At 44.2% G+C, this 141,361-nt stretch overlaps 5 protein-coding genes, 3 long non-coding RNA genes and 1 pseudogene across 31 annotated transcripts in view; 5 read left to right on the top strand and 4 right to left on the bottom strand.

Annotated features, from left to right (window-relative positions):
• The window catches only part of Atp2b4 (ATPase plasma membrane Ca2+ transporting 4), a 99,233-nt gene extending 97,605 nt beyond the window's left edge, over positions 1-1,628 (top strand). For all 9 annotated transcript variants that reach the window (XM_039090642.2, XM_039090644.2, XM_039090640.2 and 6 more), the window contains one exon: positions 1-1,628. This exon is cut by the window's left edge and continues 2,640 nt beyond it. The gene's annotated coding sequence lies outside the window, so the exon portion shown is untranslated.
• A 10,760-nt stretch (positions 1,629-12,388) lies between these two features.
• On the top strand, positions 12,389-22,945 carry Lax1 (lymphocyte transmembrane adaptor 1). Its single transcript, NM_001017491.1, has 6 exons — positions 12,389-12,639; positions 13,479-13,662; positions 18,056-18,159; positions 18,521-18,625; positions 19,109-19,179; positions 21,443-22,945. The coding sequence occupies exons 2-6, from the start codon at positions 13,577-13,579 to the stop codon at positions 22,295-22,297; spliced, it is 1,221 nt and encodes a 406-aa protein (NP_001017491.1). The 5' UTR covers positions 12,389-12,639; positions 13,479-13,576; the 3' UTR covers positions 22,298-22,945.
• On the bottom strand, positions 17,516-21,444 carry LOC120096250 (uncharacterized). Its single transcript, XR_005492448.2, has 2 exons — positions 18,535-21,444; positions 17,516-18,131 (listed from the first exon to the last, which is right to left on the bottom strand). It is a non-coding gene; the product is annotated as an uncharacterized LOC120096250 (long non-coding RNA).
• Positions 22,946-32,674: 9,729 nt separating the features above from the next.
• On the bottom strand, positions 32,675-41,445 carry LOC108352533 (uncharacterized). Its single transcript, XR_001840819.3, has 3 exons — positions 41,288-41,445; positions 38,543-38,807; positions 32,675-33,864 (listed from the first exon to the last, which is right to left on the bottom strand). It is a non-coding gene; the product is annotated as an uncharacterized LOC108352533 (long non-coding RNA).
• Ndufb10-ps1 (NADH:ubiquinone oxidoreductase subunit B10, pseudogene 1) lies at positions 35,655-36,533 on the bottom strand (annotated as a pseudogene).
• Positions 41,446-43,813: 2,368 nt separating the features above from the next.
• On the top strand, positions 43,814-84,341 carry Zc3h11a (zinc finger CCCH-type containing 11A). 8 transcript variants are annotated; one of them, XM_063272466.1, is made up of 18 exons: positions 43,814-43,953; positions 49,759-49,812; positions 51,059-51,118; positions 59,451-59,648; positions 61,444-61,563; positions 62,503-62,626; positions 63,783-63,986; positions 64,078-64,194; positions 64,405-64,485; positions 65,504-65,614; positions 66,912-66,971; positions 68,652-68,750; positions 76,633-77,136; positions 77,837-77,922; positions 79,023-79,350; positions 80,902-81,068; positions 82,041-82,108; positions 82,431-84,341. In XM_063272466.1, exons 4-18 carry the CDS (start codon positions 59,595-59,597, stop codon positions 82,687-82,689), a joined length of 2,382 nt encoding a protein of 793 aa, XP_063128536.1. In that variant the 5' UTR covers positions 43,814-43,953; positions 49,759-49,812; positions 51,059-51,118; positions 59,451-59,594; the 3' UTR covers positions 82,690-84,341. The 8 variants fall into 8 exon arrangements, with proteins under 8 accessions (XP_063128536.1, XP_038946821.1, XP_063128535.1 ...); XM_063272465.1 differs by having other exon boundaries at positions 43,834-43,972; XM_039090893.2 differs by lacking the exon at positions 49,759-49,812 and having other exon boundaries at positions 43,828-43,953.
• On the top strand, positions 44,245-50,516 carry Zbed6 (zinc finger, BED-type containing 6). Its single transcript, NM_001398831.1, has one exon. The coding sequence runs from the start codon at positions 45,606-45,608 to the stop codon at positions 48,555-48,557; it is 2,952 nt and encodes a 983-aa protein (NP_001385760.1). The 5' UTR covers positions 44,245-45,605; the 3' UTR covers positions 48,558-50,516.
• Positions 84,342-90,676: 6,335 nt separating the features above from the next.
• Positions 90,677-100,464, bottom strand: LOC134481497 (uncharacterized). Its single transcript, XR_010057007.1, has 2 exons — positions 100,324-100,464; positions 90,677-95,699 (listed from the first exon to the last, which is right to left on the bottom strand). It is a non-coding gene; the product is annotated as an uncharacterized LOC134481497 (long non-coding RNA).
• On the top strand, positions 100,395-113,461 carry Snrpe (small nuclear ribonucleoprotein polypeptide E). 9 transcript variants are annotated; one of them, XM_063271937.1, is made up of 6 exons: positions 100,466-100,602; positions 101,034-101,060; positions 101,810-101,872; positions 104,124-104,202; positions 106,597-106,699; positions 112,946-113,461. In XM_063271937.1, the coding sequence occupies exons 1-5, from the start codon at positions 100,549-100,551 to the stop codon at positions 106,650-106,652; spliced, it is 279 nt and encodes a 92-aa protein (XP_063128007.1). In that variant the 5' UTR covers positions 100,466-100,548; the 3' UTR covers positions 106,653-106,699; positions 112,946-113,461. The 9 variants fall into 9 exon arrangements, with proteins under 9 accessions (XP_063128008.1, XP_063128011.1, XP_063128007.1 ...); XM_063271939.1 differs by having other exon boundaries at positions 100,485-100,584; XM_063271938.1 differs by lacking the exon at positions 112,946-113,461 and having other exon boundaries at positions 100,395-100,584; positions 106,597-106,778.
• Positions 113,462-141,361: the final 27,900 nt, after the last annotated feature.

Raw genomic sequence — 141,361 nt, 5'->3', positions numbered from 1 at the left:
TTGAGTGAGTTCAAGTGTTTCTGTGCATATGTTTTTATATGTTCTTGTCTATTCAGTTTCAGTAATCCAGGTGGCAGTGAGTAAATATGATATAAGTTAATGACACTTTCCCCTAAATGGTGCTCCGGATTTGAAAGAGGTCTGATGGGAGGAAGAGAATATATCCTAGAGCCCTCTTTTGATAAACCTGGACAAACGGGTAAAAACCTGCAGGTAGTGAGGGAAACACCCACAAAGAGGCTCCTTAGCTGTCTGTCAGGCCATGGATGGATGCTGCCTTGGAGGAGAGCAGACTTGTTGGTACTCAGGAGCAAGGATCAGTTGGGTTTCTGTTTCTTGAGGAATTAGCAAACAGAGTAGTATCAATGATGGCTGGTCTCTCCTAGTCAGCAAGGGTACTCTGACGTGGGGTCCGCATTTCTTTATGTTTTCCCCTTTCCCCTCCCCCTGGAGAGATGCCACTAGTGAGGTTTTGTGTATGACTCTGAGTTGTAACATCCTGCTGTTTTTGTCTGATACAGCAGGTGGGGGCCAGAGCTCCAAACTGGAAAAGATCAATGTAACAGCAATGGTTACTTCTAGCTCTGTCTGACAGTCTCAGGACTAGGTCCTTCTCAACAGTTCTACGATATCCTCTGTGGCAGTTTTCCCATCCCAAAAGTTGTAGGAGAGACCAGCTAGAAGCCTTCTGGGCACTTGTGGGTTCCCCGGGGTTGGATTTCTTTTTGCCTTCAAGCTTTAGGGGAGAGTTTCAAAGATCAATCCGAGGGGTTACCTCACTGCTGAAAGCCCTAGGGAAGTTGAGTGTGCCAGAATCCTCTCCCAGATCCTCCTCTTTCTCCCCATCCCCCTTGCCTTACAATTGAAGCTACCTGTGGCACCATCCCAATCTGCACATTCAATCACTTTCTGCATCTAGGGTCCACCCCATGGCACTGGTAGGGGTGGGCCCTTGCAATGCCTGCTGTTCTAAAGCCATTCCAGCCTCCTCCTCAGAATAGACCAGATCCTCTCCCTCCCTTCCATTTAGCTGAGAGCCAGAACTTTTGCCTTCCCAGGTCTACAGTTCTGCCTGCTGCCCCCTTTCTTCTTGGTTGGGAGAGGTGATGGGAGGTGAGACCCCTGCAGCTGAATGGGCCTTTGGCCCAGAGTTTCTCCCCATATGTATATATGCCATATGTAAATAAATATGCCACATATGTGCTGACAAATCGCTCTACGCCATCTTTTCTAATGGGCATGCAGATAGGAATTTTGAGTTCTTCTCAGCAACTGGTATAATGAGCACTGGTATTTTTGTACAAAACTAAAAGGAAAAAAAAAAGAAAATTGACTTTCGCGGTCTACATGTCAGACATTACGATATCAAAGCAATGTGTATCCTAGCGTGTGTGGCCGTAGTTTGCAGCTCAGCTGAACAGTGCACCCAATCTGTATTTGCATTTGATATTATTTAAGCTCTATGTATAATGTTTTGCATGTATTTATATGGCTCTTGGGAGGGGGGGGATGCTATAAACCGACAAATCTGTACTACAAATGTGTTCTCCAACTGACACGGGAAGAAAGGGAGTTTTAAAGGGTGTAACTTTTTGGAACCAATAAAGCTTTCTGCTGATGAACAGAAACCAACACCATGCACTGAGAATAAAAACCCTTGCCCACCTGTAAATGCGCCGTCATCTGCCTGTCTCCACCCTGGGGTCACACCGCTGGGGCTCGCTGGGGCTGAAGATGGCCTTACCTTCACCACCAGGTAAGCACAGGGCCCAAGCTTGCCTCTTACCATGACAGGCCTCCTTCAGGGGCTCACAGCTCCTGGGACTAGCCTCATTCCCTTGAAGAGCCAGCTTTCCTGTGCACACCATGGTTAGAGTTGGGTAGCGTTCACAACCCAGGCCCTTCGAACGTTGTCCTGAGTGAGGCCTTGGGGAAGATGAGCAAGAGGTGCCTGGCACAAGTCCTCCTCCTTCTCATCCGTCCCCTCCTCCCCACCCCTCCCCACCCCTCACTTTGCCCCCTCCTCTTCTTAAAATGTCTTTTGACAAAGTTAGTCCCCCTTCTAGAGATGCTTTGCAGGCATTCTCTGTGAGTGTTTTGACTCTAACGGTCCCTTTCATTGCCTTTGGGCATGGCTTGTATTAGACCCCAATTTCTGTTTAAAGAAGATAGCCCATTACCCTCTGGATGGACCTATCTCTCAGGTGACTCCTTCTTGTAGCTCTGACCCCCAGTATAAAATCACCCCCCTCTAGAAAAGGACCCTGTCTTTTACCTGGGTTTCCTTAGGAACAGTATGTTGGCGAAGTGCAGCCAGTGTTCCCTGGTGGTCTCAGGCTACATCTTTTTTTTTAAGTTTTTGGCAGGGTAATTGTGGCATATACCTTTAGTCCCAACACTTGGAAGGCAGAGGCAGGAGGATCTCTGTGAGGTTATGACCAGCCTGCTCTACAGATGGAGTTCCAGGACAGCCAGGGCTACACAGAGAGACCCTGTCTCAAAAAAAAAACAACCAAAAAAGGGTTTTTCTTTTGATTTTTAATTTTTTTTATGTGCACTGGTGTTTTACCTGTATGTATGTCTGTGTGAGGATGTCAGATCCTGGAACTGGAGTGACAGACAGTTGGGAGTCGCCATGGGAGTGCTGAGCATTGAACCCGGGTCCTTCCAAAGAGCAGCCAGAACTCTTAACCGCTGAGCCATCTCTTCAGCCCGTTTTGTTTGTTTTTAATAATTTATCTGTATTTTATACACATTGCTGTTTTGCCTGAATGTATGTCTGGCATGAGGGTGTTAGGTCCCCTGGAATAAAAGTTACAGTTCCAAGCTGCCATATTGTGCTGGGAATTGAACCAGGTTCTCCAAAAGAGCAGCCAGAGCTCTTAACTGCTGAGCTGTCTCTCCAGCCCTTGAGTTTCCGTTTGTTTGTTTGTTTGTTTGTTTGTTTGTTTGTTTGTTTTCATGTGTATGAGTGTTTTGCCTGCATGTATGTCTGTGTACCTCATGCCTGGTACCCAGGGAGTCCAGAAGATGTCTTTTGAGCCCCTGAAACTGGACTTACAGATGGTTTTGAGCCTCTTTATGGGTCCTGGGAGCAGCAGGTGCTCTTAACCACTGAGCCATATCTGCAGCCCTCAGCCTAAGAATTTTTCTCCCGCCTTCTTGCCTGTCCCAGATTGTTCTCCATAGGCATGGGCATATGGAACACTAGTTTCTTTAAAATCTGAATCCTAATGTAGAGCCAGCTAGCAACAAGGCTTTAACTTCTCTAATCAGACTGTTTTCAAGGGCTGAAGAGATGGCTCAGTGGTTAGAGCACTGGCTGCTCTTCCAGAGGTCCTGAGTTCAATTCCCAGCAACCACATGGTGGCTCACAGTCATCTGCAATGAGATCTGATGTCCTCTTCTGGTGTGTCTGAAGATAGCTACAGTGTACTTTCATATAATAAATAAATTAATCTTTATTTTAAAAAGGTTCAAGTAATATCTACCTGAACTAGCATCACTTCCCTGGCCCTAGAAAACATTAGAGACGCCCTGGAAATAAAGAACATGCTGCCAACTCTGAGAGGATGGTGTCACACACACAGCATGCCATCGCAACGTTTACACTACGGAATTATTAACTCCTGTGTTTGGGAAGTCAAATGACACCCCGAAATTAAGTGTCTTTTCATGAATTTTAAGTAAATGCTTAAACTGTCTGCATGACTCAGTGGTTCCCAATGCTGCAGCCCTTTAGTACAGTTCCTCATGTTGTGGTGACCCCCAACCATAAAATTATTTTCATTGCTGGTTCATAACTGTATTCTTACTCCTGTTACGAATCATAATTTAAGTATCCGATATGTCTGACGGTCTTAGGTCACCCCTGTAAAAGGGTCATTCGATCTCTTCAAAGGGGTCCAGACCCACAGGTTGCAACCTGCTGACATTTCTGGCATCACCACGCTCCGAGGGATGGTTCTGCTTTACTCCAGCAGGCCTGGGCTCTGTGTACAAACTCAGGTGTTGTTCAGTTTGCTCCAAGTGCCTCCTGTAGAGAGACTTCTCCTTCCAGCAGGCACTTCATCCAAGCACAGCACAAGCGATCCTTGTCGTAGTTAGGGTTTTACTGCTGGGAAGAGACACCATGACCAAGGTAACTCTTGTAAGGACAACATTTAGTTGGGGCTGGCTTACAGGTTCAGAGGTTCAGTCCATTATCATCAAGATGGGCACATGGCAGCATCCAGGCAGGCATGGCCAGGAGGAGCTGAGGGTTCTAGATCCTTCACCTGAAGGTTGCTAGCAGAATACTGACTTCCAGACTGCTAGGGTGAAGGTCTTAAAGCCCACGCCCACAGTGACACCCCTACTCCAACAAGGCCACACCTCCAAACAGTGCCACTCCCTGAGCCAAGCATTTTCAAACCATGACACTCCTATACCCGGGATTTGTCCCAAATCACAGATGCTCACACTAGGCCTAGTTAAAAGCTTTTGTTTGCGATACCGAATGAATACAAAAGTCAGAAAGTCCCCAAAGATGACTCAGAGCACAGGTGTTAGATAAAAATAGTAGTTCTTCTTTTTTGTTTTGTTTTGTTTCATTTTTGGATTTGTTTCTTTTTTGACCAGTGTGGTGACGCAGGTCTGTAATCCCAGCACTTGGGAGCCTGGGCTAGGAGGATAACAATGTGTTCGAGAACAGCCTGTGCTACAAACTGAGTTCCAGATCCACCTACAGAGTAAGGCCCAGTGTCAAAAGACAGTGGCTTGTTTGTCTTTTAGATTTATTGTATTTCATGTGTCTATTTGCCCGCATGGGTCTGTTGTGCACTGTGTGTGCTCACATAGGTCAGAAGAGGGCGGGTCCCCTAGAACTGGAGTTTTAGGGATGGTTGTGGAACACCACATGGGTGCTGGGAATTGAACTCAGGTCCTCTATAAGAGCAAGAAGAGCTCTTAAGTGCAGAGCCATCTCTCTAGCCCCTTGCGTTTTGGGTTGGGTTGGGTTGGGTTTGCCTCCCCGAGTAGCTGTATCTTTTTAAAATGACTTGGCAACATTCACCCAGGGACTGAAGAGATGACTGGGCAATTCCGAGCATCTGTGGCTCTTCCCCAGGACCCCAGCTCAGGTCCCAGTGCTAACATCGGGCAGCTCGCCACTGCCTGTAACTTCACCTTTCAGAGCATCTGAAATTCTGTGAGGTCTCCACAGGTTCCTTTCACAGCCACGGTACACATATATACAGCAGGCATGCACACATGCACATAAATTAAAATGTACAAAAATTAAAAGAAAAATCACTGAAGGTCTCTGCCAGCCCTACAGATTCTAGTTTAACAACAAAAGAAATTAAACAGGGTGCTTAGGCCGTAGCTTAGTCGGTAAATTGCTTACCATTGCAAGCAAGAAGACCAGAGTTCAGGCCCCAACCATTCGAAAAAGCAAAGCACTGGCTGTGGTGTGTACTTGAAATCCCAGTGCTGAGGTGACAAAGACAGAGCACTAGGACTCCCTGGACGCCAGCCAAGACTCACCGGTAAGCACCAGATAATGAGAGACCCTCTTTCAAAAAGCTAGGCTGGCCAGGCAGTGGTGATGCATGCCTTTAATGCCAGCACTCAGGAGGCAGAAGCAGGCAGATCACTGAGTTTGAGACCAGTCTGGTCTACAGAGTGAGTTCCAGGACAGCCAAGGCTGCACAGAGAGAAGCCCTATCTCAAAGAAAACAACAAAAAACAAAACAAAACAAACAAAACAACCTAGGTGGATGACTGCTGAGAACACCCAAGGATGACCTCTGGCCTCCACATATGTGTGTGTATGCATATGCCCATGTATAGATATATGTATCTCCCATGCTAATTCAGACACCTCAAGAATCTTCCCCCTGCTTTTTCTAAACAAACACATGCAGAAATAAAATGTATAAAACTTAGTGATTGGAGCCCAGCCTGTTGATAGTATTGTCTAGCTGGTTGTAGAGTGGAATGGGAAACTCTTCTGGAATTTGATGTAGAAAGAACCGTCGTTTGGAAAGCCAGAGATGCAATCCAGCTGGAACGGTGTAAATCGGAGAGAAGTGGGTGCCGCTTGAGGCAAGGCGGGAAGAGCCGGGCCTGGGAATGGAAAGGCACGTGTCAGATCCTCACCCTCTGACACTCACTGCAAGACTTCAGGGTCTTTCCAACTCTGACACTCTGTCCATCCTTGCTCCAGTCCTCTAGCGGTTATTAATACCTCTCAGAGCCTGAATGGAAGCTCCCTTCCACTGCTTTATCTCTCTGGAATGCAGCGTAATTGTGTGCTTTGAACACGACCGCATACCAGGACGTGTGCCAGCAGGCTTCCCCCTCCAGCCCAGCCACCTGTGTCTGTAACAAAGGCAAATGCTCCACATTTCTGAAGGGTGAGAATGCATTTGTCAATCAACTGACCAAGCCTGTGCCCAGCAAGACCTGTGGGAGGCCACTGTACTCTTGTCTCTTGTCCTTGGACACTGTCCCCTCAATCAGTAGCAAGAACAGCAATATTGATCACGCCAGGAGCGTGTGCACTGACGTTTAATTATGTGAAGCCTTTACTCCCCACCCCCACCCCCAGCCCCACCGCCTTTCTCAATTCAGTCTCATGGGAAAGAGACAACACAAAGACGTACCTTATCGAGAGGTAATTAGGACCAGGGTAGAGACGAAGGTAAGTGGGGGTGGGGGACAGGAGGACGTCGGAACACAGATGACAAGATGGGAGAACAGAACAGAGTGGTCAGGGAAGGCAGTTGTGACAGATGTTTGTGGACACACAACCCCCTCCGCCCGCCCCCTGCCCAAAATCCAGAGCACGATAAAGTGAGGAGAATGAAAAAAGGCCAGAAAGGGTCAGCCCTGAAGCAAGGGATCTTATTTGTATGGAGGCCTGAAAGGAGGTCACAGGTTGAACTATTTGAGAGACTCAAAGGAAAAGTGAAAATGGAAAAGTCAGAGTCTTTGGTTCACTGCAGGATTTTAGCCGAGGGTGCAATGGCGGCCAACCCCGATATCTGCCGTGCAGATCTTCCGGATCATAATCCGGAAGACAGTAGAAAGCCATACCCGGGTGACCTAAGCTGCTAAGAGTACAGAGAGGTCCAAGCCCCATTGCCATGCCATTGTCCTGTGGCACACAAAAGGAAGTACCAACCCCTTCAAGTGTTTGGGGCATCCTGTCAGCGAGTTGGCACAATGGTTAGTGCTGGGCATCTCTACTCATCTCTAAGAGTCACAAAGAAAACAGCTCTGACCTACACCTTCCGTCTTCCGGTTCCCCTTGTCCTGTTCACCATCTGGACCACAGGAAGGTGTTTGGGCCTCTCCCCTCCCCTGAGACTTGCTACAATCATCTGGTTCCTGCTGTGGTTATCACTGTACCCTGTGCTGGGTGCTACCGTTTCCTGCCAGGGCCCAGGGGTCAACTGTCCTCCCACTTTTCCTCTTAGAAGAGGGACTCTGGCCACTTGCAGCTTTTTTCTTGCAACCAAGAAAAGTTGGGTTGTTATTAGCAGACCTTCCTTTCCCCAGATGCACCTCCTCACCACTATTCTGTGGCTGACAGGCTGGTCGGTCTCCTGGGACACTGTAGGAGGCTGCTAAATAGAGAATCCCAGAAGAACCAAGCAGGCAGAGGCCTGGTCTGCCCTTGAAACTTCCTTATCAGTTAGCAATACCAACCACCTCCCTCTCAGGATCCAAGTCTTAGAGGGTGTGCAGAGATCGCCCCTAGCCTGGCCTCAGTCCTCACTTCTGACTGTTCCTTAGGCTGCTCAAAGGTCCTGGGTGGGGTTGTGGTGGGAGTGGAGAAGGGAGGGAACCATACTGGTTTTCCCACATCCTTAGCTCAAAAAGAAGGTATTTGCTGCCTTTGTTCTGTTTGAGACCTGCCTTGACAGGAAAGGCCTCAGGGACTGAACAATGAAGGGGGAAGGGAGATCTCTTGGGAGCTTTCCCTGTCATCTAAGGTTGTCCCAGCCCCAAAACGTCCAAAAAAGAAAGCCTGGTTTGGATTCGTTTTCATTCTTTCATACAAGGCAATTTAGACATGTTTTTCCCCAGATAAGAGCTCCTGGTTGGGGTTGGGGATTTAGCTCAATGGTAGAGCACTTGCCTAGCAAGCGCAAGGCCCTGGGTTCGGTCCTCAGCTCCAAAAAAAAAAAAAAAAAAAAAAAAAAAAAAAAAAGAGCACCGGTTACCAGTAAGAGCTACTGGTAACTTTGTGGGTCAGAGACCGGCCACAAGTGCTAAGGGTTCCTCCCTGTGAGAGCAGCACTGGCCTCTGTCCCTTGTCTCCTGTCCCCTGTGTTCACACAGGAAGAATGAAAAGCAGCTGAGCGGTCCTCAGTGTCTCACACCATCTTGCTGTGAATCAAAAACTCAGCAAGAAATGCTGAAGAAAACATGGGAGAGGCCCAGTCAACTGTGCCACTCTGGGTTCTTAGACTCAAGGGTTCCACTCTTTTGCCCCAAGGGTCTCAGAGACCACTCAAAGAGATGAGATGCACATCGAAGGCAGAAGTCCCTTGCAATATGCTTAGGACCATTCCATGTCATATACAGAGCCACAGAGACCCAGAAAAAGACCCAGGTCCCTAGAGGGGAAAGCTCGCAGAGGGGACAAAGGGCTGAAGTGTCTATGTAACATATCAAAGCAGACCTCACCTCCCAGTTCTCCCAGCATCCCTCAGTCCCTATCTGTCACACTGTGTGGCTGACATACCCTGCCCTCTACCCCAAAGTCTCCAGCCCAAAGGTAGAGGTGCCCTTTCGTCAGAGGATCCTCTCTATATAATCCAGATATTTTGGTTTTACCCAGCCCTTTGAACCTTTTCCCCTCTTGGCTGCTGCACCTGGTTCCCCTCTCTCCTCCCTTCCTTCCTCTCCCCCATCTCCTCACTTGACTCAGGATCAGACTCACCCTGGACTCTCCCAGACGTCTCTGCCTTTGGCTGTGCTCTCCCTTTTACCTACATTTTTCCTCCACCATTCCCAGAACACTTGTGTCCCTCTGTCCTTTTTTATTATTTTTCTTTCATTCAGTGGTGACATTGTGTGTGTGTGTGTGTGTGTGTGTGTGTGTGTTATTACATTTTTTTCTAAAGATAACATTCTTAACAATCCGAGAGTAACAATGACCCCAAGGCCTACAAGCCAGAAAGGACCAGCATAGGACTTCAGATAGGACTTTACAGGACTTTCACAAAAGAAGAAAAATGCCTATAAAATGAAGAGACTTGGGCACCCGTCATACAAAGTGAGAGTGGAAGGGCTTGTGTGTGGTGCATGCACCCACAGGGGAGCTGCCATCTAGACCAGACACCATGCCAAGGGAGAGCCAAGACTGGCTCCCCCAGTGAGGGATGTCATAGATATGGGAAGGGTGGTGGTGGGGTTGGGGATTTAACTCAGCGGAAGAGCACTTGCCTAGCAAGCGCAAGGCCCTGGGTTTGGTCCCCAGCTCCGAAAAAAAGAAAAAAAAAAGGGTGGTGGTGGTTTTACAGATGTTTTGTTTGGGATAGAGCCAGGCTGGCTCTGTGTTTAAAGAGTAAAGTAACAGTGGGGTGGAGGGCAATGGAGACAGATCTAATTAAATATTAGAGGATGAGATTAATGTCGCTATAACAGCATAGCAGGCCCTGTCTAATGAACTCCTGTACTCGTGTGTGTGTGTGTGTGTGTGTGTGTGTGTGTGTGTGTGTGTTGCAAGTTCAGAACCAGAAATTTTTCATTAAGGGACCAATTAATTTTCACAAGAATATTGTATACAAACTTTTACTGTTGCCAGTTTACATCTAAGGAAATATAACCAAAAAAAGAAAGGAAAGAAAGAGAGAGAGAGAGAGAGAGAGAGAGAGAGAGAGAGAGAGAGAAAGAAAGGCAGGCAGATGAACTGCCAGGATCCTCTGGGTGTTAGAATCATCTGAATCCAGTTATGATACCTTTAACTAGAACTCCTGCCTTCCTGGAGACGTCTGAAAAGAATCTGCATTGCCAGCACTGATGACGTAGCCTGCAGCCCTCCACCTCCAGCAGGAGACTTTGCTCACCGATATACATATGTTGAGTCCGTTTCAAACCAATCCAGACCTAGTACGGCAGCTTATGCCTATAATCCCAGCACTTGGAATTCTAAGGCAGAAGGATGGAGAGTTCAAGGTCAGTGAGACCCTAACTAAGGAAAATAAGCAAAAATAAAACCAGCCCTACTAGTTTACCTCACACGGGGCTCCTAAAATGATTTTGAAAGGTTTCAAGGGACACTAGAAGAATCCGGTTTAAAGCATGCGCCTTGTTTCTCAGAAAGTACTCCCCACCTTCTTATCTTAATCTCTTTGCCAGATTTGACTTGTGGAAGGAAAGTTGAACAGTACAGTAAAGGGGTGTGGAGCCAGCAGCCTGGGGAGAGAATCCCTCTTGAGGTGGTTTTGCTCAAACAAAACATTGGATGGGACCCTAGGAGGGAAGGCTGCTCTGGCTGCAGCTAGCGGGCTGGACAAACAAGGCTGGACAAACAAAGGAGATGATCACACACAGAAAGATTGTTTACCCTCATGCAGGGGTCAGAGATCATCCTCACCTGGCTTCCCTCGAGGTCCCACTCAAGCTCACACGGGCAGCCTGTCCACCAGTCTCTAGTGCGAGGAATCCAGTGAGGAATCCTAGGTTGGTTTGTTGTTATGTTTTCTGAGACAGTTTTTCTCTGTGTAGTCCTGGCTGTCCTGGAACTCACTCTGTAGACCAATCTGGCCTTGAATTCAGAAATCCACTTGCCTCTGCCTCACGAATGCTGCAATTAAAGCCAGCACTACCCAGGTTAGAGGAATCCTAGTTTTCATTCAGACTTGATCCCAAGGAAAAGTAGGCAGAGACCTACCACCAAACCGTGTCTCTAGTTAAGCAAGCTCCCCAGAGGGAAGGTGGTCAGAGACGGCATGGCAGGGTTTCCTGCACAGTACCCTGGGCCCTGAGAGAGGCAGACAGGTAGGGTGTGTCTGGGCTCTGGAAGCCAAGGACTCCAGTGTGTGCCTGAAAGAGGTTCCCTGAGAGGCAGAGTGACAAAGGCACTGAAGCCATCCCTTTCATCTACCTGGAGTTCTACCTGGTGTGGCAAGTGTCGTGGGAGAGGCTTCCGGCATGCTCTACTCACTCTTAGTGGTTCTGTCTGACTCACGGGGGGGGGGGGGGGGTCTCTGGACACGTGTGAAGTGAAAGGGAAGAGGGTTTAGAAACAAACTCAGAACATTCTCCCAAGTTGGGGAGGAACCCACCAGCATCTGAAATGGGAGGCTACCCGGGATTGGGATGGGGCTACAGAAGAGCCAGGCCAGCAACACATAGCCCCTTGCCAGAAGCCCTGAGGAAGAAACAGTGGCCCTGTTAACCCAGACTCCGTTCCATTCCCACCACGACACCGGAACAGAGGTTCTCGGAGTGTGAAACTCAGGTCACCTCTGGCACCATCGCCTGCAGATGAGCTATTTATAAAGCCGATCCTCCCTCTGAACCACAAGCAGGTACCAGAGCTGCATATCTCTAAACAGCCGACTCTCGAGATGTTTAGACCTGCTTAGAGCCAGTCTAAGGCCAGGCGTCGGTGGTATGCTTTTTTTTTAAATCCCAGCACTTAGGAGACAGAGGCTGGAGGATCTCTGTGAGCCCAAGGCCCGCCAGCCTGGTCTATGTATCGACCTACAGAACAACCACGGGTGTGTAGGGAAACCCTGTCTTGGGGTGGGAGCAGGGGTAAGAACCATCTGAACCCCGAGCCTGACTCACACCTGTCAGCACCGCACCAGGGACACTAAGACAGGAGGGTACCATGAGTTCAGACAACTTGGCCTGTGAAGGAAGATATGCCTCAAAAGACAAAAACCAAAACAAAAAAGCCAGAGTCAGCAAGATGGCTCATTGGATGAAAACACTGCCTCGGTCTGACACCTGAGTTTGATTCTTGAGACCAACAGAACGACACTCTCAGCCACCCCCCCCCCAAGTGTTCTCTGACCCCCACTCATGTGCCATGGCAAGTGTGCAGACACATGAAATAGATGTGAAAAGAATTATTAAGTAAAAATAAACCAATGGCAATTGCTCCTCAAACAAATTGCTTTAAACCTTCACATGTTGACCCTGGAAGCTTTTAACACTTAGAAAACCAGGGCAAACAGTCAAGTCTGTGACTTCATAACCACATAGGCCCCAGATGCCAGCATGCCTGTGGGGAACAGGAGGGCTGAAGGTGGGTTTCCTGCCGTCTGTGTAAGCTGAGCATTTCCTGTGCCCTGTGCCTTATTAGCACACCGGTGGAGGGTGCTTCCTGTCAGCCACTCTTTCCATTCTGCACGGTGCTTTGCTGTTTTCACACTGCCCTGGGGGTTGGAGGAAGACGAGTTTCTCACGAATCCTCTGGGCCACTTGGCAGTCTCCCCACCCCCACTGGTCCCTCATGTTTCCATCAACTGGCAGAAAACTAGAGCGTGGCCCCACGACGTCACACTGGGAGCACCAAGAGCTGGATGAGAAAGAGCACTTCTCCTGCAGTGGGCATTGGGGCCACCCCCAGTAAACCAGATCTGATGCTTTTGAATCTTGTACCAACTCAGTCCGGAATCTCAGGTCAAGGTAAGGGAAGGTTGGGTCTTATTGTTGTTGTGTTGTTGTTAGTAGAAGTACAGTCATTTATATTCTCTCTGTGTGTGTGTGTGTGTGTGTGTGTGTGTGTGTGTGTGTGTGTGTGTGTGTCTCAGAAGATAACTTGAGGGAACTAGTTCTCCCCTTCTGCCATGCAGGCGGTAAACCTGGGTCATTAAACTGGCAGTAAGCATCTCTGCCTGCAGAGCCAGCGAACCAACCCAAGGAAGGTAGTTAGCTGGGAAAAAGTTCTAGAACAGAAGATTAGAATCTTCAGAAAGAAATAAAAATTAAAAACTGGTTTTGTGTGAGAGAACTTTGGTGAATATGATCTAGGAAGAATGGCTGGGGAACGTCTGTCTCTGTTGCACCAGGTTCGAAAAGCCCTGGAGTTCCTGCCCCAGGACCACATACATAAGTATGGTTGGGGCGCACACCTGTAAATCCCAGTACTAAAGGAGCAGAGGATCAGAAGTTCAAGGTCACACACACACACACACACACACACACACACACACACACACAAAATTATTATTATTATATGTGTATTATATATGTGTGTGTATATGTATATATATCGGGTACGTAAAGGTTTCAGACTACTCTGAGATACATGAAACTCTAATGAATGGCTATATTGCAAGTCCCAGGTTGTCTGAGATACATTAGACCCTATCTAAATAAATAAGAAATTTCAAGAATACAAAATGATACATTTTGGAAAACATGGGGATTTGGAAATTTTTCTGTCATTCTATTATCTACTTTTTTAAAAAAAGGTGATTATATGCAAAATGCATACCAATTTGCCTTTTTTCCCTACGAATCAGCAACTTAGAAAGAGCTAAGAAAAGTGGAAGTCATACTGGCTAGTCAGTCACAACACTGAGAAGACTTAGAAACTGCAAAGCCCCTCAGAGGTCCAGTGATGTACACCACCCCAGCCCCTCCAGAGATCACAAGAAGGAGCTCAGAGCCAAGCACTCAGCAGGGGACTCTTGGCAGCCTGGAAGGGTGAGTTGCTCTGGGAAAGTGAACTCCAAGGTCCCCTGATCTAGCACAGGAATTGTCTAGCCTGGAAATGATGCCACACTTACATCCCAAGCCTGGGCTCACTAGGACAAGCAAACCAAACCGAGAGCAAACCATGCTGAGGGATGCTGGGAAGTAAGAAAGGAGATACTGGGGCTCAGGGCAGGGGGACTGACTGAAAGATGAATTTCTGATTGGATTTTCTTCCTCTCAGAGGCCCTGACCTCTATGCTTGGGCTTTCTAACCTCTTGTCCTAATCTCCAGCAATAAGTTTTTAGATCCTGAAGCCCTTATCATGAGTGAGAAGTGTAATAACAGATGTCATAAAGTTTTAGGGCCTTATAGAGGTAGTCATGAATGTAAACTCACTCCTGAGGTTTTCACTCTCAAATACACAAAAGTAAAGCGTCCATCAATCGGGTGCCAAGATTTTAGGAATATTAATAGGTGTAAATTCCAGTGCTCCCTTCAAAGTAAAAACGCAACGAAAGTGTATTTTGTTTTTAAATTGCTGTCGTTTTAGGAAATGTCAGTGTTATTACTAGAGTTAATCAGTATCGTGTGCAGGTGAAACACAGGTACAGAGGACTAAGTTCCTATCCATCATTGAAGCTTTAAGCACCATCTTCAATGAGTTCCCTTTTTAGTACATTTTTTTTGTGGGGGGTGGAAGGGTAGAGGTCAGAGAGCAATTTGCAGAAATCAGTTGTCTCTCTTTCACCATGTGGGTCTCAGGGATCAAACTTAAGAGTGTCAGGCTTGGCTGAAGGTGCCTTTACCCACTGAACCCTCTTACTGAACACTAAAAACTATTTTTTAAGCTGATATATGCTTTGTTGTTGCTTTCTGTCTCCTTTGCACTTTATAATCAGTAAATAAAATCTGTACTTATGTATTATGTTTAGCCTATAGTTTTGCAATGCATACGTGTTGTAGATGGCTGAATTCCATATGTATTACTTGACATAACCTTCAAACAACACCTTAAGCAATGTTCAAGAATACATTATTTTCAACATGGCCATGTTGAACTTCCTTCTACCTAACCTTTGACTCTGGAAACCTTCCTTTCCCACCCCTGCTGACCTCTAGTCTACTCTCTTGTTTCTATGAGTTCAATCCTTTTAGAGTCTGCATATAAGTGAGATGAGGCAGGATCTATCTATTCCTGGCTTCTTTCACTTAACACTATGTCCTCCGGGCCCACCCACCTTGTCACAAATGACAAGATCTTCTTCCCTTCTGAAGCTGAATGATATCCTTTGCATATGTATTCTACATTCTCTCTCTCTCCGTTTATCTATTGATAGACACTCGGGTTAATTCTGTATCTTGGCTATTGTGAGTTTTGCTGCAAAAGAATATGACAGTACAAATGTCTCTAATAAACACAGGAATACAGGCACACAGTTTCATTTGCTTTGAATATAGATCTAGTAGTGGGATGAACAGAGCATATGGTGATTCTATTTTTAATTTTTGGGGATAATTGCCATGAGTTATTTCCCACAATGACTGTGTTATTCTCGAAACTATTTCCGTGTTTGTTCATTTATTATTTCATTCACTTATCATTGAACAAATATTCATGACGCTCCTACCATGCTGCTTGAGATGTCCGTGACTCCTTGAGGCTCAGTCAGTGGCAGTGTTTGATGGCAAACATGTATACTATCAATCAGCCGTAAATGCTTTGAAGAAGAAATAGAAGTAAGAAAGCTGTGAATGGCGGGTGCAATCGGGGAGGATCTCTCGAAGGAGGTGAAGACACTTGAGACTTAAATGGAACGAGGGGCTCAGCTATGCAGATCCGAGATAGAACTTTTCTTCGTACGGATTGGGCAGGAACAGCAAGAGGTCCCGGTGGTCAGCATCAGGGGTAAGGGGGTTTGAAATGAGCCCGGATGTTAGTCAGGAGAAGACAGATCACATTATGTCAAAAAAATCCCTGCTGAGTACAGACTGAAGATTCACTGTCAGCATGGTGGGAAGCCATTCTAAGTGGAAGAGGGACCCAGTATGACTTACTCTGTACAGTGATCGTACTAGCTCACGGTGTACATGATATGTTGAAGTCAAGAGTGAAAGCCAGGAGGGCTCCCAGGGAGGGGACCACTGCAAGTCAACTTGGAACTCATCTTGGCTTATCCCAGGGTGGTAGCAGTGGAAGAACATGAGGTGACTGGATTTAAAGTGGATGCCCTTGCCCAGGTCAAAGCCGATTAATTGGAAGTAGGGCATGAAAAAGCAGTCAGTCAGGAGTGATGCCAAGGATTTAGATTGTACCACTAGATGACGGGAAGTCTAGAGGGAAAGCTAGTATATAAAGACTAGGTATAGGAGCCCAGTTTAGGCTTGAGATATCTGTTGGACAACCTAAGAGAAATGGCCAATAGAAGTTGGATCAGTAAGCCCAGAACTCAGAAGGACAAACATCTTTCCAGGTATTGCCCGGTGTAAACATTTGGGGGTTGTTGCTTGTTCCTGCCAGACTTCCATTGCCTACTTCCTGATAGAGTGGGCGTGGCTGCCTGATGTTGCAACCATCTGGTCCCAAGCAGAACCATGTCTGCAGCCTGCCAGAGAATTGCAAGATTGCTCAGAGCTGGTGTTGGTTAAATTTCACCCAACAGTCTAGTGTTGCTTAGAGACCAGCTCCAACATCTTGGGGTTACTCAAGTTCATGGAAGCTGGACTCAGTCACCAGAGCCACTCCCTAATTGTGAGTTGAGCAATCCTCTCCCAGTAAGCCAGAAAACCCAGGAGAATGAAGGGATGCTGGGCTGGGCCACATGTGTTTGGCTTTGGAAGCTTGCTGATAATGTGGAAACAGAAAGTCTTTGGACCTGAACTACCCTAGACTCTTATTCTGTCTCTGCCTCTTCTGACCAACGAGATCTTGGTTATGTTACTTTCCTTTCTGAGTCTCAGGATCCTTCAGTGAAGAGCAGGACAGGAGTTTTGTGACGATTAAATAGTAAATATCGGGTGCAAGCCCCCTAGCACCTGAAAGGTGTCCAAAGGACTGGCTCCCTTTCCCGTGTGCAAAGCTTCTCTCTCCGTAAAGTTGTGCTTCATAGATGACTTCTTTTTCCTTTTATTGTTTTTAGTTATGTAGAGTTGTAGGTGTGAATGTGGGTACACTCCGAGGCCAAAGAAATTTAATCCACTGGAACTAGAATTGCAGAAGGTTGTGGGACACTAGTGGGTGCTGGGAACTGAACTCTGAAACCCTGGCAGAGCGGCAACCACTGAGCCATCTCTTCAACGTTCTGAGATGACTTTCTTGGAAATGATTTTGTCTCCTCCATTGCTCTGAAGAGACACCATGACCATGGCAACTCTTAATAAGGAAAACAGTTAAGTGGGGCTGGCTTACAGTTCAGAGATTTAGTCCATCTTTGTTGTGGTGGAAATATGTCAGCATCCAGGTAGATATGGTGCTGGAGAAGGAGCCCAGAATTCTGCATCAGGACTGGCAAGCAGCGAAAAGAGAGAGTCACACCAGGCCTGGCTTGAGCTTCTGAAAGCTCAAATCCCTGCCCCTATGACACACTTCCTCCAACAAGGCCACACCCCCAATAAAGCTACTCCCAATGAGTCTATGGAAGCCATTTTCTTTTTTTTTTTTTTTCTTTTCATTTTTTCAGAGCCGGGGACCGAACCCAGGGCCTTGCGCTTGCTAGGCAAGCGCTCTACCACTGAGCTAAATCCCCAACCCCTGGAAGCCATTTTCATTCAAGCCACCCTAACATCCTTCATCTGGCTCCCATTCTAAATCTGTGTGTTACAAGAGGAATCTTCTTGAAGGAGAGAATACAGACGAGAGACCTATACAATTTAAACCAAGGTTTATTTAGCAAAGCTAAACAAAGAAAATCACTCCAAAGAAAGATTGGAGTGAGCGCCCCAAGGCCAGGAGCCATTCAGTGAGTGTTGCGTTGTTGATTTAAAGAAAGTTTTTATGAACATGTATGAAGTAGTGGGTCACAGAGTGACGTGACCTCCTTCCCACATCATGGTTTCCCTTTTAGAGTATTTTTTTTTTCCTTGTGATCCCTACAATAGGTGGAGGAGCTCAAAATCATAATGCAGGCGGTATATTAACATTAGTCTCTTGAGTGGGCACGCATAGGAAAATGCCTTGGTTTCTGATATAACAGAAACAACTTAACTTTGGATTCAAGAATGTTTAACCACAAAGGGGCATCTGACCATCAGGAGAGTCAGTTAAGATCCAGGGGTGGTTTCCCTCTCTTTCCTTGCATCTGACTTTTTGCCTCCCTGGTATCATTTGAAAGAAATGTCTTCTCCAACATTCCCAAGCCCAGATCCTGTAGCCACCTGGAGCATGACACCTGGTTTTCCTCCTAGAGAGAAAGGCCACCTCCTCTTCCCTGGTTTTGTGGTGCTCGTGACCATCTTCCTGGTTGTCATAGTTACCTGTATCCTGTGGAGCCGGAAGAAACAGAAGAAGCGTGAGTCTGTGTGTGTCTCCCGTTTAAGCTGCAGTAGTACCAGTCTTCTAGCCCTGCATTCTAACCCTGGGGCAATTCCTAAGGGGAAGCCATGTCCTTGGAGTCCTATTTCCTTTTCCGATGCTCAGGTCCTAAGCTGTAGCCATAGTATAGATCTGAGCATGGTTGAGAAGACATTGCTTTGGTGTCCTCGTGGCCCATCTGTCTCCCTGCCTCTGCCCACTGAATTCCTTGTCCTTTGGCTGAATTGGAAATATATCTTCGGTGACAGCCGGTGAGGGTGGGGACTATTGCTGGGGACTGTTGATCCTGAGAGTCCCCCATGGCCTGTGTTCTGACCTATTCTCCCACTGTGTTTCAGGGCGTGTTCCTTACCTCCAAGTAACTCCGTCACTGGCTCTGCCTCCACCCAGGCAGCGAGCCAAAAATATTTATGACTTCTTGCCCCGGCAGCAGACAGAGCTGGGTAGGTTTCTCCTAATCCATGGGATTCTAACCCTTTAAACTCTAGACTCCCAAGATGCATCATCTCTCGCCATTCAGATGCAACTTTCTCTAAGTGTCCAGGCTGGGGAACGGCACTGGGTGCTCTGAACCTTCAGTGAGGGCTGGAGAGCTCTGAACAGAGAGTCAGGAGCCAGCTAGGTGTGGGGTCTGCTTCTCTTGGCCGTAGGCAGCAGAGGACAGCCAGTTACCTCATAGGTGGGGAAGACATTAATAAGACGATGCTGCCAACCTTGGAAGCCAGGGATGGATTTCTCCACAGGCACACCCTAGAATGTGTTCAGGTCTCAGAGCAGCGTCCGGTAACCCTCTCACCACAGAGGGCCAGACACGGATTCCAGGTTCTCACAGTCTCCATAAAACGCCCATTCGTCCATGCAGAGATAATGGGGGGGGGGGGGCACTCCAAAGCCCACTGTCTTCTGGATTCATTTTGTTGTTGCAGGGAGACATCAGTTGAGTGGTTTTAGTACCGAGAGCCTCCTCTCCAGAGCGTCCGACAGCCCTGAGCCTGAGGTAAGAGCCAAGTGAAAAGGTAGAGATCCAAGAGAATGGCAGGAGAGGGGAGGGGAGTAGGTTTTGATCTGGCTTTACAGCCGATGAGTGGCATTTGGCACACATCATGCAGGACGTCCTGCTTTTGAAGGAAAAGAAATAACACTTTAAGTTATGGCTGGTATTGGGACACCCTGTAACGCAGAGGGCAGGCTGACATTTGACGGCCAGTCTGAAGTACAATGTGAGTTCCAGGCCTATCTAGACGATATAGGGATATCATGCCGAAAGAGAGGGGCTTGGGGAGGAGCCAGCACTCAAGGTTTTAAGAAAAGCACATGCACGCATTCAAGTTATGTTAGAACTGAGAGTGATTGTTTTACTAAAGGCATGGCAATGTGTTTATCCGGATAAATGTTGCTCCATTCAGAGTGGCCACTCCAGGAGGCCATAGCTATACCGACAATGCTGTCAGCATTCAAACCACACTTTAAACCCATCCTGTTTACCCCTTTATTTAGTGTATTGTCTGCGTGTGTGTATGTGTGCCGTGTGTGTGCCTGCTGCCCAGGGAGGTCAGAAGAGATGGTAGAGCCCTTGGAACTGGAGTTACAGATGGCTGTGAACTCCTATGTCGGTGCTGAGAACTGAACCCGGGTTCTCCTTTTGACTGCTGAGTGATCTCTCTATCTCCTAAAACCTGCTTTTGGGGGATTACTGCTAGGGCCTATGCCAAACCATTTCGACGATCCTAACTAGCAGAGATTTCCAGAAACTATTCAACACCGAAGCTGATGTAGAATGTACATGGTAGGTGAGAGTGTGCCGACCACTCTGGGCAGGAGATAATGAGCAAAAGTATTTGGCTCCCCCCATTCTGGAGGCTCGAAAGTCAAGGCAAAGGGATGCATCTGATGAGGCTTTCATGCAGTCATAACCTGGCACAGGGCATCGTGCAATAAGGTTTAAAATCAATTTTATCAGGCATCAACCCCCTTCAACTAGTCCACTTCTGTAATAACAACATTATTTGTCCCTTCTTAAAAGTTATGCAGGATGTAGGCCAAATGACACTCACCTGCTGTAAAACCAGATCCGTGCTGGGCAATGGCGGCCATACCTTTGATCCCAGCAACTGAAAGGCAGAGGCAGGCTGATCTCTGGGTTTGAGGCCAGCCTGGTTTACACAGGGAGTTCCAGGACAGCCAGGGCTACACAGAGAAACCCTCTCAGGGGGTGGGGTGGGGGGACAAATCATGCTATTCCTCACTCGTTTATTTTGTGTGTGCCTGTGTGAGGGTGTGCCCATGTTACCATGTGAATCTGTAGGTCAGAAAACGTCTTGTGGCCGGCATGGAACAAAATGGCTACAGCTATGCTTGAGGTCGGAGGGAGACTTCAACAAAAACAAAATAAAATAAAACTAGAGGAGGTTTATTCCTGCAAAAGCACTCAGAAGGCTAAAGTAGGATTGTCTGTCGCTGTCTAACCTGGGCTATTTAGCAAATTCCAGATGAATATAAGCAACAGGAGACCTTATCTCAAAAAGAAAAAAAAAAAAAGGTGAGGCAATTTTGCATTGAAGGTACACGTTCTTTTCTTGAAATTTCTGGTATCCTAGAAATTAATATCCCTCTTTTTTTTTGGCATTTTCTATATGCTAACACTGTTCTGAATATATCAAGTATAGTAATTCTTTTACCACAAGCAAAAACACTATAACACAGACATGGTGGTGAACCTCGATTCATAGACTGGGAGGTGAAGGCACGAAGGTAAGACTTTCAGATTCATTCATCGAAAAGTGGCAAAGCTGGGATTTGCCCTCCCAGTCTGAATCTAAGTATCGGTCTTTAGCTCATACTGCATTGCCCCTCCAGGGTGCTTTGGCGAAGTGTACTTTCTCCAGGACATTCCATGGTCCTCCCCCACTGAGTCCTCCCTCTCCACCATAGCCAAAATCTGTTGTGATTTAACATCTCATTTCAGCTGTCGTTTTTTGTTTTGTTTAATGTTTTTGCAGTACTAATGGTTGGACCTGGGGCCTTGTATGTGCTACAGGTATTCAACCATTGAGCCTCAGGCCCAGAATTTTCTGAATCTCTGCCCGCTTTATTCATCCCCCGGACACATTTGGCACCCAAACACTTGCAGTGTGATTTGGAGCTAAGCTCTAAGCCTTAGGAACGAATGAAGGGACTGGAGTGCCAGGCATTGGGGAGTGGAAGAGCAGCTGTGGCCCTGTCTCTGCTCTTATCCTGTCACTTTCTCTTCTCCTTCACAGGTCCCCCAAGCCAGTGGTTCCCTTCAGAAGCATAGAGCATCTGTTCATGCCGTGGAGTACACAGTAGGCGTCTATGACAATGGTACAGTGGCCCAGATGTGCGGGCCCTTGGCCTCCTCAGCACATCGCGTATGTGACGGAACTTCCAGAAATAACAGCATTTCTTCCAAGGAGTCAAATGATTATGTCAATATCCCCACAGCGGAGGACACCAGTGAGACTCTGACTTGTACCAAAAGCACTCCTGAAAGTCACCTTGGTCTTCCAAGTGGCCAGCGGCTGGAATTTGCTGAAGGAGGGCATGCAGGCTGTGGGAAGGCCACCGATCGCACCGGCGTGTGGGCTCCAGGACTCCAGGGTAGTAATTCACTCAGCGAAGGAGACGATTCATCTCAGAGTTCAAACGACTATGTCAATATGACAGGGTTGGATCTTGAGGACATCCAAGAGAGTCGACCCAGGGTCGCTTTTCAGTGCTGCAGAGATTATGAAAATGTCCCGCCAGTAGTTGCCAATGGAAGCCAGCTGCAGACTGTGGAAGAAGTGACATCTTCAACCACAGACCGTGGAGAGCCTGCCCAGAGGACGCTACCTTCAGTGTATCACATGGCATTTCGGCCGTCTGCATGGAGTGAGGACGGTGCCATGATACCTGGAGAAGAGGCGTCAAATGGGGACTCTAGTGACTATGAGAATGTGCTGGTCCCCGAGTTAGAAGGCAAGGACTGGAAACAGGGACCCGGTACTTGGCATCCTTCTGATGAAAGAACACCAAGTGACCAAGCTGGAAAGTTTTGTGAGGCAGTCTACCCTGCTGGGTCTTTAGCCACTGAAACATCTGGTGAAGAGGTCTGAATGCCCTAGCATCATGGGACTCACTTGGTTAGGTGAAGGGGGCCGAGAGGAATGGGGCAGTAGCAGACTTCCCAAAAGCAAAAGTTTAGGAAGTCCAGAGAATCCTTCCCGAGCAAGATTGCTGTTAGCTCTCAGGTCAACAGAAGGAAGTGACACTATCCTTCGGGATGTTGGAGGGAAAAGTGTGATGTGGTAGAAAATCATCACCTTTAAAAACTCCAGCTGCCTGCCGAGCCTGTGGCCCAGGCAGGCCAAAAGGAGGAGCGGTCTGGGGTATGCCGGGTGATTTCCACATAAGAGCTGGCCAGAGTGTGGAGTTATAGGGCCCCTGTCACCGCTGGTGGATCGAGCTGTCCATTTCACCCTTAGGGATTAAAACTGTTTTTAATGTATACTGGAGTTGCACAAATAAGATAATCTGTTGTAGATAAGGAGGGGCAGGTTCCCTTTCAACTGTTTTTATTTTATTACCCTGGGCGATATATGGCCATTTTCTTTCTTTCTTTTCTTTAACTTTTGATTCTCTGTGAATTGCACATCATGCACCTCAATCCCACTCATCCTCCCCCCTTTCTATCTGTCCTCCACCCTTGTGACCGCCCCCCAGCAAAAGAAGAGAATAAATAAATAAATAAGTATATAAATAAACCCCGTTGTGGAAGATGTGGTGGGTCCCACAGTAAACCCTTTTGTCCACACATCTTTACTTGCAAATGTTCAGGTCAATGAGTCATTGGTCTGGTTTGAGGTCTCTGGCTTCTGCTACACTATCGAGACTGGTTGCTCACCAGGACAACTTTTGGATATCCTGTTGTCATGGAGATCCTGTGGTTTTGGATCTGCAGGACTGACCCACTTCACATACTCCAGAAGTTCGTAGATGGAGTGGATGTTGGGGTGGAGCGACTGAAAACCAGAGATGTGGGCCTGAGTGGTAGCTGAGTGGGTCAGTCTGCCAGCTCTCCTATCCCACCAGGGACAGCTCAGCTGGCAAGGAGCAGGGCCAGCCCTCCCGCTCTCCCAGGTCACCTGTGCCTAAGGCTGAGGTGCTCTGTTTCTCAGAGTGCGGCAGCCACTGAGGGGTAGAGCCAAATCTGCACAGCCCTTGGACATCAACATGGTCTCAGGCCACAGCCCAGACGAGAGATGTCTATATGGCTTTTGGTGGTAACATGGACGTTGACACAGACATCTACCGTTACATGGCCATGAACCCAGACATGGCCCTCAGCAGCAGCATGGGCCAAGACATCACCATGGCCGACAGGCTACTCACAACATGCTGTTCCTCTCCACCCTTCGTCTCCAGTGCCACCTCTCTTCAGAAGGTTCAAGCTGTTCTGCTTCTTTCTCTCCCCTCTGTCCACCACACACTTGCATATTGTAGTGGCTCCGGCTGAGGGCAGACCATGCTGCTGTAGGAAGGCCTGTGGGAGTCTTCCACCTGCCCACACCACATGGTTGCGGGTGGGCCTCTCGATACGGCCATTTCCACATAAGCATATGACATACTCTGAGATATCCACTCATTCCCCAAGACTTTGCCCGGTCTCGTTTCTTCTTCTCGCGAGACCATTGCCTTCCGTTAGACAGTCTCACTTCTGCTTTCCTGCCATCTGTACGTAAATGGTTTTTTATGTACCTGTATAAAATCTAGGGCCTACTAAGGATCGCAAACATGATATTTGTTTTCTTTCTTTCTTTTTTTTTTTTTTTTGGTTCTTTTTTTTCCGGAGCTGGGGACCGAACCCAGGGCCTTGCGCTTCCTAGGTAAGCGCTCTACCACTGAGCTAAATCCCCAGCCCCGATATTTGTTTTCTTAATCAGTGTAGTATTACTGACCTGTCAGATAAAATCAGTGTGGTTTTACTTTGCATTTCTCTGATGGCTTCTATGGTAAACTCTTCATGTGTTTATAGCTGTCTGTACTTCATCTTTTGAAAAGTATCTATTTCTCTCATTAGTTCTATGAATGAATGAATGAATGAATGAATGAAGTGTGTCCACTAGGATGACCCAGAATTTAGGCAATGTCACTCAAAGAACCCTGAGCACACTGAGCACTCAGATCCTTGTCCCCAAGGACTGCTCTCCAGGAAAAGGAACAAGAACTTGCGGGAGAAGTGGTCATTTCTAATGCTGTTTGTGCATATTGCAAAAGGAGGAAGGGTAGAAAGGGAGTAAGGGAAAGAGAGGCAGGGAGAAAGAGAAAATGTCCAAAGGAGGTAGCTGCAAGTTCCCAGTTCTAAAACCTGGACAATTGTTAGTGCAAATTTAAAAGTGGCAGTTTTTCTCTAACCCAGCTCGCTTTCAAATAATTAATACAGAGACTATTCGATTTTTTTCAACAGGCTTAAGGCACAATAACTGAGCAGATATTTATCTATTTCAATCCTCTAAGCTAATCTGGCTACATCCCAGCCAAAATCCCCAAGATACTTGTATTTTAGTATTGTTCTGCCTCTTTCTACTCCAGGTGTGCTCTCATGGAGACTCCTGGACCCTCCTCCCATAGAGGTTCCTCTCTTCTTCCCTCTCCTCTATAGGCTAGGATTGGAAGTCCAGCCCTGTCCTCTCCTCTGACCAGCCATTGGCTGTTCAGCTTTTTCATTTTCTCATTTCTGAAAGCTTTATTCACTCCCAAAAGGCCAACTGCAATCAAAGGGGGTGAAAGGTCAAGATTTTATTGTCTTCATAACAATATCGGCTTAGAACTGGATCACTTGGCCCTTTCTCTTCTTGTCACCTCCCAGTTCAAAGTGCTTGCATCTCTTAATACCCAGCATCCTCTGAGATTTGCAGTTGGGCTCAACGCACTCCAGTCTTAGCACCATCTTCTTTGTAGTTTTAGCCCTTTTTGCAGAAAACGGGCTTCGTCTGCCCGCCATAGCCACTCTGTTTCCTGTCATAACGCCGCTTTCCCTGGGCACACACAGAGATCAGGCGCGTTCAGGGTGGTATGGCCGTAGACGAGGGCCCTGGGCACACACAGAATCCTTGCCCCTCTTGTACTGTGTCACCTTGTGGGGTTGGCGCTTCCCACACTTTTGCAGAATGTCGGGCGGTCTTAGGAACGTTCGCCATGTTTGCAGGAGCGCTGTCAGCTCAGAAAGAAAGAGGATTGGCTGATCAGCTTGTATTGACCAATCAGAGATAACTGGGGAGCGGTCTTTACACGCCATTGAGACAGGAGATTCTTAGAAGAAGCCTTGCGATGCGTGCTCTGATAGCAACCAGATATGCGGGCATAGATACCATTTGAGTCATACAAGGATAGTCTTTACATGGTGCACAAAAACGTTATGCCAATGGGCAATGAAAACTAGCTATTGATTAGTAGTCGTGGAATAATAACCTGAAAAATAACTTTCCATAAGTCCATACCAAGGGTGAATAAGTAAATCCACCATGAGGAAAGGCTATGTTTGGGCTATAGGTGAATTCCAAATACTATGTGCAGAAAGGAAGGTGCGAATAGACAAATTGCCATTGAGCACACAGAACAATGTTGTCAGTAAACCCACTAACGGGTGCTAAGATTAGTGAGTCGTACCAAGGGACAAGGTCATAGAACCTCAGAGACTCTTCCCTAAATATTTCTTCATTATTGTGGTGTTTTTAACACATGTTCACAAACTTTTCCATAATTCTCCTCAAGTTTAAGCCTTCTCCCCTCAGATACAGGCTGCATCTAATGATACAGGCTGCATTTAATGACTCATTTCTAATGTTTAAATGTGAAAATCAGAAAATACAAAGTTTGTAGTGGAAAAAACTTGACAGATATCACTTCATCACTTCATCAAGTGATTACAGTCAGTCAACCCACCAGCACTAAGTCACAGTGATGTCACCTGCCACCAATAAGACCAAGAACACTATCAAAACTTCCATGACTCCAGCCTTAGCAGACATCCAGACAAAGGCTCACTGGTCAAGAGCACACAGCATCTGTGTCAAGTGTTCACAATTAGCTGTAACTTCAGTGCCAGGGATTGGAAGCCTCTGGCCTCCAAGGACACTTGCTCGATTGGGCACATACCTACACACAGACCCACACACTGACATGTAATTAAAAACAACAAAATAAATCTTTAAAGGAGAAGAAAAAAATCCAGACCAGATGTCTTTGCACAGATGCCTGACCAGAAAAGATAGAGATGCTGTCACAGATTAGAGAAGACTAAGGTTACAGGACCAAATGCAACAGGATGCATCAGGTCGGCTTCTACAAGAGAAAAACAGATGAGATTCCAAACACTCATATTTTAGTTAGAAACAACGTGTTTGTGTTGGTGTCTCCAGTTTTACGGCTATAAAATGGTCATGTAACGTAACAATATTAGAGGAAGAGAGATAAAACACATAGGAGAATGCCATTCTAAAACTATTCTTGCAATTTAGATTTAGGGTGGGTCTTCTTACTTCAAATATCAAGACACGGGAATCTCCAGCAGTTGGATTTTAGTTGATTCTACAAGCAGTAAAGTCGGTAACCAAGGGTAGCCTTCATCACCTGACCTTGTGGTTATTGTCTCCTCATTCGGAATAGCACCTCACATAAAATCAGAGATTTAAGTTCCTCCTGTCCTCTAGAAGATTCCATGCCATGGTGGTGAGCTGAAGACAAGTTTCTCTGAGCCTTCAGCATCCGTCTTCCCGATCCCTTCGTGTCCTGGGACAGAATGCAGGGCCTGCAAGCACTTCCAGAAGCTGGAATAGTCCCGTGGTGGCCTGCTCCCCTCAAGTTACCAGAAAATGGATGTAAAATGGCCTCTCTTTCCTCTTGCCAACCATTCTCCTCAGCACTGCCAACTCCAGACTGGGTAGTAGATATTCATTTCAACACCGAGGGATTGGGATCTGTTCAGAAGAATACAACATGGCAGGACTCTTCCTCCCACCTCAGATACCCTCCAGTGGAAAGAATTTGACACTTTGACAAGAAAGGAATTTCCCATGTAGAGCCAGCTCCTAACCTACAAGCAGTTTAACGATCTGCTGTCACCTCCTTGAAATACATTTCCCCCAAGCGGGAGTCTAATATGCCCAGAGTAGCCTCAAACTCATGGTGTAGCTAAGGGTGACGTTAAATTTTTGCTCCTCCTGCCTCCATCTTGCAGGTGCTTGAGTCGCCACACCTGGCCTGCCATCTTGAAATTCTTGACTTTGAAATCCTTACTTTTTACCTTGTGTTTTGCGACTGCTGTCCATTGGGACTGTGGAGAACTCTGTAAGAAAGAGAAGATACTCAATATGCTTCCCTGTCTCCATTCACAAGTGGCTACTGCTTGCAACAACAAGAAATCAAAAAGATGAACACTTGGCACCCAGCTTACTTTCTCCTCTCTACTCAGTTTGGGACACCAGACACTCTGCCCACATTAGGGGTGTGCTTACTCAACTCAGTCCAATATACAAGCTCCCTTGCAGATATGTCCGGAAATTTGCCTGCTAGTTTATCTTAGACCTTGTCAAGTTGATACAATCAATGATTGTAATCATAAGTCACAACTAATTGGTTGTACCCTGGCAATGCAAGTTCGATGAAGATGAGGGGAGAAAAAAAGTAATTGTTTGCAGATCTAGTTAAGATGAGAAGTCCAGTTATCATTTTGATAGATGTGGGAAAGTTTAACATGTGTTTGAGGTAAAATTCCAGAGGAAACTAGGAGTGTACAGAACAGAACAAACAACACCATCATTAAGACTGCATACAACAAATCCATACCCAACACTTACCAAATGGGGAAAACTGACAACATCTCCTAGAAAATCTAAAGAGAGACAGGGGGTTAACTCTTCCTACTCTATGAGATATTTAGAGTCTTAAAGCAGTAAGACAGGAGAAAGATATGAGTTAAAAAACAGGCTAGAAAGAAGTCAAATCATCCTAATTTTAGACAACATGAAGACTGTACTTCAAAGCCCCTGTGGATTCCACCAGAAAACTTTTAGATAGATCTGATAAACACTCTTGGTAAAGTAAGAGGACACAAAATCAACACAAAAAATGAATAGCTTGCATAGACCAAAAATGAACTTGCTGAGAAAGAAATTAGAAAAATATATTCTGGGCTGGAGAGATGGCTCAGTGGTTAAGAGCACTGACTGCTCTTCCAGAGGTCCTGAGTTCAAATCCCAGCAACCACATGGTGGCTCACAACCATCTGTAATGGGATCTGATGTCCTCTTCTGTGTGTCTGAAGACAGTGACAATGTACTCATATACACTGTATATGAAAAAGAAAGAGGGGTTGGGGGTTTAGCTCAGTGGTAGAGCGCTTGCCTAGCTGGGTTTGGTCCCCAGCTCCGAAAAAAAGAACCAAAAAAAAAAAAAAAAAAGAAAGAAAGAAAGAAAGAGAGAGAGAGAGAGAGAGAAAGAAGTATTCCATTCACAATAGCTTAAAACACAGAAAGAAGGGGCTGGGGATTTAGCTCAGTGGTAGAGCGCTTACCTAGGAAGCGCAAGGCCCTGGGTTCGGTCCCCAGCTCCGAAAAAAAGAACCAAAAAAAAAAAAAAAAAAAAAACACAGAAAGAAACCAATAAGCCTGCTTAGAATATCAGAAACCTCTACATTGAAAACTTCAAGACAATAAAGATAAAGACACAAGACACTGGAAAGACCTTTCATTCTCCTGGATTATCAGACTTAATATTGTAAAAAATGCTTATCACGAAATTAATCCACAGATTCAATACAGCTCCCATCAAAATTCTGATGAAATTCTTCATAGAGCTAGAAACAAGTTCCTAAAATCCATGTTTCCATATAAAACACCACAGACGGTCAAAAAAATCCTAAGCAAAAAGAACACTATTAGAAGCATCAGCAAGCCAGACCTCAAATTACACTACAGTGCCATAGTGACAAACACAGCATGGTCCTGGCTCAAAACAAAGGCCAGCATGTATACTAATATATATATCTTACACATTTTACATAATTATGGATATCTTCATATAAAACATAAAGGTATATAATATACATGGTTATATATTATATGTGTGTTATATTTATATATTAAATATTATATTTTATATGTAATATATTATATATAAATAAAACATAATACAGGACCTAGAAACAAACGCACACAGCTATTGTTCAACTTTTTTAAAACAAAGATCTCAAAAATATATACCAGGGGGAAAAAGAGTTTATTCAACAAACGGTGCGGACACAACTGGATACCATCTTCCAGAAGAATAAATTGGAATGCAAATCTCTCCCCCCTGCACTTCCAATTCAAAACAGATAAAAAAAAAACCTTTAGTTTAATTCTGAAACTTCCAGGAGAAAACACTTCCAGATATTGGTACAGGCAAGAACCTTCTATAGGATTTCAATAGCACAAGAAATAATCCCAGTAATTGGAAGTGCGGTTACATGGGATTTAAAAGCATCTGTACAACCAGGAAAAGTGTCAGCAAAGTGAGCAGACCAGATCTTTGTTGGAGAAAATCTGTGCCAGCTCTTTCAGACAAGAGGTTAATATCTAGAATAACAGGCTGCCAGTGGATAAACAAGCTGATGAACTGAAGAGGCAGTTCACACACACACACCAGCACAAATGGACAATAAACATTTTTAAAAGCATTTAACAGCTTTCCTATTCTGCTCAGCACCGAATATATATTTCCATTATTAGCAGCATCAGCAGGTGCTTGACTGTGCTTGTCTGGGGTCGGGGCCAGAAGCATCCTCTTCAGAGTGAAGCTCAGGGGACTGAAGTAACAAGCAGTAACTGGGGCTAAAATGAGGAGAAGGAGAAGGAAGAGGAGGAGAAGGAGGAGGAAGAGGAAGAAGGGGAGGAGGGGAGGGAGAAGAAGAGGAGGGAAGCAGAAGGAGAAGAGAAGAAAAAGAGGAAAAGGAAGAGGAGGAGGAGGGAAGAAGAGGAAGAGGAAGAGGAAGAAGAAGAGGAAGAGGAAGAAGAAGAGGAGGAGGAGGAAGAAGAAGAGGAGGAGGAGGAAGAAGAGGAGGAAGAAGAAGAAGAGGAGGGAAGAAGAAGAAGAGGAAGAGGAAGAAGAGGAAGAAGATGAAGAAGATGAAGAAGAGGAGGAGGAAGAGGAGGAGGAAGAAGAGGAGGAAGAAGAGGAGGAAGAAGAGGAGGAGGAGGAAGAGGAAGAGGAGGAAGAAAGCAGCTAGGACAAGAGGTGTTATTGAGCTTGCGGGTCTAATGGATTTTGATTAGTAATGCCTGAATCAGGCAATGTTCCATCTTTGAAATAAAAAGACTTTTCAGGGTTGGGGGTTTAGCTCAGTGGTAGAGCGCTTGCCTAGCAAGCGCAAGGCCCTGGGTTCGGTCCCCAGCTCCGAAAAAAAAAAAAGAAAAGAAAAAAAAAAGAAGAAAAAGACTTTTCAGTGAGCCCAGAAGAGGGGGCTTTATAGGCCCAAAAACCTGAAGTTCATATGTGCTGCTGTCCTCTTGTATCTGGAAAACACTGTTTCCTCAGGTCATCCACCACCTTGGGCTTTTACAATTTCTGCCTTCTCTTCCTCATAGATCCCTGAGCCTTGAAGGGTTTGATGAATTCATCCCATTTAGGACTGAGCGCTGCAAAGTGACTCACTCTCTGCTCATAGCCCAGTGTGGGTCTCTGTGTTGATTCCCATCGACTGCAGGAATCCTCTCAAACGAGGGGTGAGCGGGGCACTGTTCTATGGGCATGGCAGTGTGTCATTAGGAGTCATTTTATTGCCGTTTCCTTGGCAGAATAATAGTAATAGGTTTCTCCTGGTAACCGGCCCCCAGACCTCAGCATATGACATGCCATGTAAGAGTTACCAATGCACCATTCTGACCTAAGAACCCAGCATATAAGTGACACTAGCACCTACCTAAACAAGAATAAAGACCTTCTCCTAAGAGACTCTACCAGAGCCTGACAAATACAGAGGCAGACATTCAGAGGCGAATGCTGGCTGCCAAACATTGAACTGAGAATGGGGTTCCCCTTGGAGGAGTTAGAGAAAGGATTGAAGGAGCTGAAGGGGCTTTCAACCCCATAAGAACAACAATACCAACCAACCAAAGCTCCCAGGGACTAAACCACCATCCAAAGAGTACACATGGACAGATCCATGGTTCCAGTTGCATGTGTAGCAGAGGGTGGCCTTGTTGGGCATCAATGGGAAGAGAAGCCCTTGGTCCTGCCAAGGCTGGACCCCTCAGTGTAGGGGAATGTCAGGGTGGGGAGGTGAGCATGTGTGAGTAATAGGGTGAGAGGACACCCTCATAGAAGCAGGGGAGGGGAGGTGGGATGGGGGTTTCTGGACGGAAAACCAGGAAAGGGGATAACATTTGAAATATAAATTTAAAAAATCCAATTAAAATATGTGTTTAGCTTTAAAAAAAATAAAAACTTAATCTATTAGGTATGGATTCCTTCTCATGAAGTGGGCCTCAGATCCTGTCTTGGTTAGGGTTTCAGTGGCTGTGAGGAAACATCATGACCAAAAAACAGGTTGGTGAGACAAGGGTTTGTTTGGCTTACACTTCCACTTTGCTGTTCATCACTGAAGGAAGTCAGGACAAGAATTCAAATAGGTCAGGAACCTGTAGGCTAGAACTGATGCAGAGGCCATGGAGGGGTACTGCTTACTGGCCTGTTCAATGTGACTTGCTCAGCCTGCTTTCTCATAGAACTCAGGCCCACCAGTCCAGGGATGGCACCTCCTACAATGGGCTGAGTTCTCCCCAATCTATCACTAATTAAGAAAATGCCCTACAGCTGGATCTTACGGAAGCGTTTTCTCAATTAAAATGTCTTCCTTTCCGATGATACTTTCTTGCATCAAGTTGACATAAAACTAGCAAGGACAAGTCCAATGAAAAGAAAAATCTGTTGGCTACTCCCGTAACATTGTGCTAGTATTGCCCAAGTATATTTTGCAAGCAGGTCACTGCTGTAGGTTGCAGGGTTTAGAGCTGGGGAATATTGATGATTGCCTCTCTCCTCTATATGCAGAGTGCCTTCCAGCACCATGAATGCTTCTGATTAAGAGTGGAGTCCCAGAGTTGGGGATTTGGCTCAGTGGTAGAGCGCTTGCCTAGCAAGCACAAGGCCCTGGCTTCGGTCCCCAGCTCCGAAAAAAAGAAAAAAAAGAAAAAAAAAAAAAAAGAGTGGAGTCCCTAGCTGGGCACTAGCTTGTCTTTTCCAGGTTCAGTGACAGCAATGTTGTCTTCAGTAATAGGGATAGCTTGCAGCTTATAGAAGGATGCTTTCCCATCATGCACCCCAGTTCCGTTCATCTCCCCATCTCCTTATAACCACCCTTCGCCATCGCAACTCCCTCCCCAATAAAACACACACACACACACACACACACACACACACACACACACAAAACTAACAAAGAATAGAAAACCTCTCATCATAGAAGCGGCAGTATGTCACAGTGTGTCTGACAGTATACACCCCCACCCCTGTGCACACATCTTCACTGGAAAATGTTCATAGCAGTGAGTCATTGGTCTGGTTCAAGGTCTCTGGTTTCTGTGATACCATTAATATTGAATCCTCATCAGGACTCCTCCTGGTTATTCTGTTGTTGGTTGTCATGGAGAACTTGCAGCTTTGGATCAGCAGGACCATCCCTTTCATGCATCCCAACTGTTCACAGATGACATAGATTTTTGGGATGGACCAATTCAGAGCCCTGGATCCGGGCCTGGGTGGTAGCTGAGCCTGTCAGCATGCGGGCTCTCCCTTATCAGACCCTCCAGGGTAAGCTCTCCAGCACTGCCCTGGCTAGACCATCAACAGGAAGTAGGCTCAGCTCTCCCGCGAGATCTCAGGCCCTCAGAGCAGCTCACCCGCACCCATGCCTCCAGAGCCAGCTCCATTGTGCTCCCCAGTTGAGGCGTGGGGCCATAAGTGCTGGGACTGGGATAGCTTGCCTGCTTTCACACCCTTGGGGTCGGCTCACCCATGACTGCACCATCAGAGCCAGATCTACTGTGTTGTCCAGGTGAGACGCAGGGCCCACTCTCCCGAGTGCTATGGCTGGTGAGGGGGCCGGGTCAATTCTGCACATCCCCTGAATATCCAAGTGGTCCCAGGCAGCTAACTTGACTGAGGATGTCCTCCATGTTCTCGGGTGGCAATATGAGCCATGGTTATCGACCCTTCTGCTGCTTAGCCACACACCCAGCCATGGCCCTCAGCGGCAGCTTGGGCTGAAACCTCGCCATGGCCCCAGGTGGCAGGGCTGGTCACTCACAACAGGCTTCTCCTCCGCACTCTCGAGTCTCCAGGTCCACCTCTCTTTCTCTCCTATCTGTTCACCACGTATTCCCAAACTGTGGTGACTCCCGTTGCAGGCTGGCGCTGGCGCCTGGGTGATATCCTCCATCCAGTGGGTGTCTACGGCGCACGGACCACCAAAGGCAGGTCTGTCAGTGGCAGGGCGATCTGCAGATCTCGGTCTTCCTCCTCTCCTGCGCGGTCTGCAGATCTCTGTCTGTCTTCTTCCTCTCCTGCTATGCTGCCTGGATTTGATTTGATTCGATTTCTATGAGCCCTTGGCATAAAACAGCTTTGGCCACCAAGCTTCATCAAGCTAAGATAAAGAAAGAACACCAGCAACACTTATAAGTATCTGCCCATTGTGTGGGTGCACGCGCATGCGTGCAGGGTTGGTAGGTGGCGGTGGTGGCTGTTTCATTTTTCTTAATGATTGAGTAATATTCCATTGTGTAAATGTCCCACACTTTCCTAATCTATTCATCAGTTTATAAATATCTAGGGATGTTTGCAAATTCTATTATGAATAGAGCAGCAAAAGGTTTCATACTTGTTCATCCACGGGCACAGCCGCTCTGTCCTAGGCAATGAGCCACCATACTCAGGACTCAGTCCTTGGACCCTAGAACATAGCTCATGGTGAGTGTCTAGCACGCACAAGGCTCTGGGTTTGATTTTCTAATGGGATTTTACAAGTGCTGAGCACGGGTTCTACGTCTGAGCTGTACCCTAGCTGCCCTGTCTTCCTCCTTTTAAAAAATATCTCAGATGGGGAGGGGAACACACATATAGAAGGAGAGGGGGAGGGGTTAGGGGGATGTTGACCTGGAAACCGGGAAAGGGAATAACAATTGAAATACCCAAATAAGAAATACCCAATTTAATAAAGATGGAGGGAAAAAAATCTCAGGGACGTTATTTCAGCATAAACTAAGAAATATGTACCTGAAGATGTTTTGTAGGTTCCCCAGGATTCTCATGATAAGCATTATTGATAAATACCAAGCCCATCTCCTAATCTGTAGTCCCTCTTACTTGTTTTTCCCTTTTTCTTCCTCCTAGCAAGATGTTCCAGTATGACACTGAATAAAAGGCTGAAGCCAGGCATGGTGGGGCACCCCTTTAATCCCAGCCCTTGAGAGGCAGAGGCAGGCAGATCACTGTGAGTTTGAGGCCAGCCCAGTCTCCAGAGTGAGTTCCAGGACAGCCAGGGCTACACGGAGAAATCTTGACTCAAACGAACAAACAAACAAGGATAAAAATATGATAGTGTAAAACCCCCAAGAGAATTGTTGCTGCTTCAGAATGGCCCTTCTTGCTGGAGGGTTTTTACCGGGTTTTGTATAGACATTCCTTATCCAGTTCAGCAAGTTTCCATCCCAAGGTATTTGGCGCTTTCTTTAGGAGTGCCGAGTTGTCATTTCTGCAGCCTGTTGATAAGATGAATTGCTTTGTCCAAGTTTTAAATCTTGGGCTAGGTTTACAGCCCTACCATAAATTCTAGTGGATCATAAAAGGGTGTGGCGGGGGGCATGGGGGGAAGCGAGCCACAGGTGCTTCCTTGGCCTCCATTTTTTTGCCGTCTTCTTTGACCTTCTGTTCTGCAGTCACGAGGGGTCCAGGTGCAACAGGTCTGACAGAGAAGCATCTCGTGATAAGGGTGGATGGAATCTTCCCCTGAAGCAACAGCTACTGAACTACCTCCTTCTTACAGAGGACAAGGCCCTCCAGACCGAGCAGACCACAGTCTGAACAGACCAATGAGAGAACTCATGGGCTGCCTCCCCCACCCCCATCCCCTCACGACCCAGCCCCCCCCCACCCTCCCCACTCTGTTCCTTCCCTTCCTTACAGTCTGGGCGCTCACATCAGTACATGGAAGATGGAGCTAAGGACTTCCCAATATAGTGATGCTGATTCAAATTCCTGGTTTCCTCCATTACTTTTTTGTGTTTGGCTTTTGGGCAAGTTGCTGGGTCTGATTTATTGGGGTCCTCAAAGTTGGGCTTGTGCACTAGAGCCCCAGGATCACATACCCCAGTGTTTTAGTATGTGGCAACATCAACTTTCTTTCTTTCTTTCTTTCTCTCTCTCTCTCTCTCTCTCTTTCTTTCTTTCTTTCTTTCTTTCTTTCTTTCTTTTTTTATTTTTGATGTCCAAGCCGGTCATTTTATTTCAGCAGTAGAATGAACAAGAGTTCTTGCCTGGCGTCCTAGGCGGCAGCGGTCTCCTTGGCAGCCTTCCTGTCCTCCAGCATCCTCTGCTTCTGCTTCGACAGGCACTTCCTGGCAGAATAGTAGGCTCCCAGGTCCAGGTAGCGGTCCTGGTAGGCTTTAGACACTTTGGCGAATTGCTCCAATTCCTTGGTACAGTTCTGCTGTGAGCTCTCTCCTTCCCTCTACGGACAAGCCTTAAGTCTCTCCTGGATGATGTTGAGGATTTCCTGGTCCACTCTGAAGTCCCTTCTCCATTGCATCTCATCCTCACAGATACACACGACACTATCCCCTTTGCATTCCGTGATGTCTGGCCCTCGACCGTACTGTCGGTGGTAGTAGGAGGTTCTGTTCTTGGCGTGCTGTTGTTCAATAAACTCTCACGAGGGTCATGGGCCGGTCCACGACGAGGTCGTAGACCTTCGTCAAGTAGGTGATGGGGTTGGGGATCAAGGTCTGCAGCAAGGGAGCAGGTGTGCAGCGTTGGGGCTCCAGGTACACATCCTTGTCCCAAGAGTCTGCCATGGCTTAAGCAAACCCCCGCCGACCTTCCACTCGTCCCGTGTCTGGATCCAATCAGCCTGCTAAGGACGTCTCAGCGGTCTTTTCTTTTTATTTATTTCATTTATTTATTTATTTTTGAGACAGCATCTCTCTACATAGCTCTGACTGTCTTGGAACTCACTACATAAATCAGATTAGTCTTGAAGGCACAGGAATCAGTCTATCTCTGTCTCCTGAATGCTGAGACTAAAGATAGGTCCTACCATGCCCACTTTTTTTTTTTTCTTTTTTTTTGGAGCTGGGGACCGATCCCAGGGCCTTGCACTTGCTAGGCAAGCGCTCTACCACTGAGCTAAATCCCCAACCCTCCATGCCCACTTTTTAACATGCATATTTTTAGTTTGGGTTTGGTTTTTGAGACAGGGTTTCTCTCTTATATTTTTGGTTGTGAGCCCAGTCTTTAATGGCTGAGCCACCTCTCAAGCCCCAGGGTTTTTCTCTATTAGGCCCTACCTTGCACTCACAGAGATCCACCTGCCCCTGCCTCCAGGCTCTGGGATTAAAAGTGTGTGCCACCACTGCCAGGTAGTTCAATGTGAATTTTTAACTTGAAGATTTTTTTAACCATGAATGTTCTCAATAACAACACGGATCGCCATTTTATGGTTGTATTCTTTTAATTAAAAATTGTATTTTTTGTATTTATGGTTGTTTTACTTACAAGTATGTCTGTGCAACACATGTATGTCTAGTGCCCTTGGAGTCTAGAAAATGTCACTGGATCCCCTGGAACTGGAATTATAGATGACCCTGAGCCACCCTGAACCTGGATCTTCTAGAAGAGCAGCCAGTGCTCTTAACTGCTGAGCCATCTCTCCATCCTGGCTATAATATTTAATATTTACTCCCGGTGGTATTTACAGGCATTAGGGACACCATGTTCTTATATATTATTTTTGCCCATGTGTGACTACAGCTATAAAAGAAACAACTCGAGTATTCTGCTAGCAGCCTTCAGATGAAGATGTAGAACTCTCAGCTCCTCCTGCACCATGCCTGCCTGGATGCTGCCATGTTCCTGCCTTGATGATAATGGACTGAACCTCTGAACCTGGCCAGAGGACCAGTCTTCTCCAGGGAAGGGGAGACTTAGAGACTCCTTGAAATAAGACATATTTGCTTGTTCTCAAGAGTCAGTCCTTGGGCTGGAGAGATGGCTCAGAGGCTCTTCCAGGGGTCCTGAGTTCAAATCCCAGCAACCACATGGTGGCTCACAACCATCTGTAATGGGATCTAATGTCCTCATCTGGTGTGTCTGAAGACAGCTGCAGTGTACTTATATATAATAAATAAATAAATCTTAAAAAAAAGAAACAGCTCAGTGTAGAATTGCTAAGTCAAAAGAGATTTTTAAAAACCAGTTTTCCCATAATAAAAGTAACCCATGTATAGTAAAATGATCTTAGAACCATAACAACATGATAAACAATAAAATGTAAACATCCTTCTGCCTCAGACATCCACCCCCGTTCTTGCCAGTTAACCCGTATTAGTATACCGTGACTAAGGTAAGGCCATCTTGTCCTGACTCCATTTTGTGTTTGCTTAGACACTTCTCAGTTTTCTACCCCACACCTTTAATGGTCATGTCTGCTGTGGCAATACATGTGGGCTTTCCATGACTACAACCATGCTCTAGATGTAGTAACCAAAAATATTAATGTTTATATAAACAAACTAGCTAAAGAAGGCATCAGTCAAAATTAATTGTCATGCTGTGTCTGAAGTAGCAATGATTTGTCAAAACAAATGTTTGAAGGTTGTTCTGACTTCATTTAACATATAACCACAAAGCCTTTTTTAAGAAGAACTTATTTATTCATTTAATGTATGTGAGTACATTGTCACCGTCCTCAAAGATACCAGAAGAGGACATCGGATCCCATTACAAATGCTTGTGAGCACCACGTGGTTGCTGGGAATTGAACTAAGGTCCTGTGGAAGAGCAGTCAGTGCTCTTAACCACTGAGCCATCTCTCCAGCCCTCAATAGGCCTTTCTTTGGCTACCTTACCTCTAAATAATGACACGAGTCTTATGTTTATTTAAAATAGTTTTAGACCTTTGGTTATTGTAGTTTCCTCTAGCTCTTTCATTATTACAATTTAACACAATTATTAATACAATTAATTAATATAAAGCTAATACAATTATTATAAATTAATACAATATTAACTTATCTACATTATTCTATGTCTGCTTTATGGCTTGTTACCTCTCGGTCTCTAGTGTGGGTCCACTTCTTCATCCGTGTGTCCAGCTGGCAAATGTTCTAGCCCCTGACTTTCCTGGAGTTCAGTCTCTCCCCAGAAGTCTTTCCTAGCCTGTCCTGCTTCGCTCCAGGCCTTCAGATTCTTCTTAAAACCAATCAGAAGGTGCAAGAGGGAGTGTTTACTAAATACAAGGCAAGTGCTGGGCAATTGGAATAACAATGTCGAAGTCCAGTCTGGAATCGGCTCTGGCGGCACAGAAATCAGCATCTGAAGAATACAAAGACAGTCTTTACCCAGTGCACAAAAAGATTATCCCTGCAAATGTCATTGTGATTTTTTTTGTGGGTTTTGCCTTTAAAAATATTGAACCCCTGAGCTTCAGCACTTTGAGGCATGAGCCTACTCCTCGTCACTGGTCAAAATTAAAAGACTCTTATAATTTTTTTTTTTTTGGTTCTTTTTTTCGGAGCTGGGGACCGAACCCAGGGCCTTGCGCTTCCTAGGCAAGCGCTCTACCACTGAGCTAAATCCCCAACTCCAAGACTCTTATAATCTTAACTGGCTTAATTACTGTAGTAGTCTGTTCTTATGTGGATTTATTACAGTAGATCTTTGTTGGCTTTTGAGACAGGGTCTCACTGTCTCCTTGGCTGGCAAGGCTCTCACTGTGTAAACCAGGCTGGCTTCATTTTTTCAGTGATAACTGGCATTAGTTATACTATTATGGTGCATGCCAGTGCATTTAACTTAATATTCTTTTAAAGAAAATTTTCTATGAACGAGTTAGTCTGTATCTATTGAAAACTGTTTATGTTTGCATTTTTGAAAAGAGAAATTCTGACCCATACCTTAAATCACTGACTTGAGAGAGAGAGGCAGAGAGATCAAGGAATTCAAAGTCACTCTTGGCTGCATCATGAGTTCAAAGACAGCCTGGACTCCCTGAGACAAGAGGGAGAAGAAAGAGGGGAGGAGGGTGGGGAAGAGATTTTCTGTGATTGGAAGGCAGTTAAAGGGAGAGCAAGAAGAGGCAGGAAAACTAAGATGGCAGCAGCTTGGGCAGTAAGTAATGGGTGTCAAAGGTTTGCACTCAGCAGCCATAATGGGGGTGTTGACAGAAATGCAGATGAAAGTCAGTCATGGGGGCACACACCTGCAATCCTGGCATCTGAAAGATGGGGGCACACACCTGCAGTCCTAGCACCTGAAAGATGCGGGCACACACCTGCAGTCCTAGCATCTGAAAGATGGGGGCACACACCTGCAGTCCCAGCATCTGAAAGATGGGGGGCACACACCTGCAATCCTAGCACCTGAAAGATGGGGGCACACACCTGCAGTCCTAGCACCTGAAAGATGGGGGCACACACCTGCAGTCCCAGCATCTGAAAGATGGGGGCACACACCTGCAGTCCTAGCACCTGAAAGATGGGGCACACACCTGCAGTCCCAGCACCTGAAAGATGGGGGCACACACCTGCAGTCCCAGCATCTGAAAGATGGGGGCACACACCTGCAGTCCCAGCATCTGAAAGATGGGGGCACACACCTGCAGTCCTAGCACCTGAAAGATGGGGGCACACACCTGCAGTCCCAGCATCTGAAAGATGGGGGCACACACCTGCAGTCCTAGCATGGACCAACTGTGAGCTAGGGATGTAGACTACACACCACAATAGATGCTATGTCGCTCAGTGACAGAGTGCTTGTCTAGAATGTGAGTCCTTCGGTTTGATGATGCACAGAAAAAATAGATATGTAGGAGGGGAAAGTCAGTAAGATGTCCCGTTTGAATAACGCCCTTGATATTGCCTGGTTTTCTAGCTTCAACATCTGGGCAGATGGCGGCTGATGCCACTTACTGAGACCAACACCCCAAAGAAACACTATGTTGTGGTCGCGTTCCATTGCTGGGAGAGACACAATGACCAAGTCAACCCTTAGGAAAGAAAGCATTTATTTGGGGGCTGGCTTACAGTTTCAGAGGTTTAGACCATTCTCCTCAGGGTGGATGGCATGGTAAACACTGGTAGACATGGTGCTGGAGAAGGAGCCGAGAGTTGTATACTCATCCACGAGCAGCGAGAGTGAGGGGGAGACATGCTTGGCCCGGTGTGGACTTTAGAAAGCTCAAAGCTCATCCCTAGTGAGGACTGAGAAGTGACACACTTCTTACAAGGAGGCCATACCGCCTTTGTTGTGTTCTGGTTTGTTTTGTTTCTCTGAGACAGGGTTTCTCTGTGTAGCCTTGGCTGTCCCAGAGCTTGTTCTGTAGAACAGACTGGTCTTGAACTTATTGACATTCACCTGCCTCTGCCCTCCAACCATTCCGGTGCTGGGATCAAAGGGCATGATTTGTTTGTTTTTGTTTTGTTTTGTTTTAAAGAACTCAGTTCCTAATCTGTCTAATACTTTCAAGTAGTGTCACTAACTGATTCAATGACTTTGATTCAATGATATTGATTCAAATGGCTAAACATTCAAATATGTGAGCCTCTGGGGGCCATTCTTATTCAAACCACCACATTCTACACTGTGATCTCCATTGCACACTTCTTTCTCTTGGCTTGGTTTCACACTGGGCCTGCAGCTTTCCTTGATAGGTATCCCATAGCTCTGGCATCTTCATTATCCAGGGGTTTCCAAAACAATCTAGGCCTCCCCTTCACAGCTTCACACAATGACTTCTCTGGACCTCCCCAGAGGGAGATTCCACAACCCCTGACTCTAAAGCCAGACGGACCCACCTGTCAAAAGCTGCCAACTTCTGCTGCTGGAATGGGGCTTCCTTGGTTCAATTATGATCACATCAACTTTCCTTTGTTGACTTCCTTCACTGCTTGGGTTTTCCTTTCATTCTTCCACACAAATTAGAAGGTAGAGATTGAAAATCAGTCAGTAAAGTCAGATTTCGGAAGGAGCTTCCAAATGTAGTTTGGGGTCCAAAAGTTTGAGGATTTTTTTTTTCACACACAAAAAAAAAAATCTGAATTCTGGGCTGAGAAGATAGTGTCCTGAGTAAATGCTGACCCCAGGATCTCAAGGCCCTGAGCTTGATTCTTAAAACCCATGGGAAAACTCAGGCATGCAGTGGGATTACTATCCCAACACTTGTGAGACTGCAGTGGGTGGGGTCCTGGGGCTTGCTGGCCTGCCTGCAGTTCCGGGACTGTGAGAGATGGTGAGAGGACAATGGCATCTAAGGGACGACCCATGAAACAATCCTCTAATTTCCACAGGCCCACACCCATGCGCCCCGCACCTCTGGCAATCTAAATCTCTGGTGAGTGTTCCCACCCCGCTCTGCTCTCTTTCTTTCTCTCCTGCTCTCATTGAAAACCTCAGAAGACATGCCAATACTCGGCCCGCATTCCATCCCTTCTAGGTAAGAAAGGGCTGCAGTGAAGAATTACTAAATGCTTGAGTTATAGTCTACACACACACACACACACACACACACACACACACACACACACACACACACACACCTATCTGGATCGTGTAAGAATTGATCTGTCTAAACCATGGCTTGATGTGTGGCTGTGTGCACTGTCTGGGAAACACTACATCTTCATGAGAACTCCACACTGCCATATGGCCAGGGAGCATACCCTATTTTGGAATTCTCCAATGCCAAACTAGTACAGTTATCTAAATATAGCTGAAGCCGAGCTGCACAGGCCTGTAGGGGCTGCAGCTGGGAATCTACGGCAGAACAATTACTTCACGGCCAGTCTGAGCTACAGAGTGAGACTGTTTCAAAATACAGTAACAAGGTCCCCCCCACCAAAAAGAACCAAACCAGTTAGCAAAATCAATAAACAAAGGTTTTGAGAGCACCCTGGCTGGCCCTGTGTAGGCTTGTCTGTCATTATGACTTAAAGTTACAAGGCCCGATGCCATTTGTTGTGTTGTGTTGTGTTGTGTTGTATTGTGTTGTGTGTAGCCCTGGCTGTCCTGGAACTCTGTAGACTAGGCTGACTTTGCACCCAGAGATCCCCTGCCTCTACCTCCTGAATGTTGGGATTAAAGGCATGCATCACTATACCAGGCCCAGAGGTCATTAAAAATTACCTATGCGTGTCTGTCTGTCTGTGTATATGTACGTCTGTGTGTCTTGTGTCTGTCTGTCTTCATATTAAAAGGAAAAGTACAGGCTGTGAATAATGAGAGGCAATTGCTTGTATTTTTTCCTTCTTGTCTCTCAACCTTAATAAATTCCTCCTTCCCCACTTTATACCTTCCAGACACCCCAACCTGGGGATTGAACTTTGAGCCCTGGCTCCCCTTACGATTTTATTTTCACTGTTTAAATTACTACTGCTGATGGGTGTGCCTGACATGGTATACCTTTAAATGTCAGAGGACAACTTTATGGATTCCAGGGATCTAATTGAGGTGCACACGGGAAGTGCTTTACACATTGTGATATCTTGTAAATTTTTTATTAAGCAAGGATTATTTTTCTAAAACAAACAAAGCAAAACTAGCCAGGCATGATACCAGATGCCCGTGGCCCTAGCACTCAAGAAGCAGAGAAAGAATTGCTACAGATTGGAGGCTAGCCTGGTCTACAGAGCAAGTTCCAGGATAGGGGTTCATAGTGTGTCTCTGTCTCAAAAGATCAAAACAATATTTAATATTTAATCTATGTGATTAAATAAAGGAAAGCACCCAGAGCAGAACTTCTGCTATGGAAATCCTTCAACTTTGCAAGAGAAAAGTAGTTTTTTGTTTGTCTTTTAATGGTAGTTTGTTTTTTTGTTTTTGTTTTTGTTTTTGTTTTTGTTTTTGTTTTTTTGTGATATAGGACTCTCTAAATAGTCCTGGCTATTTGGGAACTCACTATATAGACCTGGCTGTTCTCAAACTCACACTTACTTGCCTCTGCTTCTCAAGTGCTGGGATTAAAGGCGTGCTCCACTGCCATAACCGGCCAGTTCCGCGCTAATTTTTAATTCAATGTATATCAGGTTTGGAAGACTCATTACACAAACCCTGGTTAACATAAATCTAATGTTTGACAGCTGGTAGACAGGTTTCTTGCTTATCGCCCTGATTTTACAGCAAAACAAGACTTTCGTGAACAATAATTTCCTGAGAGGCATCCGGGTTCACAGAAAGAAAGTCTGGTCTCCGCGCCTCCGTGACACGTGACCCTATGACCCAAGAAGCCATCTTAAGGCTCGCCTCATAGAGGAAACTACACCTCCCAGAATGCCTGCGCTTTGCGTCGTGCTGGCACTTTTACTGGCCCAGCCTTAAAGCCGAGCCTGTAGCCGGGCGCCATCTTTGACGCTGGCAGTCTTGGGTTTCTGCTTGTTCGGCTGCTGTGAGGACGGCGGGCGACCGCAGCTAAGAAAAGAGATAGACGTGGCAGCACGCGGGAGTCGGAGACATTGTCATCGGTTCGGTAAAGTTTCTGTTCTCTGGTAACTAGACCCGTTTTTTGATTCCCGGGTGACTTGGGGCCTGGGAGGGAGAAGAGGGCGAGGGGAGTGGCAGCGGCCTCCCCTCGCCCGAGTTTCGGCCTAGCCCGGGAAGTCCGAGCCGGGCCCATCAGCCCGGCAGCTACCGGGACTCCCGCCGGCGGCCCTGGCCTGCTGGGCTCCTAACCAGACTCCAGCTCACTTTCCCACCCTCCCTGCCCCCACCCGCTTCGCCCCACCCCCACGGCGCCTGCTCCCTTACTTACCAACCTCTTCCCCTCCCCCCCACATCCGGTGTTCCCGAACTGGGATCCCCGGGTAGCCCCCTAAAAGCGACTGTTTCGGACCCTCGGAAGGGGAACTGACTAGGTTGCTTTCTTCCCGGAATCAGTTTCTTTAGTTAGCTGACCCTCCCTTCCTAGATCAGAACAAGTGCCTGGACCCGAGTTTACCTACTCTCCTTCTTCTTTAGGGTCCCACTACTTTGGAGATTTTCGCATATTCCACATACATAGTCGAATTCTGGTGTCCTATTCCATACCCCATTCTAGTTACTCTCCCGCCCAAGCCCTCATCATCGAAGTCAAGAGCTACAGGGACTCTTCGTTCTTGTAGGATTGGTGAGACCGTAAGAAGAACACCCCTTAGACGCCCATAATCGGTGCGGATCCCCATGGGGAAGGCTCGTTTTGTTGACATCTACCAGGCTTTGGTTCTGAACCCAGAGAAGGCGGCTGTGGAGCTAGGGAATAGCCATGCTTTTGTAGGGTAAACGTGTTGGTATTGAGGGGAGGGGAGAGGGAATCCACGGAAAAGGAATGGAAGTGGTTTAAAGCTCATTTTAGTTTGGCTACTCATAGAATGTCAGCTTATGAGTTATTTACAGGTTGTAATGTTGCTTCGGGCTAAAAATATGAACTCTTGGTAGAAACCGTAAATGAAGGATATAGCTTATCTTGTTTTGAAATTTTTTTCCAGTTAATTTTTTTTCCAGCCACCTACATCTTTCAAAATATCAGAACAGAAAGGGCATAGCTAGCGTTTACTGCTAATGCCTAGTATGTGGAATCTGATTTAGATTTCCAGAATTGACTTTTTTGGGTTGTATTGGCAAATCGGTCTTAAATGGTGACTGTTGAGTGATGCACTATGTTTAAGTGAGGTTTCCTGAAAATATTCCCAAAATCAAGGGGAAATCAGTGTTGTTGTCATGTGGATTCATTAAAAGTACATATTTTAAGAACTGAAGGCGTTTCGCCAGATGAAGTTCTTGATTCGGCAGCAAGAACATGAACCTGCCATTTGGAAGACTTGACCTTTAGCTGCTCCAGATCCCATGACTGTGGGAAAATGGGCCTCAGTTCTCTTTTCTATAACATAAGGACACTGGACGATTTGAATTTGGAAAGTTAAAAGAACTCCTAAAGCCTTGCAAGACATAGTTTGGGAATGTTCTCCATTGCTGCCATTTTTCCTCCAAAAATAACCTGGCTTGGAAGTCATTGGTTGAAAGGGAACTTGACTCCCCATAGAAACTGGAGGGAAGGTAACACAAGTGGAGAGGGACAGCTGTATTTCTGCCAGAGTAAGAAACCCACCGAAAGGTTCTGGTACGGATTTTGGAGACATAAAGAGAATGAGTGTATGTACTTTGAGTGTACCAGTTTCCTCGATCTCTCCTGGCAGAAGATGCAGTGCTTTTAGTGATGCTGGGGTTCTGGGGTGTGTTTCCATTAATTCAAATACAGATGAAGACGGTGTGCTAGAGGGAAAGATGGTGGCAGAAGGATCGAATAAAGAGACAAAATTGCCTGCTAAAAAGAAAAGAAAGAAGGGTTTGCGAATTAAGGGGAAAAGACGCCGAAAAAAATTGATTCTTGCCAAAAAGTTTAGTAAGGATTTGGGGTCTGGGAGACCTGTTGCAGATGCCCCTGCTTCGTTAGCTTCCAGTGCCGCTGAGCAAGATGAAGAAAGTCTTTTTGATGGCAATATAGAAAAGCAAATCTATCTGCCTAGTACCCGGGCCAAAACCTCCATCGTGTGGCACTTCTTTCATGTTGACCCCCAGTACACCTGGAGAGCTGTTTGTAACCTGTGTGAGAAAAGTGTCAGCAGGGGAAAGCCAGGCAGCCATCTTGGCACATCTACTCTTCAAAGGCATCTTCAGGCAAGGCATTCTCCTCACTGGACTAGGGCCAACAAGTTTGGAGTCACTAATGGGGAGGAGGACTTTTCCTTGGATTTGTCGTTGTCTCCTTCTTCTCCTGGAAGCAATGGAAGCTTTGAGTATATTCCTACTGATTCATTAGATGAAAACAGAATGGGTAAGAAACGTGATAAATCGGCATCTGATGCCCTGAGGGCAAAAAGAGGGCGCTTTCTCATCAAAAGCAACATTGTCAAGCATGCCTTAATTCCCGGAACGAGAGCCAAGACATCTGCAGTTTGGAATTTTTTTTATACTGATCCGCAGCACATCTCAAGAGCTGTGTGTAACATATGTAAAAGAAGTGTGAGCCGTGGTAGGCCAGGTTCTCACTTAGGAACTTCAACACTTCAACGACATCTTCAGGCCACACATCCCATCCACTGGGCTGTTGCCAACAAAGACAGTGGTGCTATTGGGAATGGATTAGACGAGACTGAGACAGAGAGCGGTGATCTCTTGAACGATACTTTGCATGGAGAGAAGTCATCAGGCAGCCAAGATTTAACAGCTGAGGACCTCAGTGACTCTGATGATACAGATGAACCTCCTGTTTTAGAGGTTGAAAATAGATCTGAGAGCCCGATTCCTGTTGCAGAGCAAGATAATCTGGCGCACACACAAGAGAGAGAAACGACGACAGACACACATTGTGAAGATGCAGCCTCAAGTCAAATAAGTCAGGCAGTTATTCAAATGATTGTGGAGGATCTGCATCCTTACAACTATTTCTCTACCCCAGCTTTTCAAAGATTTCTACAGATTGTTGCTCCCGACTATAGATTGCCATCAGAGACTTACTTTTTCACCAAAGCCGTACCTCAGTTATACGATTCTGTTAGAGAAAAAATTTTCTTAACTTTAGAGAATGTTCAAAGCCAAAAGATCCACCTTACTGTTGACATATGGACTCATGACCCTTCCACTGACTATTTCATTGTGACTGTACACTGGGTCTCTTTGGAAACTGCATCTTCTCCCAGTAATGGTGGGACTCCCAATTTTAGAAAGTGGGCAGTACTTTGTGTTACAGGTTTAGCCAAAGACTGTTTGATAACTAACATTTTACAAGAATTAAATGACCAGATTGGTCTGTGGCTTTCTCCTAACTTCCTTATCCCTAGCTTCATTGTTTCTGATAATTCTTCTAATGTGGTACATGCAATCAAAGGTGGTGGCTTTACCCATGTGCCATGCTTCCTGCATTGTCTAAATATAGTGATTCAGGACTTCTTCTGTGAGCACAAAAGCATTGAGAATATGTTAGTGGCTGCTAGGAAAACCTGCCATCATTTTAGCCATTCTGTCAAGGCCCGCCAGATACTACAAGAATTCCAAAATGATCACCAGCTTCCATGGAAGAATCTGAAGCAGGATGAAACTGGCCACTGGATTTCCACCTTTTACATGTTAAAATGGCTCTTAGAGCATTGCTACTCTGTTCACCATAGTCTGGGCAGAGCCAGCGGAGTTGTACTTACCTCCCTTCAGTGGACTCTAATGACATACGTTTGTGATATTCTTAAGCCATTTGAGGAGGCCACCCAGAGAGTGAGTGTGAAGACAACAGGACTGAATCAGGTGCTACCCATAATCCATCATCTCCTCTTTTCCCTGCAGAGACTCAGAGAAGATTTTCAAGTCAGAGGTATTACTCAGGCCCTCAATCTGGTGGACAGTTTATCTTTGAAACTTGAAAGCGATGCCTTACTAAGTGCCATGCTCAAATCCAAGCATTGTATCTTGGCTACTTTGTTAGATCCTTGTTTTAAGAACAGTTTGGAGGACTTTTTTCCTCAAGGTGCTGATTTAGAAACTTACAAACAGATCCTCGCAGAAGAGGTTTGTAATTATATGGAATCTTCGCCTGGGGCCTGCCAGATTGCAAGTTCAGAAGCATCTGGCCCTTTAGTTAGATTAGGGACTGATTCATTTACTTCTATAAAAGAAGGCACCTCCAGTGCAGGTTCTATGGATAGTTCAGCCGCAGACAGTGTTGCTATTGGGAGCAGAAGCTTCTTGTTCCCCTCTGCAGTAGCCGTAGTAGATGAATACTTTAAAGAGAAGTATTCAGAGCTCTCAGGAGGTGATGACCCTTTGGTTTACTGGCAGAGGAAGGTGAGCATATGGCCAGCCTTGACCCAAGTTGCCATTCAGTATCTGAGTTGCCCCATGTGTAGTTGGCAATCTGAATGCATGTTTACCACAAATAGCCACTTTCATCCAAAGCAGATCATGAATATGGACTTTGATAATATAGAGCAGCTCATATTTCTGAAAATGAACTTGGAGAATGTTAACTACGACTATTCTACATTGATTCTGAGCTGGGACCCTGAAAATAAGGCTGTTCAGAACAATGAAAAAGAAATACTACCTTAATTTCTTTTACTATTTCCTACTTAAAATGGGCAGCTTTTGCTATATTATTATCTTATTGCTGTTGTTATCATATGTAGTCATACTATTTATCCTTTAAAAAATAGCTGGGTGTGGTCACAGTGCCAATAGTCCTGGCCATTAGAGACACTGAGGCTGGATTATGACTTTAGCACATGAGTTTGAGACCAGCCCAGGCAACAAAAATGAAAAACCTGGGGAAATCGAAAATTACAGAAAGGCTGAAAACTCCGCAGAGGCAGTGTAACGATGATAAGATGAAGGTTAACTTTGAAGATTTCACAGTTGTAACTCAGCATAACTAACATCTATTAAAGTGTCATTTGTATCACTAGCGAGAGGTCGATGTATTGAGAACATATGGTGCAGCGTTGAAGGACTTAGGTATTTCTGGTTGGTAGATTGAGCTTCCAACATGGAAGATTTGGTTACCCAAGAATTATGATTTGTATAAATACAGTGATTCAGGACTTCTATGAGCACAGACGTGTTTAGAATGTGTTAGTGACTGCATTAACGTATTCTTTCCCTTCCCTGTTTTTAAATTTCTTTAAAACCCCTGACACAGCTTGACATGAAAACCCACAACATTGTTTCCTATTTAGTAATTCATAATTGCCTCACACTGGTCAGTAAATAATGTCAGATTACTGGGTATGATGGAATTGTCTTTTATATTTAAGGTTGAGTCTATATAAAAGGGAACATTACAAAACAATTAGAAAAAAATGACTTTTGGTCTTTGATTTGCTTTTTATAATGTAGTACAAAACAGGGATTATATAGGTGCCTTTAAATAACCTATCAGTAAAAAATATTAGATGTCTGTAAAAATCAAAGAACATGATGGAATTCAGGATTCAAGCCTCATGAACGTGGCAGGCCCCATATGAGTTTCCCAGAGAATATTTCTATAGTTTGTTCATTTTTTTTTAAAGGGTGCTTCTGGTCCGTAGCTCAGTATTCCTCCCTGAAGTCTGGGCCACTGTATTTTTAACTGTGTTAGGCGTCATTGCTGAAATGAGCGAGCCGTCTCAGTGGCCTGTCAGGTGCCTTTCCACTCCAGAGTCTGTTTCTGTGACTGAGTGGGAGGCCAGAAAATGATGACGTTTAGTAAGTCTATTAGCTGTTTCAGACTGAATAACTAATGGGAGATCCCAATTTTTCCTTTCTTTCATTTTAGATTTGGGGATATTCCCTGCCCAAAAAATTCCTGGAAAATTGACTAGTATTAAGTGTGAGTAAAAGGTGTCCACTTTTTTTTAAGTCTTGATTTTAGTTTTGTCTTGGATAGTATTTGGCAAGATTTAGCCTAGAAAGTATGTAGTGTTTATTACATAAGAAGCAAGTGGCTTTGTTACTGGGCTGGTTTTGAAACTCATTTCTGTGTATTAAAATAACTTAAATTTTTTTATTTTAAATTCTTAAATGGTAAATGTGAAGTGAAATTTCATCTCCCCCAAATTTACCCTTTACCAACTGGAGTGAAGTCTTTAGCTCTAATCATCAATTATCAGGAAACCTTTGCAGGGCCAGCATTGAATGCCATACCAGTGATGCTTGTGTTGATATAAAGGAAGAAGAATAGCTTCCTTTAGCATCTCTGTGCTTCGCCCGAGCTGCTTCAGAATGGCTCTAATGCTGCTCTGCCTTCTTCAGCTCGCTGCCCCACTCTGTAGTTCCTCTGTAACTATATGCTTTTACCTTTTTTGGTTAAACACTCCCTGACGATGACTGTTAACAGACCATATACATTGACATATATGTATCTATCAGTACATCCATATATATGGATTTCTCTTCATCTTGATTTTGTGGCTGGGTAAAATTTAATAACATTAACTTCATGGTACTTTGGTATAAGAGTAAGTTCACTATTTTTATATTGAACCCAAATCTAAAGGCTTTTATATTATATTTTAAAAGAATAATTACCCAAATGTTTTATTTCTATACATTTGTGTGTGTATAAGCCTGTTAGTATATATTATATGGATATTATATACATAAAACACTTTATATTTTTACATACAGTATGCTTTTATTATACAGATAATAAAGATGGGGGAAGGTTTCTGTTTTTTTTCTTAATAGGTGAAGAAATCTTGAAGACCAGAAATTGGATCTTATTGAATTTTGGTGGTGTTTTTACCTTTTTTTTTTTTTCTTTTTTCTTTTTTTCGTCTTTTTATTTTTAAATTATAATGCTCAGCTATGGAAGATGGATTTTTTTTTTTAATTCTTTGAATTTTAAGTTCATCTTTAAATGAACTTTTTTTGGCTTTTTTTGAGGAGATAGCTAATGCTAGCTGTCTCCAGTCTGACAGAGGTTATGCAAATGGACTTAATCTTCCAGGAGTTGTTTTAAAAACACATCCTGTGTTTCAATTGTGGCTGAGAGGTTTCCTTGGCAATGTGAGGAAGAAAATTCTTTCTACCTCATTATTATTAATTCATGGATTGAGTGTTGGTTCGACCTACAGGCGTAATAGCTTGGAACTGAGTGAAGACACAGATGTTCCTGTTGAGAGCAACCAGCTAATGTAAGTGGGGATGGGGCTTTGTCATGAAAAGAGTACACTGTAGTTTAAGGCATGCTGGACTAGTAACATTCAAAAGCCATTGTCCACGCTTTAACTCTTGTAATCTTTTTAAATAAGCTTTTAATTATTTTGGATGGAAACTATCCTTTCTTTCTGGAGCTAAGGTGATATTCTATAATCTGTTTCCTTTGAGAAAAACCATCATTAATTCATTACTGAATACCTCCTTGTCCAGCTAAGTGTCTTTATTTTGTCTTTGCAGTGGCTATATAGCATGTATTTCACAGTGTGGATGTGCCATAATGTAATGTATCACTTGTTGTTTGACATTAACAAAAGCCCTGCATCCAGTAAGTTGGATGCATGTATCTGTGTAAACTTAGAACCAGTTCATTCACAGAATAGTTACTTTACTCAGAAGAACTGCTGACAATTTACTGAACAGCTGAGGCCTTCCTTACCTGTGGAAGCTCATGATTGTATCCTTTTTAGTAAAAATAGCAAATCTTTTTGATGGGTCATTGCTATATAAATGTTTTCTCCTTATTTTGTTAATGGGTTTTAACTGTAGTATTATAGAAAAGGTATTTTCACTCAGCATATTAAAAAAGATTTTTATATATTGTGTATTCATATACATATATTTAAGGACTACAGTTGCATGACATGACCACTCTACAAGTAGGGAAGACTTCATCAGATGGGGCTTTTTGCTGACTGCAGTTGTGGGTTCTGAGTGTGCTTTACTCTAAGGATCTGACACTTATGTTACCATGGCAGTTTAAGGAGACTTTTTCTCAATTGACTGACTTTATTGTTAATTTCAAACTTTCTTGCAACCAAATTCATTACCTTTTTGCATTACTGCTTTGTGTAGTTGCTCATAGTCTGTGTTTAACCATTTTATACTTACTGTACAGTCAGGTAGAGCACAACTCTTCCACTCCTTTTTTATTTCTGGGTGCATGTGTGCTATGTATGTGTGTATATACATGTTTGCATGTTTGAGCATGCATGTGGAGGCCCCAAGATTATGTTGATCGCACTGGTCCGGATCTCACTGGTGAGCATGTCTTGAGATAGTCAGTCTGGACAGCTAGTCTGGTGCTCCTTGTAACACTTTGCACTGATAGAGTTGTCAGATGAGGACTACCTTGCCCACATAGTGTTTTATGTGGGTTCTGAGAATCTAAAAACTCTGGCCTTAATGCTTGCACAGTAAGCACTTTAACCTCTGAGCCATCTCCCCAGCCCTTCTTCTGTGCCTTTTTAAATTACCTTCATTTTTCTCAACTATTGATAATGATTTTACAGATTCAAATTGCAGAGAGAAACTTCTTTGGTATTCTGAATTGAATTCAGGGTGTTTATTATTTGGGTGGTGAATTAATTTCCTTAATCCTCTATTGTCCTAGTTATGAATTACCCAGGTCTTCTATTCCTGGTCACTGCTCAGCTTTTGGTTTTGTATTTAATATGACTTTCACATGCTTTCTTCATCTTTTACAGCCTCACTCAGAGTTGTTATCTGAATGGGACAATTGTACAGTTTCATGGTTATCTTTCTTATTTATAGTCTTGCTGTTTCCAATACTTTCTAGTTAGTTGTTAGATTTGCTAGTTTGCAAGCATATAATTCGTAGACACTGGAGTGTTTTTTTAAAGATTTTTTTTTTTTATGTGAGTACACTGTAGCTGTCTTCAGATAACAGAAGAGGGCATCAGATCTCATTACAGATGGTTGTGAGCCACCATGTGGTTGCTGGGAATTGAACTCAGGACCTCTGGAAGAGCAATCAGTGCTCCTAACCACTGAGCCATCTCTCCAGCCCACTGGAGTGTTCTTGATTGGGTCCCCCCCACACTCCTGTGTAGCCTGTGTAGCCCTGGCCATCCTGGAACTCGTTTTATAGACTAGACTGGCTCAACTCACAGATCCACTTTCTCTGTTTCCCGAGTGCTGAGATTAAAGGTGTGCACCCTCATACCATAGATTGGCTTAGAGTTTGTCCTGTCTTGTATTTGTGCTCCTCAAACTCTTCCATGTACTAGAACACTGGAATGGTGCCAAACACTGTGAGGAGTGAGTATTCCTTTGTTTTTAGAAAGTTAGTAGTTTACTGTGGCGTGTGTGTGTGTGTGTGTGTGTGTGTGTGTGTGTGTGTGTGAGTGAGTGATCCTTGATCAACTTAGTACCCTATCTCAAAAACAAAGGGGGGGTGGACATAATTTACTAGTTAGGGGATTGTTTGGTTTGGAGTTTGGTGTGGTTTTGTTTTGTCTTTATTGAGACAGGGAGTCTCTTATAGCCCAACTGAGTTGGCTTCAGTTCAGTATGTAGCTGAGGACGACCTGTCTTCTGCCTCCACCTCCTCCCAGTACTGGGGTCACAGGCATATATTACCACACTTGACTTCTTTGTGTTCTATGTGTGTATGTAGTACATGTGCATCTGTGCATACACCTGACTCTGCAGAGGTCAGGAGAACCTTGGCTTATCACCTTGTTTCAGATAGGGTCTTAATTGAATCTGAGTGCCAGAGGAGATTCCTGGGATTCTCTTGTCCCTACCTCCCACCTTTAATAGGAGTCCTGGAATTAGAGGTTTCTGTGACTGGCTGGCTTTACTGGCTGCTGGGAATCTGAATTTAGGTCTTCAAGCTTATGTTAGTAAGGGCTTTATCCACTGAGCTGTCTTCTAGCTTCCCCCAGCCCCAATGAGAAATGAGTGTCACACTTTGATTGGTTTATTTAACCATACTTTTCTTTTTGATGTCATCATACATGTTTTGTTTTCAAGTCTTACAAAGATGATCAAGGATTATTTGTGTGGTTGGTTTTTGGTTTTTTTTTTTTTTTTTTTTTTTTTTTTTGAGACAGGGCCTTTCAAGGTTTGAATACGCTTGGCCTAGGGAGTGGCACTATTTGGAGGTGTGGCCTTGTTGGAATAGGCGTATCACTGGGCAGGGCTTTGAGGGAGTGGAACTATTAGAAGGTGTGGTCTCGTTGGAGTGGGTGTGTCATTGTGGGTGTGGGAAATAAAAACCTCATCCTAGCTGCCTAGAAGCCAGTCTTCTGCTAGCAGTGTTCAGGTGAGGATATAGCACTCTCAGCCCCTCCTGCACCGTGTCTGCCTGAATGATAACGGACTGAAACACTGAACGTGTAAGCACCCCAATTAAGTTTTGTCTTATAAGAGTTGCCTTGGTCATAGTGTCTGTTCACAGAGTAAAATCCTGAGACACAGTCTTCTGATAAAGATATAGAACTCTCAACTTTTCCTGCACCATGCCTGCCTTGATGATAATGGACTGAAACTCTGAACCTGTTAAGCTATCCCCAATTAAATGTTATCTTTCTAAGATTTGCCTTGGTCATGGTGTCTGTTCACAGCAGTAAAACCCTAAGGCAGAAGTTGGTACCAGGGAGTTAGGTATTGCTGTGATGGGCCTGACTGTGCTTTTGATTGGAAGATTGTGGATTTTGGGACTTTGGATTTAGAAAGCAGTGGAATGTTTTAAGTGGGGTGTAATAGGCTGTCCTAGTAGGAATATGGAAGACTTTGTTGCTGAGAGTAATTTGAACTGTGCAGACCTGGCCTAAGAGGTCTCAGAAGAGAATAATTTCAGTGTATGGCATAGAGACTGCTTTCTGGTTCTTTCGTGAAGAATGTGGCTATTTTTTGTCCCTGTCTGAAGAGTCTGCCTGAGGCTAAGGTGAAGAGATTTATATTGATTGCATTGACAAAGAAGTCTCAGAAGAGCCCAGCAGAGACTCTGTTCTCTCTGTTCTCTCTGGTTAAGTCTCATGGAGAGCATTTTGATCAAGCATAGCAAGCTTAGAAAGGAAAAATATAAAATACATGGTTTGAGTATTAAAGGGGCACCAGCAAGTAAAATGGAGCTGAGTCCTGTATTCTGGGAGATAGCAGATTAAGAGAGTGGGACTTTAGGGCAAGATCCTATCCCGATAAATTTAGATCCAGGCTTGGTGGCACACACCTTTAATCCCAAGAGATTAAATCCCAAGCAGGGCTGAGCTCAAGGCCAGTCTGGGACAGAGCAAGTTGTAGGTGAAGAAAATCCAACCTTGGTGGACCAAACCTTTAATCTCAGTGCTCAGGAGAAATGCCTGCAGATCTCTTGAGTTCAAGGTCAGTCTACAGAGCAAAATGCAGGACAGCCAAGCGTAGGCAGTGAAGGAGTTGGAAAACAGAAAGCTAGTGACAATATAATAGAATAAGGGGGCCATGTTCAGCTCTTGCAAGCAGCAGAACTCAGCAACCATCGGCTCTGGCTTTAGAGTCCAGAATAGAAGGGATTACTGGGCCAATTGATGCTGGTTAGCTGGAGGTAAGAAATTAGTGGTGATTAAGAAGAACATCTCTGAGGTGAAGTCTTCTGGGAAGTGTTTTCTGAGAGCACAAAAAAGCTGTGTTGTACCTCATGCTGCAGCTGTACTTGGTAATGTGTAAAAGTCACCCAGGTGGTACAGGTTTTGAAGGCATGAAGGGGTCGTGGAAAGCAGCTGAGGCTTGGCACTGTGAGAGACCATGGAAGGCCATTGGTGAAGGTGCAGCCTCTGTTGTAGTTAATAGCCCAGGACTGAAGGGACCATGCAAAGGATTTGAGGCTTGGCGCCATAAAGAGAGCCTATGTGAGGCTATTGGTGAAGCCTAGTTACAGCAGAAGACCCCATTGTATTGAAGATGCCAGTACCATGGGATGATCACCAAGAACAGCAGTGGCAGTGGAGTGGATCAACCTGAGCTTAGAGTGCTACAGAGGGCAGAGCTGGAGAAGTGATGCCAGCCCTTAAGAGGAGCCCAGAAGATCCCAGACATTGAAACAAGAAGTTATAATGTTGTTGCCTTGGAGACCCCAATATGTTCGAGATGCCAGAGCTGTGGGTTATCTGCTGAGGAAAGCTGCTAACAGGGAGTAGAACCAGCCATGGAAAAGAAGTTTGTTTCAGTCAATAAAGATGAAAAAGGAATTGGAGATCTGCAAACTCTTTGACATCAGACATGGGGATGCAGGGTTTGGAGTTTGCCCAGCTGGTTTCCTGTCTTGATTCGGGGACTACAGTTAAGTGATTGGATGGATCTCAGAAGAGACTTTGAACTTTGGACTTTTAACATTGTTGAGATTGCTATAGACTATGGGGTCTTTGGAAGTTGGACTAAATGTACTTTTTAAATTATGCTATGGCTAGGTGTGGGCCCCATAGACTCATGTGTTTGAGCAAGCCTAGGAGCCAGGGGGTGGAATGTGATGCTTTGTAAACATGCTCAGCCCAGGGAGTAGTAGTACTAGTAGGACTAGGTGTGGTACTGTGAGTGTGGGCTTAAGGCCCTCCCCCTAGATGCCTGAAAATCAGTCTTCCACAAACAGCCTTCAGATGACTAGAACTCTCAGCTCTGCCTGCACTATGCCTGCCTGGATGCTGCCATGCTCCAGCCTTGATGATAATGGACTGAACCTCTGAGCCTGTAAGCCAGCCCCAATTAAGAGTTGCCTTGGTTATGGTGTCTGTTCCCAGCAGTATAATCCTTAGTAAGACAGGATCTCTCTGTGTCTGTGTAGCCCTGGCTGTCCTGGAACTTACTGAAGACCTAGCTGACCTCAGACTCAGAGATCCACCTGCCTTGCCTCCTGAGTTTCAGGATTGAAATGTGTACCACCTGACTACTTTTGGTTTTTTTTTTTGTTTTTTTGTTTTTTTGTTTTTTTTTTTTTGTTTTGTTTTTCTTTTTTTCTTTTTTTCGGAGCTGGGAACCGAACCCAGGGCCTTGCACTTGCTAAGCAAGCGCTCTACCACTGAGCTAAATCCCCAACCCTTGGTTTTTATTAATGCAATGCATTTCCTAATATTAAGCCACTCTTAGTTCTGAAATGAACCTTTCAGGTCATGCAGTGTACTCTTCTTACTGTATAATAAATCACTTAGCTAATGCTTTACTTAGAATATTTTCATTCTATCATAATTTTTTGTAAATTTTTTTTGAGTTTACTATGCCCTGTGATCCCAGCAATTGGGAGTCAGAGGCAGGAAGATAGCAAGTTTCATCAGCCTTCAAAACTATATTAAGACCTCATCTCAAACAACATAAATGCTTGAAACATCAGTGTTTTGTATGTGAGTTGGTTTTATTCTTTTTCGCTTTTTTTTTTTTTTTTTTTTTTTTGTTCTTTTTTTTTTTTTCGGAGTTGGGGACCGAACCCAGGGCCTTGCGCTTCCTAGGCAAGCGCTCTACCACTGAGCTAAATCCCCAACCCTGGTTTTATTCTTTTTCTACTTCTAATTTTTTATTAGAATATCTGCTTCAATCATGTATTTTTTTTTTTTTTTTTTGGTTCTTTTTTTCGGAGCTGGGGACCGAACCCAGGGCCTTGCGCTTCCTAGGTAAGCGCTCTACCACTGAGCTAAATCCCCAGCCCCCAATCATGTATTTTTTAAGAATGCATTGAGTACATTGATGGCATACCTTTTGAGGTTTTTGGGGGCTTTTTTTGTTTTTTGTTTTTTCCCATATTTTAAAGACTTACATCCTGAGATTTCTGTGGAATGTTTTAAAAGGCTGCATCTCTGGTCTTCATCTCCCTTTAAGATCCATTGCCCGGTAGCTGGACCTGTAGCTGAGAAGTCTGAGCTTGCCTTTGTTTAGAAGTCTGCCACTGGGTCAAGCACTTCCCAGGGTCTCTAAAGGCCGCTCTGTCTGCCCATGCCATTCCTCATACTTACACAGGTTCCACTTCTGGGAGTTGAATTCTCTAAAATTTTTTTCACATAATGCATCCTTTTGTCTCATGTTGATTTATCTTTTAGTTATTTGGTGATGGCTATGAGCTGCTGCAGGGTGCTGGGAATTGAACCCAGATCCTCTGAAAGAACCTTGTTCTGTGTTGAAAGTCCTGGACATGTGCTTTTTTGTTTGTTTGTTTTTGTTTTTTGTTTTTTTCTCTTTAATGTATGAGTGCTCTGCTGCATATACATCTGTAGGCAGGCAAGAAAAGGGCATCAGATCTGCTTACAGATGGTTGTGAGCCACCATGTAGTTGCTGGGATTTGAACTCAGGACCTCTAGAAGAGCAGTCAGTGCTCCTAACCGCTGAGCCACCTCCCCAGCCCTTTGCTTTGATTCTTACACCTTCAGTGTAATTATTTCTAGCAGCAGTTTCATGGTGCTTTTTCCACTGAGCATTTCAAAACTTTTCTATCCCAGAGCTACGTCCACAAATGTAGGTGTCTGTGGGCTTTCAGCGTCTTTCCCCTGTGAGCACTAAAGTATGTTTTATAGCTATGTGTGGACACATTACAGAGTCTCAGGTTTTGAACCTGACAGTTTCTGGGTGTTAATTTCTTGTGAGAATCAAGATGGAGGTTTACTTTGATTTGTGCTGTTACTTGAGTATTTGTTGTCTTTTTAACCTTGAATTGTAGAGTGGAATCATTTGATAATGGGTACACACATTGTAAAGATTTTGTGACATGGTTAGTGGTTAGTTGAAGACTCGTTGTTGCTAACTTTGGATCACTGGCTTGAAGGCCAGCTTTCATCTTGATGAACAATTCTTGGATTAGGAATTATTTTACTAATGGAAGATAAGATTGGCTTTGGACTCTTTGAAGTGGTAAGCCAGGGTTTAGCTGGCATTCTTAGAATTTATAGCGGTCCCCTTCCACATTCTCATGTGCTCTGACAGTATGTTTTGCTTTTGTAGCAGCCTTTTTGCATATTCTGTGTGTGTGCAGCAAATGGTAAGGACGAGGATTAGAATGCCAGTTGAGTTGTCACCGTTCTCTGGGTCTGCCCTGGAAGATTTCTTTGCTCCTTTGCAATCTTAGTAGCTAAACCACCCCGTAGATCTTCTCAAAGATGATGGTTTCAGTAATACTCTGTTTAAGTAGGGTTCTTCTGGTCAGGGATAATTCTATACTTCTAATATAGCATGCTTATGAAGATAATTGAGTTTTTCATTTAGGTGAAAATAACATTGGTGGTAAGTATTTTTTACAAGTAGTCTGTGTTCTGTTGTAAAATGCAGCTCCTGTGTTTAGCAGTATTTACTTAAATTTATACTGAAACAGTGCAACAAGCACCATAGAACATTCAGAAGAACAGGGCATAGCTGCCCTTAGCGGACGTTTTATATCGCATATGGGAGCATACAATACTCATAAGCAGCTTGTTTATAATGAATGCTCTGTGTGGTAAGCGCCTGCTAACACAGTTCACATCTAGTTTAACATAGTGGTGTCATTAAGCATTGGAGGAGGAGTTTGGAAGAATTAATCCAAAGTACTTTAATTCACTGTCTCTCCTTTTCAGGATTTACGTTTTAAAGACGATTTCTGTGGTTGAGTTGTCATTGGAAGAATAAGTCCACTTCAAGAGTACTTGGAGCTGGTCTTCACCTCGAGGAAGCAGTGGCTTATTCCAGGAAGCCACTTTTGGCCTGAGAATTTACCCAGTATGCCTAATCAGGGAGAAGACTGCTATTTTTATTTCTATTCTACATGCACCAAAGTAAGACTGGCATCTCTAAATCCGTGCTTCCTGTGGTTTCTTAAATAAAATTAGCTAAGATTCCCTGCATTCTAAACTGTTTATGTTGTGTCTTGCTCAGCTGTTATATCACCCGCTACCAGTTGTTAGTGAAGAATCGTATGTTAAGAACCCATCACTCAGGGGGCTGGGGATTTAGCTCAGTGGTAGAGCGCTTACCTAGGAAGCGCAAAGCCCTGGGTTCGGTCCCCAGCTCCGAAAAAAAGAACCAAAAAAAAAAAAGAACCCATCACTCGGGGTTGGGGGTTGGTAGAGTGCTTGCCTAGCAAGCGCAAGGCCCTGGTTTGGTCCCCAGCTCCAAAAAAAAAAAAAAAAGAAAAAGAAAAAGAAAAAGAAAAAAAAACCCATCGCTCATTTTTTCATTTATATATAATTACTATCTTCCCGTTTGCCACAAAACCCCAAAGTGCCCATGTTATGTAGTCGTCATTCTGCCATAATTAATCTAGTCCAAGTGCCTTCCAGAGACTTTGGCCTCTGTGGCTCAGCAGCTCTGGGGTTTTTGGGTTTTTTCTCTATCTTGTTTAGATGGTGGGTTGTATAGTGATTTCGGGAGCTGTTATGGGTTAAATTTGACCTCTTCCATGTTTTCTGCTAGTAAGAAGAGAATGCTACTTTTAGAGTTTTGCTTTTTCTGTCAGAATGTCCTGTTTGTCTGCTTGAGTTTTTGGTAGCACTATTTAGGCTGGCATGTCATTGTCTCATATTTCTTTATGGCTAGTCCTGTACATTTGTGTACTATAGTGGCTTGTTCTAAAATCACTGCGATGCTGTGTTTAAGCAGCTAAGTCTAGCTAAGTATGGTAATAGAGATAGGAGGGTTGCAAGGTCCTCCTGTGCCGTGTAGCCAGCCCATCTCACAGAGCTCGGGTAAGGGGCAGGATGTTTTCCTACTGGGTGTGAGCTCAGCTATAGAGCACATGCAAGCCTGAGGGCTGCTGGATTCAGGTCCTGACACTGCAGAAGAAAACCAAGATTTTAAAAAAGGGACTTTAATATCAGCAGTTTGTACAATAGCAGTTTGTTTCAGATAGTAAAAGTAACTATTCGTCATATAGTAATTATGCTTAGATCACTTGCAGCCTTTCCACTTCCCTTCTTATTTTCTATCAAAAGCTAGGGAATATTGACATCAGGACTTGAAGCCATTTTGAAGGCGAATTACATGGTGTTTTAGAGGATATTTTCTTTCCTTAGAGTCCTTGTCTTTTTCAGGTCCTTAGTCAGCTGTGTACTCAGTAGGTTGAGGAGAGCTGGGTGTGATGGCACACTCCTTTTATCCTAGCACTAGGGAGGCAGGGTCTACACAGTGAGCTTTAGGCCTACGGAGACTGCATAGTGAGAACGTGTCTCAAAAACAACAACAAAAAAATGGGTGAAGGCTGGGGAGATAGCTCAGTCAGTGAAGGATTCGCAGGTAAGCATGAGAACCTGAGTTCCATACCCAGAATCCACGTCACAGGCCAGGCTTGATGGCATGCGGTTGTTGTGGGGTTAGAGAGGGAGGTAGGTCCTTAAGCCCCTGTCAGTCAGCGTAATGTGCATGGGGAGTTCCCAGCCCTGGCCGTGAGGGCCGCGTCAGACAAACAACGAAAGGCAGTAGGTCACACACACAGGTCTGTTGCTTTGGGTGGTTGCTGCTATTGCTACATCTTGTTCTCTGCCCTGCAGGTCTTCGCTTACTAGTGTGTCTGTTTAAGTTCCTGGACACTATTGTTATGACACGTGCCATAGTCCTTGCCTGTTTTGTTCACAGGGTGACAGCTGCCCATTCCGTCACTGTGAAGCTGCACTAGGAAATGAAACTGTTTGCACACTATGGCAGGAAGGTCGTTGTTTTCGACAGGTGTGCAGATTTCGCCACATGGAAATTGACGTAAGTTTCCCGTTTCTGTTACCATAGGTATACAGAATCAATAAAAAAAATATGAGGATAGTGGCTAGTGAAGGTGGGGAAACTGAGTAAAAACACTTAATTGCCAAGCCTGGTGGGGGTCCGGGTGCAGGCATGCTGTTGCACACATGTGGAGGTCAGTGAACACCCCAACTGAAGATCAGCTCTAGTTCTACAGTCTATGTAGGGACTTGTGCTAGGATGCTCGGGCTCTGTGGCCAAGATGCTGAGGCATCTTGCTGACCCATGCTTCTAAGTTTTAAAACAGTCGCAGGGGCTAGAGGGGGGCTCAGCATGTTAGAGTACTTGCTTTTCTTACAGAAGACCTGAGTTTGTTTCCTAGCACCCATTTGGTAGCTCACAGCCCTCTAACTCTACTTTTAGGGCTCTGATGCCCTAACAGTAACACAGCTGTGAAAAGTAGAAAGTGAGAACCGGTAACACTTTTGTCCTCATGCAGGTTTGCCGCTGTCTGGCCATACCTTATATCGAAGGAGCAGCTACACTTACAGACTGTGTTTGGTCTGTGCTGCTCTATGAAGGAGCGGCCTGTTCTGGCCTCTGTGTAGTTCACATTTTGTAGCAAAGGAAAATGAGGCTGGCCAGGCATTTGGTTGTGTGTGGACAAGGCCCTTGAGTGACCTAACTGGAAGGAAGGTTATTATACTATCTCTTACTCCATATTCTAAACTGCTATGTTCTCCTGCTTTTCTTCATCAAGTGTGGGCCTTTAGGGCTTTGAGGATGAAGACCTGGAAAGAAGAGCAGCTCCTCCTACGTTTCCTGATGCCTAAGCAGCACATTCAGCCACTAAACATGACTTCCTGTGTCAGTTCAGAACTTTGTGTAGAAAACCAATCACAACATTAATTTAGGACTTACTTCCCCTTTTATTTAAAAACAATGTGTTCTCTTTTACAGAAAAAACGAAGTGAAATTCCTTGTTATTGGGAAAACCAGCCAATGGGATGTCAAAAATTAAATTGCGCTTTCCATCACAACAGAAGTCGTTATGTCGATGGACTGTTCCTACCTCCAAGCAAAAGTGAGATTGGTTTTGATTCTAAAAGAGAGCAGTTGCTATTCAGTGAGCACCTTCTATTCACACTTCTGTTAGTCCCATGGGAGCAGTACTATTCCTAGTGTATAATACAAAACCTTACAGAGGTTAGCTGATAAGTGTGCATAAAGAGGACCAGCTGTTTCTTGTCTGTCATTATATTACTATAGTTAGTTTCATTTTTATTTTCTTACCAAACCTTTAGATGTTTTCAAAAGAAACGTAATTCTCCAGACCAGAGTTGGTAGGTTGGTTCCTCTGCCTGTTGTGTCAATGAAGATTTACTGAATACATACCTTCTGTGGATGGTTTTCTGTTGATACGGCAGAGTGAACTAGTTGAGATGGAAACCATTTGATCCACAAAGCCAAAAGTACTCGCCGGCTCACTCTTGTGGAAACAGGATTATGCTCTGTAGCCTCAACTGACTCAGAACTTGTGATCTTCCTGCTGTAGTCTCCTGAGTGCTGGGATGCTAATAGTCGTTCACCACAGCACCCCATGGACTAACTAGTCCAGCGTTTTATACCTAAAATAAAGGTTGTTAATAGAGGATAGCTAAACCTGTCCCTTTCTCCTGTTGTTCCTGGGTTGAGGGTCAGGCCCAGGATTTCAAGCATGCCCTCCCTCTACCACTCTGTTATAGCCCCATACTTAAACCTCAGCTCCACAGAAATCTTTGGTTTTTTCTCAGAGTTTCTTTTAAAATAATTTTTATTTATAATAGTGGAAGGTGGTTGTGATTTCAGCACTCAGAAGGCTAAGGCAGGAGAAGCATAAGTGTGAGGGCCAGCTTGGGTTACATAGCAAGACTCAAAAAAACCGGGAGGTGGAGGCGGCAGGTGGCCTGTGTATGCATCTTTCTGCTGAGCAGATAAATTGTAGTCACAGTTGTGAAAGGAATGTTTGGTATTTAGAACTAACTCTTGGTGTTACTGCTGTCATTGCCTACCATCTGCTTATCTACAATTAAGGAGTCACTGGTTCAAAAATACTTTTGTCTTCATGGAGACTTTGGGGTGAAACTGAGGAAATTAGGTTTATAAAAACATATATGCCAGTTTATCATAAAGGATAGGTTTTTGTTGACTGGGGATTATAATTCTCTGTTGTACATTTATGTCTGGTTTTGTGTGTTTAGCTGTGTTACCCACTGTGCCTGAGTCACAAGAAGAGGAAGTAAAGACGAGCCAGCTCATGGTTCAACAGAACAAATTGTCTGTTCAGTCCAACCCCTGCCCTCAGCTGCGGAGCGTGATGAAAGTGGAGAGTTCGGAAAACGTTCCCAGCCCCACACACCCGCCTGTCGTGATCAATGCTGCCGATGATGATGAAGATGACGACGGTACGTTTTTGTCTGGGATGAACTAGACAGGAAAAGATTGCAGCTCTACACTTGTTCTTAGTGGAGGCTTGTCTTTCGTGTGCACATACAGATCAGTTTTCTGAGGAGGGTGATGAGAGCAAAACACCTGCCCTGCAGCCAACAACGGACGCCCATAATGGACTACGAGTGGCCTCTACCCGCAAACCTGGAGCCAGCTTAAAGCCAGGTAGGAAGAGGCTGTTGGGTTTCCAACCAACACTGTTGATATTTAGTATCACTGTTGATATTTAGTACACAGCCTCTAAGCTCTCTTTTCCTGGTGATGTGCTTTACTCACAGAATGTGTACTGTCTTGTAATTCATTTACTCAAAGCATACATGAATACAAAGAGAAAGGCTGTTGTTCTCATGTGGTTCCCCCCCTTGGGTTTCTCAGGTGACTCTTTGAATTTTGGAATAAAAACGCTTGAGGAAATTAAATCAAAGAAAATGAAGGAAAAATCCAAGAAGCAAGGTGGTAAGTCATCACAAGCTTTGGCATGAATACTTGAGTGTTACCAGACGAGTAATAAGGATACTTCTGGAACAACAACCAAATTCAGCAAATACAGACTCTTATTTCTGTGGCTTGTTTGAAGTGAAATAAGACTATTGGAGCTGTCCTCGCTGTTAAGAGTTAAGTCTGTATAGTAATTTAAAAACCTGTGTATCTTCAAATTTATGGGTTTTTTTTTTTTTTTTTTTTTTTATTGTTTTGGTTTGGTTTTGTGGATTTTTTTTTTTCCTGGAACTTAACTATGTAGACCAGGCTGGCCTTGCACTCATAGAGATCCACCTGCCTCTGCTTCCTGAGTGCTGGGATTAAAGGCATGTGCTACCATGTTGGGCTATTATCTTAAAATATTTAGCTGTAAAGAACAACAGTTAAGGCCCGGATTGAGGGGCCAGCAGAGTGAAATACTTGCTACACAAACCCTAGAATCTGCACTCTCTCTAATTCACATAAAAAGCCTGATGTGGGGGTGTGTGCTGGTAATCCTGCTTCTGAGGGCAGGAGGATTGCTGGGTTTGCTGGCCAGTCTAGTCTAAGCAGAGACCCTAGGTCCTTGTAAGACACAGTCTCATGAGGAATGAGGAGAGGCAGATTGGCCTCTTGACCTCCACATGCAAACAGAACCTACTAAAAGAACGTGCATATCATTAGGTACAAGAGGGTTCTTAAGATCTACAAAGTTTTTTGTTTGTTTGTTTGTTTGTTTTTTCTGGAGCTTGCTTGTCTCAACCTAGTTAATGTACACTTCCTACTCTCAAAAATTGTAGCTAAGGTAATAAAGAGATAAAAGCTTACTCTGTAGGATTCTTGTTTAGAGTATGGCCACGGCTGACCATGCTTCTGCCTGACCTTTAGAGCAGTGTTAGCCTCGTGGGTGAGCAGAAGGCTGAGTGTCTGCCTGAGCAGCAATCTCATAGAGACAGACTCTTGACTTGGATCAGCCTTACTTTCCGTAGGTTATTTATTTGCCTTTTTCATTCAGAAGGCTCCTCGGGAATGTCCAGTGTTTTACATCAGCCTCAGCCCAATCCAGGCCCTGAGAAGGAGAATGTTCGGACTGTGGTGAGAACCGTAACTCTGTCAAGCAAACAAGGTAAGCTAGAAGCAGGTGTCAGGAGTTGTTGGACTTGGGTGTTTGGCAACACAAAGAAGAGCCTTGGGTGACACATTTGTTCATTTTGGAGATTTAGGAGGACTTGAAACGTTTTGATTAGATATGAGGTTGAAAAATTGGAACATATGACCAATGTTGTTTAAAAAGTCGGAATGTTCAGTCAGGTAGTTCACATTTATGTGCATCTAATTTAACATTTTCTCTTTGCTTCAGTAAGTTTATTGGCTGCTCATTTTGAGTAAAATATGTTCTCGCATCTTTAGAGTGATAGAAAAACGTAGATCTTTTTACTGAATTGTTTAAAATGTGATAAGAAATTGTCTTAGTTTTTGGTTACTATTGCTATGACCAAACACCATGAGCAAAACCACTGTGGTGTGGGAGAGTTTAGTGCTTCCACAGCACTGTTCATCAAAGGAAGTCAGGACAGGACTTCAGCAGGGCAGGAACCTGGAGATGGGCCGGAGCTGATGTAGAGGGCGGGGGGAGGGGGGTGCTGCTTACTGCATTGCTCCTTGTGCCTTGCTCAACCTGCTTTCTTACAGAACTCAGGACCACCAGCCAGGGGATGTTACCATCCATAGTAGGCCAGGCCTTCCCACATCAATCACTAATTAAGGAAAAGCCCTAGAGTAGTGGTTCTCAACTTTCCTAATGCTGAAACCGTTTAATACAGTTCCTCGTGTTGTACTGACCCCCAGCCATACAATTATTTTCATTGCTACTTCATAACTCTAATTTTGCTACTGTTACAAATCATAATATAAGGTCTGATGTGACCCCTGTGAAATGGTCACTAGACCCCACCACTGCCACCAATGGAGGGGTTGCACCCCACAGGTTGAGAACTGTTGCCCTACAGGCTTTTTACCTAGTCTTATGGAGATATTTTGTTAATTGAGGCTCCTACCTCTCCAGTGACTTTAGCTTGTGTCAAATTGACATAAAAATACCTAGCACAATAATAATATAACACAAAAGGCACTTTTGTGTTATATCTAACTATACGTTTAAATGTTCCATTTGAACAGCAGACATTTGGAAGAAGGCTTACCCTCTGGTGATAATGTTAGATAACTTTTCAAGGTACATGAGGATAGATTGGCCACTTTACTTATGTTCTCAATAATGCCATGCTGTTGCATGTTTACTAGACTATTGATTTATTAGACTTGTTAAATAAGACTGATTTTCAGAATAACTCCTTCATGGGCTCATATGAATGTAATATCCTCAATCGGGTAACAGTGGAAACATTTCATTTCTGTCATTTCAGAAGAGCCCTTGGTTAGACTGAGTCTTACTGAGAGACTGGGGAAACGAAAACTTCCAGGAGGTGAGTTATTCCGTCTGCGTTTGTGTATTAACGTGTTACCTTGTTGAAACTCAACCCAAGCACATCAGTATTGACATGCTGATGGGTCCGCCTATATTCCTGACTGACATTTGTAAGATTTCTTATGTGTTTACACCTTTCATTGAAGCTATTGCAGGTTTAAAGTATTATAACTTAATTAGATTATAGCTGACCTTTTCTTTTTCTCATGGCTAAGCCATGTCAGGCCATGGCTAACCTTTTAGAAGGTCCTAGGTTTAATAATTACAGGCTTGGTCCAGGTATGTACTTTTAGTCTCGGCACTCAAACAGTCAGAGGCAAGAGGATCTTTGTGTGTTCAAGGCCATCCTGGAATAACTAGTCCAGGCCAGCCACAACTACATAGAGAGATCCTAGTCTTCCAAACAAAAAAAACAAAAAAACAAAAACAAAAACAAGAAAAACAAAACCAGAGACCGTTTTCTCTTTGTTTTTATGGTTTCCCTAGTGGTTCCCTATCCATTACCCTTTCCCTTTGGCTAGCAGATGCAGAAAGACTGATTGTATTACAGCCAGACAGCAGTCTGCATTAAAATTCACTGATCGCAAAAACAAAAGAATCAGAACCCTAGATATTTTCATTTGGTTAGTGGTGTTCTCCTCTTTCTTCTTCCTTCTGCAGAAACAAAAGAATCAGAACCCTAGATATTTTCATTTGGTTAGTGGTGTTCTCCTCTTTCTTCTTCCTTCTATCTTTCCTCTCCTTCTTCCTTCTCCTTTCTCTTTTTAAGACAAGATTTGACCATCTAACCCCCATTTTTCCCAAAGTTGGATTATAGGCCTGTGCTACTCCACCCAGCGTATGTAGCACTGGGTATTGAGCAGAAGGCCCTGAGAGCCACAGCTCTAGCCAGTCTTCATACCCCAGTGACAACTAACACTAATTCTTCTACTGTCTTCCTAACTGACCGGGGGGGGGGGGGGGGGCAGGAACCTGAGGCAGGAGCTGACACACAGGCCGTGGAGGGCGCTCCTTACTCTCTTGTTCCTTGTGACTTGTTCAGCCTGCTTATAGAAAGAACCCAGGGCCATCAGTGCAGGGGTGGCATTACCCACGGTGGGCTGGGTCCTTCCTTCCTCATCAGTCAGTAATTAAGAAAACTCCCTAAATGACTTATGGAGGCATTTTCTCTATGAGGTTCCTTCTTTCAGGTAACTAGCTCGTGCCAAGGGGACAAACCATCCAGCACAGGCAGCAAAGCTGACATCGCTGTCTCTAAGCTTTAGTTTCAGCCAGAGCTATGGTTCCCTGTGTGATTTTAGTAGTTTTGAAAATTCATTCATGGTTTGTTGGTTTGTTTGTTTTGGTCTACTAGTTGTTTTGTTTTGTTTTTTTCTTTCTGAGACGTTGTGGTTTTAACATTAAATTCTAGGAGGCTGGTGGACAAACACCATTTAAATGCAGAAAACTTTGACTGGTGATTTTTGTTTGTTTTTGTTTCTGGAGACAGGGCTTTTCTCCATAGCCTTGGCTGTCTAGAGACCATATCTTGAGATCCCCTGCCTCTGCCTCTCGAGTGCTGGGATTGAAGGTGTGTGCTACCACCGCCTATCCTAGAATATTTTAAATTGTCTATTTTTGGTTTTGTTTTTTACTTTGTTGACGATTAAGTCTTAAGTGAGTCTCTCCCTATTTGTAGGTGGTGACAATGATCCCCCATTAAAGCGAAGTCTTGCACAGAGACTGGGAAAAAAAGTGGAAGCACCAGAAACTAACATTGATAAAGCACCAAAGAAAGGTAAGTACTTTGATTTTTACAGACATTTCCTGCCTGTTTGTAATCATACAGGTATGGAACCTCATTCTTTGCTCACATTTGAGTGTTTGCCTGATTCTAAATAGTTAACATTTAACAAAACTAACAGTTTTTAACAACCACTGCAGTTCATAGGCTCCTGAAAGATAGGAATATCCAAGATACTGGGATAAGCACTATCATCGTAAGAGAAAATTCGAGAGGTCCTGTGAGAGCACGGGGAGGTGGGTAGCACTCAGCAGAGGTTCAAACTCAAAATCAGGAGCTGGCTAGGTAAAGTTAGAAGACCAGTGTTTGCTGGTTTTCAGTCAACTTGACACAATCTAGAGTTGTTTTGAAAAAGTTCAATTGGGACAAACAATAAGTTGGCCCATAGGCAAGCAAGTGCTCCTCCCCCCCCCCTTTTTTTTAAATCTATTTTTATTTATATGAGTCCACTGTAGCTGTCTTCAGACACAGATCAGAAGAGGGAATCGGATCCCATTACAGATGGTTGTGAGCCACCATGTGGTTGCTGGGATTTGAACTCAGGACCTCTGGAAGAGCAGTCAATGCTCTCAACCACTGAGTCATCTCTCCAGACCTGGTCCTTTTTTATAGTTGCTGATTTAGGAGGGAAGGCCCAGACCATTGTGAGTGGTGCCACCCCAGAGGTGATAGTACCTGATAGTATAAGAGATCATGTCGAGCATGCCATGGGGGTCAACTCAGTAAATAGCCTCATCCATGGCCTCTTTATCATCTCCTGCCTCCAGGCTCCTGCTCCCACTTCCCTCAGCAGTAGAGTGGCCCGAGAGCTGTAAACTGGAATAAACTCTTCCTCCCCAAGTTGTTGATAGTCACGGTGTTTCATCACAGCAGTAGAAACTAACTATAAGAGCCAGGGCTTGTATTAAAGAAGAATCACTCTTGCAGAGTCAAAGAGCCGAGGAAGCACAATCCATCAGGGACTAGCTAATCGGGATAAAGGGTCCAATAACGAGAAGAAAGGAACTTGGTTAAACCGTGTTATAACAGCTTGAGCTTATTCTAGTTCAGTGACAAAGGTTATTTTATGGTTATTGAGCTGGTAAGTTGGCTTAGGTGGTAAAAGCACTTGTCACAGTATGGTGGATGATCCATGTTTAATCCATGCAGCAACAGTAGGACAGAGAACTGACACTGAAGGTATCCTCTGACTCACACAGGCCTTAGTAAGGCACATGTGCCTGTACACTCACTCTCTCTCTCTCTCACACACACACACTAGTAATAGTAACTCAATTATCATGTAGTGCAACATGCCTTTAAATCCTAGCACTCACACAATCACACAGAAGCAGGTGGATTTCTGTGAGTTGGAGGCCAGTGTAGTCTACTTAGTGAGTTCCCGGACTTTTGGGGCTATGTAGAGAGATCCTCTGTCAAGTAAACAAAAAAATAAACAAATCCTAAGGGAAAAAATATTAAAAAGGAATCAGTGTATTTGCATTTTAGACCTGGCTTGTATTACTGAGACAATAGAAGGCTAAATGCTAGTTTGGGTTATGAGACCTTATATTATGATAACCCAGATAGGGCTGCAAAGATCGCTCGGTAGTTATGAGCGCCCACACTAGGTGGTGCATAAACTGCCTGTGACTTTAGCTCTGGTCCTCTTCTGGCCTCTGCAGGCACATGTACATATATGACATAGACATAGAAATAAATAAAAGTAAACCTTGAAAAGATCTAAGGTAGTTCAAGAAAACGAACATAGTGGTATAGATCAGGGTATTTAAGGTATTACAGTGCTGTCTGGGAAGGAGAGAAGTCCTAGGCAGGTTTTCCCCTCCACTTTTATGACGTAGGGTAGGTGAAAGGTTGGGTTACTGCCTGAGGAGTAGATGGAGATTTTTGGTTATGTTTTCTTGTGTGTAGATGTTGGGGTTCAGGGATCGCCACACAAACCATATGCTCACTGATCTCAGTTAAGCAAGAAAAGTTTATTAAATGTATATCTTAATACTGGTGGATCAGGACACAAAAAGGAATTGTGGCACTAATCTGTCCTCAAGGTAAACTTTTTATATAATAAAACTAGGTTCAAAGGTTGAAAGGCAAGCAGTGAAGTAATACAATGTTTTCGGCTCTCTAGACAATGTATTGTCAGCCGACTTGTAAGTTGATTGGGTCTAAGTGAGGTAAGAGGTAGTGAACAGGAGGCTTTAAGAACGTTGAGAAAGTAGAGCATAAGTAATTCAACTATAACTTTTTGGCTTATTAGTAGCATTCTTCAGTGTCGGCTATAGATAATTACTTCTGGGAAGTGGAATCTGAGAGCCTGAACTTAATTTCACGATATGAGCGAATGGAGATTGAATATAAAATGGCTACAGTTATGTTAAAAAGAGCAGGCCTTGGGGTTGGGGGTTTAGCTCAGTGGTAGAGCGCTTGCCTAGGAAGCGCAAGGCCCTGGGTTCGGTCCCCAGCTCCGAAAAAAAGAACCAAAAAAAAAAAAAGAGCAGGCCTCAACATTCCCTCCTTGAGCTTATACCTCAGAGTCAAATTGTTGAGTCTTAATTTTTTCTGAGACCAGAAGGAACCAGTTGAACCTTTATGTCAGCCTTTGTTGGCATTTTGTAATTCTGACAGATCTTGATGAGTTTGACTTTTAAGTATTTGAAATTTTGATCTCCCTTAAGCGCTGCTGCTCCCATGCTGGCAGACCCTGCTGTGTCCATGCCTACTGTCAGGGGCACTAGTATTGGAGTTGACCTGGCCCTCTGGGATCAGTGGAGATGTCCCAGGTGCTTCCAGACTCAGCTCCCTCTCTAGAGTAATAGTTTCCCTGAGGCAATAGGTCCAAGGCATAGGCAATAGGGACTGAGACAGAGAGGTACAAGCAAACCAAGTGCCTTTTGAAGGTACTGAATGGTGTGAGGGAGGGAGCTCGTGCAGTTTGCATCTGTAGATGAGTTGTTACAGTACAGTGTTGAAGGTACTGAGACTCTGGTGTCTGATTCGGGCCCGCCAATAGGCAGAGGCCTTGTCTTTCAGTCTCTCCCAGAGTCAAGGTGGGCAGAGTCAAGGCATAGTTGGTCTATTTGTGTACCCATTTCCTCCATAGTTAGGTTTTGGGTAGTCTAAGGGGGAAGGAAGATCTCTTGGGGTGGAGGGAGAGATGGCCAGGCTTGTGGGGAGAGGCCTGTCAACTGTGTGGCAGAAACAGGTTGCTTTTAGGCTGTGTTTTCTAGCACTTTATTGGGCCGTGAGGTCTAAGACCCTGTTATTGGTGGTCTGGAATCTCTGGATGGTGAACATCATTTCAGGTTCCTCACCAGACGCTTAAAGGCCAAGTCCCCAAGTCTTCCTTTTCTATACGTTACATATGTAATTTTTTTTATCTTAATTTGAATGGGGTTGATTTTTTTTTTTTTTCCTCCAGGCAGGAAAGTAAACTTTTCTACTTGTAGCTCATGAAACTTTGGTTAAGTTAATGTTTCCCAAATGGTGGCTTGTGTGCTCAGGACAACAGAAGTTCCTTTGTCAGGTTTAGTCCCTCATCCGTGGTGGCTCAGCAGTGTGCTGAGCACTTGCCTAGTATGTGTGAGGTCCTGGGGACATCTGCAGAGCCTTTACCCAGTACCCACATATCAACTAAATTGTCAGTGTGTGGAAGCAGTCCATGACATCTGTAACATACATGCCGCCCCACTGCCACCCCATCGGTGGCCAGGTTGGTGGACTGATCTGGCTAGTTAAGCAGCTGTCCTTTCCTCCTTCCCCACTCCATGCACACTTGGAAGGAAGCTGCACACTTGGTCCACGTGGATGATCTTCTCCAATGAAAGCGTGTTCTTAGGTTAAGAGGTGTGCAAATAACTGTGCCTCCCCTATTGCAACCTCCAAGCAGTAAGATTTAGGACAGATTTTTTTTTAAGTCAAAAGATTTGAGAAGGAGCCTGCCCACCTTTCATGCCAGTTCTTAGAAGGTTGAAAATGTTACAATAGTAATAATTTTCTGAATTCAATAATTTTTGCACAGTAGGCATGCATGAATGTGTGTGTGTGACCTTGGTTCTCTCCTCCCCCCAATATGGATTCTGGAGGTCACACTTAGATTGTGAAGTTTTGTCCACTAAACCACCCCAGTGCCCTAAAAGGCTTTTGGTTTTTCCCCTTGTTGGAGTCTGCCGTTTTCTGAGGAGTATATAATTCATATAAATTAATTCTAAGGAAAAACAATTAAGAACTTGAAAGGGTTGGGTTGGGTTAGGTTGGGTTGGTTTGGTCTGGTTGGTTTGGTTGGTTTGGTTTGGTTTGGTTTTTTGAGACAGGATTTCTCTGTGTAGCCTTGACTGTCCTGAAACTTGATCCATATACTAGGCTGTCCTCTGCTGGAATTAAGGGTCCACTAAGGCTGCCGCGCCTGTTGAGATTTTTTCTTCAATTGCAGTGGAGCACAACCTAATTTGTAAACACTGAAAAGATAATTTGACCTTTAAAATTTGTGGTTTAGCTTTTTAAATTTTGAAACTTTTGATAGTTGAAGTCTCTGTATCTCAGAAGGAGGAGTGACTAAGCCTGTCTGCTAGCTTAGTCAGGGAGAAGGCAATAGGTATTTAAACAGTCAGAAGAGCAAACTTTTTTCCTGATTCACCTGCACAAGTAAGTTAGAGCTTGTATTTATGTGTATGTGTGTTAAGTGTTATTTAAAGATAGAAAAATGTGTTCATTAAAATATTAAGAGGAAATCCAGTAAGTGGGAATGCCATATTACATAATAGATAGCCGTCATAGAAAGTTAGATTCTAATAGGCTACATATATAGCTCGATTCACATAGCTCTATACAGTCCCTGAGTTCAGTCAGCAGAACTGGAAAGGGAGGAAAGAAGTCATTGTCTAAGCGATATAAAACCAGTTGCATTTCGTCAAGATGTGAATACAACACTTGCCAATCTTTATCTGTTATGGCAACATACTTTGTGCGCGTGCATCCGTGATAGACACCTTACTTACTCCCAGTTCCAGCAGGACTATGTCAAAAAAAAATATTTTTTTTTTATATTTTCAAATTCCTATTTAATAGTGGGATCTACATGACGTGTGTGTGTGTGTGTGTGTGTGTGTGTGTGTGTGTGTGTGTGTGTTTTATATGTGAATATCCATGTATTCAAATACTGTGCTCTTGTTGTTTGTGGTGCTGCAGGTTCAAACCTAGAGCTTCACCCATGCCAGGTAAATAACCTGTGTAACCCATTCTTCTAGCTTTGCTCTGTGCCATTCAGGAGCCATTGTGATAGTTCTGTATGAGACAGTTTTAAATTTCCTGCCTTTGTTTTGATTGTTAGCCTCTATATTTTCATTACCACCTCTCCTGATTTCTGTATAATTTTATGTTAGCATTCCTAAAAACAGTCTGATAGTGGCTCCTTATTCTCCGGTGAGGAAACACCCACCATCACCACTCTTAAGACAAGGGCTCAGTTCTGTAGCCCTGTAGACTGGCCTGAAATTGAAACGTTCTTCACTACTTCACAGAGGCTTGGTGGGATCACAGAGGCAGTTATGCTCACATTATTCTCCAGAACATTTTAGGACTTTCCATCTCCCTGACATGTATAACTTCTCTCTGGTGAATGTAAACACAGATCTTCCTTGGCAAGCCAAGGGTTCAGTGGGCCCTTTGATCTAACTTGCTTTCTCTGTTTTCCTAAGTCCACGTAGCTCTGAAGTCGCTCACTGCTAGAGAACTTGACTAGCATGGTGATGCCCTTGGTTTGATCCCTGGTATTAAAAACAAAAATATTTCAGGCTTTGTGGTCCATAATCTAAGTGGCAGTTACTCGACTCCTCCACTGTGGTGTGAAAGCTACCATGTGAGTGTGTAAATAAGTGAGAGACTGTGTTCCAAGGAAACAGTTCACAGAACTAGGTTTCTTGGCTTGTGGGCTGGAGTTGTGTACACTTTTAAATGGCCGATGGACTTTTTTGCATTACTTGTGAGTTTATTTTCACAGTTATCTTAGGAAGATGTTTGTTCTGCTCCCCCCCCCCCCCCTTTTTTTTACACCTTAGGTTTTTTGTAGGCTGCTGTGGCGTTTCCTAATGAATTCATTTTGTTGTTTTTCTAATGAATTCATTTTGTTTGCTTAGTTTTGTTTCTCTATTTGGTTTTAAAATGTTGGAAGTCAAACCAGGGCTGGTGCATGTTAGGCCGGGCAAGTAGTCTTCCAGTGAGGGGAATCCTCTACCCCAGTCCTTAAATATCTGCATTAGTGGTTTCTCCCATAGTTCATTGTGGCTGTTAACTCTGCTGGTCTTTTAGAGTTAAATCTACAATGTGTGCACTTTATCTGCTGCAATAGATTCCTCTCAGAAATTCTTAAGATTGCTCTACCATGGCATTATTCTTTTTTCATTGTTAGTTTAGATTAATTCTATTTTTAATCAATGTCTATCATTTCAATGATTTTTGGTAGGAATGAGAAGTCTCCCAATTCACTATTAACCATGTACTTTCTTTGAGTGATAATTTTGAGATTACATTGTCATTGTGAACTGGAAGAAAAGACTACAATTAACTTTTTTCCTAGATTTACTTATTTTATTTGTATGAATGGCTTTTATGTGGGCCAGTGCAACACAGGTCTGCCTGGTGTCTGCAGAGGTGAGAATAGGGTGTCAGACACTCTAGAACTGAAGTTACCCATGGTTTTGAACCTCCATGTGGGTGCTAGAAATTGAACCTGATCATTTGCAAGAATAACAAGAGTTCTTAGCCACTGAGCCATCTCTCCAACTCTACAGTCATTTTAAAGTTCTAATGAGAATGCAGTTGTGGTAGCCCTCGTCACAGTCTTAATACTCATAAGGCTGAGACAAGAGGATGGTTAGTTTGAGACTACCATATTTCTGCAAAGGCCCTATCACCAAAGACTCATCCACTTGAAACCCAAGTCCTTGCTTTGTCATGAGTACTTTACTAAAATACTTCAAGAACCCAAATAGCATCAGCTATTTTCAAAAAGCAGATATGTTTGGAGGACTAGGCAGTCACAGGACTCTGATGAGTGTTTGCACCAGAGGAAAGCACTAGAATAGAGGATGAGAATCCAAGTTGGACTTAAAATTAACCATTTAAATGAACTCTTTATTTAAACAAGCACAACCTAACTAGTGGGTCATGGTGATTCATGCCTGTAATCCAAGCAAGCGGGAGGATTACTCTACGTTTGAGGTTAACTTAGGCTGTGTTATATCAGGACTTCCCGACCAGCATGAGCTACAGAGACACAGACAGAAATGAGACTGGTAGGGATGCCAAGTTCACAGAGTTCCACAACATACTATATTTAGAGCTTGGGCTATATTTCGTATGCTTTTGAATTTTAATTAAATTCTTTTACTGTTGGGTGTGTTCATAGTCTTAGCTCTCCGGTAATGTGTTCTATATTTTAAACAGCTGTAGAATGATCTTTTGAGTACCGAGGATATAGATCAGATTTGCTACCTTTGGGTTTTATGGGAGGTGTATAGTCGTCTGGTCTGGTATCTGTCCGACTATACACCACACTTGAGCAGCAGTGTGCTTGGCTTAGCACCCCGTGCAGGTGTCATACACATGCATTATGAGTGAGTGGGGAGCTCATTCATACTTTTACCTAGGATTTATAATGGTACAGGCTTCCTCACTGATACATGATTTTCAGCAAGTGGAGTGGTAGAAACAAATTAGTAGGGTTGTTTCTATAAGAACTTTTCTTACAATTTTCTAGGGGTGAAATTATTACTGTACATGGACATCTGATGTGCTTCCTTGGGTATTGTACCTGTACAGTGGAGAGGTCATAAATCAGTAAGATAATGAGAGCTTAAATATATGCCCTTCCTCAAAACAGAGAGAGTTAATAAAACTGGTGAGATCCATGTTAAGACACTGGAAGAAATTCTTCTTGAAAGAGCCAATCAGAAACGTGGAGAATTGCAAACTAAACTAAAGACAGAAGAACCTTCAGGAGCTGAGGATTCTCCATCAGGAACAAAAAGTTCTTCAGTGCGGATCAAAACCTTCTCTGAGGTCCTGGCTGAAAAGAAACATCGGCAGCAGGAAATGGAAAGACAGAAATCCAAAAAGGATACAAGTTGCCTCATGCTAACAGAAGATTCTGAAGTGAAAAAGACTGTGAGCCTGCCGACTGTTGCTGTTAGCAAAGGACAGCTTGAGGAGGAGCCTGCAGGCAGAGCCAGGCCTATGCAGGAGGTGCATATTAAGACGCTAGAGGAAATTAAGCTGGAAAAGGCCCTGAGGGTGCAGCAAAGCGCTGAGAGGAGTGGCAGCTCCCGGCCTCAAGCGGAGGCTGCCCCAGTGGCCAAGAGGCTGCTGCGCATCACCAAGAGATCAGGTTCGTGTAGCTCCCCTAACTGCAGCTCTGCTCCAGCACAGGGCGGGCCCTCGGGAGCCTGGGCCATTGTTTGAAAAGTTGGCTTTTCCTAAGGGATGGGACACGACCTGGGGTCACCACAATTAGTAGAGTAAGCTGTTGACTATGGGTGGCCTGTAGCTCAACAGTATATTCCTGTGGTCTTGAGGTTTTATAGGACCAGTCTCTTAGCTATCCGTATAAGGTTTTCCTTGCTTCTTATCATTACTGTCTTAGTTTTCTGTGGTTTCATAAAACACTGATCAAAAACAGCCTGAGTTGGGAATATTATGTGGTTTACACTTCCAGATCACAAGGACATCCTTGAGGGAAGTCAAGGTAGAAAGCTGAAGGCAGGACCTGAAGCATGGTCGAAGGAGGAGCACTGCTTACTGGCATGCTCGTGGCTTGGCCACTCTGTCTTTTTTTTTAACCTAAGACCATTTGCCCAAAGTTGACTGGACCCACCTACAACAATTACCAATCAAGAAAATGCCCACCAGGCTAGTCTGATGACTAGCTGCAGTTTCTTAGCTGCAGCTCCCTCTTCTTAGATGACCATAGCCAAAGTTAAGTTGACACAAAAGCTAGCCAGTAAAATTGTATTCATTAAGAAAGGTTTTATTTCAGCTCATGAGCTTGCAGCCCTATTAAAGCAATGATGTTTTTAATTTGAATATAGGTACAAGAGAAGAGAAAAAACTTGAACTTGAGGACAATGGTGGCGCTCCCTCTCAGAGCAGTGTGACTAAGATGGGAGTTAGTGAGGTAAGTCTGTTATCTCACACTTCCAGGCACACCTAGTCAGGTGAATGGTGTGTGCTTTCAGCTTTAGTTTACAGTAAGTTTCTGTCACTAATTTCAGTGGTACAGTGATTGTGATTTTAATTGTTTTGTTTCATGCTTTTGTTTGGTTTTAGGTGTTTTGGATGGTTGGTGGTTGGTTTTTTTTTTTTGTTTGTTTGTTTTGTTTTTTTTTTTTTTTTTTGAGATTTTTGAAGACAGTTTCTCACTATATAGCCCAGTCTGCCTGTCTCAACCAGTTCCCTTCCTCAGTACTAGACTACAGCCTGTACACAGGGCCCAGGACTGTGCTTATAATCTCCTGTGGAATTTGTATTTTTTTGTTTGGTGTGTAGTTATTTTTGTTTTTGGTTTGTTTGTTTCTTTCTTTCTTTCTTTCTTTTTGAGATAGGCTCTGGCTGTCCTGAAATTTCTGTGTAGACCTGACTGGTTTCTGACTCAACCTAGATCTGCCCCTCTCTTCCTCCTGATTTCTGGGATTAAAATTGTGTACCACTGTACCTGTGGGAGATTCTTAGAGTTCTCTGTTAGTTTTTGTTGTTGTTCTTCCAGTTACTTTATGTGTGTGTGAGTTGGCATGCCAGCATTCAGAACTGAGCCCGGGTTCTTTGCAAGAGCAGCAGGTGTCTTAACCACTGAGACATCTGTTAATAGAAATGAATCTCATGCTCAGTCATTTTGCAGCCTGCTGAAACTTTAGTAATTCCTTGGGGTGTTTCTTTTTACTGACTATATAATATTATAATTTGCAAGTATGAGCTCTTTCTAGACACTAGGTTTTTTTCACAGTTAAAAATATCTTGACATAAACAGTATTCAGGCATCTTAATTATTTAATAGTCATTAGTGTTTACTTAGAATGGTACTTATAGCCTATAATTCTGGGTTGTTGTTTTTTTCGCTTAATTTCATACATTTTAGTTCTAATCTTTCATACTTAACAGCATATCTTCTGTCTAATATCAAATAGTGAGCCTCTTTATTCTGAATCATGAGATAATCTAATTTACTCACCACTATAAATGAGAGTGCATGCCTTAATTCTTGATTGAACTTGTCCACAGACTTCAGATGAGACCATAAGTGATCCCACAAAACTTCCAGTCAACAGATGTGACATTGTCAAAGAGAAACACACACAGAGACAGCAGGAGAGAGGAGCGTCACAAAAGGAGAAGCCAGCCTTGGCATCTGTGCGGACAGATGAGGCTTCTTACTATACCCGAGTGGTGGGGAAGCCGGTGCTCACTGCTGTATCGGGCGTCACTCGGCACCTGGCAAAACGGCTCCCCACGGAGTCATCCCAGAAAGGGGAGGTGGAGACCTCCGGGATTGGAGACTCAATACTGCACGTGAAGTGTGCGGCACAGACTCTGGAGAAAAGGGGTAAAGGTGAGTGAGTGGTTTGGTGCCTCCATTGTCGCACAGTGACAGAACTCACCAGCTCTGGCAGCGGTAGAGTGGATCTCCTGTGTACCGAGGTCACAGCACCAGTAGTGATGTTTCTGATCATGATCTGCAAATGGGAAGTGTAGGCAGAGTTCTTCCTCACAACTTAAAATTGCTGTCTTCTGCCTCGTATGGTTCTGGAGATGGAGCTCAGTTGGTAGAGTACTTGTCTGGCCAGCACAAAGCCCTGGGTTCCCTTATAGAGCATATAATCCCAGCCCCGTTGTGGTACAGTTGTCTAGAGGAGCAGAACCATAGAGTGAATGTAGAGAGAGGATCTGTTGGATTAGCCTATATGATACAGTGGCCGTCTCACGCCAGAGACACCAACCTCAGCTGAATGCCTCAATCCCAACCATGTGCTGTGTTGTAAGTCAGCCAATAGATGATTCGGGTTTGAGTTTGAGTTGGGCCACTTGAGTGCTATGGCTGGTGGAAGCTTCTCTTTCAGGACAGACTTTGAACTCTGGATTGCTTGTGCACATGTAGGTAGTAGCTTTGCCATGAAGCCCACTCTTATCTTTATTCTAAGGCGCTAGGAGCAAACAGCATCATTGTTTTCTCTACTTTCTCACAAACATTCCAAGTTTTATCATCCAAGTCACCAAATCCTTGCTCTTCTCAAGAGACAAAATAAGACAGGAGGATCAGAAGTTCAAGGTCACCCTCAGCTACTTGATGAAAGGACAGCCTGGGATACATGAGACTTTGTCATAGAAGAAGAAAACATGAAAGTCCTACCCACAATTTCTGTGGTGCATCCTTCCTCTGGGTCTCACTATACAGCCCCAGCTGTGCTAGAATTCAGCCTTCTGGGTGCTTGGATCACAAATGTGTGCAACTGCACTCAGTTTTTCTTCTTGTTTTGCAGAAGAAAATACCTCAGAATATGATAGCAACATTGAAGGGTGTGTCATGGTGACCCATGTGACCTCATATTTATTCATGCTGTTTGCTCTTTGAGTATTGCTTTTTGTTTTTTTTTTTTTTGTTTTGTTTTGTTTGTTTTGTTTTTTGTGTTTTTTTGTTTGTTTGTTTGGTTGGTTTTTTTTTTTTTTTTTTTGGTTCTTTTTTTCGGAGCTGGGGACCGAACCCAGGGCCTTGCGCTTCCTAGGCAAGCGCTCTACCACTGAGCTAAATCCCCAACCCCTTTGTTTTGTTTTTAAGACCGGGTCTCGGGGTTGGGGATTTAGCTCAGTGGTAGAGCGCTTGCTAGGCCCTGGGTTCGGTCCCCAGCTCCGGGAAAAAAGACAAAAAAAAAAAAGAAAAGAAAAAGAAAGACCGGGTCTCTACATAGCCCTGTTTGTCTTGGAACCCATTATATAGATCAGGCTGGCTTCAGACTCAGTGGGATTTAAGTCACACACCACCATGCTTGGATACTTTTTTTTTTTTTTTATTTCTACTACTAAAGGCATTGTATCTTATTCTGAGCTACTCTATATATGAAAAAGATTATCTGGTTGCTAATCAGATGTGCTCTGTTCCTTGTAGCCAAGCCCAAAGTAAATGTGAAGCCATCTGTGGTCAAGGTTGTCTCAGCCCCCAAATTGGCTCCTAAGCGCAAGGCTGTGGAGGTGCACTCTGCTGTCATCGCAGCTGTGAAGCCGCTCAGCTCCAGCAGTGTCCTGCAGGAAAGCCCCGCCAAGAAAGCAGCCGTGGTAAGAGATGACCGCTCAGTGGTACTTGACTCTGGCAGGACAACTGCTCTTTGGTTTTGCCTCCCTTTGACTCACACGTCTGTCATTTCCTAAACATTGGGGATTCTTAGGCTGTTCCTCTAGCTGAAGGTTGGAAGCTAATTATATACTCAGCTTCTGGATCAGGTTTAAACAGTGGTAGCCTTTGGGCCGAAGATACAGCTCAGAGGTAGAGAGACCACCTAACATGAGACATGGCTCAGAGGTTAAGAGCACTGACTGCTTTTCCAGAGGTCCTGAGTTCAGTTCTCAGCAACCACATGGTGGCTCACAACCACCTGTAATGGGTTCTGATGCCTTCTTCTGGTGTGTCTGAAGACAGTGACAGTGTAATCATACATAAAATAAATTATTTAAAAAAAAAAAAAGTAAGAAAGATCCTAGGTTATCCAAGATCTCCAACCATGCCAAAACAAAAACTACAGCCATGATTCTAAGAAGGTAACAAAAGAAAGTATGCTCTGGCTTTTAAAAAACAAAAGGAAAACCTGACTCCAGGCTGGGCAGTGGGGAGGCAGGGGAAGGTAGAGGTGTGAGATATGTAAAACTACATAGTCAGGTCCTGTCTCAAAACAAGAAAACAAAAACTGGGAACCAGGGTCAGTGGGTAAGTGCTTGTTACACAAGTATGAGGACCTGAGTTTGAATCCCCTAGCACCCACATAAAAATCCCAGTACAGCCACATATGTGCCTGTAACCCCAACACTGAGGGATGAAAACAAGTGGGACCCGGCTAACATAGCTGGAAACCACCAGCTTGGGATAGTAAGGGATGGCTTTTTGAGGAAGTAAGACAGTACAGTAGAAGACTCCCTGACATCCTCCTCTGAACTCCACACACGTGCACGCTGGCATTGCACATACACACAGAACATATGGACACCAAAAGAATGAAGCCTAACTCACCAATTGACCTTTCTCTTCCTTTGTAGGCTGTTGGCCCACTCCTCTCTGAGGATAAATCCGTCACCATGTCTGAGACAGAAAAACCGAAAGACAGGTAATGCCATCTTAACCAAATCCATGCTATTTTTGGTTTTGCTGTCTAGCAAAGCAGTGCTGGGGAGTCACTTGAACGTTACAGGTTCCCATCTGACTCCAAAGTGAGGGCAAAAAAGCTCGCTGCTCTTCGCTGCTGCTGTTTGTCCCTGCGTTGAAAAGATGCTTTACACACCTGGCTAATTTAAAATGTGATTCCAGATTAGTGACACAGTTCTCGTGTGTGTCTTCAGAAACACTTTTTCCTCTACTGCTGAGGCTCTGGTCATTTAACCATGAAAGACGGGCACAGCTTGGTCTAACAGTCTGTCTTTCACTTACAGTTCTGCGCTGTCTTCAGCCCAAGCTTCTTCAGAACCCTTGCTCCCCGAAGGCTCTGGCCCTTCCTCATCCCAGATGGCAACGAAACCTCGCCGGCTGAGCTCGGCCTCCACAGGAAAGCCTCCACTCTCCGTGGAAGATGACTTTGAGAAACTAATATGGGAAATTTCAGGGGGCAAATTAGAAGCTGAGATTGACTTGGATCCTGGGAAAGATGAAGACGACCTTCTGCTTGAGCTCTCAGAGATGATTGACAGCTGAAGGGGGACAGTGAGGACACTTAAAAAAAAAAAACCTTCACCCAAAACTGGACTTACTTTTATCTATTTACCTGAGGTGATAATTTCCTTAAGTCTCAAATTTTACCTAAATCAAAAGTATACCTCTGAAGTACCTGTGTGTGTCCTCCCTGGGGTCGGATCTTTTACATCCCTTGATAACCGTTTTGTCCATTCAATGCCATTGTTCAGCATCCTTGAGAAGAAAGTTCTGTAATGCCCTTCTCTCCACATGGGACTGAGCTCCAAATGAAACGGTGCACGAGAACTCAGTGGTCCTTGAGGTGTTTGTCAGTGTGGGCTAGCTTCCCCTGCTGTATTTATTTATGTATTGTCTTAATTTTATCAGAGTTTAAAATGAAGACGGCTGCTAACCATTGTGGACCAAATGTCATGCTACCACTAAACAAAAGACCCACTCAGTCTGTGTAAAATCGTATGTCTTTTTAAAGGTATTTGGAGATTCATCTAAGCTTTAAAGAGGGCCAGGCAGCTTGAGCACCTGAGATGCGGACATAACTCTGGACCGGTTCTGTTGTGTCAGCTGCTCTATGGCCTCTGAAGAGCAATAGCTAATTTATTACTACTGTAATTTTTTAAAGGCTTTAAAGTGCCTCAGGGGTCCCCTGAAACTACGTTTCTATTTCTGGGGTTCCCTGGATTCTTTATAAGAGATGGTGACATGACTAGAAATTCTTTTTTTAGTATGAAAATTGTTCCTTCAATACCTTTATCTTACTGGCATTGAATTATCAGAGACAGAAAATTGGTAATTTTTTTAATTTCTAACTCTCCCAGGAAACTCCTCTTGCCTAGTATTTATTTGATGTGCTTTAACCATGGGAGGAGGGGAAAACCTCAAGCTGCCAGTGTTGATCAACAGACTGTACCAGTACACGGGGCTGTACTGGCTTAGGGACGGCAAGATGCTCTGGGGTGTATTGGATACCTCCAGTTTCTTCATTTCCGGATTGAGTTTTCTTTTCTTAATGTTGGTCTTCATAATCACCTCGAGGTTTAGACTTGTGAAGGAACAAGTCTGTTGAGGATAATAGTCTTGAAATGAGACACTGTACAGAACTGGAAGAAGGAAAGGAAAGACTCGTTCATTGTGATACTTTGTGTGGGTGGCCAGTTTGTTTCTCGTAGGGAAGTCCTGGATCACCTGTCATGTTGGCTCCTAAGGAACTGCTGTTGTAAGCGGCTCACCAAGAGTTGAAGTTCATGTAGCCTTGTTGGGAATATGGAAAAGGAAGAAAGCCACAGGACTGCCAATTCAGTCGGGAAGATCTGGATGATTCTGCACATGCACAAATGACTTGAAGTTTCTGTATAGACACTTGTACCAATCCATCTTCAGCTGACTGAATGTTGTATGATAGCCCTTCTCCAAAGCAGAGGTGGAAGGTTCTGGTTTCACCACACATTTATAAACACATTTCCTTTTTTGAATTGGCCTATAGATTGTAGGTCTCTTTTGTATATAACCTCTATTCTTTTGCTTTAAAAAAAAAAGTCTGTTCATATTTAATGCCCTGTATTAGTCAATGATTTGTGTTCAACATTATTTGAACCATTTGCCATTAACGAAAGAGAAATACTTATTTGTGTTTTAAATAAAACTGATATAGGAAATACTTAGTTCCTATCATTACAACTCAAGGGATGCTACTGATTTAAAGGAGGGCAGGTCTAAAAGTGATCTTAATGTTCAATGATTGAGAATTCTCAAGCATGAAGATGAATGAAAAGACTTAATTAGAAGCGTACAGGGTTTTTTCCATATGTATGCTGACTTCACTGTTAAATAACAGGTGTAAACTGTTAGCAACCAAAGACCAGGACCTTTTCCCTATGAGTAGGCTAATGGTCTCCAGGCTGAGGCTGTAGCTCGGCAGTGGACCGCTTGCCCAGTTAGTGTGCATGAGGCCTTGGGCCTGCCTAATGCTGTCTTACCCCAAAGTCCTGTCAGGTTGGGCAATTTTCATGGACATTTCTTACTGGTAATGGACCAGATGTTGCCTCTTGGAGATAGTTTTAGTTTACATGTTTTCGAGGTGAGGCCAGATGTGGTGACACAGGGGAGAGGCAGGAAGAATCTCTGAGTTATAGGCCGAAAAAGAAAACACTATCTGTGAGGTTCTGACCTTAACAGTTGAATCTCACAGCTACACGTGTTCTCATCTCTGCCAGTCTCAGGGAGAAGCTAAAGTTAAGTAACTACAGTTCATACAGGAAGCTTGAGTTACTCCATCAGATTCCTGTGATTCTGCTCTGAAACTAATGCTTCATTCTGTCTGAATAATTCTGTAGCTTTTTAATGTGCGATGCCCTCAACAGAAAATGCATGGGCTCCAATGTGAATGCTTAGTGTAGATAAAACTATTGTAGGACCCGTTCTTAAACTAAAGCTACAGAGAAAGGGTACTGCTAGCTTTCAAGATCATCTGCTCAAACCCAACAATTTTCAGACCAGCTTGTGTTGCTCAGGCTGGCCGTGAGCTTTCCTTACTCTCCTGCCTCTACCACCCAAGTGTTTAGATGGAAGCCGTGCCAGGCCGGGTCCAGCTAGGAACTAAAGCCAGAGTGTGGTGCAGTCCAAACCTACAGTGGACCATTTAATCTGCAAAGCGATAAGGGCTTTGGGGACTAGAGAGACGTCTAAGCTGATAAAGGCGTTTGCCTCACCATCCTGGCAACCAGAGTCTAATAAAGACAGACTCCAACATTGCCCTCTGACTTCCCATGCTTAGGCCATGTCATAAGCCTCTTGTCCCCAAAAGAAGTTTCTAAAAATTTAAAAGAAGAAAGGTTAGAGCCAGTGACTCAGCTTGAAGACGACTGGGCCGATGGCCTTGAGTTGAACCCTCCAGATGCACACAGTGAAGAGAACTGACCGCTGCATGGACCTCATTTCCACACGTGATGTGGGGCCTGTACACACCCATAAATGCACACACAAGTTAGTTTTAAACCGTTAAGAGGCCTAAGCACACAGGAATCATTTGATCTTTACCATTTTCTTAACACTGCAGTAAAATGACCAAAACAGGCAGTGACTCTAGAATAGCAGTCAGGTTTCATGATTGTGATTGTCTGTTTGTAGTGAGGTTTCATGAGGCTTAACTGAGTAGGCCTATTGTTAGTACTTGGTTGGACTAAATTTCTAAGTAAGTGTGGCCGTAAGTAGAAAGCAGTGAATTAAAACAATATTGCCTCTGTCCTGTTTTGTTTGTTTGTTTGTTTGTTCTCATTGCAGGGAAACAATAGTCTATTGGGCTTAAACTAGTTTGCTTGTGAGGGAGCTTGAGTTGTTTTTTAAGGTGCAGCGTGTATAAGATAAGGGACTAAACAGATTAGGGAAACATTGAACAAGAGAGTGCCCCTAGAAGGACAAGGGAACCCTACATGGAGCAGCCATGACAAGCTCTCAATGTCTTGTCTCCAAAAAGCTACCTGGAGGAAAAGTTACTTGTTTTGGCCTCGACTGCCATAAGGATTTTGGAGCCCCACCCTTGAAGACAAATACAACAATTTCGAATTTAATTAGATAATTTTTGTCACTAGGGATAGATGAGTTTAAGTCAGATTCCTGCTCCCGAAGTCCTTAAACAATTGTGAGAGGGGAGTGAATGCCACTTGTGTGGGGATGCCTGTAGAGGAATCAGGTCACAAGATCCCTTGGAGCTGGAGTGACAGGCAGCTGCCAGCTGCCTGGCCCAATTGCTAAGGACTGAACTCAAGATCCTCTGGAAGAGCAGGTGGCCTTAGGAAATACTACTGTAAAACAGGAATCAGCCAGAGTAGTTGCCCTCACGTCTATAAGTCCAACAGTAGGGAGGCAGGAGGATAGTTCAAGGCCAGCCTGTGCTATATAAGAGAATTTCAGAAAAACAAGAATAACAAGGAGTGGAGTAATACATTGTTTTTGGTCTTTTCTGAGACAAGGTTTCACTACATAGCCTTGGGTAGCTTGAGATTTGCTGTGTAAATCAGACAGACCTGGCCTCTTAGAGATGTGCTTGCCTCTTTAATCCTAGAATTAAAGGTATGCCGCCATACCCAGTTTAACAAATTTTAAGTAGACAATGAGCTGGAGTTTTAGTAGCTATTTTCTGTTTATTTATTTCTTTACTTTTTGAGAAGGGAGCTCATATGACCTCATACTTCTTAATCCTCTTGCCTGTAACTTCCAAATTCTGGGATTACAGGTATACATTACCATGTCTGGTTTATGTAGTAGTATTAGAGAATAAACCCAGGGCTTTGTACATGTTCGGCAAACACTCTCCAACACCTCATCTTAAACGGATGATCTAAGCCACAAAATGTTGATCTAAAACTTGCTAATGCCTCAGCTCTCAAACACATGATCCTGTCTTTTGCCCTCTGAATATTTATGTTTGTTGGCACAGGGTTTCTACATAGCCCCGCCTATCCTAGAATTCACTGTAGGCCAGACTGTCCTAAAACTCAGACTTGTGCTGCTTCTGCCACAATGCTAGGTAGGATTCCTACCACGCTCAGCCCCTTTTGTCAATTTTTAACATGTATTTTGCTTGCATGTATGTCTGTACCATTTGTATAAAAGATGCCTGTAAACACCAGAAGAGATGGTGTTTAGATGCCCCAAAACTGAAGTTAGAGATTGTTATAAGCTGCCACGTAGGTGCTGGGAACCAAACCTGGGTCCTTGGCAAGTAAAATGAATCCCTCTTAACTGGGAGCTATCTATCTATGTCTTCAGTCCCTGCCTTCATTCTTTATGTGGCTACCCACCTAAAAAAGAAAAAAAGGCATGACCATTGGACTTCTTCCAAAGACTCTCCTTTCTCTTCAAACAAGGTCTCCACCAGGCATATGCTTCATTTACTCTGTATTTTAAAGTTACTTACCAGCTTGGCATGGTGGTACACACCCAGCAGTCTAAGAGACAGAGATAGGTGAGTTCAAGGCCAGTCTGGTCTACATAGTAGGTGCAAGACAGTCAGGGCTGTGTAGAGACCCTGTCTCAATGCCCTGCCCACCCCTAAAAGAAATTGTTTACCAGTAATTCCCATACCAGAAAGTACTAGGGGTGTAGACCAGAGGTAGAATGCTTTTCTAGTATGCAGAAGACCTTGGATTGACTCCCCAGCACAAGGGGTGGGGTGGTGGGGGTAGAGAGAAGCTTTTAAGACAGATCTTTTGCTTGTCTTTAACAGTGTCTGTGCCATTAGTCCTCCCAGGCTGCCATATGCCAAATAGGTCAACATATTTATCAGTCCTTGAGAATAGAAGTCCTGGCCAGATAGATGGCATTTCTAGTGTTCCTTCTGACTGTGAATAGCTACTACAGTCTTCTTACATGGCTTGGCCTGTCTTATGTTCCCATGGAGAGATAGAGGCCTATGTGCTGTCTCTTAGTTGTTTTTGTTGTTGTTTGTTTGTTTGTTTGTTTGTTTGTTTCATTGGGTACTGGGCATGGAACCCAAGACCTCATGTATGGGAGACAAGTAAGTACCTTACCCTGACCTACATCTCCAGCTCCCCTTACTCTACTGAGGACACCAGAAATATGAAATTAGGTCCCACACAGATCTCGACAACCTTAATTATCTCTTCAACAACTCTATCTCAAGAAATCGTTAAAAACAGAGGCTGCTTTATCTACAAATATGGCCCCATTCTGAAGTACTAGTACTAGAGCTTCAATAGAAGGTGTAATACAGCAGAAAGAATCCCATAAAGGATTCTTGGCTCATTTCAAGGCTTGCTGATCACTGCTGGACTGCCCTGTCACTTACTGTCTTTGTCATGATTGCAGTAGTCCCGGCCAGCCTTTCAATGACAGATTCTGGATGAAACAGAACTTCATCTAAATGGAAAAAGATCTTAAGTCTGTGGGAAGTGGCTGGTTATGCTGATGTTGAAAGAGCCAGAGTTGGGGCCAATGGGAAAATTCCCACCACAAACCTCCAAGCACAAGGACCCCTCCCTTCCAGGAAGGAAAAAGCTGGCTTAGTTCTTGGAACTAAGTCAAACTGTCACACAAAGCTAACTGACTCCCAACTGAAAGTCCTGAAAACAGTACACTGAGTCCTATCTAAACATTGTTTCGCCCCACCAAATGCACATAGCATCCTGCCTAGTTACTATTGTGCAAATTCTGCCCCAATTGTATCCTAGGTGTATAACTTTCTGTTAGAGTCTGCTCAGGGTCGTCTCCCCTTGAAGTGGGATGACCCTGATATGTCAGAATGATTAAACTCCTCTTGCTTTTGCATCGATCACCACTTCCATGAGTCCCATTCAAGAGGTCCTGGAAGAGGTTCAATTTGGACTTCACAATATATGCCAGTAATCCTAGCAATTAGGTAGAGGCAGGAGGATCAGTGCTAGCCTTGGCTACAGAGTAATTTGAGTCAGTCTGGAGTATGAAAGCTACATGAGATACCAGGTCAATAAAATTAAATCACAGTCTCTCTCCAGTATACTTTACAGACACTAGGTATGTCATGAAAATTGCAAGAGTTACAAGAATATTATGATTAGTTATATGCTAAAAAAAAAAAGGTTTCATCCAGGTTTCTGTTATTTATTATATTCATTGAATTGTGAAATATTCATATCAGTAAATACAGTATATATAAAATGACATTCTAGAGGCTGGAGAGATGGGTCAGTGGTTAAAAGCATTTCTTGCAGAAGACCCAGGTTCAATTCTTGGCACCCACATGTCTGCTCACAATTATCTATAATTCCAGTTCCTAGGGAGCCAATATCCTTTTCTGACTTCTGTGGGTATCTCTCTTGCACAAAGTACACAGACATACATGCAAGCAAAACATTCATACACATATAAATCTTTTTACAATGCCATTCTGTACTTTTAAAGTTTTTTTTTTTCGGGGTTGGGGATTTAGCTCAGTGGTAGAGCGCTTGCCTAGCAAGCGCAAGGCCCTGGGTTCGGTCCCCAGCTCCGAAAAAAAGAAAAGGAAAAAAAAAGGTTTTTTTTCATATTTTCTTTTGCTGTGTATCCTTGGTTGCTTTAGAACTCTGTAGACCAGGCTGTCCTGAAACTCAAAAATCTACCTGCTTCTGCCTTCTGAGAGCTGGGATTAACATCGTGCAACACCATGCCCAGCTATTTGAGAAATTGGAAACAAAACGACAAAGTTTTAAAATAAAATCCAGGAAGTTACCTGGCTTTAACAATTACATATTCATAGCCAATCTGTTTCATATTCACTTATTTTATATGTATGAGTGTTTGCCGTCATGTATGTATATGTAATACATGTGTCCTTGGTGGCAACAGTACCCTGTTAATAGAACTGGAGTCACTGTTGCAAGCCATCATGTGAGTCCAGGGAACCTAAGTTAGGTCCTCTGCAAGAGTGGTGAGGGTTCTCTCAAAGGCTCAACTGTCTTTCCAGCCCCTCTGCTAATCTTGTTGCTCTCTTCCCACACCATTGTCCCCTATATGGTCTCTCATGGTTGGGACCAGGGGAAGATAAACAGGTAGCTGGGCACAACTGAAGGAAACACTTCTTAGGGTTGTAGTTATACGTGTAAATTCTACTACAGCCTAGGTTGAGATTGAAGTAAATCTCAAGTCAAGCAGACCAGTGCTTGCTTTTTTCCATTAGTATGTCATTGGCTACCAATCCTGTCAGGTCACAAGATATAAAAAGAGCTCCTTCTGTCGATGCCCGCACCGACATGGCACCGAGAACTGGGCGTAAATCTGCAGGATTAAAAAAAAAAAAAACCCACACGGGCTGGAGAGATGGCTCAGTGGTTAAGAGCACTGGCTGCTCTTCCAGAGGTCCTGAGTTCAATTCCCAGCAACCACATGGTGGCTCATAACCATCTATAATGGGTGGGATCTGATGAGTTCTGAAGATACCTACAGTGTACTTACATAAATAAAATAATAAATTAAAAAAAGAATATTTATTTAAAAAAAACCACACATATGCAGGTCATTCGTGTTAAAAGAGAATTCCAAATCTGTAGCTTTATTCACCGAATATATACCCCAAGTTCACCAGGTGGAAAATTCCAGGAAGCACAGTGGGAAAACCCGGCTTAAGGCTTCAGGCACAAAAGACCAAACACATGCCTCAAATTTACTGGGAGAGATCCAGGAAGACCAGCCTGAGTCCCAGGAACAAAGACTGAGAACAAAAGACAGGAATGAATGGCCCAGGTGTACGCCCAGGCATGTGGCTACCAGGCCAGGGCGTTCCTTTGTTAGGAACAAAAGGTTTCTACTTGCATCAGCAGGGCTCAGCAGAGGTCAAAAACTGCAGGGGACCCAGGAGTGTCCGACAAATCCCCCTTTTTTATATTTTATTAAGCAGCGCCTGTCTTAGGACATTTTGGGGTGGCAACCTCTTTCCCGTCTCTGGAAAAACTCTGCCAGTCTCAGAATTTCCTGTCTTAGGTGAGGCTTGGTCCCAAAGAGTTGACCAAGTTGACCCTTTGGTTAACTGCTTCTCGTAAAGGCTGAGCCCGATTTGGGCAGAGGGTTTGCCTCCTACCAAGGAGAGCAACACCTGCTTAGTTGATGCCCAGGACTGGGAGTGCTGTTTGCGCATGTGAAGAGAAGCACAAAGCCAACTACTTCGGTGCCCTAGGGCCAAGACATGGAGGGCCATAACACCTTGGGCCATTGTCAAGCTGTTCCTGTTGATTTAAATTTAGAATTCTCAATTGTCAGCAACTACTCCAGAAAGTTTATCCACTGTGCTTGCCTTAACATCAGATTGGGGGAGGGCAATTCCAGACACTGCAGACACAGTGGCTGCAGCAGCAACGGCGGTTACAATAGCAGCGAAGATGCCAAAGTCTTTCCCATGACAGTTCAGGATTGGCCATCCTTCTCTGGAACAACTCGCAGGCAATGGAGCCATGCCTAAGATCTGCACAACCAGGGCAGAGTTCCCCAGTCTCCAGCAGCTTCACGCAGATGGCAGTCCTGCAAAGCCACAGACTGTGAAATGACAACACCAGTCACGGCAGCAACAGCCGCTGGGGGACTGAGGAGGGGCAGGGGTAATGTCTAGAGTCTGGTCTTCTCCACAAGTATGCAGCGGTGCATAGAGGGTGGGAGTGCAGACCATGGTTGGACGGGACATGCAGTGGCAGTAACAATGACTGCAGCAATATAATTTCCGTGACAACACAAAACGAGGGGGAATCCTCCGTCTTCCTCCAAGGGCACAGGAATGACTCCAGGGGCCTGAACCACAAGAGCTGGAATCTTTATGTTTCCAGCATCAGCATGTCTCACCAGCCACTCTGGCAGCTGGCACACTCCTGTAGCATCCTGTAGAAGAAACACAAACATTCCCTCTTCCCCATATAAAATACCTGAACTGGATCATGTCATGTGCCAATATGTGGATCCTTCCATGTCACCTAGGCATAAGCATGTCTACTTATAGGGTGCCATAAACACTCAGAGAGTTCCTTGGCATCTAAATTTTAAAATTTAAAATAAAAAGAGCATTATTTAAATAATTGTATGGCATACAGGGATATAACTCCCCCTTTTTATTTATTAAGATATTGTTTATAAGTCCTCGAGGATTAACACTATTATGTGATACAGGAAGAAACTGAGGACACTGAGGACTTGTATTTATAATTTGACTTCCATACCAAATTATTGTCTCCAGCATTATTGTTCTGGTGATATAAAGAATGAGATTGTTTGACTAATTGTTCCTATGTAAGGCCTATAATCTGCCTGGTAACATTGCCTTCCCTCACTAAGGGGTCTAGGCAATCTAGTCTGAGTTCTTAAATGGCCTATAAAGGAACAGTACATTCTCTGGAAGAGTGATTAGTTCTCTTAACCTCTGAACCATATCTACAATCCTATACAAGCTTTATTTACCTAAACATTAAACATTAATTAGAAATGCCAAGCCCTGTAAATATTGTCTAGGTTCAGCCTTACTTAGAAATACCTGAGCTGGCAGGGCGAGGCCGGAGTTGAGAGTGGGCAAATGGAGTCTTCCTCTTTTCGTGAAGGTGTTCTATCAACTTCATTACTATTTCCAAAAAGTTAGGTATGAGTCTATGGTTTTGTTTAGTCAGTTTCCTGAGCCAGAGCTCTAAAAGGACAGGGAGTGGTCAGACATTTACACTGAAATCATCACTCACTGATTTCATGCAGAAAACTTGCCTCCAATCAGTTGTATAGCATAAGTAACTGTAAAAATTTGAGGGCTAGCAATATCTAAAAAGGGAAAAAAATTAATGCAAACCATAAGTCACACATTGGCTATCAGCATAAGAATTGAAAGCTTGATTTTTCAACATTTAAAAAACAGCGGCTACAGCACGTAATTCAATAATCTGTGCTGAAGCAGGGGGAAACTCAAGAGAATAAACATCTAATCCAATTATATATGTTGCCTTCTCATTAGATGAACCATCTATAAATACAGTAAGTGTATTTTCTATGGGCTGCATGCACAAATTTACAGGATATACAAAAGCATGCATAGAGTAAAATTATCAATTTTGCCTGAAAAATTGTATATGTAATAGGTCAAATATCAGTATTTTGTAATAACCAATTTAATTGCTGTTTGGAATAAGGTATGTTTCACCAGGTTCCTTTTTAAAATACTTCCATGACTCTATCCTACAATTCTGTATTAACACAACAACAGCTTCATAACAGGGCATTAAAACTTTTACTTGAAGAAGAAAAGTGAGTCCACATTAATGGTCCCTTTTGCCAATGGACTACTGTAGGTACAAACAACCAACAATTGATCAGAGTCTATATAATTAATGTATCTGTTGTTGACACATAGCTTTCTCTGTTTTCTGCAAAGCTATTCTTCCCTCATCAGTTAATTGTCTAGAGGAATTAGGATTTGCATCTGCCTTGAGGATATCAAAGTCTTAAGTCCTCCATGGTAAGCTTAAGGTGAGGCTTAGCCAATTAATATATCTTTAGAAGCTTTAAAAATAATTCCAAATATTGAAAAGCAATACTGAATCTTTTCTGGAGCAACAGCTACTCCCCAAATATTAAAGCTCATGTGAGAGTAAAGGTTTGTAGTAAAAATTTCCATATACACTGAAAGATTCAAAGTCCTAACTTCTAACATTGAAGCAGTGACAAAATTACATAATATAGGGCTATTAGCCATTCCTTTGTAAAACCTTTTAATGATAACATTTCATGGCCTCTCTAAAATTATAAGCAAGCTCACTAAATGAAAACCTTTCACAATCGCCAGAATGTAAAGAATGGCATAAAAACAAATCTCTAAATCTATCTTGAAATGGCAGTTGGAGTAAGCAAACAGGCTGTAATGCTCTCACAAGTTCCATAAAAATCTCTATCTGTTTGATTTTTTCTTAATTACAAATTTGTGTGAGTTAGCCAATGTAACACTGGCAATCTTTAACCACAATCTATAAGTTCTCCTTGCAACACTAGAGCACAACCACAACTTTGGAAAGCAAAATTCAACCTCTAAACAATCTAGTCTCCAAAATCCAGTTTCTTCAAAACACCAAGTCTTTCCCTCATGTTGTGAAGTTTGACTGCCAATTCCTGCATATAAATGCATGATGGTGTGGTCTTCAATACCTCAACAAAGAGACATTGCCTGGTTTCTAGGATAAAATTCCATAAAAATATTATCCTAATTTAGACCTATTTCCCTGGGTTGGCTCATGCCACACATTGTCTACAATGACTCTATCCAAATTACCAGTTTTAAGTCAACTTTCTGTTACCAATGTTACAATTTTTTTTAACCATACCCAATAACTTAAAAGCCAATAGTCGGGGCTGGGGATTTAGCTCAGTGGTAGAGCGCTTACCTAGGAAGCGCAAGGCCCTGGGTTCGGTCCCCAGCTCCGAAAAAAAGAACCAAAAAAAAAAAAATGCCAAAAGCCAATAGTCTATAACCAGGGCATATAGAGCACATTTATACATTTAAAACCAATCAGGAACAAAAATGAAGTGGCTACACATATCTTTAATATTTAGACCAAACACCATTTTTACTTTTTCTAGCTGTAATTTTAAGAGAAGCATCTTGTCACCTGCTAAATCCAGTAATAAGTCATGGATTTTTCTAAGAGAAACAGCCATCAGCTCCCTTACCATAGAAGCTGAGGAGCTGCTGGCACCTTTAAGATCAGCTCGTGTAGAGGCTCAGCCCCTGGGAGCTTCTCCAGCTGACCTAGACTCCTAGCTACAGGTGCAGGGCTCCAAAGGCCGATTGAAATTTTTTTTTTATTTGCTCCTTTTTTGAAATGAGTTAAAACCAAATTAAGTCGTGATTGACCAGCAGATAAAGTTTTTACCATTTTTTATTTTGAACATGAAACATAAAACATTTAAGCAACCATAAACAAAAACCACAGACATAAACTGACAAACATGGATAGCTTGGTGCACCAAGGACAGACAATAGACATAGAGGGAAAGAACTAGATGGTGTCCCACCTAAGGGACACAGATATACTACCTATGGAACCCAGAACCAGAAATAAGCATTTCTCCAATAGGAGCCAGCAAAGAGGCAGGACGTCTCCTGCCTTCCTTCTGTCCCTAGGAGAGCTCTGAAAAAGTTTAAGCTCATTTTCCTTCTCTTTCTCCAAAGCATCTGTGGAGAGTCTGGGAAAACTGTTTTTCTCAAACCCATTCTCTTTCATGTCTAGGGTGTAAACTATCTCTAGTCAGGGTCCAAAGACTAAAATATAACTCTAAAAGAACACATACGCAAAAATACTTTACCATTACCTTGTCCCTCCACCCCCCACCTTTTTTTTTAAACAAGTTTTACTCATGCTAGCCCAAATCACCGAGGCCTTTTCTAGTCCATCTTACCCCAATACGTCCCTCCTTCTTTGCTGGCCGGCTTCCCGGGACGACCTGTCAGAAAACCTTCTCTTTCCCGGTCTCGGTGGGACCTCCGTTTGTCGATGCCGGCACTGACACAGCACCAAGAACTGGGCCTAAGTCTGCGGGATTAAAAAACCATACATATGCAGGTCATTCATGTTAAGAGAGACTTCCAAATCTGTAGCTTTATTCTCCGAATATATACCCCAAGTTCACCAGGTGGAAAATTCCAGGAAGCACAGTGGGAAAATTGGGCTTAAGGCTTCAGGAACAAAAGACCAAACACATGCCCCAAATTTACTGGGGAGAAATCCAGAAGGACCAGCTTAAATCCCAGGAACAAAGACTGAGAACAAAAGAAAGGAATGAATGGACCATTGCCCAGGTGTGTGGCTACCGGGCCAGGGCGTTCCTTTGTTAGGAACAAAAGGTTTCTACATGCATCAGCAGGGCTCAGTAGAGGTCAAACACGGCAGGGGACCCAAGAGGGTCGACATCCTTCAACCTTGATTACAGATGCACTGTATTACAATCTGTGGAATAATTTATTCCTTATAGACTGACAGATTGATTTCCTGTCTATATTTCCAATGATGGTACAATAATCATATTATAGCAGGCTTAAGTTTATTTGAGGATGGGGAGAAGAGATGAGATCAAAGCCAAGGCCACATATAGGATTGTTAGTCAAACATTACCAGAGAGCTAAACCCAGGCTTAAAAGTCGAACAAAGGGGTTGGGAATTTAGCTCAGTGGTAGAGCGCAAGGCCCTGGGTTCGGTCCCCAGCTCTGAAAAAAAGAAAAAGAAAAAAAAAAAAGTCGAACAAAGAAACCTCCGAAGAAATAAATAAATAAATAGGATGTACTGGAATTTAAAATTTAAATTACTAGAGTTTATATTAACACAAATTCCAAATGTGATTTAAAAAACAAATCGATAATCTAGGTGCTAGAGAGATGGCTCAGAAGTCAAGAGCACGGGCTGGAGAGATGGCTCAGTGGTTAAGAGCACTGACTGCTCTCCCAGAGGTCCTGGGTTCAATTCCCAGCAACCACATGGTGGCTCACAACCCTCTGTAATGAGATCTGGTGCCCTCTTCTGGTGTGTCTGAAGACAGCTACAGTGTACCTATATATAATAACTAGATAAATCTTAAACGAAAAATCAAGAGCACTGACTCCTTTTCCAGAGGACCTGGCTTTGATTCCAGGCATTTAAATAGTGGTTCACAATCATCTGTAGCTTCAGTTCTAGGAAATCCAGTGCCCTTTTCTGGCTTCAACAGGCACTAAGCATACATGTAGCACACACACCTACATGCAAAAATACCCCTACACATAAAATGCAAACAATAATGTTTTGCCAATCGATTGTGGGGTACACCTTTAATCCCAGCACTTGGGGGGCAAAGGCAGGCGGATCTCTGAGTCTGAGGTCAGCCTGGTCTGTCTACAGAGTCCAGAATAGCCATGGCGACACAGAGAAACCCTTCTAAAGAACAAAACCAAACAATCAAGAATGAAAAACAGTAATGTTTTAAAATCGGATAATCTGATTCTAAAGTTGATATTTAAAAAAGGAAAATCTACTTACTTCCCACCAAAGCTAGGATACATACAGTAGTGACACTGTAGTGACACTAGGTCATAAGTAAATATGAGATGACTGGACAAATACAAACCATACAAAATTGACCAGCCCCAAACATTGTCCACTGTCCTCTACCCAGGCTACAACACCCCATTTGTACTTACATGTGTTCCCATTCATGTACAGATAAGTTTTGTTTTTGTTTTTGTTTTTTTTTTTTTTCAGCTTTTGTGTATCTGCGACTGTCCTGAAACCTGCTTTGTAGACCAGGGTGGCCTCAGACTCAGAGATTCGCCTGTCTCTGTCTCCCAAGTACTGGGATCAAAGATGTGCCACCATGCCTGACAAGTATAAGGCTTTTAATGTCTGACACATGTGTGGAGGTCAGAGGACGACTTTCAGGAGTTGGTTCTTTCCTTCCACCTTTATGTAGAATCCAGGGACTGAACTCCTGACACCAGGTTTCATAGCTCATGCCTTTTCCTGCTGAGCCATCTTGCTGGCCCTGCAAAATCATTTTGTTTTAACGAAAAAGAAATCAGGGCTGGAGAGATGGCTCAGCGGTTAAGAACACTGACTGCTCTTCCAGAGGTCCTGAGTTCAATTCCCAGCAACCACATGGTGGCTCACAACCATCCGTGATGGGATCTGATGCCCTCTTCCGGTGTGTCTGAAGACAGAGACAGTGTACTCAATATAAATAAATAAATAAATCTTAAGAAGAAAAAAGAAATCATATACGACATTTCTGACGAGTTGTAGAACCGCTTACATATATCGTTTATAGGATTCAACTCACCAAAGTTTAAAAATCAGAAAATGCATAGGCAAGTACTGAAGTAGTTAGGGATCTTTGCATTTGAGATAGAGTGGGTCTATGTGGGCTCTTTCCAGGCTGCCTCTGAGGGCAGTAGATTGCTTACGTTTGGAGTGTGATATGTTCTTTTTAAAGACATAATTTCAATTCCCCCATGTAAAAAAAAAATTAAGTGTAGGGAGCCGTATTGGATTTGGGCCTGGCCGTTTTGTGACTGTATAGCTCAAAGTAGCTACGTGACTCTTGGCTGCATGGCCACACATACTCCTCTAAGATGACTGTCATAAAGCCTCGAGATTGTGGGACAAAAGCCTCTCCCATGAATTTACGGCACAGGAAGATAACATCCACGGGATGCTTCAGCCCAAGCAAATATCAGTTATCTCCTGAGTCAACACCCGGTGTCTCCACTGCCTGACCTCATCGTCTACCGCCTGACCTCTTTGCCTCCAGCTATCACTGCCTATACCCTCGTCTCCCCTCCATCCTTCGTGTTTCACAAAGGTCACTCCCCCTACCTGAAAGCCTTAAACGCTGTAACGTTCATCCCAATAAATGAGACCTTGACAATGGAATCTTGCTTGGTCTCTTTCTTCTCTCGCCCCCCATTGGCCCAAGGGTAGCGCCCCTTCGGAACCCTGAATAACTGGACCCGCTGGACGGGTCAATTAAGTTTCTTTTTGTAGCTTAAAAATAGCTTTTATCCAGGTGTGGTGGCACATGCCTTTTGACTCAGCACTCTGGCGGGAGAGGAAGGTGGATCTTTGTGAGTTCAGGCCAGCCTGGTCTACGCTGTAGCAAGTTCCAGGACAGCCATGGCTACAAAATGAGACCCTGTCTTTAAAAAATAAAAAATGAAAGCTTTCATCATAATACTTTTCTAAGATTGGAGTTCCTGTTATTCTCATCTGAAGAAGACCTTAGGTTCTGTTGTTTGACTTAAGTGTTATCTTTTAAAGTGCCAGCCCCCTTATATACCATCCAAAAGCCTTTCAAGTCTGAGCTTCCTTATCAGAAAGAGAATATTTAAATAAATGCTAAATATCAAACATTATAAAATATTAGATAATGTTTGAACCAGGCCAGAAGCCCCGTCATAACAGAAAACTGAGTAGGCTTGCCTACTAATGTAGGGACATTTAATCAGTCCCTTTTCTTGCTAGTTGCGTTATGGGGTGGGGGTCTCTAACAGAGACCAGGCTTTAACATACACACACATCCGGATGGCTCCTGACTTACAATTCTTCATCCTAAAGATGGTGCGAAAGCAATATGAATTCCATAAAACTCAAGACTTTGCATTTCAAATTTTGATCCTTTCCCTGGTAAGCTGCTCCAGATACTTTCTGGTGAGGTGGGGGCAGCTGCAGCTTCGAGAAAGGCTGATTTGTGGTGTTGGTGTCGAGTAGGCTAGGCATAGACATTTTCCCCCATTTTATGTGTGCATGTCTGTGTATATGCACATCTGCATGTGGAGTCTGAAGGATGTCATCAAGTGTCCTTCTGAGCCACTCCTCATCATATCCTTTGAGTCAGGGACTCTCATTGAACTTGACGATGGAGCTAGAGGAGTTGGCCATCACGCCCAGGTGTCCTCCTGTCTCTGCAATCCCAGTGCTGGAATTACAGGCACGTCATTTTGTGTAGGTGTTGGTGACTGACCTCATGTCCCACCTACTGAATCATCTCCCCTGGATCGTAGGTATTTGTATTAAATGCATTTATTTATTTATTTATTTATTTATTTATTTATTTATTGACTTACATTTCCAACTTTTGAAACAAGGCCTCATGTAGCTTAGACAGATCTGGAATGTACTATTTAGCAGACGGCCTTAAGCTAATACTCTTGCTTGAGCCTTCCACAAGCTGAGATTACAGTGAGTGCAAATTCCGTACAGTTCAAGGAATATTTGTGCACTACTGCCTCCTTGAATCTTCACACACACACACACCCCTTGCCGGATGGAGATGGTGAGGCCTAGTCACTTATTATCAGTGGTCACACAACTAAGAGGAATTTTGAGCCCAACAAGCCAATCAGTTGGATTGCCATCTTGGGTTACCAGCTCAACAGTAACTCTCCATAAAGGTGATGAGGGTTGAATCTGTTATTGAGCAAACCACAGCTACATCACTGCTTTGGGCATGACAATCCAGACGCTCTGGGGCCCAAAACGAATAAGGGAAGTCTGCAGATGGTTTTGGACAATATGCCGCCCGCCTGGAGGCCACCAGACCTAAAATCCAGAGCAATTCTCAGAATAGCACCTAAGCAGAGGCAAACCTCTCAGTACAGGCGCCTGGCCGAAGCCCTGAGCGCCTTCAGCCTACCTCCAGGTGGCGCTGTAGGACAGACCTCGGTTTCAAAGAGCGGTGGACTCGGAAGGCGGCCGGCGGAGGCTATAAGCATAGAGAAAAAGCGGCTCCGTGGCTAGAGAGGCGTTTCCTAGCCACTGGCCCGCCGACGACTACAGGCACTTCCGTTTCCAGGTCTTGCTTCCGGAAGTCGCTTGCTGAGGCGGTCTTCCTATTCGTGTGGTCTTTGTGACTTCCACCATGGCGTACCGCGGCCAGGGCCAGAAGGTGCAGAAGGTGATGGTGCAGCCCATCGTATCCTCCGCGGCGTGAACTCTGGGCTTTGGGTCCGTAGGCGCTGTGAGCGTGGGCGGGGAACAGGGCAACCTGGTACGGGCCGCTTCCCGTGAGGCCCCGGGGCGTACTGAGGAGGCCGGAAAGCGCGCGGAGTTGAAGGGCCGCGGGAGGCGGGCTCGGGTGTACTGTGGCGGGCATGCGGTACGGAATGGAAGTGGGGTCGACAGAATAGGAGAAGAGGATGTGGGTCATCAGGAAGTTTTGAGAAACGAGGCCGGTGGGGAGGGAGTGCCTTTCGAGTTTCTAGTGCATCCCGAGTGCTTGCTGCAGATGGACACTAGTGCTTGCGTGTGTAGCCCGGCCTGGCCTTAGGGCGCTGGAGAGTCAGACAAGATTGGGAGCAGAGTAACTACTGTTTGTATGTTTTCCTTGATCGCTGTGGTACACAGAACCTTATCTTCAGATACTTGCAAAATGTACGTAAGTTACTTGTTTCCTTATTGTTATTGAAATGAAGGTTGGGCCTATTTGATTATTTGTATCAACTTCTCTGATCCTAGTGCTTAGACTTAAAAATTGAGGGTTGGGGGCACCACAGTTGAGGATAAGGTCCCAGGGAAAGCGCTAATTAATAAAATGGTGTATGTCCATGCCTAATTTAAGCATGCACACAGTTACCATTATTCTCCAAGAACAAAATCATTGATTTCATAGAATTTGTCATCGGAGTTAGCAGTGACAGGTGTATATTGCTTTTTCCTTAGTAGCACTTAAAATGGAGAGAAGACACAAAAAAGGTGGGGGGTGTGGTGGTGGGGGAGTTAGATACAAAGAAACTAGTGGCAAATGGTCTTCTTTGGGGAGATTTTCACGGTATTTTTAGAGTGTTACAACACAAATGAAAAACAGTTTTAAGCGATTGTAATTTTTAATCGTCAGATTTGCTTTGTGCTGTCCTGTGACCAGTTTAAACTGTAAATGTATTCATGCCAGAAGCAAAAATAAATTTTCAGAGTAGGAAAATTTGTTTGAACAGCCCAGTTGGAGCATTTGTTAAATGTTTCTCAGCAGATTCACCAGAGTTGCTAGCTCTTAGATGTAGACTAACTATTTCTAACTTTTGGCTTATATTCATTGGCATTTTTAAGGTAAGTCATTTATTGTGGAGTCAAAGTAATGGGGTGGGATCTGTTTACTGTTTCTAAAACCGTTATTTTTATTTCAGAGATCTCGAATTCAGGTGTGGCTGTATGAACAAGTGAATATGCGGATAGAGGGTTGTATTATTGTGAGTATCCAGGCTATTTTTCCTCTGGATGTTATCAGAAAAAGACATCTCAGAAGATGGCCAGAAAGAGCAATATATACAAGGAGTCAAGGACCCAACTCAAGAAAGCTCTTCAGAACTTGAGTTTTATTTATTTAGCCTCCTCTCCTTGCTTTGGTTGATAGGGTTAGATAGTACTTTTTTTTTTTTCCTTTTTTTCGGAGCTGGGGACCGAACCCAGGGCCTTGTGCTTGCTAGGCAAGCGCTCTACCTCTGAGCTAAATCCCCAACCCCAGATAGTACTTTTCTTAAAGGGAAGAAAGAGTTAAACTTTTAAGAAGAGCTTAGTTTGTGAGGAGAAGGAACAAAAAAATCAAAATGAGAGGGGGATGGGGAGTGCTAGAGGACGGTGATTCTGGATTAGATAATCCCTGAAGAGAACTGGTAGGGTTAGATGAGACTTCAGCTTTTTGTTTGGTGCTAGGGATCAAACCCGGGTTTTGTGGATACCAAGCACCTGCTCTACCACACAGCTACAATCTCAATAGGTTTTTGTTGTTATTTTAGATTTATTTGTCTGAGTGTTTTGCCTGTGTGTGTTTAGTGCCCAAACAAGTCAGAAGTTGTCGGCTCACCTGAAGATGGGTGGTTCTTAGCCTCCGTGTGGGTGCTGGGAACCAAACCTGGGTTCTTTGCAAGAGCAGCAAGGACTCTTAACCACCGCACCATCTCTCCAATCTCTGTTGTTTCTTTGTGTGAGGCAGTCTTATAAGAGAGACTTAACACATGCAAATCCTCTTGTCTGACCTTCTACAATGTTAAGATTGTGGAAACTTTAAAAAAAAAATTCTTTTTAAAGCTTTATTTATTTTTATGTGTGTTGGTGTTCTGCCTGCCATTATTTGTGTGAGGGTGCCAGATCCCCTGAAACTGGCGTTATCAACAGATTGTGAGCCGCCATGTGGATGCCAGGAATTGAATCTGGGTCCTCTGGAAGAGCAGCCAGTGTTCTTAACCACTGAACTATCCATTGTTAATTTGGAGGCAAGAGATTGCTGTGTAGCCCAGTAAGGCCTTGAACTTTTGATCCTACCTCAGCCTCCTGAGGTTTATAGACATGTGTTACCCATGTTCAGCCTCACTTTTTTTTTTTTTTTTTTTGACAGTGGTGGTAGAGGAGTTTTATACATATTCATGTGTGTGGGTATATATGCAAGAGGTATCTTTTATTGCTCTCTGCTTTTTTGAGACAAGATCTCATGGAGCCTAGAACTCATGAACTTGAGAAGACTAGTTGGCCAGCACTAGGTATAGCTGTATACCACTGTGCCCTGCTTTGTTTGAGTGGTAGAGATTCAAACTCATGATTGCATGTACAATTGAAGTGTCTCTCAAGTACAAGTACTTGATATCTTGTAGATACCAAGAGTGTCTATCAATAATCTCCTAGCAGTTGGTGAGCAAGCACAGTAGTTAGTGGAAGTCGTGTTTGTGAGGAACATGGGAGAGCAGTGGCAGAAGGTAGTCTGTGAGTGCACATACTGGATTGGGTAGTGTCCAGCAGGCTTACCTGGTGAATGTTTTCCTCTAAGAGGTTGAAGTATTTTGGATCTCATTCTAGCTTTCTTTGTTATTTAAAAAGAGGTAGACTGGGATGCAGCTTAGTAGTAAGCCACTTGCCTAATGTGTAGAAGACCCTGGGTTAATCCTCAAACACCATCTCTGCCCAAAAAAATATTGAAAATGCCCCAAGAATTGGGCATGTCACATTTGACCAGGCGTGGTGGCACACACCTGTAGTCTCAACACTTGGAATGGAGAGAGATAGGAGGATTAGGAGTTTGAGGCTTTCCTTGACTGTATGGGAAGTTTGGGGCCAACTTAGGCCACATAAGACACTGTCTCGGAAATAAGGGGCTCAGCAGATAAAAGCATTTACTATTCTCGCAGAGGACCAAGTTCAGTTCCCAGTGTACACCTTCGATGGTCACAACTGCCTGTACTTCTGGCAGGTGGATTAGTGCCTCTGCCCTCCTTAAGCACCTATACTAAGGTGCACAGATGCATCCAGAAATAAACACACATGTAACAGAAACAAAATGAAAAACTTTAGAAATACAAATAAGTTAATAAGAAGATGCTTTAGGTGTTTGGGTTGACAAATCAGTGATAGCATAAAATTCTAAAATTAATTGGTATTTCTGAATCTAATTATTCTTTTAGAATGGTCTGATGCGATTTACTTGAAAATGATTGTCAATTGACTTTCCAGGGCTTTGATGAGTACATGAACCTCGTATTAGATGATGCAGAAGAAATTCATTCTAAAACAAAGTCAAGAAAACAACTGGGTAAGGATATAGTTGGCTTTACAGATTTCTGCTTATTTCACTGGCAGACTTGAAAGGCCTGTAGCTGAATTCATGTTTAAATTTATAAAGTTGTGTTTGAAGGAAAAAGCACACTTCCGAATTCATCTTCCTGCCACTTATTCTGTAACCCACTCCTTTTTTTTTTTTTTTTTGTTTTGTTTTATTTTGTTGATTGATAGGGTCTCATGTAGCCCAGGCTAGTCTCAGTCTTGCTAAGGATAACAAATTGAACCCCTGGCCTTCCTGCCTCCCCCTTCCAAATTCTAGGATCATAGGCATTGCAACCATGCCTGGCCAAGAATGTTAAATTTAATGGTTGTTACTCATGTTCACTTATATTTAACATTAAATAGAACTTGACACAGTTGAATACTTCCTTACAATACTTTGATCTCCTAGGTCTGTGACATGGTACATGAGTTGTTATTACTCATCTTTGGTTTTTTCTTTTCAGGTTTCTTTATATTCATCTTTTTTACCCAGCCATTAAATATTTGGGGCTGGGTTCTAGCTCACCTTTTTTTTTTTTTTTTTTTTTTTTTTTTCTTTTTTCTTTTTTTCGGAGCTGGGGACCAAACCAGGGCCTTGCGGTTGCTAGGCAAGCGCTCTACCACTGAGCTAAATCCCCAACCCCCTCACCTTTGACAGTCTTCCCCCTAGGCCAGCAGTTCTCCACCTTTGAGGGTTGAACAGTTGTTTACTTTACAATTCATAGCAGCAGCAAAATTATAGTTAGAAAGTAGCAATAAGAATAATTTATTGTTGGGGGTCACCACAACATGAGGAGCTATTATTAAGGAGTTGCAGCAATAGGAAGGTTGAGAACCACTGTTCTAGCCACTTACTACGATCGATCTGCACATTGACTTCTTTCTTTATGTGTAGCCCAGACCTCCTCTCTGAACCTGTTTAAGGTTCCACGTGAAATGTTTCCAAGGCAGCTTGTCAGAAGCCAGTGTCATTTCCTGCTTACATACTGGTTAGAGTGGGTTTGGTGTTCACTTCCTAACTGAACAGCAGTTTCCACTACGTTTGCTAAATTATGTAGCTCCCTTACCCGTTTTAAGTTGCTCTCCAGACGTAGCCATCTTTTTGAAATGTTTGAAATTTTCCATCGTCTGTTTTTCCTATGAGTCTGACATTGTTGCATCTGACCTTATCTCTGCTCATCTTGGGTTGCACTGTCCCACTTTCTGAGCAGATACCATGCTTGTCTTTCAATTTGATTTTTGTTTTTTCCTTTCTGGTTGTTTTTTAGTTTTTCAAGAAAGGGTTTCCCTGTAATAGTCTTGGCTGTTCTGGAACTCTCTGTAGACCAGTCTGGCCTCAAACTCACAGATCCCTGCCTCCCCAGAGTGCTGGGATTAAAGGTGTGTGCCACCATTGCTCAGCTCTTCTTCTAGTTCCTTAAACCTGCACATTGGCCCACTTCCTGTTTGAGGTAGGATCTCCCGGTTCAGCCCTGGCTGGTCTTAATGCTGAGGTCTTGCTTCATTTTCTGAATGACAGTGTTACAGGGCTACCACACCGACGTCGCACTTGATTCCACCAAATACTTCTGTTTATGTTGTTCACTGATCAGGCAGCTTTCTCTAAGAAACCCAAATTTAATTTGTTTTCACTTGGGATGGGAGAGCACACGATGTGCTATGTTGAGTTTGAAGTTAATATTTATTTTATCGTTGTCTCTTTGTTAGACTGCATGCTCCATAAGTGTATGAGTCATGTCCTCTCTGGTTCCTGTAAGTGCAGTAACTTATTAGTGCTTGACACATAAACTCAGAAAAGCCCAGGTAACAAGAAGACCCATGGTCTCATTAAGAGATATTTTACTGAGGTCATGTTATCTTTTGTTAGAATAGTCAGTGCTCACTGACACATTTATTAATGATGGAGTGCAGGTATCGCTTTCCCAAACCCTAATGACCAAGGTTGGATAGCTGAAAGTAGCTCCTAGGAAATGACACTGTGTTTATTTGCTTCTGAGGTGCTCTAACTCTAGCCCAGGCTGTCCAGTCTTACCTTAGCCTTCCAGTACTGGGATTGCAGGTGCCCACTATCCCACCCAGCGAGAACTCGCAGTCTGCAGATGGAACTGAGATGTACACTGACAGACACTCATTCCTAAACCTTCATATAAATTTATTGTCAGGAGATCCTTTTCACTAAAACAGTGCTTTTTGTTCTGTTGTCACTGAAAGCCCAGTAGACCTGGTGGAAACCTTCAAAATATGGACATTTGAAAATGTTCACATGTCTTTATAAGAGAAGTGTTTCAAAATACTATTCAAAACCAAATTCTGAGGCTAAAAGATAAGTATATGTCTCTCTGTGATTATTAACAGCTCTTGTAACACTTTTTTGTTGTTACAGGTCGGATCATGCTCAAAGGAGATAATATTACTCTGCTCCAAAGCGTTTCCAACTAGCAGTGGCCAAGCATGGGAGAGGTTGAGAAGGGGCTCAGGGGCTGCTGGTGACTACATTTACTCATCCTGTTTCACTTGTACATTCTCATTGGGGTAAAAATAAATGTGAGCTTGTTTTTGTTACAATTTTACATTGTTTGATTCTGGTGGTAAAACGCTTTTACCTAGTGTTGGTATTTTAAGGTTTCTGAGGGTTTCCAGTCCCCCTTGACATTTGCTTTTCTCAGCATGGATCTGCACATTCTTTTTTTTTTTTTTTTTTTTTGGAGCTGGGGACCAAACCCAGGGCCTTGCACTTCCTAGGCAAGCGCTTTACCACTGAGCTAAATCCCCAACCCCGGATCTGCACATTCTTGAGGCAAAGAGTAAGAATTCTGCCTGCGTAGGTTAAGCTGCTATGGTTGAGTGAAGGGGCTGGGGTATTAAAGATTTGTTTTTTACCAAAGATGTACTCAATCAGTTCTAAGTGCTTGGGACAGGGAGTGTAATTCAGCACTAAGCACTGTCTGTCACACACGAGGCCCTGGTGTGATCCCCAGCATTGCAGAAACAAACCCACTGCTGACTTCTGGGTACTACAACACTAGCATTTCTAAGTGCAGGAGGTTGAAGACATGCTTGTGGTTCCATTTGCTTAGCAATTTCTGAGTCACTGAAGACTTCGAGAATTTTATCATTAAGATCAGAATGTGGAAAACAGTATGGTATCCTGTGCCTGTATCCTAGCAGGAGAGTGGAGGGAATGGTGTGAAGGACTTGCGTCCAAGCTAGACGACAAGACTGGTTCAGGAGCAGACTAGGAGGAATGTTTGAGCAGGATACCTTTAAAGTACACTTAAGTTTAAAAAATTAATAGGAAACTATTGGGAATTGGTAGTTTGGGAAAGACCACAAACACTTGGTACATTAGTTGTTGGGTAAAATAATAGCATGCTGAAAAGGCTTGTCTATTCTTACCTTTAAAGATTTCCTTTCCTTCCCAAGTGATAATGCTGCTTGTTTGGTCTGCAGAATGTCTCAGTGGGTAGACATTTTCAAGCTTAGGACTAGAGTTAGGACGCAGAACCTAATGAAAGTTGGGTGCTTTGTTGTGGTCTGGCTGTAATAGAAATGGAACCTAGGAACAGCATCTGCAAGCTGAGGGTTAGTGATAGACTTCCCCAAGGTGTAAGGTCGGAGTGTGTGAGGAAGACATATTGTGTCAGTCATACACAAATGTGCCCCCCTCCCCAAACAAAACAAAACAAAACTTTGTTTCTTTGTGGGTTTGTTGTCTGGGTTTTTGTTTTGTTGAGTTAGAAGGGAGGGGGAGAGATTGTTGGTTTGTTTTCCATTATAGTTCTGGCCATCCTAGAACTCACTAGACCAGGCTGGCCTTGAACTCACAGATTCACCTGCCCCTGCCTCCCAAGTGCTGTAATTAAAGGTGTGAGCCACTGATATCTAGTGTCTTATTAAAGATTTTTTCAATGAGGATGTACATGCTCCTAACAGCAGAAATACTGAGGTCAGGACAGCTAAGAGTCAGTTCTTCATGTGAGATTCAGGGATTGAAGACCACTAATCAGACTTAAATTGTGTGTGTGTGTGTGTGTGTGTGTGTGTGTGTGTGTGTGTGTGTGTGTGTGTGTTTTGTGTGTGTTTTGTGTTTTGTGTTGGCGTCTGTTAGTCTGTGTATGTACATATGCATGTATACCAGTGCCATGGCCATGTGTGTAGGTCAGAAGACAACTTGATGAGTAGATTCTCTTCCTTGAGGTATGGAATCCAGATGTCTAGCTGAGGTTGTTGCTAACATCCAAGTGCCTTTGCCCAGGAAGCGATCTTGCTGGCCTCTTTTCTTTTTCAGTTTTCATGTGTGCACATGTGTGTGTATTTGTCTCTTGAGACTATCTACTAGTGCCCTTGGTGGGTGGGCGGACCCAGTTATGGTCTTTAAGATCTTCATGGTTGAGGGTAGCTCTTTTAGCCATTTTCCACCCAGCCACTGGCTCTTACATTTTTTCTCTTTTAGGTGCTGACTTTCTGGGTAATCCAGGCTGACCTTAGATTCATGATCCTGCCTCAGTCTGCCAAGTGCTGGGACTATAGCCATATACCAGTGTGACTGGCCGGCTCCTAGTTTGTTTTATTTTGGTTTGGAACAGGGTCTCATATAGTTCAATCTGGATTCAAATTCAATATTTAGGTCAGTGTACCTACCTTGAACACCGTATTTCTTGCTTCTACCTCCCAAGTGTTAGGATCGCCAGCATGGGCTATTTCTGGTTGTATGCAGTGCTGTGGATTAAACTGAGGTCCCCATGAATGTTGGGCAAGCACTCTACTAACTGAGCTACATGCCCGGGTTTTTGTGTGACTAAATACCTCCTTCCTTCCTCAGGATTTTCTTCTTTCTCTTTTTTTTAAAGTTAGCATTCAAAGTAAAACATTCATGGTGGCATTTCCATCCATACGTCATTGTATTCTGATTAGCCCCTCCCTTTCTTCTGTCTCTTATCCCCATCTGTCTGGATCCTTCCTTCCTCTAAATGGTCCACCTCCCTTTAGGTTTCCTCGATAGAACTTGTCTTCTGAGCCTACTGGATTTCTCTTAGTATAGCGATTGCCCATTTTATCTATTTCCTTGTCAGGGTGATGATTTTCTTATTTCTACAGATGAATGGGATTTGCTGTATATTCCATGCTCTCTTACTTCATTCATGGTAAGGGACATTTAGGCAAACTTGTGAAAAGTGTCACCGTCTCCAATATTGAGTCCGAGCCATATGACGTTTCTGTCTTTACTGTTTTGAGAAAGCTCCATGCTGACTTTAGTGATGGCTATATAGCCAGGTTTATAGCCTGAGCACAGCCGTACGAGGCAAGTCTCTCTCTAGCACCTTCACCGGTATTCGGTAACTTTTTTCTTTTTTGATGGTAGTTGTTTGATTGGGGTGAGGTGGAATTTAGATTGACGTGTGTGAGAGAGTGTTCCACATGGGAGTTCTAGGTCCTCATCTTCCACTTAGTTTCAGAGATTGTCCACCTAAATGTGACAAGCTGGCTGGCCCATGAGCTTCCAGGGGATCACTTGTCTCCATGTCTAATCTCAGAAGTACTGAGCTTACAAACGTACTCCCCTGCCTGCCATTATGTCAGTCTGGGATCAAACTCGTGTTCTCATGCTGTGGTAATGAGAGCCTAGCCCTAGATCCTCAAATCAGCCCCTTTCTATCTCTCTTTTTCTGTGTGTCTGTCTTTCTGTCTGTCTCTGTCTTTCTCACACAGGGTTTCTCTGTGTTAGCAATTCTGTCTGTCCTGGAACTCACTATGTAGACCAGGCCAGCCTTGAAAGGTGAGTACCACCACTGCTCAGGCTCCTCAAATCTTTTTTTTTTCTCTCTCTCTTTTTTTTTTTTTCCTCAAATCACTTAATTTGCATTTCTGTTGGCTAAGGATGTTCAATACTTTGTCAGGAATTGGTGATTTTTGAAAACTGCAGTTTACTTGTCCAATTCTTCATTAGATGGTTTGGTTTGGGTATTTACACTTCCTTAAGTTCTCCATAGACTCTGTATACGTATGTGGAGATCAGGAGACAACTTGTGGGAATCTGTTCTCTCCTTCCGTAATTTGGGTTCCAAGTATGCAATTCAGGTCATCAGTATTGGTGGTGAGCATCCTGACCCACCAAACTGTCTCTCTGGCCCCAAGAGATCTGGTGCTATTTGTCTTTGTGACTAAGTCCACATTTCCCCTTCAGCTTTCAAAGTCATAGCTTTGCCTTTTAGCTTTTAGTATCTTGACTCCACTCTGGGTGTGTGTGTGTGTGTGTGTGTGTGTGTGTGTGTGTGTGTGTGTGTGTGTGTGTGTGTGTTTGGAGGTTTTGTTTTGTTTTTTTCAAGACGAGTTTTTCTGTATAGCCCAGCTGTCCTGGAACTCACTCTGTAAACCAGGCTGACCAAGAACTCACAAAAGTCCACCGGCTTTTGCCTCCTAAATCCTGGGATTAAAGACGTGTGCCACCACTGCCTGATTGACTACTATGTTGTACATTTTCTAATCAGTCAAGCCTGTTTGGGGTTTCAAATACCTCTTAGATTGCAATGTCTGTTTTCCTTTAGATCTGGGAGGTTTTCTATGAGAATTCCATGAATAGAATCAATACCGTTAGCATTTCCACTCCTTGTGTATGTCATGGATTGCTCTATTGATCACAGTCCCAATAATTGGATGTTATGCTTCTGCCCATTTATTTGTTCTTTATTGGTGCACTTTGTGAGCCTTGTTCTGTCTTAGTTACTTTGTGAGCCTTGTTCTGTCTTAGTTATGGGTCCTGATACTGTGATAAAAATGACCTGATAAAGCAGCCTGAGGAAGGAAAGGGCTACTTTGGCAACTCTCAGTTTGAAATGCAGTCCTTTGTGGAGGGAAGTCAAGGCAGCAGGAGCTGGGAGCACTGCTCACACTGCAGTCAGGAGAGAATGGTGACTGCTGTTGCTCAGCTGACTTCCTTCTCCAGGACCCAAGGTGGGCGCAGGAAGGGCTGTTGGGGGTGATGGTGCCACCTTCCTTAAGGAGGGCCTTCTGCCATAACCCCTCACAGGCATGTCCACAGCAGGCATTGGTAACCTCATCTAAAGCACCTCAGACCTTATGGAGGCCTGTTTGCCAAGTGACTCCAGATCCCACTAGGTTGGGTGTTAGCCATCCCATTCTCCACACTGGCATTCTTCTGCTCAGTTGAGTTAATTGGTGATGCTGTGTTTTATGTGGTTCAGTGAAGGAGTTGTTGGGGTTTTTTAATTTATTTTTTATTTATCTGTTTTTCTTTTTTAAAGATGGGGTTTCTTGTAACACTGGCTGTCCTGTAGCTTAATCTGTAGACCATGTTGGCCTCAAACTCATAAAAATCTACCTGCCGGGGTTGGGGATTTGGCTCAGTGGTAGAGCGCTTACCTAGGAAGCGCAAGGTCCTGGGTTCGGTCCCCAGCCCCGGAAAAAAGAAAAAAGAAAAAAAATCTACCTGCCTTTTCCTCTCGAATGCTGAATTTAAAGGCTTGGGCCACCACCCCTAGTCTTGAGCAGTTTATTCTGGGAGGCTTAACCCTTACTACGACTCAGTGGGAAGGAAACACTGGAAACTACACCAGCATCAACCCATACAAGATCTAAATTCCACTCAGGTCAGTTATACTCCTTATTACATCACATAAAACTATGCTAATGGAGCTACATGCCCAGGGTTTTGTGTGACTACCTCCTTCCTTCCTCAGGATTTTCTTCTTTCTCTTTTTTTAAAGTTAGCATATTCTCTCTCTCTCTCTCTCTCTCTCTCTCTCTCTTTAAAGTAAGATGGCTGTGGGATGTTAAAACACTTGGGGAAGTGTAGAAATAGGGATGACTGAAATGAAGGAAGCAGGCTGGGAAGAGGGAAATACAAGCAAAGCAAGGAAATGCTTTGAAATCTGGTGAAACAAGTGCATGTGTAATAGGGAGGGGAGAGTAAAGAGCAAGAGACAGAATAAGCAAGCAGATTCCCCAATAATGCAAAAATTGATAAACATGAGAAGGGAAATAAGGAAGTTACTAAGGTAACCAATATATAGAGGATGAGGGGAAGGAGAAGGCAAGAGAAGGACACTAAGAAAAAAACTCCCAGAAAGCAAGTATAGGGAGCTGAATGGTGATGGTGGTACGCCCCTCATCTACCCCAGCACTCAAGGCAGAGGCAGGCATTCTCTGAGTCTGAGGACAGCCAGGGATACACAGCCCCTGTCCTGAAGAAAAAGACAAAACATACAAAGAATACTAGAGAAAAACCTGAAGAACAAGAAATTGGAAAGCTGGGCTGGAGAGAGGGCTCTGGTTAAGAGCACCGGCTACTCTTCCAGGGGTTCAGAGTTCAAATCCCAGCAACCACATGGTGGCTTACAACCATCTGTAATGGGATCTGATGCCCTCTTCTGGTGTGTCTGAAAACACTACAGTGTACTTGTATATAATAAATAAATCTTAAAAATAAAACTCTGCTTTAAAAATAGTCATAGAGCAGTAAAGTAGAAGTGCTGTTGAGAGAGGGGGGCTGGTGAGGTGGCTCAGCGTATGAGGGTGTTTGTTGACAAACACGATTCTCTGAGTAACCCCCAGGGCCCATGGAAGAGAACCAACTCCTGGAAGTTGTCTTCTGACTTCTACACAAATGCTATAGCACATGTACACAAAAATATAACTTTGAGGGGTCACAAGGGCAAAGAAGTATTTGGGATAGCTTCCTCCTGAGTCTTTGACCTCCCTGTATGGTCTTACAGGCTTGTCCCAGTTGTCTCAGCTCAGGACAAGATGGTGCCTGACTGCTGCCTCAGTCCACAGCTGCTCGTGAAATCACGAGCCCCAGAGGAATCACTGCTCCACCACAATCTGGATTGTCCTGAAACAAGGACTGCACATTTCTCCTGGCTTGCCTCAGGAGAGCAACTACTCCCCTCACCAGTCAGGGAGCTGTGCTTGGATGCTGTGTTTGCTTCTCCCTCTGTGCAGGCTGGTTTTATATGTCAACTTGACACTCAAGTTATCAGAGAAAGGAGCCTCCGTTGAGGAAATGCCTCTGTGAGACCCAGCTGTAAGGCATTTTCTCAATAGTGTGGGTGGTGCTGTCCCTGGGCTGATGGTCTTGGACTCTTAAGAAAGCAAGCTGAGCAAGTAACATCCCTCCATGGCCTCTGCATCAGCTCCTGCCTCCTGACCTGTGTGAGTTCCAGTCCTGACTTACTTTGGTGATGAACACAATGTGGAAGTGTAAGCAGAATAAACCCTTTCCTCCCCAACTTGAGTCTTGGTCATGATGTTTGTGCAGGAATACACTAAGGTTGCCGCCCCCCACCTCCCCAGCAGACATTTTTGCCCTTGTTTATTTTGTCATTAAATTGATGCAGTGTGTGTGGGTGGAGGGGTTATGTTCGTTACATCAGGGGACAACCTGAAGGGAATTGGTTCTCTTCATGGTGTGAGCAAGAATGGTGGTAAATAACCACTGAGCCATCCCCTGCCCTGGGTTTGGTTGTGCATTGCTCATCATTCATCTGCCCTGTCCTTTCTGCAACTATTTTACTTCTTTTGTGGACTCCTAAGTGCTTCCTCTTTGGATAGAGCCCTGCTTTTCCTGATTCCGATTGTCCCCTTCACAAGCTCACATAGGGAGACTAGCCCTCACAATTGGAAGTCTCCAGCTTTGTATAATTGTGATGGATGGAGGTTTTCTGGGCAAAGTTGAGCAAAGACTGAAACAGATTGATGAGCATGCAGAGTCTTCATTTACTTCAGGTTTGTTCCCCTTGTGTGGCCCAGGTGGCCTTAAGCCTTCTAAGTGCTGGGATTATGAACAGGTGCCACCTCACTCAGCCTACAGTTTTAGTATTGTTCTTGGTGGGTACTACAAGGCCAATCCTATGTTTGTATTTTGTGGTGCTGAGGATCAAACGCATGGCCTTGTGTATGCTACACAAGCATTCCACCACTGAGCAGTACTCCCAGCCCCACCCCCAGAGCCCATCCGAAATCCTGATAAAGGGGACAGTAGAGATGGGTGAAAGTCAACCAGGAAGTTCAGTTCCTGTACTGGCAAAGTGGCTCAGTAGGTAAGGGCACCTAGGCACCACCACCAAGCCTGACACTTGGTGGAGGGGAAGAATGAGCCAGAGTCCAATTGTCCCCTGACCTCTGTGTGTGACTAGCTTGGGCTCCCACGTACAGACACAATACACACCAAATAAGTTATAATAATGTTTTTTAAAGTAATTATTTTTTTGAGATGGAGATTTTTTAAAAGTGAATAAAATGACCCTGTCTGAGACAGGAGCGTTGTAATGACCATAAAAGTCGGCCTCTGGGACCGCCTTTAGCTACAGTGCTCTCCTTTCTAAATTCGTGCCCTTTGGTTATATTTTCAGTACACTGAGCACTTTTAACATGCCTGAGCTCGAAATTCATTAAGCCAGCTCTAGTAAAGAAAATAGCAGGCAGTAGAGGGAGTTAGAGCCATGGGACTGCTGATAAAAGACAGCCTGAAGCCCTTTCAGACCAGAGCTGAAGACCTCCCTGCAGTTTTCTTGGCACCGGAATAGCTGGGAAGGAGGATACAAACTGAAGCAGTATAATCCCTGAGAAAGCCTGCTGGCTGCTCCTTCCACTTCCCTGTGGCCTTTCTGACCCAGTTGCCCTGCGTAAGCAAAGACGCCTGCTGTGGCTCATTCTGAACGGACCGAGATGGCGAAGGTTCTATTTTTGACAGAGCAAACGATGATCTAGTGAGAAATAGGTACTCTTACAATTGAGCTCTGTATTTAGAAACCTCTGCCTGTTCCCTGCTCTGTGAAGCCTGTGGCGTTTGCCTTTTAACTTGGGCTTTTCCACAATCTGTAGCTCCTTTCTTCCAACCAGGATTTGTATTGCAAGGGGGCGTGGCTCTCCCTTCATTAAGGTTACTGAACTACTGGGAAGCGGCTCGTGTTGGCAGACCTTGGCATGTGGGCAATTATTTTTCTGGAATGGCTGTTTGTTTCAGAGAGGGTCTTGCTAGCCACCCACTAACTCTTGTAACATTCTTGAAGAGGGTGGTGGGAGGAGCTGGAGAGGCATGGTCTGAAAGAAAATTAAGTATGGATAGGAGCCTGACCTACCCATGGCAGGTAGAGGGAAGGAAACCTTAAAAAATCTTGGACTTCATATTCATGGCTGCCAACATCGAGTCACACCTGTCAGGTTAGGGGAAAGAATTCGTCTTGTTTGGATTGGGCTGTCGCTGGCCAAGAAGTGCAAAGGACAAATCTAATAGCCTCTCCTGGTAACTGGATGGCATGGAGACTTTTCCTTAGCTGTTGTCCCCTGTCACGTGATAAACACACACGATTCATGTGTTCTTCTCAAGAAATGCTTGGGACTTTAGCACACTTCTAAAGCTGCAAGAGGATAGGGTTTATTCATGCTTAGACGTTAACAAACAATTGACTCACAGTTGCTCTCTGCGAGTTTGAGGCCAGAGTAATGTCTCAGAAAGTTCCAGACCAGTCAGCAGGGATACACTGTGAGATACTGTCCTTATAAAAAGACAAAAGCCTTAGGCTCCTGCTCTCCTGTTCGGATTTGTGTCATTAATACCAGCCATACAAAAAGGGTTGGCACCACTTTCATTTGAATTTTTTGTTTTTTGAAGAGTAAGAAGAGTTGTCTTAGCTATTTCAGTTGTGAAGGTATTAAATCTTGAACTTTTCCTTGATAGGAGCCTGTGTACATGGGTGCTGGTGTGTGTGTGTGTGTGTCTGTGTGTCTGTGTGTGTGTGTGTGTCTGTGTATGTGTATGTGTGTATGTGTGTGTCTGTGTGTATGTGTATGTGTGTGTGTATTTGTCTGTGTATGTGTGTGTCTGTGTATGTGTGTGTATGTGTGTGTCTGTGTGTGTGTCTATGTGTGTGTGTCTATGTGTATGTGTCTGTGTGTGTATGTGTGTGTCTGTGTGTATGTGTCTGTGTGTGTGTATCTGTATGTGTGTGTGTGTCTGTGTGTGTGTGTCTGTGTGTATGTGTCTGTGTATGTGTATGTGTGTCTGTATGTGTCTGTGTGTATGTGTCTGTGTGTGTGTCTGTGTGTGTGTGTGTGACTATAGATTCAATCCAGTACCTTGTACATACATTCTCAGCAAGCACTCTACCACACTGAGCTGTATTCCAAACTTATAAAAAGGGCTTTATTATTGATTCAATTTTCTTATTCACTACTGGTCTGTTTTAATTTTCCCTCTCTCCCCCTCTCCCTCCCTGCTGCTACCTCTGCTCCTGAACTTCACCCTCAGCTTTGGATTTTTCTATTTCCTCATGATTCAGTCTCAGCAGGGACTTATGCATTTCTTACAAGCTATCTAACTGGTTGGTGATGGGGTATCTATGTGTAGCACAAGCAGGCTCTGAACTCATGATCACTCCACTGTAGTATTGGGATTCCAGGCGTGTGTCACCATGTTCAGCCTTCAAAAAGGACCACCTGAGTCCAGGGGTTCGTGCAGTGGGTAAAGATGCTTACCATACCATCCTGGAGACCTGACCTCTACACATGTGCCATGGTCATGCATCTCCACATGTGTATATGCACATAAACACACACACACACACACATGCACACACACACACATGCACACACCACAGTAACCAGCTCTTAATTTCAATTTCCACTTCGCTCTTGTCTTTATCATTTCTCCTGTCTTTGGGCTTAGTTCTTTTTTTAGTTCTTCGAGGAGTGATGTTTCTTTAGTTGGCATCTGTCAAAGTCTTTACTGCTCTTAGAACTACTTTTGCTGTATCTCATAAATTCTATGTTGTTTGTGTTTTAGATTGATGTGTGTGTGTGTGTGTGTGTGTGTGTGTGTGTGTGTGTGTGTGTGTGTGCATAAAAGCCAGAAGGGCTCTCTCTCTGCCTTTCTCCTCTATTACCCTCTTAACTTCCCTCCCCATCCCCTGAATAAACTTTATTCTATACTTAAAAAAAAAAAAAAGCCAGAAAAGGATGCCCAGTGTCCTGCCTTATCTCCTTGAGACAGGTTCTCTCACTGAACTGTAACCATGGCTACTTCAGCTCTCTGCATTTCTATTCGAGTAGAATTCTTTCACTCTCAGTCTGTGTGTCTGTAACCTGCCTCTAGGTAGCACATAGATGGAGTTTTGTTTGTTGTTTTAATATAGCCTGTTTAAAAACACCCTGTAATCCTGGAGACTTGAATCCATTTATATTCGTTATCAACAGGTAGGAACTTAGTACGAGGCTGGCAAGATGGTGCAGCAGGTTAAATCCAAGCCTGACAACCTGAGTTCTGAACCCATAGAGCCCATGAAAAGGTGAAATGTCATGCATATGTCTGTAATCTCAGCATCTCTAGAAAAAGATGGGAAGTGGGAACAGGAGAATCCTCTGGAAGCTCAAGGGCCACAGCAGGAAACCACGAGAGAGACTGCCCCGAGTGTGTTTCTTGGAAGAGGAGGACCAAAACCCGAAGTCATCTTCTGAGTTCTACACGCACACCATGGCCTGTGCACACCCTCACACCTGAACACAACCAAACAAATGTTAATAAAGTAAACTTTATCACTGCCACTTTGTCTAGTTGGTTTTTAGACACTTGATTTCTTCCTTTCTTGTTCCCTTTCTTTAGGGCTTGATGGTTTTCTGTCTGGATGCACTTTGAATCCTTCCTGGCTTTTCTCATCCACATACACTGGAGATTAAACCCAGGACTTTGTCATGATAAGCCAGTACCCTGCCACCACCACAACCCTCCATTCTATTTTTTTTTTTTTGGTAGTTCTAAAGATTTTTGCTTTGTAATTACTGAGTATAAATCTTATAATACACTATTTTGGGCTCAAAACAATTTATCTTTGCTTCCAACTCTCACACATACCATGTTAGCGTAGGCTAATTGTGCAAAATAATGGGTTTCATCATGACATTTCTCTTTTTAAAAAGTTATTACTGCGGCTAGAAAGATAGCTTAGCAGTTAAGAGCACCGGCCACTCCTCCAGAGAACTCAGGCTCAATTCCCAGCACCCACATGACCGCTCAAGCACCTGTAACTCCAGTTTCAGGGAATCTGATGTCCTCTTCTGGCTTTTCTGAGCACCAAGCATGCATGTACATCCATGTCAGTAAAGTGCCATACACATAAGACTTGAAAACGTGTGTGTGTGTGTGTGTGTGTGTGTGTGTGTGTGTGTGTGTGTGTGTGCAGGCACACGCATGCATGAACATGCCAGTGTGCCTGTAGAGTTCAGAGAACAACTTTCGGGAGCTCACTCTCTCCTGCTCCTCTGGGTTCCAGGAATTAAACTCAGTTGTCAGGCTTGCACAGCAAGGGCTCATGCAGACCAAGCCAGACGTCACATTTTCACACGTGTGTGTCACGTGCTTTGGTTGTATTCATTCCCATTGCCCTTTTTATCCTCTCACCTTCTGACCGTTACTTCCTTTTTCCCTAAGAGCTCGTCTTTCCTCTCTTTTAATTTTGTTTCTTTAGAGACAGGGCCTCTAGGTAGAGAGGCACAAGCTGGTCTCAGACTCAAGATTTTCTTGCCTCAGTCTCCTGCACGCTGGCATACAAGTTTATCCCCCCGATGCCTGACCCTTTGGATTTTTTTTTTTTTTTCGGAGCTGGGGACCGAACCCAGGGCCTTGCGCTTGCTAGGCAAGTGCTCTACCACTGAGCTAAATCCCCAACCCCGGAATTTTTGATGTTAGAGTTTATGTCCTTTGTAGTGTGTATCCCAGCTTATCTTAGCTTTGGTTATCTATAGCATTGTCTTTTAGTCTTTTTGCTAGGAATAAAATTGCTTTATCTCTGTCACTATTGTTTTAGTCCACTCCCAATATGGCTTTGTAATGAAGTTTTTGACTTTTCATGTCTGAGAGGCAAAAAGATATTGATTGACTTTTTCTTTTAACATTTTTGTTTTTGTTACTTGTTTTGTGTTTTTGTTTCTGTTAGATCACTTGTTTTTGAGGCAGGGTCTTATGTTGCCCAAATAGTTGAGGATGATCTTGAACCAACCCTTCTACCTGTACCCAGCAGGTCCCGAGGGTGCAGGCACGTGCCACCACACTGGTCTTTTAGCACCCTGACTACATCATACAGTCTCCATGTCTCCTGACCTGCTGTCTGTATTGAGGAGGTGGTCCCTCTGCTGGTCTGTACAGATAGTCTTTGGCAAGGGTAGGCCTTCAGTATTTAGAATTGCACGTGATTACGGAAGGACCAGAGAACCTAGGTGGGGAAAGTTTGCAGTGTGTTCCTCGTTGGCTAGGCTGCTGCCTTTGTAGTGGCGCTGGGTGGGATTGCTACCTGGGCGATCTGCCTTGTGTGACCACTGTAGACTCTGTTGTTCTGCAGAGCTATTAGGACTCCGGTTAGGGTAGTCCCAGCGTGTATTCACTGGCTGGGTGATACCCATTCTTCTGTTGAATAGTGATATAGGCTGGGCTCCAGGTTAGAGAGATTCACTGGCTGGGTGGCTTAGAACTGGTGGCTCCGAGGATTTCTTCATAGAAATGCATAATTGAAAATTACTCGTGTCAGAGGGGGGCAGCGGGGTGGTGTGTTGGCTGCTCTGGGTATGCCTATCTCATACATACTCATGGGTGGGAGTCTCCTCACTCTCACGACTGTGATCACCGAGTGGGCTTTTTGAGAGATTGGAGCCGCTGCTTGACTTCCTAGACCAAACCAGTCTCTCTCTATTCCCTTCCTTCTCTCTGAGGGTTCACAGGAGTAGCTAGGCACTTAAGGACACAAGGCGGGTCCTCACAGTACTTCTGAAGGCAACCGACACTGTCCTGTAGGTTAGGGAATGGATCTTGGCTTGAGAGCCACAGCTGTTAGGACAAAGGTACCACCGAGATGTGTGTGGTCCCCGTGACCTTTTCTTTGGACCCGAGGCAGCTCAGTCTAGCTCTTTATTACCTCTAGTAGCTTGCTTGGAAGGAGACTGGAGTGGCTTTAGCTCTGAATACTAGAGAGGCCCGTAGCTGCCACCAGTTCTCTTTCCATTTAAAAACACTCAAGAAAACCTCTTCCCGGTGCTATCCAGACTTGAGGAGCAAAGAAGAGCAAGATGACCCAAGTCAGGGTGGCCCAGCACCACCACCTCTTCCTCTTCTTTTTCTTAGACATATTTAATTTTATATGTGTGAGACTTGCCTGCATGTGTGCCTGTGTGCCCCATGCATGCCTGGTGCCCTTCAAGTTCAATAGAGGGCATCCGATCTCCTGGAACTGAGGTTACAGATGGCTGTGAGCCACATGTGGATGCCAGAGACCGAAGCTTAGTCCTCTGCAAGAGCAGCTGGTGCTCTTAACCACTGAGCCATCCTGCCAGCTTCTTGTTCTTACGTTTCTATTCCATTTTTATTCAGCTCTGGAAATCTAGCTCATATTTGTTTCCAAGGAAAAGTTGTCACCAGTATCTTCTGGTCCGGATAGAGGCTACTTGAACTTTCTTACTCATATCACTCTCTGTTTTTACCTCTGGGTATACATTTTGAAAAGGTTGGCAGGAAGGAAGGACACACACGAGGAAAGCAACTTAAGACAGTTGCCTGTACTTAGGGCAAAAACCCGTAGAGCGGTCTCTGAGGATCAGAGCCTACCATTTGCTTACAGGCTGGAGAAGTTATAGGGCAGAAAGGGAAGATTGAGAGGGAGGCAGAAAACACCAACATGGCAGCTTACAAATATCAGAAACTCTAGTTCTGGGGGACCCGATGTCCTCTGCACTCTGAGGGCACCAAGCATGCATGTGGTGCATATACACACCTGCAGGAAAAAATTCCCACCTGAAATTAAGTCCCTTTTTGGTTTTCAGCTGTCATTACTAGGGGTGACCAGTGAGTCCTCAGTTAAACAATGTCAGGTGATGGAGAAGCATCTCATTTGGTCACCATTACTAGGGTCCTGAGGGCAGGGCAGGCTGGAATCTAGAGAAACTACTTACTCTACTTCTGGAAACCACATTACTGTAGCTGTTAGCATTTTGTCTAAGCTCCGCCCCACGGTTACCTGGCAACACTCACCTGACTCACTACAAAAAGGGGCTCCCCGCCCCCTCCACTCTCTCTTGTTTGCCTTCTTGCTCCAGCTCTGTCTTCTTGCCCCTTTCCCCATCTCTCCTTATTCCCTTCCCTCCCCCTGGCCTCGACTCCTCTATTCCTCTACTCTCCCCATCTCCCTCTCCGCCCCCCTCCCACCTTTCTCTGTCTCTTCTACCCTCTTAACTCCTTTCCCCCTACCCTGAATAAACTCAGGGAAGGGATGACTTAGCATGGCCTCCGCCAGGGCACCCCCTTCCCCCATACCTGACTACCTCTCCACCACAACATATTCCTCCTGTCTTTATCTTTTTATAAACACAACAGTAGCTAAGGCTACTGTTCCACCACAACAGAGAGAAACCTTACAAAGCAGCATGGCTCCAGATACATAGACAGATAAGCTTGGACACATCTCCATGCTATGCAGTTGTGACATAGCCCGTTATAGCTCGGTGTAAGTGATGTCTCTGCCCCATTAGTAAATATTTTAGGGTTAAATCTTTCATACCTGGATCCAGAGCTACACACCTGTAGTCTCAGCGACTTGTGGGATAGAAGAAATTGCTAGAGTGAAGATTGGTCTGGGATGTAAAAAGACCCCATCTTAAAAACAGCAAAATGAGCCTCGGTACAATGGCTCATGCCTTCAGTCCCAGCTCTCAGGAAGCAGAGGCAGAGAGCTCTCTGAGTTCCAGGCCAGCCTGGTCCACATAGCATCTAGAGCAGTGGTTCTCAACCTTCCTACTGCTTCTACCCTTCAGTACAGTTCCTCGTGTTGTGGTGATTCCCAACCGTAAAAGTGTTTTGTTGCCGTTTCATAACTGTAATTTTGCTACCATTAGGAATCATGATGTAAATATCTGTATTTTCTGATGGTCTTTGGTGACTCCTGTGAAAGGATCCTTCAACTCCTAAAGAGGTAGCGACCCACAGGTGGGGGAGAATGGCTAGCTCATCTAGAGCTTCATAGTGAGATCCTGCTTCAATAAAGACATTTTAAGAAATGAACCTCCAAAGGAAACATATACTAACATTAATTAAACATTAACTGATGGCTGGCCGGTAACATGGCTCAGTGGGGAAAAGCACTTGCCACATGACACTGACAACCTACTAATTCCTAGATCCGTAGTGAAAACAAAGAACTGACTCCCCAAATGTGGCCACGTTCCTGCTGTTGTGTGTGGTGGCACACACCTTTCATCCCACAACTCTGGAGGTAGAGGCAAGCAGATCTCTAGGAGTTCAAAGCCAGCCTGGTCTACATACAAAGAGAGTGCTAGGACATCCAGAGCTACATAGTGACATCTTGTCTCAAAAAAGGGACCAACACACACACTCACGAACACACTCACACACACACTCACACAAACACACACACACACGCACAACCTCACATACATGCAAACACACTCACACTCGCACACACTCACACACACTCTCATACACACACAACACTCACACTCATACACACATGCACACACGCATTTACACACACGCACACTAACACTCACACACACTTTCATACACACAAAACACTCACACACACTCATACACACATGCACCCACGCATTCACACACACACACTCACACACACACTCTCACACACAACACTCACACACACTCATACACACATGCACACACATGCATTCACACACAATACTCCCTCACATGCACACACACACATACACACTCTTGCACTCACACACACTCACACACTCACACAGACATACACACTCACAGGCACACACACATACACACACACTCGCGCACACACACATGAACACACACACAGGGGAAGGCAGTTTGCAATTGACACATTTCTATGATGTAGATTCTTAGATTGCTGTATTGGACGGTAAGGTTTTTTTCACCTCCTCCCCCTCCCTTAGAGTCCCTTCTTCTGAACACATCCCCTCCTATTTTATGAGCTTTCTGTTGTCTTTGTAACCCGCTTGTTTAATTATAGTTCATTGCAGGGGTATGTTTACTGGGTCATGGACAACTTACTAACTGGCATACCCCTGGAAGAAATTACTTCCCTGTAACCGTTCAATAGTGGGGGTTCATGAGCCTCTCTTCTATCCATCCTGGGATATTCACAGGCTTGACCTTGTGCAGCTCTCATGCTGGTAACCACTGCTGCTGTGAATTTATGGGTGAACACCATGTTATCTCCAGAAGACACTATTTCACAGCGCTGTACCCCATCCTCTGGCTTTTACACTATCTCTGCCTCCTTTTCTGCAATATTTGTAGTTCCTGTGTGGCGCATCACAAAAGCCACTGTGCCACGAAAGCCGTCAACGCGGCAACAGGCCCCTCCTTCCTGCTCCAACCTATGGACCCTGCAGTAAAATGTCCCACAAGAGTTGTCCAAACTGGCAGCTCCTGGCAAAATGGTGGCACCACGACATCTCCTCAGCCTGCAGCATTCACAGGAGCTGTCCACAGTGGCAGCATCTCCTCTCCAGACATTCTCCCCTCCCTTGAAGCAGATCCACAGAGACGGCACCTCAGCCAAAGCCACCTGTGGCCAGGAAGGACTTCCCACCCTAACCCATGGGCCCAATGTAGGGAAAGGGGGTGGAAAAAAAGTCACCAATCCTCAAGCAGAAAACCCACCAATCCCTGAGTCCCCCAAGCTCAGGACTTGAAAGCTCACCAATCCTCACTCTGGGAATTTCTGCTCCTGAGAAGCACCTCCCCCTCTGAAATATAAGCACTGCCCTTTGTCCAATCCCTGTTGTCCACTCCTGGGAGCAGAATCGTGGATTCGTCCCGCCACACCCTGGACCCTCCAATAAATGTCTTACATGAAACTTTCTGCCTGGTGTGACTCGCTTGTCAAAAGAAAAAAAAAATAATGAAGAAAAGAAGCGAAAAAGGAGTGCGGCCGAGGCTCCTGAGCTCCTCAGCTCAGCTGCAGATACCTTCGCAGCGGGCTGCCACACCTCTGCTGAGGAGGCTTCCTCTCAGAGCTGTGTGGTTCCTGGGCCCCTGTGTCTCAGGATCCCGTTCCACTGGGAAAACTTCTCCCCTCAAAGCTGTATGGTTCCTGGGCTTCCGAGTCCCAGAGTAGCCTTCCATCGGAGCAGAAACGCAATATTCTCTGACACTCGAGGAAGGGGAGGACTGTACAGATAGATTTGAAGCTGAGCTCTCATCAGTTCCTCATTCTCGGCACGTTTGATGATTTGAATCTCTGTATTAACTTCTCTACATAAGATTGTTTTTTTGAGCAGGAATGAGAGCAGCACTCACCTATGGATTTGAACACAAACATTCAGAAGGCAGTTTGACCACATATCTATTTAACAAAACAGTACAAGTAGGCTCCCCCAGGAGCAATGATATTCCGTGCCAGGGGCTTTTGACTGGATTTAGAGTACAAGGCATGAATTCCTCCTGTGAAGCAGGCCTTGAATCCAGAATGCAGGAAGTAGTTGGTTACCCCCAGAACAGTCATGCCACACATACATATGGGTCCACCTTGCCTAGGAAGCTGGTATTGTAGCCTACAGGGTCCGTCGCTAGGTATGCCCATTGGTCATCTAGTCTCCTGTGGCCTGCATAGCATGTTCTAGCACTATGAAAACCAACCAGTAGGAAGAAGTTTCCAGGTCAGTCCTAGCTTGATTCCTCTATATTTTACAACCAAAATATGTGGTGTCTTTTACAATAGGGTCTTACCATCTAGTTCTGATTGGAAGCCAAGAACAACCCTATACTGTTCGGGGAACTCTGAACCTTCCTGAGCAGATGACTCATAGCAAGATAGTTCATATCTAGCAGTGGAATTTTCATTTAATAATGGCCCTTGAGTTATGGGAGTGGCATTACTCACACATTCAGGGTACCACTGATCAAATTCATTAAAAGTCATGCCCCTAGTCTTCCTTACGTCTATTTACAAGTCCCATGTGTTCTAACATCCCCTCCTTCCTCTCCTGGACCCTTCCTAGCTTCCTGACTTTCACAGACACTCCAAACTAGACACACAAATCAGGCTGCAGAGATGGCTTAGCGGGTGAGAGTAGAGTGCATTCTGCACAAGCCTGACGACCTGAGTTTGATCCCCAGAACCCATGGTAGAAGGAGAGAACAGACTTCTGAAAGTTATCCTCTGCCGCACACAGACCACTGTATGCACATGCCCCGCGCCCAACACTAAATAACCTTTTACATCCATTTTGTTTATTTTTTTTAAGTGTAGGATGCTCTGTCTGCATGAACACCTACATGCCAGAGAAGGACATACACCTCTCCAGCTGACAAATCTGAAGTTATCCCAGTGGGTCTGCCTTTATATGTGTCTGGATGCTTCTTTTTTTTATTTATTATGTATAGATCATACAGCTTTCTGCTTCCATGTATGCCTGCAGACCAGAAGAGAACCAGATCCCATTACAGATGGTTGTGAGCCACCATGTGGTTGCTGGGAATTGAACTCAGGACCTCTGGAAGAGCAGACAGTGCTCTTAACCACTGAGCCATCTCTCCAGCCCTGGATGCTTCTTTCTTGCCACTTTCGATGTCTCTTTCTGTTCTGTGTATTTGGTGTTTTGATTGTAATGTGATGGTTAAAGGCTCTTTTCTGATCTCTGTTTAGTATCCTAAATGCCTCCTCTATCTGCATTGCCATTTCGTTCCTTACCTTTAGGAAATGTTCTGTCATGATCCTTTGAAAAAGGTTTCCTGTGCCTTTAGAGTGAGAGGTTTCGCCTTCTTCCATGCATATTGCCTGTAGATTTGGCCACTTCAGGATATGTTGGTGCGGTGGTTTGAATAAGAACGGCCCCCATAGGCTCATATATGTGAATGCTTGCTCGTCAGGAAGTGGAACTACTGGAGAAGGATTAGGGGGTGTGGCCTTGTTGGAGGAAGTGTGTTACTTGGTATGGGAGTGGGGTGGGAGTGGAGTTTTGGGGTTTCAAAAAGTCCAATCCTGTCCCAATATCTCACTTGTCCCATGGATCTAGATCTCGAACTCTCAACTACTTCCCCAGCACCATGCCTGCCTCTGTGTCATCGTGCTCCCTGCCATGACAAAAATGGACTAGACCTCTGAAACAGTAAGCAAGTCCCAACCAAATGCTATTTTTATAAGAATTGCTGTGTTCATGGTTGCCTCTTCACAGCCATAGAACACTAACCAAGATGCATGGAGACCTTGGAATCCCCACTGGTGCCATATTGCTAGATTGTTCATTTAAATTGTCTGACTGTCCTGGACCTGGATCTGTGACCAAGCTGGCCTTGAACTCAGACACCCATCTACCTCTGCCTCTCAAGTGCCTGGATTAAAAGCACGTGCTGGCAGCTCTGTGCCTCCAAGATCATTCTGTGGCTGAGACTTTCCACAGCTTTCCGGTTGACTTGCTGACTTGTGTTTTCATTGCCGACATTTGTGACTGGCTTTTCTTCAGCATTTCTTTGTTAAATTCCTCCTTTATATTTTGTGTTGTCTCATTTCATTTAGGTGTCTGTGTTCTTGACTGGGAGTTCTTTCTTTAATATTTTATTCCTTTGAACACAGTTATTCTTTTGGGTCCTTTGGGATTTCTAATTTATTCTCGCTGGTTGCCATTACAGGGTTCGCACATTTTGGAGTAGTTATGCTGCTTGGGTGTTTTTGTTCCTTTGTGTTTCTGCTTTGGGGTTTTATCTGCTTCATAGTTTCACTTGAAGTATTTCCGGTATTCAAGTGGGGCATGGACATGGTAGGGAGAATATGACCACTATGCAAATGTCACACGGCCAAGTAACAACAGCGGCTCTTTGACTTCAGTAATTGTTGGAGGATAAACAATCAAAAATAACATGGTTTGAATTCAAAATTTAGTTAATAACATTAGGAGTGGAAGGGAAGGCCTTTGGGTGAGGCTAGCAGAGAGAGGTATGGGACCAGGTTTGAAAAGAGAAACTGAGGTAGGTAGAGTTGCCATCTCTCTGGCTGCAGAAGAATAGCATTGTTTTAATCACTTTGAATTTGCTTAGTCAGATACCTACAGAATGATTTATGTTGGTAACTGTACCACCTGGACTTAAAAGAACGTGTATTCTTGGAGGGAACAGTTGTACAGGTATCAGTAGATTAAATTGGCTAGTAGTATTCAGTACCCATATATTTTCTGTCTCCTTATTTTCTGTCTCTGTCTCTCTCTCTTTCTCTCTCTCTGTGTCTCTCTGTCTCTGTCTCTCTCTGTGTCTCTCTGTCTCTGTCTCTCTCTGTCTATCTCTCTCTGTCTGTCTCTGTCTCTGTCTCTGTCTCTCTCTGTGTCTCTCTGTCTCTGTCTCTCTCTGTCTATCTCTCTCTGTCTGTCTCTGTCTCTGTCTCTGTCTCTGTCTCTCTCTGTGTCTCTCTGTCTCTGTCTCTCTCTGTCTATCTCTCTCTGTCTGTCTCTGTCTCTGTCTCTGTCTCTGTCTCTCTCTCTCTCTTTCTTTCTCTTGAGACAAGATCACATGTAACCCAGGCTGGCTTCACACTTCTCAAGCTTGGTATAGGCCAAGGATAACCTTAAACTTCTGATCCTTCTGCCTCTACCTGAGCTTAGAGGTGTGTGATATCACACTAGTTTACGCAAGGCTGAGGCTCAAACCCAGGGCCTCATGTATACCAACCAGGCATATACCACCTGAGCTACATCCCAGCCCATCTTCTCGGTCTTAATTAACAAAGTGGTTTCACCATAGATGGCGCATGTCCAGCCTGACACTTACTGCATTTAGTTACTGCATAGCGATCACTGTGGTTAGCTTAAATCTACCATCACCAGGTACAGCCCGTTCTTTATGGCTCCCTCGCATATGTATTGCATGCAAAGGACTGACTGCCTTTTCTTCCAGACGATCTTTTCAAGGCTTTTTATGTGGAAAACAGCCTTGGAGGATAAAGATAGTGTCTCCCACCAAAGCAAGAGTCAGACATCCTCGCTACCCACACAGCGGCAGACAAACAAACGAGAAAAATTGGTCCTTCAAACTCCCGACTTTTCTCCTATACTACAACTCTGTGTGGGTTCATTGCATTGCTCTGTGGAAGCTGGGCTTTGGCAAATGGGTACAAAGAGGGCAGCACTCTGGATACTGCCCTTGGGGTGAGCCATAGTCTCTCCTGCTCTGAACTGTGTCTCATAAATCCACCAGTCTCCTCACCCTCCCTCACTGTTCTTAATCTCATCTGGGGAGAGGAGTATTCTCACTTTGTGTGTTTTATAGTTGTATTTTTTGGTTCTGTCTGTCTGTCTCTGTCTCTCTGTCTCTCTGTCTCTCTGTCTCTCTCTCTGTGCATGTGTGTGTGTGTGTGTGTGTGTGTGTGTGTGTGTGTGTGTGTGTGTGTGTGTAGACAAGATCTCACTATGTAGTCCAGGCTCATTTTGAACTCCTATGTAGCCGTAAGGGGTTTTGATCTAGTGCTCCTCTTGCCGCAGCCTCTCCTGCCCCAGGGCTGGGAGCACAGGTGTGTGCCACTTGATACCTTGTTTTTGTTTGTACCATTGCCTCCTTTGTTTCTATGCATTCTTTTCTTTTTACAAATATACTTTTTTTTTTTTTTGGTTCTTTTTTTTCGGAGCTGGGGACCGAATCCAGGGCCTTGCGCTTCCTAGGCAAGCGCTCTACCACTGAGCTAAATCCCCAACCCCACAAATATACTTTTCAATAATTTATTTATATTCATATTTAATGATATGTTTATTTTATGTATCTTGGTGTTTCGCCTGTATATATATATATTTCTGTGTGAGAGTGCCAGGTCCGCTAGGACAGGCGTTACAGTTGTGAGCTGCCATGTGGGTGCTGGGAATTGAACTCGGGCCCTTGGAAGAGCGGCCTGTGCTCCTCACCACTGAGCCATCTAGCCTAGTTCCTATGCCTTCTTTTAGATTTTTTTTCTTTCACTTGTTTAGATAGAGTCTTCTGTGTAGTTCAGGCAGGCTTTGAGCTCACAATCCTCCTGCTTCAGCCTCTGGGGTGCTGGGATCACAAACCTACATCTCTACGCTCCTCCTTTTCTCCCTCTTCCTTCTTCTTCCTGTTTTTTTTTTTTTTGTTTGTTTGTTTTTGTTTTGTTTTTTGTTTTTTTTGAGACAGAGTTTCTCTGTGTGGTCCTGGCTGTCCTGGAACTCACTCTGTAGACCAGGCTGCTCTGCCTCCTGAGTGCTGAGATTAAAGGTGTGCGTGACCACCGCCAGGTAAGATTTCTGGTTTTGAAACCATCAGCTGATAGACCCAGAATGCTGGTGCACGTCTGTAAACTCAGCACTTAGAAGGCGGGAGAATCAGAAGTTCAAAGTCATTCTTGAGCAAGTTCATTAGCCTGGCATAACTGAAACACTGTCTCAAAAATAAACAAACGGGGCTGGAGAGATGGCTGAGCAGTCCAGAGCACTGGCTGTCCTGCCAGTAGGTCTGGGTTCGATTCCCCCATCACGTGCCAACTCACAACCGCCTGTAACTCCAATCCCAGCAGATCTAGTACTTCCTTCTGGCCTTCTCAGGCACCAAGTATGCAGGCAGCACACAGACATACACGCAGACAAAACACCCAGATACATCAAAATAAAGAAATAAATAATTTGAAAATTGTATAATAAACAAAGATATCAACAGTTTCTAGTTCTTACATGTGACAAAACTATGTTATCAGGGTGGGAATTAGTGGGACCTAGTAAGTCAACACAGCTTGGTAAGTCAAGTTCTTGCTACATGAGCATGAAGACTTGAGTTCCGATGCCCAGGATTCATGGTGATATGAGCCTATAATTCTCTTGCTGGGCAGAGACAGGAGGCTGGGAGCTTGGTCTGCTAGTCTTAGCCTATCAGTGGGCTCCAGGTTCAGTAAGAGACCCAGAAGAAGAAGAAGAAGAAGAAGAAGAAGAAGAAGAAGAAGAAGAAGAAGAAGAAGAGGAGGAGGAGGAGGAGGAGGAGGAGGAGGAGGAGGAGGAGGAGGAGGAGGAGGAGGAGGAGGAGGGAGAGGGAGAGGGAGAGGGAGAGGGAGAGGGAGAGGGAGAGGGAGAGGGAGAGGGAGAGGGAGAGGGAGAGGAAGAAGAAGAAGAAGAAGAGGAGGAGGAGGAGGAGGAGGAGGAGGAGGAGGAGGAGGAGGAGAGAGGGAGAGGGAGAGGGAGAGGGAGAGGGAGAGGGAGAGGGAGAGGGAGAGGGAGAGGGAGAGGGAGAGGGAGAGGGAGGGGGAAGGGGAGGAAGAGGGGGAGGAGGAGATAGGGAGTCTTCAATCTCTGGTCAGCATACACTTTCAAAAAAACAGGAAACTGATTATAGATTTCTTCTCTACTCTTTCTTTCTTTCTTTTTTGAAATTTATTTATTTATTTTATGTATGAATACTCTATCTGCTTGTACACCTGAATGCCAGAAGAGGGCATTAGGTCCCATTACAGGTCGTTGTAAGCCACCATGTGATTGCAAGGAATTGAACTCAGGATCTTTGGAAAAGCAGCTGGTGCTCTTAACTGCTGAGCCATCTCTCCAGCCCTATAGATTCCTTTAAAGCAGGTTATTGCCATAAAAAAATAGATATTTGGTTGTGGATCTGCTTTTCCGGAAATGGGGACTTAATGAGTGGATATTTAGGGGTAGTGTGTAGACCGAGACTTGGTAAGCACTCTAATACTGAGCTATATCCCCAGGCATATTTTATTTTCGTGTGCAAGCATACATATGCATGTGTGTGTGTGGGAGGGCATGTAAGTGTGTGCATGCTCACACAAGCTGATGGATGTTTTCTTCGTCACTTGTCCACTCTTTTTGAGACAGACTCCCTTACTGAATTTGAAGCTTATCGATTGGGCTACATTGGTCCATCAGCAAGCCACAGAGATCCTTGTATCTTTTCCTCCATAAAGCTGGGATTAGAGGGGTGCCTCCATCATACCCAGATATTTTTAATGTGTTTTTTGGAGATGAAAGTCAAGTTCTCATGCTTTCGTGACTTTATTGGATAAGCCATCTGACCTTCCCATCCACTGTTGGTTTGTTTGTTTTGACTTTTGTTTCTGTTTTTGACTGGTCTCACCATGAAGTTCAGAGTGGCCTGGAACTCACCAAATAGATCATGTTCTCTAGGTACAGAGCAGGAGACTGGCAACTGTAATGTTTCAGAACTTGAACGATGTATTTCTATGCCCCTTGTGGTATCAAAGTTTCTGTTGGAAGATCAGTTGTTGCTCTGAGGGGCCTAACTTCACATGCGACTTGGTATTTCTCATAGTAGCTCCCAGGACAATTCCTTTTTATGTAAAGAATGTGTTTACAAACTGTAATACAAGTTTGTTTAGTATTTAAAACATCACACGATATGAGAACTTCCTTTCTGCCTATTTGACGTTCTATGTGCCTCTTGTACCAGAGGAATGGGCCTAGAGTCAGGAAATTTCCCACAATGATTATGCTGAAAATCCTTTCTGTGCCATTTGCATGGACCTCTTCTTCTAGGCCCATAACCCATAGATATGGTCTTCCCATGATATCTCAAAGGGCTTGCATTTTCTGTTCATGTTATTAGAAATTGACTGTCCTAGTCTGAATGCACAATTCCTCTTTAAGCCCTGACCTTCTGTCCTCTTCTTGAACCTTCACACTGATAAGGCTATACACTGAGATGCTTATTTGAATTACTGGATTTTTATTTCCAGTATGATTTCAGCTTGCGTTTTCTCCGGCATTTCTAGTTCTATAGAAATCTGTTTTTCATAGTTTGCAATGATATCTTTTCTTCATTCATCTGCTTTTCTATTTTCTCTTGGAATTCATTCAGGACATAGTCACTCCCTATATGAGACAAGGTTTTCTAGAGAAACAGAATATATATAGGGTGAATATATAATAAAGGTGATTTCTTAGAATGGCTTACAGGCTGTGGTCCAGGCAGTCCAACATTGGGCTGTCTACCAATGCAAGGCCAAAGAATCCAGTAGTTGTTCAACCTATGAGGCTAGATGTATGACTGGTCTTCAGTATATGTACCTGAATCCTGGAGAAGTAGGCGCTTAATGCCTGTGAAGGAATAGACTTGCTAGCAAGAGCAGAAGCAAGCAGGCAAAGAGAGAGCAATCTTCCTTCTTTCGTGTCTTTTTTATAGACTGTCAGCAGAAGATGTGGCCCAGATTAAAGGTGGATCTTCTCACCTAAAAGATCCATATTGGGGGCTGGAGAGATGGCTCAGTGGTTAAGAGCACCGACTGTTCTTCTACAGGTCCTGAGTTCAAGTCCCAGCAACCACATGGTGGCTCACAACCATCTGTAATGAGATCTGATGCTCTCGTTTGGTGTGTCTGAAGATGACGACAGTGCACTCATATTTATATTTCGAGAGAGTGCTTTCCTCCGCACTCTCTCGTGCTACCCTGCTGCTGGAAGGTCCTACAGTGGGCGCCTTCATTCTTCTTTCTGAAGATTACCCTCGCAGTGCTTCACAAATGAAGTCTCTAATCTGGTTCTGCCTCTTTGAATTCCTGTTGGCCTGACCTGGTCATCTTTCCCAAAGTCTTGAATGCTGTTTAGAATCTGTGAAAGTTTTAGTGAAATTTTGGTTTCCACCATGTTGTCAGCTTACCAAGTGACTGTGATGGTTGAATGAAAAATGTCTTCCACGGACTCAGGTGTTTAAACACTTGGTCCCCAGTTGGTGGAACTATTTGGGGAAGTCATGGTGGATGTTAGAAGAAGCTCATCACTCGGGGAGGACTTGGGGAGTTTAAATCTTTGCCCCTTTCCTAGGTTGCTCTCTGCTTTGTTCCTGTGCTTGGGATGTGATGATGACTATACCAGCCACCCTGCTCCTACGTCATGATGGACGCTTTCCTTTCTAGAACCATAGACCAGAACACTCTCTTCCCCACAAGTTCATGTTTTATCACAGCAACGGAAAAGTAGCAAGTACAGTAATAATCGTATTTGATTCAAGAATTTCTCACACTATTCTTCTGTCAAGCTTCAACATAGAGTTCACTGCTACCTGAACTAAACTTCTGGAACTGGTAGTTAGACAAGGGTCATGCATGGACTGTTACACTGCAGCAGCAGCAGCAGCAGCAGAAGCAGCAGAAGCAGAAGCAGCAGCAGCAGCAGAAGCAGCAGCAGAAGCAGCAACAGAAGCAAAAGCAGCAGAAGCAGCAGCAGCAAAAGCAGCAGCAGCAGCAAAAGCAGCAGAAGCAGCAGAACCAGCAGAACCAGCAGCAGAAGAAACAGCAGAAGCAGCAGCAGCAAAAGCAGCAGAAGCAGCAGAAGCAGCAGCAGAAGCAGCAGCAGCAGCAGAAGCAGCAGCAAAAGCAGCAGAAGCAGCAGAAGCAGCAGCAGAAGCAGCAGCAGCAGCAGAAGCAGCAGCAGCAGCAGAAGCAGCAGAAGCAGCAGCAGCAAGTCTTTTGAAATGCATTTTGCTTCTGCTCTGTTGGTTGTTAGTGTTGTGAATGCAAAGCCAAGAAGAGAATGTTTCCCCAGGTTCTTCCGTTATTGTGCTGCTGTCCTGAGTATAACCGGGAAATATAAGCAAAGAAACCGAAGTATGCACAAACTGAGAGTAGAGCGGAACTGTTTAACAGTGATGGTGGAAACTTGTCAGCAATGCTTCCTATGTATCCCGGACAAGCCCCCAAATGTCAACAGTAAGGGGGCAGACGCAGGAGTGATGTATCCATGATGTCACCTATAACAACCTAAAGAGTTCCTCTAATCTTTAGGGAACCTTGACTCAGTTCCAATTGAGATTCACAACTTCAATGTGAAAAAGAATTTCCAGACTGGCCAGTATAAAGCAGAGTTGGTAGTTCATTAAAGACATTTGTACTGGAAAGTTTATGTCAACTTGACACAAGCTAGAGTTGTCTGAGAGGAGGGAACACCGATCGAGAAAATGTCTCCAGAATATTGGGCTGCTGACAAGCAAGCCTGCAAGATATTTTCTCAGGGGGTTGGGGATTTAGCTCAGTGGCAGAGCGCTTGCCTAGCAAGCGCGAGGCCCTGGGTTTGGTCCCCAGCTCCGGAAAAAAAAAAAGAAAAATAAAAGATATTTCCTCAGTAATTGATGGGGGAAGGCCCAGCCCACTGTGGCTTGAATACCCCTGAGCTGGTGGTCTTGGCTTCTATAAAAAAAAAAAAAAGCAAACTGAGAAAGCAACAAGAAACAAGCCAGCAAGCAGCATCCATTCACGGCCTCTGCATCAGCTCCTGGACTCTCTGAGCTCCTGCTCTGGCTTCCCTCGGTCATGACCATTACCTGGAAGTGAAGGGAAACAAACCCTTCTGTCTTCAAGCTGCTTTTGGTCATGATGTTTTGTCACAGCAATAGAAAGCTGACTAAGACAAGCATTTAAATTCAAGCTTAAGCATGTGGGTTCAAAGAGAGAAGAGGAGCTCAGGAAGAAGACAGTACGGGTGTGGCCTTCTCTGAGAGAACGAATGTTGTAAGAAACCCTGCAAGCTCGCAGAGATCAGCCTACCTCTGCCTCCCAATTGCTAGGATTAAAAGTGTGTGCCACCATGCCCAGTTGGCTAGTTTCATTTTTTTTTTCAGAGACTATCAGGCATGTTTACTTTGAGTCTCAGAAGACACTTGGAAGGATGTTGGAGCTGTTAAGAAGGTGGAGCGGGTTTTCTCATCAGGACCAGTTAATGAAAGTAAAGCTTTTGGGGAAGAGGGATGGGGATCAGGTATGGGGAGGGGGCATGAGAGGGCTGAGAGTGAGAACAGAAATCGATGGGGACATCTCTGGGACTAGCTGGAGACCTGGGATGGAGGAGGCTCCAGGGAGTCTACAGGGGTAACCCTAGCTGAGACTCCTACCTGCAGGGACTATGGAGACTAGAGTGGTCATCTCTACAACCAGGTGGGATTTCCAGTGGAGGGAAAATCCCATAAAACCTTCAACCCAAAATGTGTCCTGCCTACAAGATGCAAAGGGGAAAAATGGAGCAGAGATTGAAGGAATGGCCGACCAATGACTGGCCCAACTTGAGACCCATCCTATATAAGAGAGACAACCCTTGACACTATTAATGATTCTCTGCTATGCTTGCAGACAGAAGCCTAGCATAACTGTCTCCTCAGAGGCTTCACGCAGCAGCTGATGGACACAGATGCAGAGACCCACAGCCAAACATCAGGCAGAGCTTAGAAGTCTTGTGGAAAAGTGGGGGATAGGATTAAGCGAGCCAGAGGGGTCAAGGACACCACAAGAAGACCTACAGAGTCAACTAACCTGGGCTCATGGGGGCTCACAGAGACTGAACCATCAATCAAAAGTCAGGAACTGGATCTCGGCCCCCTACACACTTGTAGCAGATGTGCAGCTCGTGCCTTCATGCGGGTCCCCTAACAATTGTCGTGGAGGCTGTCTCTGACTCTGTTACCTGTCATTGGATCCCCTTCCCCTGACTGGACAGCCTGGTTTGGCTTCAGTGTAAGAGTGCACACTTAGTCCCGCTGTGACTGGATGTCCCAGGGTGGGGGTAGTACCCAAAAGAGGTTTCTTGTTCTCTGAGGAGAAGGAGAGAGGGTAATTGGGGGAGGGATTGAAAGGGTGGGACTGAGAGGAATAGAGGGAGGGGAGTGATCGGATGTAAAGTGAATAAATAAATTAATGGGGACAAAGAAAGCAAAATGTTGGCAGAGCATCTGACACAGCAGGCTTACACACTTGGCGCTGTGGTCAATGAAGAGCAAGCTCATCAGGCATCATCAGGAAAAGGGGCGCACAAACTATGGAGAAGCATGGGATGAAAGAAAGATCATCTGAGGAAGGAACACTCTGAGGGGCAGGCACAGACAGTGGGAGCGAGACGCAGGAGTGGGTAGAGGTCTCATTCGTAGGAAAGACACTAAGCCTGGGAATAGTGGTAGCCCTGTGGTGTCCTAGGATGTCCGTGGTTTTAATTCGCTGTGTGACTCAGCAGCTTTCTGGTGTGCCCAACCATTCACGCTGTAACACAATGCTGTCATCTAAAAAGATAGTGCCTGAGAACCCTTTAATCCTGTATGAGAAAAGGGACAAAAATGTTTTAAGTGAGTTTCTGATCTCACCTCAGGCAACATTCATGACTGCCCTTTGCTGTAGACAGAGCACAGGTTGGACATGGGAGTTTATATTACTCACCGAATTAACTATGTGGAATACATTGTGCAAGTTGTCTCCTGATTGGACAATCATCTTAATTTTACTAATGGACTCTTGAACTATCTATAGTGTTTTCTTCTTTTGGATCTTGCTATGCAGCCTAGACTGCCCTCCAATTCTCCATCCTTCTGCCTCTGCTCCTTAAGTGTGGGGTTACACATCTGGCTAACTTTTTCTCACATAGCTAAGTCTCATGCTCTTTTCTTAGTTTGGCAATCGTGTTGAGGACTGAAATATACTTCTGTGTTTCTTTCCACCAACAGATTTTAGGGCTGGCAATGTTTGCCTTATCTCGTATGCCCAAAGCCTGGAGTTCCATCCCCAGAACTAAAATAAAAAAGAAAAGAGGTGTGTGTGTGTGTGTGTGTGTGTGTGTGTGTCTGTATGTTTGTGTGTATGAATGTGTGTGTTTGTGTGTGTATGAAAGTGTGTGTTTGTGTGCATGTATGTGTGCATGTTTGTGTGTTTGTATGTGTACGTGTGTGTACATATATGTATGTGTGTGTTTTGTGTATGTGTATATATGTGTGTATATTTGTGTGTATGTATATGTTTGTGTATATGTGTGTATGTATGTGTGTTTTGTGTGTATATGTATGTATGTGTGTATATGAATGTATGCATATGTTTTGTGTTTGTATATATTTGTATATATGTGTGTGTATGTATGTTTGTGTATGTGTGTATATGTAGTTGTGTTTTGTGTATATGTATGAATGTGTGTTTTATGTGTGTATGTCTGTGTGTATATGTGTATATGTGTATGTATGTATGTATGTATGTATGTATGTATGTATGTATGTGTGTGTGTGTGGTGGTGGTGGTAGTGGTGGTGGTGGTGTTACCTGGATGTAGTAGTTTGAATAAGATGTCTCCCACAGTCTCATTTGAATACCTGGTCCCCAGTTGGTGACGCTATTTAGGAGGTTTAGGAAGTGTGGAAGAAGGATGTTCCTGGAGGCAATTTAAAGATTCAAGCCACTCCTAGTTCATTCTTCCGCTTTATATCTCTGGCTCAAGCTGTGGGCTGTCAGCTGCTGCCTCTGCTCTATTGTGATGGACTCTAACTAACCCTTTGGAACCAAAATCTCAGATGAACTTTTCCTTCTGCAAGTAACCTCGCCATGGTTTTACCACAGCAATAGGAAAGTAACTGATGAACTGGGTAAAGTATTCCATGCCTGTAATCCTAGCACCTGGGTGGCTGAGGCAGGAAGAGCTCAAATTGAAGTGCTTTCCTCAAAAGCATGAGTATTCTCCAAGTTCAATTGAGAACCTGCATCTAAAAAGCTAGGCATGTGAGTTGGAGAGATGGCTCAGTGGTTAAGAACATTGAGTGTTCTCCTAGAGGTCCTGAGTTCAATTTCCAGCAACCACATGGTGGCTCACGACCATCTATAATGGGGTCTGATGCCCTCTTCTGGTGTGTCTGAAGACAGTAACAATGTACTCACATACATGAAATAAATAAATAAATCTTTTAAAAAAATAGGCATGGTGACTTTTTTTAAATCCTGATGTTAGGGAGGCAAAGATGGGGAGATCTTTGAGGCTTTCTGGCCAGTCTACATCCAGAGTGAGAGAATTCACATGTGTGCATGCATCCCCACCTCCAAAAACAAACAAACAAACAAACAAACAAAGAACCCTGAAGATTAAAGCACTGTTTCTTCTTTAATCCATTCTGCTAATTAAACTGTATATATATTTTTTAAACTGTATATTTTTAAGACTGTCCCACATTTGTCTATTTATAATATATTGGCGTGGAGTTGGTTACACTGTATTCATTTGTGCCATTGCTTCTTTATCATGAACTTAAAAAATGTATTTATCAACTGTGTTAGTCATTTCAGTTCTGCTGATCCTGGAAGCTGCAGTTACAGGCAGTTGTAAGCTGCCCTGTGTGGATGCTAGGAATTGAATCCCTATCTCATGCAAGAACAATATGCATTCTTAACCACTGAGCCATTTCTCCAGGTCCCCTTTCTGTTTCTTAGACAAGGTATCACTCTGTAGCCCTGACTGTCCTGGAACTCAGTACGTAGACCAGACTAGCCTTGAACTCACAGTATTCCTCCTTCCCCTGCCTCTGAGTGCTGAGATTAAGACGTGTACCACCATATCCAGCATCCTCATCCCCACCCCTCCCCCATGCCCATGCTCTGATCTAAGATTCACTCTAGAGTCTAGGGCAGCCTTGAGCTCAATGGCTGCGATTACAACCAAGAGCTACCATACTTGGTTTTATTCTTCCTCCTATTCCCTCTGGGTTTGTTTTATTCTTTTCAGCTTCCTAAGTGTCCTAGTTCCTTTTCTATTGCTGTGAAGAGGCGACTTCTAAAAGAGAGAGCTTACGGAGAGGCTCACAGTTGCAGATGGTGAGTCCATGACCACCACGGTGGGGAGAAAGGCAAGCAGGGATGGTGCTGGAGCAGTAGCTGAGAGTTTACATCTGATCCACAAGCAGGGGCAGAGATGGAAACAGAGAGACAAAGAGGGAGAGAGACAGAGAAGAGAAAGGAGAGAGAGGTGAAAGATAGGAGAGACATAGAGAAAGAGAGGAGACAGATACAGAGAGAGAAACAGAGGCAGAGAGATGCATGTCTCCTATCTTCCATTCCTGTTAGTGATCAGTCATCTATCATTCTAATGGTGATGCATAGGAGGTCTTTGAAAAATTATGTAATAATATTTTAATTTGTGTGTGAGTGTGTATGTGTGAGTGTGTGTATGTGTGAGTGTGTGTATGTGAGTGTGTATGTTTGTGAGTGTGTGTGAGTGTGTGTATATGTGTGTGAGTGTGTGTATGTGTGAGTGTGTACATGTGTGTGAGTGAGTGTGTGTGAGTGTGTGAGTGTGTATGTGTGTGAGTGTGTATATTGTGTGTGAGTGAGTGTGTGAGTGAGTGTGTGAGTGTGTGAGTGTGTGTATGTGTGTGAGTGTGTATGTTTGTGAGTGTGTGAGTGTGTGTATGTGTGTGTGAGTGTGTATGTGTGTGTGTGAGTGTGTGTATGTGTGTATGTGTGTGAGTGTGTATATGTGTGTGAGTGTGTGAGTGTGTGTGAGTGTGTGTGATGTGTGTATATGTGTGTGAGTGAGTGTGTGTGTGTGTGTGAGTGAGTGTGTGTATGTGTGTAAGTGTGTGTGTAAGTGTGTGAGTGTGTGTATATGTGTGTGAGTGAGTGTATGTGTGTGAGTGAGTGTGTGTATGTGTGTAAGTGTGTGTGTGAGTGTGTGAGTGTGTGTATATGTGTGTGAGTGTGTGAGTGTGTGTGTGAGTGTGTGTATGTGTGTGAGTGTGTGGTGTGTGTATGTGTGTGAGTGTGTGTATATGTGTGTGATTGAGTGTGTGTGTGAGTGTGTGTGAGTGTGTGTATGTGTGTGACTGTGTGTATGTTTGTGAGTGTGTGTGTGTATGTGTGTGTGAGTGTGTGTATGTGTGTGTGTGTATATGTGTGAGTGTGTGTATGTGTGTGAGTGTATGTGTGTGTGAGTGAGTGTGTGTATGTGTGTGTATGTGTGTGAGTGAGTGTGTGTATGTGTGTGAGTGTGTATATGTGTGTGTGAGTGTGTGTGTGAGTGTGTGGTGTATGTGAGTGTGTATGTGTGTGAGTGTGTATATGTGTGTGAGTGAGTGTGTGAGTGAGTGTGTGTGAGTGTGTGTATGTTTGTGAGTGTGTGTGAGTGTGTATGTGTGTGTGAGTGTATTGTGAGTGTGTGTGAGTGTGTATATGTGTGTGTGAGTGTGTGAGTGTGTGAGTGTGAGTGTGTGAGTGTGTATATGTGTGTGTATATGTGTGAGTGTGTGTATGTGTGAGTGTATGTGTGTGTGAGTGTGTGTATGTGTGTGTATGTGTGTGTGAGTGAGTGTGTGTATGTGTGTGAGTGTGTATATGTGTGTGTGAGTGTGTGAGTGAGTGTGTGTGAGTGTGTGTATATGTGTGAGTGTGTGTATGTGTGTGAGTGTGTATATGTGTGTGTGAGTGTGTGGTGTATGTGAGTGTGTATGTGTGTGAGTGTGTGTATATGTGTGTGAGTGAGTGTGTGAGTGTGTATGTGTGTGTATATGTGTGTGAGTGAGTGTGTGAGTGTGAGTGTGTGTATGTTTGTGAGTGTGTGTGAGTGTGTGTATGTGTGTGTGAGTGTATGTGTGAGTGTGTATGTGTGTGAGTGTGTATGTGTGTGAGTGTGTGTGTGTGTGAGTGTGAGTGTGTGAGTGTGTGTATATGTGTGTATATGTGTGAGTGTGTGTATGTGTGAGTGTATGTGTGTGTGAGTGTGTGTATGTGTGTGTATGTGTGTGTGAGTGAGTGTGTGTATGTGTGTGAGTGTGTGTGTGAGTGTGTGTGTGCTGTATGTGAGTGTGTGTATGTGTGTGAGTGTGTGTATATGTGAGTGTGTGAGTGTGTATATGTGTGTGAGTGTGTGTATGTGTGTGAGTGTGTGAGTGTGTATATGTGTGTGAGTGTGTGTATGTGTGTGAGTGTGTGAGTGTGTGTATATGTGAGTGTGTGAGTGTGTGTATATGTGTGTGTGAGTGTGTGTATGTGTGTGAGTGTGTATGTGTGTGAGTGTGTGTTTGTGTGTGAGTGTGTGTGTATGTGTGTGAATGTGTGTGAGTGTGTGTGAGTGTGTGTGAGTGTGTGTATGAGTGTGTGAGTGTGTGTGTGAGTGTGTATATGTGTGTGTGAGTCTGTGTGTGTGTGTGCGCACACGCGCACCCCTGAGAGGAATGTGTTGGATTCCCTGGAGCTAGAGTTACATGTGGTTGTGAGTTGCCCTACCTGGGTACTGAGAACCAAATTCAAGTTCTCTGAAAGAGCAGTGTGTACTCTCGGCCATTGACCCATCTCTTCCAGCTTTGAGGTCTTTACAAAATTGTTGCCCCAATTATCTATTAATTTGGTTTTGTCTTGCTTAGTTTCACTTCCGTTCTGTAGTTTTTCCATTGCAGGCCTAGTAAAATTGGTA

Source organism: Rattus norvegicus, chromosome 13 (assembly GCF_036323735.1).
Source record: "Rattus norvegicus strain BN/NHsdMcwi chromosome 13, GRCr8, whole genome shotgun sequence".
In the NCBI taxonomy this organism is placed as follows: domain Eukaryota; kingdom Metazoa; phylum Chordata; class Mammalia; order Rodentia; family Muridae; genus Rattus; species Rattus norvegicus.
Note: the sequence above shows the minus strand (reverse complement) of the source record. Positions and strands in the feature narration are given on the sequence as shown.

Bases quoted from the DNA above. Each gene is read 5' to 3' on its own strand.
- Snrpe (XM_063271936.1), top strand. From the start codon at position 100,549: ATGGCGTACCGCGGCCAGGGCCAGAAGGTGCAGAAGGTGATGGTGCAG. The intron at 100,603-101,033 runs GTATCCTCCGCG...TGTGGTACACAG, and splicing joins AGGTGATGGTGCAGCCCATC to AACCTTATCTTCAGATACTT. The intron at 101,873-106,596 runs GTGAGTATCCAG...TTGTTGTTACAG, and splicing joins GGATAGAGGGTTGTATTATT to GTCGGATCATGCTCAAAGGA.
- Lax1 (NM_001017491.1), top strand. From the start codon at position 13,577: ATGTACACCACCCCAGCCCCTCCAGAGATCACAAGAAGGAGCTCAGAG. The intron at 18,626-19,108 runs GTAGGTTTCTCC...TTGTTGTTGCAG, and splicing joins CCGGCAGCAGACAGAGCTGG to GGAGACATCAGTTGAGTGGT. The intron at 19,180-21,442 runs GTAAGAGCCAAG...TCTCCTTCACAG, and splicing joins CCGACAGCCCTGAGCCTGAG to GTCCCCCAAGCCAGTGGTTC.
- Zbed6 (NM_001398831.1), top strand. From the start codon at position 45,606: ATGAGTGTATGTACTTTGAGTGTACCAGTTTCCTCGATCTCTCCTGGC.
- Zc3h11a (XM_039090891.2), top strand. From the start codon at position 59,595: ATGCCTAATCAGGGAGAAGACTGCTATTTTTATTTCTATTCTACATGC. The intron at 64,195-64,404 runs GTAGGAAGAGGC...TGGGTTTCTCAG, and splicing joins TGGAGCCAGCTTAAAGCCAG to GTGACTCTTTGAATTTTGGA. The intron at 64,486-65,503 runs GTAAGTCATCAC...TTTTTCATTCAG, and splicing joins AAAATCCAAGAAGCAAGGTG to AAGGCTCCTCGGGAATGTCC.